Source organism: Anguilla anguilla, chromosome 9 (genome assembly GCF_013347855.1).
Source record: "Anguilla anguilla isolate fAngAng1 chromosome 9, fAngAng1.pri, whole genome shotgun sequence".
In the NCBI taxonomy this organism is placed as follows: Eukaryota; Metazoa; Chordata; class Actinopteri; order Anguilliformes; family Anguillidae; genus Anguilla; species Anguilla anguilla.
Genome location: NC_049209.1, coordinates 40,525,552 through 40,647,447, shown reverse-complemented (window position 1 = coordinate 40,647,447; position 121,896 = coordinate 40,525,552). Strand labels below are relative to the sequence as shown.

At 39.0% G+C, this 121,896-nt stretch overlaps 1 pseudogene; it reads right to left on the bottom strand.

Annotated features, from left to right (window-relative positions):
- Positions 1–6,870: 6,870 nt before the first annotated feature.
- On the bottom strand, positions 6,871–86,231 carry LOC118236561 (annotated as a pseudogene).
- Between the last annotated feature and the right edge of the window lie 35,665 nt (positions 86,232–121,896).

Here is a 121,896-nt window from a genome sequence, read left to right as displayed (position 1 = left end):
GAGCAGTATTGCAGTTATTTCCTGCTAGCAGGAACATTTTGAGAGGGCGGCAGAAGATCCTCGCCAAGACAGTCTTGAGCACAACATGTACTGAGGTCTTGTTGCCAGACTTAATTCTACAGCCTTTGTTAATAACCTTGGATTAAGGAGAGATGCTCTAACTGAGTTATCAGAACTGTCGCTGAAGTTACAGAGTGATACAATCACTGTTCCTATAGCCCTCTCATTGTTTTGTCAAAAGATGAAGGTCTTGAAGCATGTGCCAAGGGGACAGAGGGCGAGTTTGCAAGAATTGCCTCTGAAGCCACAGAGAATGAGGAGTTCCAGGATGTAACCCTGCAGGTGGATGTCAGCATAAGATATGCAAAAATTTAGGAGAGGCAACATCTCTGAAAAGAAGATTGATGACAATGACAGCTTATAACCTGTCACATGTTGGATCTGCTGCTCATATCTCAGAGTATGATGACATACTGTTTGCATGCAAGACCATCTACCCAAGATCTGTTCGGTGAGACAGAAGTTGCCTCCATGTGTAAAAGGCTGCATCTTCTTGAAAGACCAGCAATCTATGGTTTCAGAGAATACAAAGAAAACAGTGGGAAAGTGGTCACAGAAGAAATGAAAGCCCTTGTAAATACAGTTGAGACAGTTGCTCTGTCTACAGCCGAATGTGAAAGAGGTTTTAGCTCCATGAACACCACCCTTACTCCACTCAGGAGCTCCACTGGGATTGCCAAACTCAGCTGTATCCTTTTCCTGAGCCGCAACGGGCCACCCTTGACTCAGTTTGAACCCCAGAGCTATGTGAGTTGTGTTTGCTGAAAGGAAAAGTAAGTGCAGACCACATAGCCTGCAGAAAAAGAGAAAGAGAGTGAAAATCAGAAAAGAGCCATCTGGTCTCTGTTTTAAAAGGAACTTGAAGTGAAATGAATGGCTAAAAGTGAAATACAATATAAATGGTTTAAAATGAAATTAAAAATGGTTAAATTAATGGTTACAAATGAAATAAAATTGAATGGGTTGAAAATAACTTCATTTTCTAGATCAGGCAAAAAATGCAGTAATCTGTGGCCTTCTGCCAATAATTTTAAATAGCTGTGTCTTTCATCGTTTCCTTCATGACCACTGCTCTGAAATGAATTGAATAGGTTAAGTACCATACTGTCACCTTTCATGTCCTTTTTGATCAATGCTAATAAAGGAAAAGATGAGAGGAGAGGAAACTATTTGAGAGTATAGGGAAGGGTGTGTGTGGGTGTGTACACAATCTGAATACAGTAATGTAAAAAGTTTAGGTGCCTGCCAAATTCCCTATCCCAAATTTCAGTGGGCAGAATGAAGCAGATTCATGCAGACACCATGTCTTAAACGGGGTATGTTCTGTGCCACACATGGTTTACGAATATTATTCATTGTCTTCTAAATGTGCCTGTTCTGACAATTATGAAATTGGTGGGGTGCCATGCCCCATACCTTTACAGCACAGAGAGTTTGGCACTTTTCAGGGTTTCCTACAGAAATAACCACAATGACCACAGACTCTCAGCCCTTTAAAACATGAATTTCTGTACCTTCTGACCTCATGTCATCAGACAGAATTAACAAACAACTTTACACGTTCGCACAATAAAGCCCAAAACCTACGGGGTTTTGTGTTTTTTTTTCCTTCTTTTTCTTTTTCCTGCCTGATTACATCATCACAAATGCTCCAGGCCCACAAACAATACGTCTCCCCATTGGACATTTAGCTACACCAGCCAACCAAAACATCACATACACACGCAAATTGGACATATATATTTTTTACCAAAACAATTGTGGCCACTGCAAGTACTTTGTTGGTGATGCACTGGTAATGCACTTGCCTATGAGAACCTTTGTGGTGTGGGATCGAATCCTACCTAAGGCTCAGGCAAATTCTTTACTCACATTTATTTGCTAACAGATAATTTTCTTTTACTTTAATACTATTGCTTTTGCAACTGTATAATACTTGTGGGAACTCATTTATATATTCCTGAAATCCCTTCTCTATAATTTCACATGACATTACAGAGGATTGTTCGTCTCCCAGTGAGCACAAGACTGAATACAGAAGGTATCTAAACATCTGAAGGGATGGAATTCTTTCACCGAACGTATAGAGTGTATTATGACATACCATCAAGACGTTCGGTTAACCAGCTAGATTTGCTTGCAATAATTTTCCTGCTAGGATATAGCCAGGCCATATGGAAGTAAAAACTGAAATGAATTTGGGTTGAATTGAGCTAACCTAGTCTTTTATGTCAAAAAATGTCAACCTAGATTTCAACTCCTTTAGACATCTACATTCCATCTACATTCAGGCTTGTGCTCACTCGGCTTCCTTCTTTAAAAGCATGAGCAAATGATGGCATCAAATAATGTCCTCTTATTGCAAAGCCGTTCATGGTCATTTAACTAAGTTGGTGTTTATAACTTTATTGCCTTATGCCGATATATCAGACTACACAAATTCAGCCCGATTTCAGCCCAATTTTGTCGTTATCTGATTATGAACATCGGGAATGACGAACGGGCGTCTTTACCCCTTGTAGTGTGACATAATCGAAGAACAGCGATGTGGCGACTGGGTCGCCCCACGACACTCCGACGAAAAGTCTGTCAGAATTCATTGTATTGTCCTGCCTAGTTTGACAACACCTACGACGTGTTCCTTGACGTTGACTAATAGGATGACAGAGTGCTCTCTGGTGCACATAATAAACATGGCGAAGAGAAAAAGGGATGCTGCTGTTGCTGCTGTCAGGTGGACCTCCGAAACAGAGCAAAGGTTCGTTAAGCAGTAGCAACAATACCCCTGCCTTTTTAACGTTTCGTTGAGGGAGTACCATGAACGATTAAAAAAATAAAAATGTTGGCGAGAAATAGCGGAGGCACTTCAGCAACATCTATGGAATGTTCTTGACATGTTAACACATTCGTTACCTCCTTACTCTCCTTGAAGGATAGACAGCCCATACTGTCCTCTTCATGACACCCAGGAACGGGTCCACAATCGTTTTTTCTTTTTTCTTTTCCGAAGACAAGACCGCCAGCATCACACATAGGGCTTCTGTAGCCATGATTGTCAATTTCTTGACCCTCCTCCCCGACGACCTGTGAACTCACGCAAGGTCGTGAAAGACAGCATACGATGATTGGTCAGGGTCATACTTGTAGTGTTGCCACTCTCCCGGCCAAGACACGGCAAGAATTTATGGCACTAAGATTGCCCAATCTGACATGGTGAAAGACAAAAATATTGTGTAGTCTGATCCCGGCATTATGCAATATTGACATTAAAATTATATCAGAAAGTTCAATGCATGCATTTAGCAAAAGTCAGGAACGCGGAGCCATATGCATTTCATGACTGAAGATTTATTGATTTTTATTGAAGTTACAACATCTGACTGCCTCTACTGTTTAACTATTTTTTTACTAGGCTACTGTAGGTAACATTAACTTCAAATGCCACATTTCTAAATTAATTTTAGCTGTTCTCTATCTACTGAGAACTTTGCTTCCCTAATGTCAACTTCTCATAGCTCACAGAGTTGCACGTTTCCCTTTGGAACTTTTTGGACGAGTGACGGACCCAGATTCAAATTCCTCTAGGACTCAAGCGAACCTCTAACTGATTACACTGGCCTGCTGAATTACTAAAAATAAAAAATTTAAACTATTGTTTTTGTAAACACCTCACAGCTAGACCAATGAGGGTTTGTAGCTGGAGGGGAAGGTATCGCGTGTTCTCCCTTGGCTGGTGTGATTCAAAACCGGAGACGTTAGTTATTTTCCTCTGTTCGTAAGAACAGGGCACAATTATACTTAAGAATGCACTGGTTCCGTTGCCACGGGTTAGATATGAAGGCGCTGCTTCATATCCCGCTTAAAGCTGGCCTGAAATGGATCAGTAGCACTCTGGTTACTCTCCGTTCGTAAACGGGGCTATGTTGTCATCAGAGATATATTAGATCTGTCGCCGGACTGTCAATATTCCAATGGGAGCATCAGAATATTCACAAATACGCGGAATAACACACCCGATCTATCCGTGACTACAGCAAGAAAGCGTAACAGTTACTATGTTTTACTCTCGTATTAAATCTGACTCCATTTTATATGAAAATTTAAAATTTGGCTTTAACTATACGTGGAACTTGGGAGTGGTTACACTCGACTCTATCTTGTGCCATTATTCCTCAATATATGCTCCCGGGTTTAGCATTATTGTTAAATCTCAGTTCGGTGAAGAATCCAGAGGGTAGGAGGCTGACCACCATAATACATGCCTTCCATGCCTGGCTTACATGGATAGTGCATAGACAGTTATGAGCCCAGGGCGGTGAAGAATCTATCGGGCTCCTTAAGGCGAATTTGGGGAGAACCAGCGTACTACGCCCATGGGTCCTCTTATGCCAAACAACACCAGAACCGATCCCACCAATCCCTTAACAGGCAGATCGTGGTCACCTATCTAACTTGAAGACCCCACTACAGACGTTTACTGTACTAGACCCCTGATCAGTAGGTCCTAGTCAGAATTGCCCCCCTGAGTATTTAAACGGAATTTCGGCTGAAAAGAAGATAAAATGGATTAGAGTCATGAAGACCACGCAAGTTAAAAATAAGAATTTATTGAACAGGCAGGTAGGTTATTATCTTCAATTTCCAAAATCAATTATAAAGGTTAAAAACAGAAATGCAGAGTAAAAGAGTTCTTACCAGCCTGTTTAGCTACACACAGAACATCGAGTATGCGCAGTGCGGGAAGTCGATTACGATCTTCCATGGCTATCTCTACACAGAACACATAGCCTAGTATGTGCACTGAGGGAAGTCGATTACGATCTTCCTTGTCTGTCTACACACAGCGCACATAGTACGTGCACGGTGGGAAGTCGATTACGATCTTCCTCGATTGCTTTGTCTCCCTTCCTTTTAAGCCAAATCCCGCGTTTGGTCTAGGCGGCATTGCCATAAATTAACCTGTCCGAATCATAAATCTCTAATTCTGGCCCCCACCATTTGGAGGAGGTTGTTAAAACAATTGGTGGGGAAATGGGGAAAAGGAGATGATTACCAGAGAGGACATTCCATTGTGTTAGGTTTTTCCTGAGTTATTGAAACTATGTTTTTTCAAATCCTATTTGGTATGAAACATATTTCATTCAATGGCTTAAATTATTATGAACATGTACATACCAAACATGCCAAGTGGATGTAATATTATGGTGCAGTTGTCATGAAAATACCCTTCTGTTTAACCATTGTACACGCAATCCATGTTATTATTACATAAGGCATAATACAATAATACAATGAACACGTGCATGGTTTGTAAGGTTTTCCAGGATTTGTAACTAAGATATACAGATGGTTTATAGTCCAGATCCAGAAAAGAAATACAAAGTGTAATGTCAGAGGGGTCCATATGTGGGCAGTGTGGTACTGTCCCGTGTAGTGCCCCCACCAGGTGCCGGTCGCTTCACCCTTTACGACCCCAAAACACCCACACCCACAACCACAGACAAAGAGACTAGTTCCCCTTATCTTGGTTGTGTCCAGGTGGTAACATTCCAGAGAGCCAAATGGCCTGCCCATTCAGAGGAAGTCCGAGTGACTTATTGTTTTACCACAAGGCTCTCGGGTCCTTTGAAGTACACGCTGCGTCCCAGCATGCTGGCTCGTTCAAATGTCAGCCTTTTCTGGGTCCCAGTTTAATTTCCCTCTTACATTTTTGTATCTGAAAAATCTTTGTGGGAAACTGATTTATATTTCTCTAATCCAGATAAAATACACCCACACTTCTGCTTTCAAAATTTTTTTCACTGACCTTAATGTTACCTACCTTGTTAACGGCATGACAGATTGAGTGTATAATGTTAGTGCAGACTCCTCCAAAATTAAGCAGCATCTGCGTTGCGATTCGGGCCAGTAAGTATCGTTACCGGTCGTACAGAAACTACCACAAGATAACGATACGTGTACCATGAGATTCTGTAAGTTTGGAAAGTGTGCCACGGAAGGAAAAAGGTTGGGAAACGCTGGCCTATATTACTGTTACTTGAAACAATTTAGGAAAAAATGGGTAGCATTGCTATGTAATACAGTTCATAATTTATGTGAGGTAACATAGCCAATATTTTTTCATGTAACTCAATTTTGATATCAATACTTGCCAGGCCTAGACATGAATGAATGACTTATAGACAGTTTTGTAGGCTATGTGTGAGTAACTGGCCATTTTTGTACGTTGAAAACGTGTTTTTCCATCAGATATAAAAAAACAGCACATTTCTTCTCTTTGTTCTTTCAAAGTGTGCCAGAATAATTTTCATAATTTTCTCCTGGGGGAGGATGCCCCAAGACCCCCTATAACTATAGAGTCCTCCAAATTAATATACGGTATTTCCAGCACTGAGTGTGATTAATTACAAACACTTATATAAAATACGGTAACAGGTTGACAAATTAAAAACTGTGGTAAATCAAAAGGCTCACATAGTCACTAAATCTGTTTGGCTGACAAAGAAAATGTTAACAAACCAAACCTGCATTGTGTATATATGCAAAATATGATAAGGGTCATCGCAACCGGCTCACCTTTACAGGTATTCACCCCTGCGCCATCTGTGAGCCAGTGGCATCGCTCTCTCCTTCTTTCCCTCCCTCAAGGCACCCTCCTCCAAACTGGGGCTTAGTTGAGTGGCTTCTGCAGGTTTTCAAATGGGCACCCTCCTTCCTCAATGTTTCGTCGATTTAAGCCCATGACATCTCGGGGGGACTCGACGGTAGAACCATCGTCCTGGTATTACCCCCGCTGTCCACCACTCAACTCTATGATGTTGTTAGCCCGTCACCAGGTTGGCTCTGCCACCGCTCATTCCGCTTTATCCAGATCCACCGGGATGCTGCCTCTGCCTGCTTGGTGATGTTGGCTATCAGCCGCTTCCTAACCGGGCCTTCAATCCCAAGCAGTCCAAGAGCTCTCCAGAGCGACTGCCCTACGAAGCCCCTGCAGCCGACTTCCACCGGCAGGTTCCAGGCCTTCCATCCATTCCGTTGGCTCTCGAAGATGAGGGCCTGATATTTCTTTAGCTTGCGCTCATGTACCTCCTCCATCCTCTCTTCCCAGGGTACTGAAAGCTTGATAAGAACCACCTGCTTGGCACCTTTAGACCAGAGGAGAATATCGGGTCTGAGGCTAGTGTGGGTTATCTCCTCTGGGAATTTGAGCTGCTTCTTAAGGTCCGCCCGCATCTCCCAGTCGCTTCCCGTGGCCAGGACCTCTTTGCTCCTCATCTCTGCTGCTGCGCTGTCCCCTGACCGGAGAAAGTGGATGAAACGAGGGTCATTAGAAAGTTGTTTTGGCTTCTTTCTTGCCTGCTCCACATCAGCAGTCAACTGTGTTAGAATCTGGTCCTGTCGCCACCGGAATTTCCCATCTGCCAGACTTGACCAACACGAGGAGAGGACATGCTCAAGGTTGGCTGGCCTTCCACAGAGCATGCAGCTGGGGCTCTCTGCTAACCCCCATATGTGGAGGTTTAATGGAGTAGACAGGACATCATATACGGAACACAACAGAAACTTGATCCGGTGTCCTTCCATGCTCCAGATGTCCTGCCAAGTCAGTGCCCTCTCTCGCACGCTCTCCCACCTCAGCTACCTGCCCTGCTTGTTCATGGCTACAGCCTCTCTGCCTTGCGGACCTCCCTCTGCACCATGCCACGCCGCTCCTTCGGGTTAGCCTTATTCCAGCTTGCCCTGGTGGAGCAACCCAGAACTAGCCTGCCCTGGGCTACTGACTCGATGATGTCGGCATGATGCAGGCGATCCTCTGCCTCCCTCAGTGCTCTGCTGGCTGACCACTTGCGACCTGTTCTGACCTCAATGTCTACCTGGCGTACTCTTGCATCTCTCCTGTCTCGCAACATCATGGCCCGGCGTGTTTTTGTTGCCTTGTACTCCTCAATGATGGATGTTACTGGCAGCTGAAGCTTTCTGCCTGTGCTGTGCAGGCTAATGGAGTAGAAGCTTCTCGGGATGCTCAGCCATCTCCTCAGGTAGGTGTTCATCTTTCTCTCCAACCCCTCAACAGTGGAGACGGGTACCTCGTAAACGAGCAGTGGCCAGAGCAGTCTGGGAAGCACCCCGTGTTGGTATCCCCAGGCCTTATACTTACCGGGTAGACCGCTCTTCTCCAGAGATGTCATCCAGGTTTCAGCTTGAATGAGCATCTCCTTCACACTCTGCTTGTCGCTGAGGTCCGCCCTGTACCACTTCCCCAAGCTCTCTTGGACCGTTGGGATGATGTCCTCTCTAATCTTAAAGCAAAACCGATCCTGGACACGCCCCCTCCTCAGTACCAAGCTTCTGGATTTTGCACGTTTGAACTCCATCCTTGCCCAATCGGTGAGCTCAACTAAGTCCTCCAAAATCCACCTCCCATAAGGTACTGATTTCGCTGTGATGGTGAGGTCGTCCATGAATGCCCTGATGGGCGCCTGTTGGATGCTGCTTGCCAGTACTGCACCCCGACGTAACTTCTCTGCTGACTTGACGAGAAGGTTCATCGCTCCGGAAAACAAAATCACTGAGATTGTGCACCCAGGGACAATGCCCACCTCCAGTCTCTGCCAGTCAGTGGTGAAGTTCCCGCAGGTGAAACACATGTTGAACTTGTCGAAGTAGCACTGCAAGAGCTTCTGGAATCGCTCCGGGACATGGTAGGTCTTCAGTGTTAATTCCACTAGCTTGTGGGGTATCGTTCCATGGGCATTGGTTAGATCAAGCTGCAGTACTGTCCGTGGTTCCTCTTCGCATCCTCAATGATCTTAGAGATTACACTGGTGTGCTCAAGAAAGCAAGGTACCCCCGGAATTCTACCTTTCTGAACTGAAGTGTCCATATACTCGTTGTCCAACATGAAAGTGGTCAGCCTCCTTGCCAGAATCCCAAAGAAGATTTTGCCTTCCACATTGAGGAGTGAGATGGTACGGAATTGTTTGATCTCTGTGGATTTTCTTCCTTAGGGATGAAGCATCCCTCAGCAACCAACTAACCGTCAGCAAGGAAGTTCTTCCTCCATGCCACCCTCAGTAACTTCCAGAGTCGTCTCCTGAGCCTTTTGCAATACTTGTACACCTTGTAAGGAATGCCATTTGGCCCTGTGGCTGATTTTCCTCTGGCCTTCTTGAGAAAGTTGTTGACTTCTTGCCAGCTTGGTTCCTCTACTCCGAAGGAGATAGTTGGTTCAGCTGGTTTGATGAGTTTCTCCATCTCCTCCAAGCTGTCCTCCCTTCTGGGGTCACTTTGGACTTGACGAAGGTGCTCCTCCACCTCCTCCTTTATTGCTTTCAACTCTGATCTTTTGTCGCACTGAAGTTTTGACAGATATTTGAATGGGTTCTTGGTGAAGTCCACCCTTTCCTTCATCCGTCGCTTCCTGTCCCTGCGGTGGCACTCAGCTTGGCGCAAGATCTTAATACGTTCCCTCAGGTTGTCTCGGATTTCGGTGAGTGCTGGTTTCTCATCCTCTGTTGCTTCACAAAAAGCCTTCTTCAGCCTCCGCAGATCACCTCTTAGGATTGCTATCTCTTTCAGGTGTCTGTTTTCCTTTGGCTGGGTGTTTGATCTGGCTTTCATCTCCTTCTTTCCAAAGCGATCAGCCCCTATGCTCCAGGTGATTGAAGACATGGCCCTGAGCATCTTCCCCACATCTCCTGCAATCGCTGCTTCCAGCACCTGGTCCACGTCGTGATCAAACATCTCCCATTCCTTCTTTGCTGCTGCGGCAGGCCAGTTCACTGGCTCTTTCCGGGCATCTCCTGCAAAGGTGTTCTGCACAGGTCGTCTTGTGTCCCGAGTGTCTTCATGCTCCCTCTGGTGCCTTGTCTCCTTTGATTCATCAGCGATGCTGTTCCTGCCCCCCTCTTTGTCACGTGCCTGGAGATTCTGGGGACTGTGGTTTGACTCCTGCCCCGGCCTCTCCTCCGTCTCACCAGGTTGCCCTGTGCGTTGCACATTACTGTGAAAATCTATGAAAGAAATTAAGCATATTTGTGTTCAACAACCTTTTTATGTAATTGTTTGCTATAGCACAGTGTGAACATGGGATTTCTATTCTTCATGGCATGCATTGTTATTTCTGACATAATGTGGCTTAAGAGGGTAAATATCCCTCTGAACATGAAAAGTGCCTACTTTATAAAAAATGTTTTTGCATGTCCCCAGGACCGAGGTTGGGAGCCACAGCCATCTAATTTTGACAGTTGTTCGGCTGATATTGCCTGTCATGGTAGGCTACACTAGTGTGATTATTGATTAAGTTAAATTAAAATGAAAAGGACAAAAAATGTTCCCAGGCAAAAAAGATGGGTCTTGAGTTGATGTTTAAAAATCTCTACCCTTTCAGCTGCCCTTAGAGCAGTTAGGAGACTATTCCAGAGGTGGACATATGAGCTGAATACAGCCGCACCATAGGTTTTAGTCCTGGATTTTGGAATAATTAAAAGAAGGGAGTGAGAGGATTAGAGGACTCTGCTATGAATATATCTAGGAAGCAGGTCAGTTATATATTCAGGCACAAGTTCATGGACAGATTTAAAAACTAATAAAAGTCAGTTAAATTAAATCTTAAAATCAGTTTAATTAAAGTAACAGGTTATCAGTGGAAGGATACCACCTTTAAAAAAGGCGTAGTTTGGGTTCTCTTCCTGGTTTTAGTTAAGACTCTAGCAGCAGCATTCTGCTCATAAATGCTCATTCTGCAGCATTTATAATTGACCTTATTAGGAAGCCCAGAGAATAGTGCTTTACAGTAGTCAAGCCTGCTCATAGTAAAAGCGTGCATCTGTTTCTCTGTTTCACCTTGAGTGAGAACAGGTCTGACTTTAGCAATGTTTCTCAAATGATAGAAAGCAGTTTTCGTCACATTCTGGATATGTGGCTCAAAACTCAGATTAGAGGTCTGTACTGGGGCGGGATTCCTGTGGGTCCCATGAGACTCTCAGGTGGTCAGTAAATAATCAGCAGGTCCCAGTATCCCCAAATGTAGTATTTAATTCATATAAAAATGGAAATACTAGGTTTTGACCATCTAAAATAGTGTAGTTGTTAAATGATATTCATTCATGGTTTCCCCAGAATGGTGCATTCTTGTGCTTACTTTTCAGCCAGTGAATAAAAAGTGTGCAAGACTCAAATGGTTAAATAGCCTGTCAGTTACATTTCACTTGCCTTATTTTAATCTAATTCATTAGTTGCCATGTCTGAAATTATTAGGCTACCTCAGGCATGGAAATTGCACTAAAGCGAGTTGAGAGTAGTGTCACCAAAAATTCAAAGGGGAAATATTTTCCTATCCTTGTTGATGGTGCTGGAAAGGAGCTTCTATTTATTAGCTGTGACAAATGATCAAAACTGGCCATACGTCACTAGGCATATCAGGAATCAGATGTCTTGTAGGCCATGAAATATTATGAATGGTCAAGCAGAACTATATTTCAAATGGCCAAACCTGTTGAGAGAAGAAAGAAGGCAGAGTCAACCTTAAAAAATAAGTTGTATAGCAGGCTAGTATAAATGTTTAAATTATAAAGCACAGATGTCACACTCCAGTCTTGGAGGACCATAGTGTCTGCTGGTTTTCAAGGTGTCTTTGGCACTAGTGGCACTTTTTTCTTGAGGTCTTAATTAGCAGAAGATTGAAATGAAACGACCAAAACCCACAGACACTGCAGCCCCCTTAGAATTCAGTTTGACACGCCTATTATTAATAATAGGCTAAGAACGTAATGATTTGTTGCCGTCACCTGCCGTGTGACACCCCTGGGATGGTGATGTGGTGGTTTGAGGTTTGCACCCATTTTGCTACAAGGAGAGAGATTGCACCCACACAACACAAAAACAAATAAACTCCATCCCACCTTTGCCCTCCCCCCTTTCCTGGGCAAAAATAATAAACTAACACAACAAAATAAAACAACAGACAAAAGAAAGCAAAACCCAGTGACAGCTTTTCAGATTATTTTCTGCTAGTCTGTTCAGCACCCTTTCTCCCTCGGTGTGGTGATTCCCCAGTCACAGACACCAACTGTAGAAAGAAGCACACTTTTAAAATCCTGGACTGGTTCATAATCCAATCCAGGTGTGTGTGGGTAATTAATGGCATAATACGCAGGATTTTTTAGCTTTGCTGTGATCTTGTGTTTAGAATCAAAGTATCCTCCTTTGTCCTCAACCTCGCCCATTCTCCCCGAGTACCCCACTTAACGTAGATAGCTAGGTAGCTGGAGGTAATGTTAGTTACATGAAATGAATGACCGTAAGCAACAGTAAGAAGGCAGATTTGATCAATTTATTCCATTCTGATGAACGTATAGTTTAATTAATTCACTTATTTTTAACATATTAGTGGTTTTATCGTTGGGACTTTCAGTTTGAAAATTTCAGACCCTCACAAAAGTTCTTATTGTCACTTCAGACTGTAAGTAAAGTTAATACAGGTTCAACAGACAACAAGCCAACTCTGCATCACTTTTCATCCCCTTGGCAAAATTCGGCTAATGCCACCAAGAAAAACCAATTCCATGGTTAACTCTAGTCCCTGAACAAGCCCTGCCAGATTGTCTTTTTGATTCACTGTATCTGGTCAGCCAGCAAGAAACACTCTGCTCAAATCTGATCACAATCTACAGCCTCATATTTGCGTACATCATATCATATTCGTGAGCATATTGTATTGGGGGCTGGCTAATACCTGTTACTATATGGGCATTGTTTTCATTCCTTGGGCACTGTTAGTGTAGTGTGACCTGCTTCAGTAGAATTCATAACCTTCACAATGAAATTGAGTTCTGTGCTATTCTCTAATGTGGGCTTTATAGACTTTATAATAGAGGTTGGAGCATTTCTGCAGGTATTTGCGTCCATTCAGCCGGAACAGCATTAGTGAAGTCGGGCACTGGGTTATTAGGACTAGCTCACAGTTGGCTTTCCAATGGATCTTGGATGGGGTTCAGGTAAGGGCTCTGTGCTGGCTAGTCAATTCCTTCCACACCATTCTCGACAAAACCTTTTCTATATGACCTCACTGTGTGCCCGGGGACATTGTCATGCTGAAACAGGAAAGGGCCTTCCCCAAACTGCTGGGGAAGCACAGAATTATCTAGAATGTGATTGTATGCAGTAGCATTAAGATACTTTTGGTTAAATAGTATATATATATATATATATATATATATATATATATATATGTATATATAGTGAGCTGCTTAATATTTGGGACAAAGACATTTTTTCTCAATTTTAGATTTTTAATCAAGTAATTGGTTAAATCAACATGTGGTTAAAGTGCAGATTCTCAGTTTTTATTGAAGGGTATTTCCCGACATATTGGCATTACCGTGTACAAATCATACCAGTTTTTATATATAGTCCCCCATTGCAGGGCACCATAATATTTGGACATCACCTTCACTAAAAAAAAATTTCTAGAAAAATATTGCAGTAAAATAATGCTTTTGTGCAATGAATTATATTTTACTTCTGTTATTTTGGCTTCTGTAGACAGACAGTAGCTAATGAGACAAAATGACATTAACAAAAAAAAGTGGAGCTACAAGATCAACATAAGAAAGAACTGATGCAATTCTGCATATATGTCTAGACACAAGAATACTGTGACTTAATATAACCCGCAGATGTGCGATTCCATTTGTAACAAATTGACAGTTATTGTCATTTCAATATAAAAGTATTCATTTTCTCTGTGTATTTTGCTGTGTACAGATTAATACTTAAAAGTCATACAAATAAAGGCATATGTTCTTCAAAGAAATACCCTCAAAATTCAAACCCTGGGATGAAAAATGACCCTTCAGAGAAAAAAGAGAAAAAGAATGATGAGATATAGATGCAAAGGACTTGGGGGAGTGATTGGGGGAGTTATGTCATTGTATTTGATATGGCACACTAAATTGAATAACTGTAGCGGTAGCAATAAACTGCTTCTTCCTTTGAGCCAGCTAATCTTTCCATGCATAATATTTAACATTCTGTAAGAAAATGAAATCCCATATGATTTTGCAGTAAGTAAGAACTATGTACCCCAAACTCATCACAACCAGTACAATCTATTACGTACAAGATATATGCTGTTTAGTAAGCCTCTTGTAATCTTCTTCTTTAAGAACCCAATGAAATGGAAGTATGAGTCTGGCAGTCATGCATATACTGTGTAATGCCAACTGATGTGCACTAGATACTTACAGCCAAGCATTTTCATTGAGTCTCATTTTATCATAATTATTGATTAGTTCCGAGGGAGTATATTAGATATCTGATCATCTTAAATAAATAAATAAATAATAAAAACAAGAACAATCCATGTATTTTAGGAAGAAAAAGGTACTTACATTCCAACCCACCTTCAGCACAGCTATGTGCTGGCAGTTCTGAGCACTCCCGCTGTTTTTGACTGGCTCATTATGGGTTATGATGGGTTGAATTTGTTTGTGCATGTGAGGCCATAGGTGCACTTTCCCATCAGCAACAGCTATCAATATTACTCTGATGCCACAAAAAATCAATGAGGGCAAAGACGTCTCTGAACAATGAATTACAGAAAAGCCTTTTGAATTCTATTGACTGTGTGGATGATTGCCCCACCTTTGTGTGTGAATCCCGTTGGGTGAGTTCCTGTCAGAGACGAAGCGAGGACTGACACCGGGGTTGTGGTGTCAAGCCAAACACAGACTCTTGTCAGATGCCGAATAAGATCTCTGAGATCAAAAAATGCAGCGCAGTATGGCCAGCAGCTGGGCCCTTCCACCTCCAACCTTGACTTATTTCCTATTTATACATTAGTTATGACTGTATCAAGCCAAGCTACTTTACGAAGATACTGGATTATACTTTCAAAAGTCATCTGCAATTTCTTGCGGTAATTCATTCAAGCAGATGCTGCCAGCTGGCTCCATCTGCTTATTTTGTCGTACATGGCGACAGTCGCTAAGGAGGGCGGGACTTGTGGAGATTTTGCTAATGGTCAATTGTTTTTTATTTATACAGCAAAGTGGCAATCCTAAATGAAGAACTTTGATCATACTGTAAAATTTCAGATAAGAATAACCATAATCTACACACTGAAAGGGTTATTTCACATTTTTAGAACCAGGTCTGCTGAGCTACTCACCACAAACTATGTGATACATTTTGGGGCTCAAGCTCTCCCAACTTGTGTATGCACAGCTCACTCTCTGTTTGCTGTTAGCTTTGTTAGCCAAATAACATTGATATTGAACAATGGCTGCCTGAACTTTATGATCAATAAATGACACCAATGTCAGACCAATATCTGTGTTTATAGAACACAGTGTATTTTTTCCCTCCTTTTTGGCTCTTCTTATCTGTGTAAAAAATGCAGAATCCTACACGACCTCTGAGTCTCATTAACCTCTTGACCATAAGCACACAATTGGGCATGTGTATAAAATTAAACAGAAAAGACTGAGTCAGTAATCTTCAGTTAAAAAAATCGCTAAACAATGTAGGCCTGTAAACTGTATGGCACACACTGTGCCTTAGTTGCTAAAAAGTTACCTAACCCTAACCCTCCATCAAAACTCTGTCTGCCCCCAAATCACAGCAGTATAGATCTGGGACTGACAAAGATCCTTTACAGAGCCTGGCCCTCAAATAGCAAGCACGAGGTAAAAAAAACCCTCAAATGGTGGTGAGAAAAAATTCCCTGATGGGAATAAATCTTGGGAGGAACCCAACTATGGAGGGGGGAGCCCATCCTCCACTGGCCAGCCAGGTGTAAAGTAGCGGTAGAATGGATGTAACAGAAACATAATGAGGGATCTATCACAGCAAATAAAATTGGTTGAGCAGATTGCAGTTGAGGCTATAAACTGTATAAATGGATGCAATGTAAATGCTCTGTAAAAAGTAGTGTAAGTCTCTCTGGGTGAGAGTGTCCGCTAAATGCCTGTAATGTAAGGTTGGAGCAGTCTGTGAACTCAGGGCAGGGGCAGGCCAGGAGCCCCGTGGAAAAAGAAAGAGAAAAGTTAGGCACTATAAAGATAGTCAACATAAGTAAATGTAGCAACTGTTCCAAAAAAACTAGAATAAACACTTGGATATAAGCTCCAGCTACAATACAATCCTTGGCCACCAGTGTATAACCTGTGATGGCTAAGGCAGCCACTACTGTGAGCCCTCCCACTGGAGACCCAACCTGGGGTTCTAACCCTGCTGAGCTAACTCAGACCACACATTCATAAACTAGGTTAAACTACTTTTCTCCCTCTGTGCCATAGCTCAGATCAGTGCCCTCGGCTAGGCTGATAAGCAGACATCTGGTCCTGCTGGATTGAGGGGCAGTGCTGCTAGTATACCCCAGCCTGCTCAGCAGTCCAGACATCCACAACTAACATGATAAATTCCCTGATTTAACTTGACCATTTATCAGGATATAGGATCATAGGAAACGCTAAATATAGGGTTGACTAAAGAGGTATGTTTTGAGCCTACACTTAAAGACAGAAAGTGTGTCTGAAGCTCGAACATGCATTAGGAGATTGTTCCATAAGACAAGAGCACTGTAAGAGAAGGCTCTATCACCCATTGTAATTGTACATATACTTGAATTTTCAAATAAGCAGCATCTTGAGAACAAAGGAAACTTGGAGAAGAATAAGGAATAAGTAGCTCACTAAGATATTAGCTCACTAAGATATTCTGGAGCCAAACTATTTAAAGCTTCATAAGTTAACAGCAGAATCTTAAAGTCAGGCAGTTAGTGAATAGATTTAAGCCCTGGACTAGTATGTTCCAATTTCTTCGTTCTAGTAAGAACCCTGTACAACCTGCAGATGTTTCAGGGCCGAATTGGTGCAACCAAAAAATGCAATATTACAGCAATTAAGACGAGAGGACACAAATGCATAAACCATTTTTCCAGTGTTTTGGATGAACAACATCTTCCTTAATTTTGATAAGTTCTTCAAGTGGAAGAAGGCAACTCTTATGATTATTAATGATGGGCTTGAAAGGAGAGATCTGAATCAATAGTTATGCCAAGGTTTTTAACCATTGCTTTGGCAGAGATAGAGAAGCCATCTATATATTTTTTTTTAAACTGTATGAATTCATCTTTAAGAGATTTGGGACTACTTATCAGAATTCAACCTGAGGAAATTTTGGGTCATCCAAACTTTTACATCTTTGAGACAGACCTCTAATTTGACTAGCTGATCAGCTTCACTTGGTTTAAAAAAATATGTAACGTTGTGCATCATCTGCATAGCATTTGTTAATGCCATGGCTGCTTATGATGTCCCCAAAGAGGTGCATGTACAGAGAAAACAGCAAATCCTTGAGGTACTCCAAAGTTTACCCTGGAATACTCAGGGGACTATTTGTTAACCCTAACAGACACAGTCTGAGATCTTTCAGATAGATTTAAACTACATAAGGGCTTGCTCAGTGACGCAAACGGGTTTCCTGGTTTTCCAATAGCTCCTTCAGTAGCTAGGTATGGGGTCAAGAGTAAAGATGGATGATGTGCAAGAAGAAACTGATTTGATTAGTTTGCTCAGATTATGGGAATAAAAGATTCAAGTTGTTCTGCATGTCTAGGAGGCAGTTCTGTGATATCAATAAAGCGGGCTAGTGTGGAGGCTGACAAAGTCAAGAAATCAGGTTTAGTTGCTATGTGATTATTAGTTAGATTAGCAACTATTTTGAGTAGAAACAGGATTATTCCATTTTTCTTTTATAAGCTTTGATAAGTAAGTGGACCTTGCACTGGAGAGAGAATGCTTATGTAATGGGGATGTGAGTATTTGTGAATTACAGTTAATCGGGTCATTTGGAGCAGAGCTTTTACTGTAGTGGAGCATTTTAGGAGTGGATGGAAGCTTAATTATATTATGTTGGTAACTGGTGTTGCTGTCATTTATTAACAGTTATCTCCGGTTAGGGTGTGTTGCATTTACCAACTACAGTAGTTTATTGATAATGGATGTTTGCCTTACGGATGGTTGTCTTTTTAACCAATCAGTGTTTAATCCGTAGCGAAACCTGTCTTTTAAATTGCCAATTTGGTTGTGTTAATGAAGGCATTTTCTCACCGGTGAAGTCTGTGAGGACACATGAGATATCACTTGTAATTGTGTGGTATATATATATATATATATATATATATATATATAATACAACTGCAATAACTATTTCTGTAGGGATATTAGGGGCTGCTGTTATTTATGTGCTTTAAGGAACAGTCCTCATACACTGGCACTAGTAAATACATGTTAATTGATAGCTTCTGTGTGGTATAAGGCTTGAGGGAGTGAGTGCACCACCTTGTATTTTAAACTGTGTCAGGTAAGCGATACAATGTATAAAATTCTAATGACATTTAAAATTGTGTACAGATAAGAGGTCTCCACATGTATTTGTCAAAGAAAATAACAATATTAATAAGGTGAAAATTAAAAATCCCCACTCAGCTACTAAGAATGGAACTGAATGACGAGATAATAAAAAACATTAAAGTGAAGTAATAAATAAAAGGACATCATAATCTCTTTTTCACTGTGCATGGGTGTTGCTTCTCAAATGAATTTCACATATTTGTTTTTACTACAACTGGATTTGCTGTATATAACACAGAGAAAGATGTCCATAGAAAACAAATTATGACCATGAGGTTATAGGATTTACAATATTTAAAAGCAATCAAGCCTTATGGAGTGGATAGACTAACCAATCTTTATGTGCAGCTTGTTGACAACTAACAAAAAACAACATGGCTAACTGGGGGATTGTAATCTGGTCTGGTTATAACACTCATTTGTAATACTGGTCTCTTATATTCACTTTGCTGTATTCTTTATTATTTTCTGAATATTTGTGTTTCAATGTGAGTACCATCACTGTTTACCCACTGTATTATGCCATCTTTATTCTGGTTAGCTAGCTGGCTAAATGGATTGCTGGACGTTGGGGTGTGAGGGAGTGAAGCCATATTTGAATTCAAAATATATCACTAAGTGTGGCACATTTAAGAAGAAGAAGATATACTTTATTGAACCTCATGGGGTAATTTGTTCTCTGCATTTGACCCATCCTAGTTACTTAGGACCAGTGGGCAGCTGCCTCTCTGTGTTCCGCCCGGGGACCAACTCCAGTTCTGAGGCCAGTGCCTTTGGTCTAGGGCACCTGCAGGAGTGCACCTAACATGCATGTCTTTGAGTATGGGAGGAAACCGGAGTACCCGGAGAAACCCACGCGAACACAGGGAGAACATGCAAACTCCGCACAGAAAGGCCCCAAGCCGAGATTCGAACCAACGACCTTCTTGCTGCGAGGCGACAGTGCTAACCACTATGTCACCGTGTCCACCAATTTTGGAAACGTCATCTTCAAATGTCTTTCTTTTTTAATCCTATAATGTTTATTGCTTCCTTTTCCCATCTTCTTAACATTTGTTTTCTCAGTCTGCCTGGCACAGACCTGTCATTCATCATTAGGTAGCCAATCATAATCTAAAAAACTTGTGCCTTTCATTACATTTGACAATTGTGCCCTGACTGCATAATTTGGGCTCATTGTGTTCTTTTCATTTAAAATACAAATAATGGAAAGAAATTAAAAAATTACTGAACACATTTAATAATTAAGGAATCATGATGTTACCATGACATGTAGAATTTAACTACAATGCTTTGCTTGAATTAATAATGTAATATCAAATAAATATCATAAATGATAGAGGGGGAATTTTAAAACTAAGGTAAAATTGGGATTTAATTACAACAATGTGTTGAAAGTAACTTGTAAAGAAATGAAACCATGGCTATTTTATTTTGTTTGAAATGTAAACATGATTAAACAGATCACAGTTAGGTTAACACAAATAAGAAGTGAGGTTTAAAACTTGCTTGTCTATCTAACATGAACGAATGAATGAATGAATGAATGAATGAATGAATAAAAAAAACTAAAAAATGGGCAGTCTGGCTCAACAGATAAAATATGAAGTGAGAAACCTGGGTGTTATTTTAGATGCAACCACTATTAGAAATCACAATAAATAGACAATGTGACCAAGACTGCATTTTTTCACCTTAAAAACATTGCCAAAGTAAGACATTTTTGATACATGCTTTTATTTCTAGCCATTTGGACTGCTGTAATACACCTTTTTACCAGTCTGCCCAAGAACTCTATTGATAAACTGCCACTGCAATTTCAACAAAAACCCAGAAAAGAGAACAAAAGCCGCTTTTCCTCCACATGGTACCGGCTCAACTCGACTCAACTCTACTTGCTTTTGGTACCAGGTAGGCGTCTTCCACTGCAGATAGTACCCCCCGTCAATGTAGTTGGTTGTTATTAGCGACGCTGCATGAAACGCATTGCTCTGACCAATCAGTGGTATGCAGTGTTTTCACGTCACCTTTGGTATCGCCTCAGCTTGCTTGGAACCTCGACGGAGGTGATACCAAAAAAGTACCAGGTACCAGGTATTATCCACAACTTTTGCCCGATGAAAAACCAAAAAATTTGAGTAGAGTCGAGTCAAGTTGAGCCGGTATCATGCGATGGAAAAGCGGCTAAATTACTCCGGTCCTTGCTGCTTTGCATTGGCTCCCTGTTCCTTTTAGAATTGATTCTTGTTACTTGTCTATAAAGGTATTAATGGTTTAGCATCTTTTTATAGCCAAGATTGTCAGTCATTTTCTGTGCCAATTATAGCACTCAGATTGTCCACAATGGTCTTACTCAATGTTTGAGTTTAAACACAAAAAAGTGGCAACAGTGCCTTCTGCTACTACGCACCAAAACTCTGGAACACAAAACATTAGAAAAGCAGACTTAGTTGTCAATTTTAAAAAGTGGCTCAAAACATTCCATTTTAATTTGGCTTTTAGTTGATTCCTTCATTCTGCTCTGTTTTCTTTCTTATTCACATTTTATATTTTAATATTTAATTAATTTTATTGAATATTTATTTATTTTCATTTAAATTTTATTTTATTCCCTTCTTAATCTTGTTGTATGTTTTTAACTTGTATAATTGACTATGATCATTTTGTGATTTTCTGTCTCCCTTTGCTTTTATTATTCATGTTTCATGTATTATGCACTTTGAGTTGCATTCTGTATGAAAAGTGCTATACAAATAAAGCTATTTTATCATCAGTTTACTTCAGCACAGGCTTCACTGCCACAAGTTAACTGAACAATGTAGTATGCAATGACTGCAGAATAACACATAGGTCCCTAGAGCTGTTTGGGAACAGGCTAACTGGTACTACGAAACAAGCTTGTGAACAAATCATAATTTATTTTATCCTAAAAATACTGTATGTGGCAATTGGAAGTTTCTCTATGTAATGTGTCCACTTAAAACCCCTTCTTGTGTCTCTCAAACATTATAAGATCATTAAAAAAATAAAATAATTTCTCACCAGCCTCCTGTTCAGTTTACTGTAACTAAATAATTCCCATAGTCTTTCTTTCTCTGGCTCACAAAAATGCAGAAATGATACATGAGGGGGTGGGGAGAAGAAGCAAACATTGGGCCAACTCGGTCATGTTTCCTGGCATGTTGCAGAATTGTTTGATGCAAGGAAAAAAGCAGCTCTCACACAAAGAAGCAGTTTGCCATTTTAATGGACTAAATCACTGACTCACCATTTCCTCATTGTTAATTGAGCTAAATGAAAAGATGTTGATGGGGATACCATGTGGCTCAGTCCATAGGGCACCAAACTCTCACCCCATATAAAAATAGCCCTGGGGGTTTGATTCCTCACCATGATATTTTCTGTTCTGTGATCTCATCTCTAGCTGTAACCTTCTCCCCCTGTCTGAATAAAGTGGAGAAAAAATACATATAGAGGATGAACTCTCTGCTCTCCGTCAAAAAAAGGCTGACAGCAATTGAGGAAATGTTTTTAGCCTCTATTCATTTTATATTTGGTGCTGCCATTGTACTCTGTCATAATCCAGTAGTTTTTTGTTTTTTTATTTAGAGCCTGTGTCAGGCTACATTCACTCATTTGGGGTATGAATATACTTCAGTAACCCTTCCACCATTGCATTTGTGACTTGATAGAGATGAATCTTCCTTGTAATAGCAAACCAGCAGCCAAAATAAATAAAAGCTGTTGTGCTCCCTGGTTCAATTTCAAATTCCTAAATTATTTAAATTCCCAAATTGTTCAATTTCAAGTCATCATGGATGTCTGCGTCTGGGTGATGTTTTGCTGTTTGTACTGTACAGATATCTGTTCAAGGTATTTCACTCTGACATAATAGCAAATATCACCCTTACCCAATGCAGTCTACGAATATAATGCTGATGTTGCATTTCTTTTTATTGTTCACCAGTTACAAATTCAAAAAAAAAAACATTTTTTCACTCACATCACACATTGAAAATATCTCAAAACCTCATGGCACACCACTTTCCTAAACCCCAAAAACAAAAGAAAATTATTTAGTTGAGTTTGCTGAAACAGGTGGTAGAAATGGGGTAACATATTTGCATTTGAATACACATCACCAAAGTACGGTTATGCTTTAGTATTGTAACATGCTCTTGCACCTACAGTGGCATGCCGTTTGTGTTTTCCATTACAGATTAACTCGATGGGCTCTATTTTAACAATATTGGTTTAAAGCAGTGTTTCTCTCTGTTGAAAATGTGTTCTACCATAATTGTGTGATTAAGCTGATTTTAACTCAATGGAGGTTCTGCTTGTGGTCATTTGCTGTCCATAAACTCCATTCATTTTACCCAAATTTCAGAGTTTCACATTCTGAGCAAAAAGGGGCCCAAATTATTTCACCTGTCATTTTTAATTGTATCAATTTAAAATGGAACTTTGTTCAATTGGAATTATTTGCCATGTATTACACACAGTACAGTAAATGAAAGCATAGGTTTTCTTTGACCAATTGAAATCCTGGGATGTGCATATGGGACATTTATTGTTATATTGTTATTTATTGCTATATAGCATATAGCTATTGCTATATGCTATATAGCTATATGGTATAATGTGGCTATAAGAAGGTAATACATCCAAAAGTAAAAAGTCAAATTAAGAACAATTAGCGTCTAATTAAAAGCAGTTATCAGCTCATTATGATACAGAGTTTGTTACTTACTATGATAGAATCAGAATCAGAATCAGAATCAGAATCAGAATCCGGTTTTATTGCCAAGTAGGTTTACACATACAAGGAATTTGTTTCGGTCAGGTGGTGCATAACAGTGAACATAAAATAGATAAATAAAATAAGATAAACATAGTGCAATAAAAGCATAACAGGAACAAAAACCAGCGTAGACAGTGGGTCCCCAGGACCAGGGTTGAGACACACTGGTCTAAAGCACACAGTGCAAGTGCGTTTAGAGCGTGCCCAAATCCACTTTTGCTAGTTATCGGCAAATAACTTGAGCGCAAAGTAAGGCACAAGGTTCAAATGGGTGGAACTTAGTCACATAATTAATAATAGGTGTATCTTGGGGCATAACAGGCGATAAACCAATCAGTGTCATCTCCCATTCCCTTTAGAGCCATCTGTGTTTGCACCATGGAGATTGCTAATATCATGACAAATTTAGCAAGATGAAACTGACCTGCTTATGTGCGAGGTCAATGCAAGCAGAGAATATATGAAAAAAAACAAGGTTCCACCAAAGCTCTTTAAACTTGTTTTGTTCAGTTATGGAATAACAGCTGAAACTACTACCTGAAAAATATGGAAACCAGTGTAATTAAAAATGTGATTTTTGTGTAAGAATTGTGTAAGAAAGGGTGACATTTCAATTGTTTTTTTTTTTAGGGCCGTATTGTAATTGTAATGTTCCACCTGACTTATCCAAACATCTGAAGAGCATTTTCAGCACTCCATGTCCTCTTTTTTCATGAATATTAATTCTTTTTTAATTGAATGAGCACACGCACTGCTATCGTGTTGTACTCACAAATACCTGTGTAACCCTACACATAATATCACAAATCAGCTGGATGTTGATGGAGTGGGCTCCCTTACGGTCCACATATTAGAGTGTTCTCTGCTAGGGCGTTCAGTTGCACTGCATGCAATGGATGTCACTGGATGCCACCTATGGAATCCCAAAGTTACCATGAACTCCTGTTTTACCCGTTCTTGGGTGGCATGTGTTTTGGGGAATTGAATGTATTAATTGGCATGTTGGACTAGGATTGAGGTATAGCTGACCTTATGCACCAGATTGGGATATGCCTCCAATTGAATTTAGGGGATGCTGAAATGACCCACCCCGAAAAACATGTGCATCCATAACTTAATTCCAGCGCGCCAGGAGATGACAGATGTTTCTTACTACCAGGATCAGGTTCAAGGGGCCAGTTTTCGGTTCTCAACCTGAGCACTGGATGTAATGTCGCCCCCTGCTGATTTCTATGATTTTTGCTCAAAAAGACAGTTTCCTCATTGGGCTCAATTAATTTTTGACAGCATAAAAAAGTACTTCCACTCATATATTGTTGTTAATTGATGTGCACTATATTAAAAAGAAAAATCATTAACTATTTTTTGAGGTAAAGGATATGAATTCATTCCAAGATATGAATTTTTAATTGTTTGGCTTATGTCATATTTTTGCACCCTAGTTGGAGATCTGTATGGCGTAATACACAGGGTTCAGAAAAAGAAGCCAAAGCCTTTTTAAAGTGTGTATGCCATAGAGCCAATATCCCATTGAGATTAAAAATATATAAATGAAACAATGAAAGAACATTTGGACATGTCATGATTGCTACATTTATTTATAATAATTTCATGATCAAAGATCGTTTATGAATATCCATATTTTAATTTGAATTATATAAAATGATTGATAAAATTAGCATTGCATAGGCTGCACATTGAGGAAAGATTAATTATTTTTCCAAAAATATAATTAAAACTAATATGATTAAGATGGAGATTGGGGAATATTTCAGTGATCCTTGATAATGAAGATTAAAATTATGAAGAAAAACTGCATTGCCTTTCTTATGTTGTTTGCTGTAATAATTACAGAGGCTGCAGAGGTTGTCTATGATGGATTAATTAATTAATTGATTAATTAGTCCTGCCATCATCCTTCACAGGATTATAAAGCCCATGGGCTAAGCTGAAATGTGTAGGTTCCCTTCTAGTTGCTCCATGGCATACTGCAATATTAATAAAAGGCATTTTACAACTTAAGAAGAACGTCTAAAGAAGAGTGCCTCAGAATAGTTTTTCTTGATACCAAATTAAAAAAACTGCCTATGAAGTGTTTATTGTCCTCTTTGTTTTTCTTGCATTATTATTAAATATCCTGATTGGTTACGAGTACTGCGGCATGTCAGCTAACCTTATGTTATTCAATTAACATTGTTCAGTGTCGGTGCATTAGTAATATGTAAGCCATTTTGTCAAAATGCCAGTTTGTACTGCATACAACTGTACCCATTGTACAGGCTCAAACTCGGGCTACAGCTTTTCAGGTAGCTAAATCCAGGACAGCGTGTGAAACTGTGGTATTGTTATAGAATCCCCTTAATGACTTGAGCTATATTGTTTAATAAAACAGTAAGCCTATAGTAATGTTTCCCATAGTAGCTAGGCCTGACAGATAAACATTACGTTTCTAACCTGGTACTGTGAACATTGCGCCTTTTATTTTCTTAGCCAATTGCATCATAGCCTACATCACCAAATCTCACATTAGCTGCTGGTGCACATTGCCATATGGTCGCGATTCTCTGGTTTTGCATGATTACCATTTTCATCTGCAAGGATAAGATTTGGTCAGCTATGTGAGTATAGATCATTTTAGCTGTCAGAGGATGCTAAAAGATTTAGGAGATCGCTCATGACAGTTTTAATAAGATAAATTGTTTGATGTGGTACAAAAATACTTTTCTCAATATTGTTGTGTTGTTAATAATCTGTTTTTTATCGTTAATAATCAAGTTTATCGTTGTCAATCTCGCCAATATGAAAACTCTGCTATTTAATTATCACCCATAGAGAATGAGGAGGGGCTTCACGTGGCCTTCTCATGTTACTGCCCTGTGTTATCCCTGTTGTACACGTGATTAGGCGTGTGACCAAGGACTCAACTGTCTGTTGAGCAAAAATATTTTACTTCCTGGTTCTGATGTGCTCCCCATAGGTTTCTATTGCCATCACTGTCTCTACATATTATATACTCTAAGGTTGGGATAAGCACAATGTATGGTGGCATTCCCCTTTGCTAAGGGTCCTTAGCTGATGGGCCCTCGCCTTCATCATCTCCCAATCCTTTGTCCAATCAGGTACTCCATGTGGCTGTCAAGAATATATAAGCGAACGCACCAATATTTAACAACCGGAAAGTTCAACAAGTGATGTTTTGTGAAACTTTCATGTTTCTATAATGATGTGGCACAAAAATCTAGCAAAAGTTAATATATTTGATCTGCATGATCTTTACAGTGTTTTTGCTGGGTCTTGGCAGACAACTGCAAACTCATGAATATGTTTAAATCCTGGTGTGTATTGCCATGATTGAATAAAGTAATTAGCCAATTTTAGTTGTCATTACTGCGATTATCTAATTTGCTTCAAATATCTAACCATTATGACAGTATTTTTATTATAGCGTATTTTTTGATATCTACAATAATAAACACATTGTATTCTTGATATTTTATGCATGTGTGTAAGAGACAGGAGAGTGTATGTGTGCTGTGTACTTTCCTATGTAGGCACATTACTCGATTAATATTACGCCCTTAAATCAACAATGAAACAACTGTGACATGACTTACAACCAGGTTTTGGCTGCTGCATCAAACTAGCAATATGCCAACAATGTGCCTGACCACACCTCATCTTTATACCAACCCACCCACATGGGTTCAAGTTAATTTCCCATTTAAACAACATGGGCTTTGGATTTGACAACTGCATTGGTCTGAAACAAAGAAAGACATTTGCTTTTGCAGTACTGCCACTTTGCGCTGAGTGTATGATAGAGCCCCAAAGTGTAATGAACCCAGTCTCTGCATAGAACATCAATGCAAAGTAAAAGTTAAACTTAATGTCAAGTTTTTCATAATGTTATATAAGGGGAGACGATGCATTGGCTAGTGGTTTGCATAGTCCCATTTTACTGCCTTTATCATTTGAGTCAGTTCCCCATTGTTGCTTTGTATAAAAGTGTAGTGCTCGCTAAATTAGCTAGCTGACGTTGCAGACTGCAGTTTCCACTACAGTCAACAACGCAACCAACTCCTTTTGATGTAATCAATAAAAGCTTTTTGAGATGTTAATGACAATGATTTTTGATTTTGAACCCAGGACCTTCTTGCTGTGCTACCCACTGCACCACCATGCCACCCGTGGTTACTAATTTTATGACAGAAATCTGGTTGTACCAAAACACTCAATTTGGTATCCTTGACAATCTCTTAAATAGTTTGCTGATTGTCCATTAATTCTGATCCAATTTATAAGATGTGTGCTTAATAGAAAATTCTGCTAACACGGGACTGTTGAGACTGCCTGACTGTTCTAGTCAGTTCTGACAGCTTCAATTTTTTTGTGTTTTGTGACAGAATTGCAAGAGCAGTCTAGACAATTGTTTTAATGTTGTGGCATGTATCATACCTAGAACATTTGTATATGGCTGGTGTGTACATATACATTTATATTTCAAGCTAAACTTACAAAAAACACTAAAATAATCGTTACACATGTAATTACACAAACCACAAAAAGGTTGAATTATTGTTTTTCAATGTAGCAAAAGTGTACTTGAACGGTGTATCTACCACTGTTATCACCATTTCCTAATAGGTGCGTGAATATTGTTCCCTGTGAAAGCTTGTTTTTCTCTTATATCAATCTTTCATTCTTTGAAATATTAGCGTGAATATTAGATAATAGTATATAATACGATATTGGCTTATGCTGTTATACAAAAACTGCTATATATTTCAAGCCTTTAAAGTACCAATATTATAGCCTTTTGGCTAATTTGGGTACAATGCATCACATGATTAATGTGTTTATTTGTATCTGTACAATAATAATACAATAGTAATAAAAAATAGTGAAATATCAGAGCCCTGGGTTCTTGAAGCTATATTTCCATCATGATAAATGTTCCTTCACTGTTCCATATCCTAAATGTGACAGTGGAGAATCATGGGCTTGTGTCCCTCCAGTCTGTTTCCCAGCTCAATGCTTCCCACACTCCCACTGTGAGAGGCACAGAATCCTCTGCAGCTGATTATCTGCAGGTCCCATTCTGAAGAAGGGGGACCCCTCTTTTCAGTTCTGGGGGTGATGGAGAGTGGGGGGGGGGGGGGGGTGTAATTGGAGAGCTGAGAACATGTGCTGTACTGGGGAGAGAAATACAGAATGTGGGAGGGACAAAACATTTCAAATGATGGACTATGGAGAATGGCAGTCTCCAAAAGCAGGATTAATCAGGTTTCAATTTCTCCTGGGATTGTATGTCTTGATTTATAACCCAGAGGGAAGTGTGGGAAAGCAAGGTACTCCAGAGAGGGGGATTTTGACCTTCACCAGTTGCCCCTGTTGTCACTTCCACCAGTTGCCCCTGTCACATTAACTCCAAAATGTCACCCTTCCATTTGTAGACAACTGCATGACGCTTTGTTTTGTTGAGTGAGACAAGCATGTGGCTTTGCAGAATATTCAATTCATCGCACAGTACTAAAGGCTTGTGTAATGCAAAGGTGTGTGATGCTTCACTATAACAGATTAAATACTTTCACCTTTCTTTGACTGTAAATTAAATGACAGATTTATTGTCATCTTAAAACACTAAAGTGCCAGATAGCCATTCTTTATGTTTTCATTAAAACTGTTAGGTAAAAAAATATGGTGCATATTTGGTGCCCCTATTTATGTACAAAAGTACTAAAAAATGCACTCTTTACTGGTCAACACTTTTAACGTTCCTAGCTGCACCAGATTTTTTTTTCCCCCTGAAATTTCTTCTATTTGAGACTGAATATATCTGTCCGGGAAGGATTTCTAAAATCTTGAAAATGACCGGTTCGGTTTTGCTCAATACATAGACTGTATGTAAACAATGGCCTGGTATTATGTTTATAACACCCGCCTGCTCTTTTGTTAAATCCGATACAGTATATGGGCACGCTAACTGGTGCCTTCAAATAAATCTTGCAGTGTGTGTCAGGTTTGTTTGTTTTTCTTGTGTGACCAAGTAACTCTGGAACTGCCACAGTGTTCCACTTCATTAAAATATGCTCTCATCCTTTCCAGGACACTGTACCATGTGGCTGCTGCATTGCAGTGTGCTTTTGTGCTTTTGTGCATTTGAACATTAGTTTGACTTTTCACACACAAGTAAGAAGCTCTTTTCTGTTTATGCCACCATTGTGTCTGCAGGCCTGAGATTGACCTTCATTTTTCACAATGCATTTTCTGAATGGTATAAATATTTTTGTTGTATAAATGGCAGTAATATGCAGTTGTGTGGTTTAGATAGCACAAGAACAGGCCCCTAAAGGCAGGCAAGTTCAGTCAGAAGATCAGCTTTTCCCATGGGATTTTTTCCACCGGTATGTGTGAGTTAATATTCTCTGTGCACTGAAATGAGTGAAGTGAGGTGACACAATGAATACAGCAATACCAGGTGCCTACCTTTACTATTCTCTCCACATATCCCTTGGTAGTCAGTTCTTAGGGCCGTCAGGGTACCGCAGATGGACCACTGAACTTTGTATTTGAGTGTGAGGTGCTATAAAGTTTGTAGGAGGTAGAGTTACACTGTCAATCACTACCTTTTGTTAGAACCAATCCAAAGGTTTTGCTGTCTGTAGCAGGACACAATGATAATTTAAAATCAGTCACTAATAATACATGGCAGCCCCATCCACTTTTCATAATTTCCTTTTAGCTCTTAGCTATATCTGGTACAATGCATCAAATTTCTATTGCTGAAATTTATGTAAAAAATTGTACATTGTCCCTGTCAAATACATTGAATAAATTTTCTTTTTTTCTGTGGCCTAAAGTACAAAGTTTTTATTTGCTTTGTGAAAGTATTGGACTTTGAACATGAACCTCATTCATTTGAATTTTGTTTTGACACCTGAGTTGCACTTATAATGCTCATAAGAACACAGGTAGTAACGGAATAATACTCATCTCCTAAAAGTGCCATTCCATTTCAAACAACTTTACATGATGTCATCTTTCTTTAGAATGTGTGGCACTCTGGTCATCTACTTATTAGCAAAGGATGGTGGTCCTTAAATTAATGCACCATTGTCAAAATTGTGCATGTTTAGAAATATAATTAATTCTGGTTATCCTTCATTGAAAAATAATTACTGACAAATAGGATTACAGAAATAGGGACTATACAGTTGTGACATCACCGGGCAGAGACAGAGAAATGGAGAGGAGCTCTATCCAATCATGGAGTCTAATTGTAGGAACCCATATGATAACAGTGATATATAGCACTTTATGGCTATACTTCTGGACTCCCTTTGGGAACTGGCAGGAAGTAGCCAGATATTTTTTATGAGCAGGGTCACATCATGACTATCTTATCCTCATTTTATTTTCCCTGGAGAGAAACTCGTCAATTTAACTCTGGTGTGGAAATTGGTCAGCTTTCTTTGAAAGGCTATTTCTTGTATCCTCTTTTATATCTGTTTACAGAAAACTGTAATATTTCAGCCTTAATAGCTAAGGCTGGTATTTTTAGACTTGAAGTTGGATTAAGTCCACCTAATTCATATAAAACTTTTTCATTCCTGTCAGCAAGACGATTCCAGACATGAATACCATGACCTCCTCTGTTCCTGGAATCACACCATCACAGATAATAACAGCAACTTATATTCACAAATACAGCATCTCACCCTACTGTCTACGATTTCGTAGAAAGTGCGATATGTGAATCTGAGAAATGACAATGCAGTACTGGGGAGCAAGAAATATATACTGGGTTTATGTATTCATGAAGATAATAATATTATACAGCACATAACACTGGGATTTGCACAAACATTTTTTGGAGCAGGGGCACCACCACCATCATGGCAGTATTTCTTCACCAACATTTGTGTGCAATCATACACACTACAAGCCTGCTATTGCCTTCTAACTGCCTGTAGCACTTCTATTCTTAGCTTTCTAATTCTTACTAGCAAGCAAGCTATGGCCGTATTGAGATTTATCAGCTATTATACAATGCAAAAACACAGGTATAAGTATTACATTTGAAGGAAAAAGCTAGACTCTGAAAAGAAAACACACAACAAAAAATAATTTACACCTAATCAGGTGCTAAGGCTGGGTAAAAAGAGAAGGCAAGAGAAGGCCAGGGTGGAGGAGCTCAGCTGCAGTCTGAAGAGATGGGTCTTCAGTCTGCATTGGAAGATAATCAGCACCATTGGAAGCTCTTCCCACTACAGAGGGGCCAGAACAAATAGCAGATATGCAGAAGAGCATGCTCAGAAAGGGTGGGCCAGCTGTAACAAGGTTGCAAAGCAGAGGAGTATGAAGGGGCTGTCTCCCTGGTTAGCCGGTGGGCTAGCCCTAAAGCTTTAAGTTTCATGCGAGGGGTTACGTGTAAACAGTAGAGGGCAATACGGAGTGGGGGGATGCGGGAGCTGTTTTTCAAGGTTGCAAACCAGGTGAGCAGCAGTATGTTGAATGATTATCAGAGGCCAGATGCAAAAACAGGGAGGCCAGTGAGGAGGCATTTGAAGAAGTCAAGGCAGGACAGGACCGCAGGCTGAACCAGAAGCTGGGTTAAGAAGATGGTGAGGAATGGGTGAATCTCCTGATGCTGTGTGCACCTTCTTAGTGATCAGCAAGAATATTCTCAAATTTCACCAGAACATAAAGAATCAGTCTTTCAAAATATTTAACCATCATCTTGTTCTCAAATCAGTGTTAAAAATGTATTTTATCAGAGTGGAATGTATTGAATCATTTTTTATTAATTAGTTTTTTATTTTAAAAATGTCAATTATTTTTTAAATAAATCCCGCCCAATATGGGGTTGAGTATGTCCAATTCCCACCCTAATTTAGAAAATCGTATTACCTATTTAAAGCTGTGTTCATATGTGATATCCACTGCCAATTCATGAGAGTGAAGACGTCCATCCATAACACGCGGTGTCACCAGCCTGCTGCTTTTCACACTGCAGCCCACAGCCAAGCTCACACACAAATAGTCAGGTGAAGAGACTGCTTTGGCATGTAGTCCACGAACACCCGATTGATCAGCGGGGGTCGGCAAAGAGGGATGAAATGGGGACCCCTAACTGAATGAACCATGCCGGACCCTGGGTGATGCGAACGGCAATTGCCTGTCGCTCTATGGAACTACTGGTCGCAGTCAGAATTGGCGTGGTCCAGACACTGCTGCATGGTGCCTTAACTGAATGAGCCACCCAGCAGCCTATATGATTTTTTCAAGGACCTTGTTGTGCACTTGCAGAGACTTGGCATGCATTTTCCTTGATTACCACCCATCAGATGAAGCTAAATTTACCCAGGTCAGACCTGCCTTACTTCAAGGACCAAGCGGTCACCTGTTCCTGGACCTTCTCACCTCTCTGCAAAACACGGCATTGTACCCAACACACTTCCCTGAGATCATTAAAATGCAATCGACCACAGGTAAATTCTGGCTGTGAAGTTTTAATACTATTCTACAGATTTTCAGTAAAACATGTTGCAAAAGAAAATGGTGCAATCATATTAAATAATACATTTAAATAAATGATGTTTATTTTAAAACAGAACAGAAATTTGTATGGATTTTACAGGTCTCTAAAGCAGGGCCCAAGCTTAGCCTACTGTATATGCCCATTCTACATAAAACTTATTGTTTAAACTATTCAATTAGCTAATTTGTGATGACTTCTTTGGTACTGATGTTATTTTCTGAGATGCAAAGACGGCTGGGAAATATGTTTTTGTAGCTGTTGTCCATTGTCAAGTGTCTATTTGTCATAACAGTTAGCTAGTTTTGGCAATGAATTTCTGTCAGTTTGCTGGCTGAAAAACAGAGCAAAGAGGAATCCTGGCTATGACTAAGTATATCAAAATGCCTTATAAACACAAAAATGGATCTCAGAACAGAAAAGAGGGAAATGGACCAGTAGAGAAAAGTAGCCAGTTGGATGGCTTTTAAAAAACCTGAACCAAACCTGAAACTCAACCTAGTGAAAAAGTCTGTCTGACTACAGATATATGAAAAACCTTCCCTGCTCAACGGCTGTCATTCAGGACATGTTTTATACCTGAGATCGTCAACACACACCTCAGTCTCCTCACTTCAAATGATTATTCTGGAACATCCTTCAGTGAGGTATGTACAATACTGTGGTTGTTACGACATTGCCTCTCACAGTCGCAACTACAAAAGTGCTGTTTAAATGATGGAATTTTTTTAAAAATTAAAATTAATCAAGAACTACCAGAGGAGCAGCATCGGGCAGGAGAGACTGAATGAACTGGCTATAGGCTACTTTCTGTCAATAGCTTCAGAGCTTAGGGGCTTAATTTGAAGGGCTTGCTGATGATTTTTTAAATGTAGGCTCATCAGATGCCCTTCAAATGAGGGAGTAGATAAACTGATTTTCAGGGGGATTGGTGGTGTGTTTCTGAGGTTGCCAGCCTGTTGGCGATCGTTTGAATTGGGTCGCCACTGTGTGTCTCAACAGTTTTAAATAATAATAATTATATAGCAAAATGGCAACGCTAAACAGTAAACCTTGGTCATAAAATTTTGGATATGGATAACTGTAATTCATATGCGTTCCTTAAAGGGAAAGTTCACATTTTTAGATCCAGGTTGACTGACCTACTCACCATGAATTATGAAAAAGATTTTGGGGCTGAAGCTCTCCCAACTTGTGTATTCACAGCTCATTCTCTGTTTGCCTTTAGTTTTCTTAACCAAAATACATTGATTTAATGGGAGCTGAGAATCAAACTGTAATCAAACATGCCAGTGTTGCCAAAAAACGAGTTCGTTTTGGACCCCCTTTGGATCTTCAGTGTAAAATACAGACTTTGAAATGTCCTGCATTCCAAAGATGCAGCATTCCATGGGTTAGGGTGTAGATTGGGAATATTCGTTGCACAATGCCACCTGTAGCTTTTGAGATTTCCAGGAGAGAAAAAGTGTAAAGGCGATAACTGGTAGATTTTATTCTAAGGTTATTTTTAGCTAGCTAGACTTCTTGCAGGTTATGACTGTGGCCAGCAAGCAAGCTCCTAGCCCAGTGATGAGTTGGGAAATCTGTAAATTAATAACATACGCATTGTATATATAGCCTAGCCTACTACCAGTGAGCCACTGTGTCCATTATGCTTGTTTTTGTGCTTTTTTTGTCTGATGTGTTGTTGTGTAGGCCAAAGCAAGCTATCGGCCTGGGTAGTTGTGATGTTTGTTTCGATGACTGTCTGTTAACGATTCAACCAGCTTGCAGCCAAGCACTATCCGGGCTGAGCCCTGAGTACTGATGTCTGCCTTGACCTACTTATCCAATCGCCCAAGTTGTACAATCCAACACATTCCCTACTGTAAAATATGAACACCTAATGGTGCAGTGTGTGCACGTGTTTGCATGAGTCTGAGGGTGAGAGGGGGCCCGTAAAATAAATCTCATAAAAAACACGTTTTCAACGTACAAAAATGCCAAGTTACTCAAAAGTATTGATATTAAAATGACGCCAAGTTACGGTACTACAAACAATATAGGCTATCTTGCCTTACCGAAATTAAATAAGATGTATTCCAAAGCAATGTTACCCAATATTTCCTCAGTTCTTTCAAGTCACTTGGCCCTGTGTGTATAAGCATGGACTACATGGACAGGCCAAACATATGTGTGGATGGCTATCTCACAGTCAAGATTGATTGAATAGGCGTGTATATGTCCAATTTGTATTGGTATGTATGTATTTCGCTGCCCAGCCTTTCTGTTGCGTGAATGATAGTATGTGTCTTGGTATAAGTGTGTGTTCGTAAATGTGAATGTAACATACTGCGAGGGAAATGTCCCTATGGGGATAAAGAAGTTCTCTATGTATGTATGTACAATATGTATTTTACATGCAGTATTTATTGTACATAGCAAATATACAATAACTTGTACATGTACTCAAATTCAGTTCAGAAGCAAGTATAAACATGTTTTCTGGAGAAATATGCTTCCTGTAGTTACTCAGCAGCAGTTTTGTACATGAATTTCAATGTGTTCCATGAGGCAATTCGAAATATTTGACTCTTTGATCTTACACAAAGTTTGCATGACATTGTAAAATGGTAAGATTACAAAACATTGAATTGTGCAATGCTTCCAACGGCTGTGTAAATATCATGATTTTTAAAAGGGACAAATGTCAGACCACTGATTTGATTTAGGCTGCGTTTTGGCTCTTCTTATCTGTGTAAAAAACCTGCGTTAATGTGACCTCAGAGTCTGACATTAACCTCTGGACCACAAGCACATAATATGGCATGTGCATAAAATTAAAGACAAAAGTTGAGTCAATGATCTTGAGTTTAAAAAAATAAAAAAAAACACTAAGACATGCAGGCCTGTAAACTGTATGTAACACACTGTGCCTTGAATAAAAAGTTGCCTCCCCAAAATCTCTGTCCCCCCAATCGCAGCAGTCTAGATCTGGGACTGGTCTAAAGGGTTAAAATACTTAAAAGGTTTATTTGATCCTGGTTAGCTCTAATACACACTACTGTTTTCGTAAACTTTGCACATTCTGCAATCAAAACTCATTGCTTAAAAAACACACAAACAAATAATAGAAAAATGTGACAGCAAAGTGCTGAACACTAACATGGTATTCATATTAGCGATGCTAATTATATTGTTGGCTCAATTAAAAGTGCTGACAATTTTGGTTTATCTGTTTCTGGGAAGTGGTCCCCTGAGATACGAAGCAGAACTGGTAAAAGCTCTTTCCCCTAACCTTGTCGTAAGAGGAACCAGATGGCCACAAACAAAACTGCATGGGTTGCAAATTGTTGCATGGTCTTACAGTATAGTATTTATTATTTAAGCATAATTATTCTGTCTCAGAGGTGAGCTAAAAGATTGTTCAATCCAGTTGTGTAACTGCTTTTATATGCTGTACTGTAAAAGTAGAGATTATGTGTCCAAGTGATGGAGAGTTGTTTTTAACTCATTTTTTATTGCTTTAGGAGTTATAGTAGTCTCCTTGAAGTGTCTGAATCAGGGAATGATAGGAGAAAATAAAAAGTCCCATCTTGTTCCATCATGTCATTCATCCAGCTGTGCATAAATATCACTCAGACCTTCTTTTTGTGAAACAAAACATAAAATTAATTAAAATTTGTTTTTCAGTGTACAGAAAGTTACTTGATAATGTTTTTTTTTTTTTTCAAAATATTTCTTTTTCCATAACGTTCCCATTTTAAGGAAAAAAATGGCACCCATACATTGTGCTATAAATTTCTATTTCTCAGTTTCAGTCCTTGGGTTGTTTTTTGATCCTGAATAGGGATAAAATCTTCTCTCCTTTCCACCATATACAGAGATTGAGGTTGGAAATAAAGTTCAGCCATTTCAAAGGAGCCAGCGGCAACCCAGGATGAAGCACACATTACAATGATGAAAAAATGTCCTGCTGCTTTTCTAGCCCTCTCCCACAGGTTCAGCGATTTTGTTGCTATGAAGTGAAGGTCTACCAAGTTCTGTCAATGGCAAAGGACTCCCCTCACTGAAGAACAGCTGCACTGACAGCCATTGTCCCGATGGAAGAATGAGAGTAGATATACATTCCCAGTTCAGCTAATCATAACCTTGCCAGAACTCAGAGCTGGGGTCTTGCTTGTTGTGCTAGCAGGATGGTTACTAATGAAAAGACGACCTTTCTTTGGAGCCTCAGCCACCATCAATCTACCTGCTCTGTGTGGGCATCCCAGTTGGGTGGAAGGAGGATAATTAGTGTGCAGTTAAACCCTGTGATAAATTCTTTCAGGTCACCCAGGATAAAACAAGTATATATAATAAAATACTACAGTAAGACAGGGGTTGAAGTTAAGAGTTTTGGGGTCATCAATCTGTTTAACTGTGTGCTTGAAAAAGGCTCCCACTACAAACTTTCAGTTCAAGTTCATATTAAAAACTGAACTTTATTATAAGAGAATGGCAGGTAGTCAGATGCAGTTTTATGTTAAACATAATTTAAAGGGCTGTTTTTTCGCAGCAATGCCTGGGTCAAACAGGCTGAAATCTTTCATGTCATATGAGAATTTTTTCCTTCAAATATGAAAAATATCTGTTGGTCAGTTTTACAGTGCCATGAAAAAGTATTTGCCCCCTTCTTTATTTCCTCTTTCACTGCACATTTGTCACACTGAATGGTTTCTGTTATTAAACAAAATGTAATATGATACAAATACAAAGGGAACTGAGCAAACACATTTTAAAAATAACTATTTCATTTTTTTAATAAAGTTATTAAACACCAATATCACCCATGGAAATAAGTAATTGCCTCCTTACACCTAATAAGTGGTTGCACCACCTGTAGCAGTGATAACTGCAACCAAATGGTCCCTACAATTGGATATCAGTCTTTCACATTGTTGTGTAGGAATTTTAGCACACTTCTATGCAGTACTGCTTTAATTCTGAAAAATTGGTAGGTTTTCGATCATGACCCATTTCAGTTCTATGGCAGACAGCAACTCTATTGGGTTCAAGTCAGAACTTTGACTTGGCCACTCCAAATCTTTCATTTTGTTTCTGGTCAGCTATTTAGATGTGGAGATGCGGACTTGCTTTTGTGTTTAGATCATTCTGTTGCTGCTTAACCAAATTAAGCTTCAGCCCACAGACAGATGACCTGACATTCAATAATGGAAAGTCGTTCGAGTCACAAGGCAGCAAAGCATCCTCACACCATCACACAACCAGCACCATGTTTGACTGTTGGTATAATGTGAAATGCTGTATTGGGATGGCAAGTATGCCATCCTGCCAAGTTATGGCTGGGTGGGGAGGCATGCCCCATACCTATACAGCACTGAATGTTTTGCGCTTTTCAGGGTTTCCTACAGCAATGACCACAGACTCTCAGCCCCTAAGAACATTACATTCTTTGCCTTCTGACCTCCTGCAAGCAGACAGAATTCACAAACAAATTCACATGTCCCCACACAATAAAGCCCCAAACTTGGGTGGTTTTACATTATTTCCTCCGCCTTCTTTTTCCTGCCAATTACATCATCACACATGCTCCAGTACCACTATCAATGATTCTCCCCATTGGACATTTAGCGACATCTGCCAATGACTCATTTTTAAACTAGTGAACTACACGACAGTCAATACCAGGCAAAAGGATATTGTAAAAAATTTTGTGGTTGCCGTCTTGGTTGGGTGTGGAAGCTAGCTTTCATGTTAACCAAAAAAATGTAAATGTTGCTTTTACAGCTGTATGTGGAAAACACATTTACATTCCATTTAAATGCATTCTCTATCATTTCACAGGCAGAACTACCTAATATGACTTCAGGACTCAGACAGCTACATGACTTAGCCATATGACTACAGGCCATAAAACCTCAGACTGCATTTTTAACCATAAGCATTAATATTCTTTAACCAAAACATGGAGTAGCCAGCTGCATAGCCATGTTTGTTTCATTCATAAAGCTGGCTGGCTACTTAGCATCATTAAACCAGCTGCATGGCTAGCTAGCTAGCTAACTTCAGCGTGTAGCTAGCCAGCCAGCACTGCTACATGGCATCAATGAAATCATTAATAATATTAGTCTAGCTGGACGGCTAACTAGCTCCCTGCTTAATTAGTAGCTAGCTAGCTATTCTTCGGATGTGTCATTACAACACCGCATTAGCAACCATCTGTGCTGTTAAATTCTAATCTGAAGAAAAACACATTTTCAATGTACAAAAATGCCAAGTTACTTGCACATACAAAGCACTATAAGTCATTAACACTTGCAAAATCTAGGCCTGCCATTAAAAGTACTGATATCAAAATTACGCCAAGTTACAATAAACAATATTGGCAACCTTAGCTAACACAAATTAAACATGCTATATTCCAAAGCAATGCTGCTACTCAATGCTTCCTAAATTCTTTAAAGTAACTTTAAAGTAATGTGAAGAGAATGTGGTAATTTGAAGCATATGTGTGATACCAAAGTGTGAAATGGCAATCATTTATAGTGGGAATAATCTTACTGAATAATGTCACCTGTTTTACAGCAATGTATGTTTTTTTAATGACTACACAATATGTTTAAAGACGTGCGTGCATGCAGTTCTTTGGGTGTATGGGAAGCACATGTTGAATGAAACGCATGCATGACATAGTTGTTTAGGAAATTCTGTTCAGAAAGAAGATATGTTATTGTTTAACATTGCAGAAGAAATTACACTATTGTATTTAGTTGGCGAAACATCATTGGAATATGAGGTCTATAGCACATGAGTGGGGCAAACATATGTCTTTATAGGTTTGTAAAATTAAATATGTATTTCAGAGGCCAAAATACCCCCCCGGCCTTTTCTCTATGCTGCTAGGGAAATGTCGTCATAGGGATAATGAAGTATTCAATGTACTGTATGTATGGATGTACGTATGTGTGTGTGTGCAGCATTTAGAATATTGTACACGCGCAAATGTTGGAAATGTTGAAGAGGTTGTACATTTTGTAAAATGATCTTGACCAGCAAGCTTAAGCATATCCTTTGTGGTTTGTAAGTGTCCATCAGCTGTTGAGAACATTCATTTAAATGATGTGTTCTTCCATGGGCCCATTTTTCTATGTGATACTTTGATGTGACGCTGAAAAGTTGGAATTAGCACAAAGTGTTCAGATGATAAGACAAGAGAACACAGGGAAAAGTTACTTGAAATAATTTAGGAAGCTTTGGGTAGCACCATTGCTTTGGAATACAGCATTTTTAATTTGTGTTAGCTAAGGTAGCCAATATTGTTTATTGTAACTTTGCATAAGCGTAATTTTGATATCAGTACTTTTAATGGCAGGCCTAGATTTTGCAAGTGTTAATGACTTATAGTGCTTTGTATGTGTGAGTAACTTGCCATTTTTGTACGTTGAAAATGTGTTTTTATTCAGATATCATTTCATTTTGCAAAGTGTTTGTTATAAGAAAGTGATAACAGTAATGCTTATAAATGTAGACTATGAGAAGCATGCGTACACATACATACATGCACACACGCATACATCGTAGCCAGTCCCGGATGTAGACTGGTGTGATTAGGAGGCAGACGGAGATTTTGGGGGGGGCAAAGTTTATCACATAATATGTGATGAGTAGCGTGGAGGGTGCGGTGGTGTAAGTATAAGAGGCTGGCACCATCAGAAACGGAACAGAAATCCCCCCAGTGTATGTACTCACTGATTTGACAGCCATCCAGCGAGCCTTCATTGACAAAATTATCAGCAAGCTCATTTAATTTGAGCTCCCGAGGTCGCAACTTGTGTAGTTGTGGCCTGCTCAGTTTTCTGGTATTTCGTCTGAGAAACACTTTGTGTTTATAAGGTTTATAAGGCATTTTGATACGCTTAGCTGTAGGTAGGACTCCTCTTTGCTCTTTTCCTCAGCTAGATCACTGTCGTTATGTGACAATTCGAGAAGGAGAACTAGGTACCAAATAGAACACTTGACATTGGACAATAGCATACACAGAAATATTTCTCAGCAATCTTTGCATATCAGAAAATAACAGTAGTACAAGAGAAATGATGACAAATGATGAAATTTAGTAGTTGAAACAATATGTTTTCTGCAGAATGGGCATTTGGGAGAAGTTTGACATGACTATAGTACAAAGAAAATATAATGACCATGAGCGAGATGAGTTTCCTTAGTATTTGAAGATAATTGTATATACAGTTGTTGAAGGAATGTGTGAAATTGCATTGGAAAACTGTTTTTTCACGTAGGCTACTAGTAGTTATAATTATGAATGAGTCATTTCTTTAAATCAAATGTTTTTAATGGGGTGTTGTAGACAGTACATACATACTAATTGTTTGTATGTGGGTACAACGAGAACGAGCGAGGTAACATGAATGTAGAAACGTGGCGTTTCCTAATAAGAACTTTCTCTACAGTAGCCAAGTAAAGAAATATAGTTAGTAGAAACGACACAGTGGTCAGCTGGTGTAACTTTTTAAGAAAATCAATAAATGTGCCGTCATGAAGTGCATCTGGCTGCCCATGCAAAACATATGCATTGAAGATTCTGATGTTCTGATAAGTGCAAAAGCACTCATTTAGAAGCAATAGACAATTATTAGTTTGCAAATGTAAGTGTAAGAAAATGTTAGTGTAAGAAATGAAAGATTTGCCTGAGGGTGAGGCAGGATTCTATCCTGTGACTCAGCAGTCCATAGACCACAACATTACCACTGAGCCACAAACATACGAGCAGTCTTTCCTGGAATTTTTCTTGGGTAAAAAGATATGTCCATTCTGCATGCATTTTGAACTGATGCACTTGTTGTATGTCGCTCTGGATAAGAGCTTCTGCTAAATGCCTGTAATGTAATGTAATGTAATGCATGTGTATATATGTGACATTTTTATTGGCTGGTGTAGGTAAATGGTTGGCGGGTGTAGGTAAATGTCCAATGGGGAGACATATTGTTTGTGGGCTTGCAGCATTATGATGATCGGGCAGGAGAAAATGAAAAAAACCCTAAGTTTGGGGTGAGAAGGTACAGAGATTAATGTTTTTATGGGCTGAGAGTCTGTGGTCATTGTGGTGGTCAATGTCTAGAAACCTGTTTTCGCTTTGTCATTATGGGGTATTGTGTGTATAGATTGATGAGTATAAAAATGAATTTAATCCATTTTATAATAAGGCTATAATGTAATAAATGTGGGAAAAGTGAAGGGGTCTGAATACTTTCCGAAGGCACTGTATATTGTGTTGAATAATTTGCCATTGCAACGGGTTTAGGATTTGGATTTTTCACATTAGTTTATGTAAAGGTGAGCCACATGACACTGTAAACAATCCATTTTTGTGCACGCACATGAAGTTCAGCTTACTGTTGTATGCATGTGCTAACAGTAAATTTTCAATAATAATGAAAAGTACACCATGAAAATTAACCTTCACAATTCTTTAGAATTATGTCTTCTATATATTCATTTAACAGTGAACAGAAAATATGGGTGCGAATGCTGCAAAGTACGAAATTTCACAATTTGGTGCACCAGTGCCTTGTTGGTATCATTTCCTGCTGTATCCAATTTAAAGTTACACAGTGTTATGAAACAAGAATTAACTTAAATGAGAATTTTGATCTGAGAACAGGGAGGTTGCTATCTTCTATCTACACAAGTAAAAATAGAGTAATTGGCTCTTGCGCCACAGGCAAAACTATAGATGCTAAACCAGACCTCGGACAGCAACAGATGTCTCTTGGATTTCAGATCCATCCAAACTCTTATCTGAACGTAAATGCATAACTGACTCAATCATTAAGCTGCATTATTGAGGGCAGTCATGCACTGAACAGACTTTGTGTTTTACTATTTAGAGAGGCCTAGGAAATCTGCAGGATGGCAGCATTTCTGTAGCAGGGCTGCCTACCCCTGTGCTAAGCTTTGTGTTCTGATAGAATGGCCACACAGGGGTGCAGCTATAGCCACTGAAAAGAGAATCCAGTTGGTCACAGTAGGCCTTGGAGAAAGAACTTTTATCATTCATTTTTATCCATTGCGGGAGGATTCAGCATGACTGCTAAGCTTAGCACACTAAACCTTTCTCTATACACACCAAAGGCAGGCCTGAGCTTTTGTGCTTTGTTTTATAGGCTTATTTACTCCTGTATTCCTTCGCATAAATTAAAATTCAGTTCAAAAACTGAATCCCTGCTGAATTTTTAGAACATAGATGGCGAGAGTGATTTCCGCATTTATTGTGATAATGAGACTAAAATCTCTCTCATGAATAGAGGCAGGAGGGACAAGTTCATGTGAACTGTGTCACACTGCATTGATGAATCAGATTCAGAAGCCAGGCTGGGGGTAATTAGTCAGCCTGCTGAAAGGGTAGCCAACTACTGTTCTCTCTATTTGTGTTTACGCATGAGATTTTGGGTACCTACAGTCTTCAGCCCCTTCACGCAGATGCAGAATCAGCTGTGAGCATCGGCTTGGAAAATGGCTTAAATGAAGCAAGACACTTGCACCATTTACAAAACTAACTTACATTAAATTATATTCATAATTTAGGTTTAAAAATTTCAAATTGTGAGTGGAATGAATTCTAACAAAGCTCTGAGCATTATTAACAAAGGCTAATAGTTGTCTCTTACTGTATGATCAATGCCAATATAACAATATCACAAATATGACACAACATAAATAATTGAAATGTTACAATCAGTACTAATGTATGCCTTTGTATGTAACCTAACCTAACATATTGACAAGAACAGGCCATTCAGCCCAACAATGCTCAACATTTTCCTAACTAATTTGTATCTAGTGCTCTGATTACCTAAAGGTAGTATCAGGCCAGGTCTTAAAAACCCCCAGAGTTGCTGCCTCTTCTGCATGGCAGGCTATTCCACACCAGTGGTGGACAAAGTACACAACCCCATTACTTGAGTCAAAGTATAGATACCCCTGGTCAAACATTACTCCACTACAAGTGAAAGTTGTTCAGTCAAATTTTTACTTGAGTTAAAGTACTTGCTTTTAAAAAATACTTAAGTATTCAAAAGTACATTTTCTTTTCAATGCCAATGCACTGTTGTATTGTTTCTCTGATGCATTTACAGATGCATTTTTACTGTTATTAGATAGCAACACATGATAGATAGCATTGCCTGAAATGTGAAACAGCTGGATGACCCTTCGCTCAAATTCCATAAAATTTCATCTGACCAAAGCTCAGACAACTTCATAATTAGCAAACGGGCTACCGTTAGTTAACGTTTACATACCTTGACATCAGGGGATAAATTGGGATTTGGGAGGTGGGTGGACCCTGAGATCCGGTGGGAGGTGGGTGAAAAAAGGTACAAACCAATGAATGTCTCAGCTCAAAATAGTTGTATCTTTAATGTATTGTGCACATAATTGTAATTAAGGAAAACAATGTTTGAAAAAGAATGTATACTGTTGATGCAAGCTTTTACATAAAATATTCCAAGTTAGTGAGTGTCATTAATGCTAAGAATTTTTTTACCCACGAAAATAATCGGTCATCCTCCTCTTTTGTCCTCCCTTTCTTCCTCCTTTATCCCTCTTTCTTAAACTGTCGAATTGATGTAATGTAATGTAATGTAATGTAATGAATTGAAACAAAATGAAACCAGCAGTGACTGGTGAGCTGAAAATTGGTGATGCGCAAAACCTTCCTTTAAACTAATCATTGAGCTCAAACTGTTTTAATTAATTTTCAGTGATTAACAAGCATGCAAACGATCTGACTAAGCAATTGGACACAGCTTCTTCGCATTGTGTTAGAGAGATTAAATGATAAATGTGATTTAGAAAAATCCGTTTTAATCACTAAGCAGTGGCAGAATCTTCCTCTGATTTTCCTTGAGTATCAATGCAATTAATCCACAAAATAGGCTACTCGATTGCAATACTATCATATATAGCCAGCTATCCCCAAATAGGCAGTTTTAGCGAGTAGCCTAGGCCTTATAGCCTACATTTATTTTCATTTGCAGTATGAAATTGTGCACATTTTTAATCAACATTATTTGTGAATACAAGCACTTCTTTCTCATCCCTCGAATTCATGGCAAATATCTGCAATGCGTAGATTGTAAACAAAATTGAAGTGCAAGTTTTGTTTTTGCTGGTTATTCTGAAAACTAACACGGTAGATGACTGGTGTATCTTATTTGTTAAGTGTAGACTACTTGATGATTTAATCCCCCTAACATGGTATGAAGACGCTGTGTGTTAGGCTACTTGCCACTTGATTAGTCTGATCGTTGGCACGCTTGATAATAAAGGAAAAATTACTAATGAAAACATGTTGATATCAATGATTAGTTTAAAGGAAAGTTTTGCGCCCCACCAATTTTCATCTCACCAGTCGCCGCTGAATAAAACGGTATGTGGGGAAATATTCAATCTTAGCTTAGTTGCTGACCAGCAATCTGCTGATTTTTCTCAAGTAATCAAAGTTGCCGTTAATAATAGCCGACGTTCGTGGGGGCTGTTCATTCATCTCTGTTTAAAATGTTGCATAGATGAAATTACCTACCGCGTCCGCTTCCAAACAATCTAGACAATTAATAATATTTTTCTTTCTGTGCCTGTCTATATAAACGACTGTTCCTCCTGAGATTTTTCTCTTCAGATTTTTGTTGGTTGAGTGAGTAACTGGCTAGAGGGAACACATGGACTGGAGCATACTGGATTGTCATAGTTATTTGTAAAACTGCCGGTCAAAATTATTTATTTACTTACCAAAAGTGGGTGGACCCGTCCACCCCCAATTTAACCCCTGCTCGACATGCTTTTTCAGGTTGGATGGCGAGTTTTTGAATGCAGCGATGTAGTTTGTGCGCGGTAAGCAGAGTAAACATTTAAAACAGTATGAATCTTTTTGAATTTCACAAATCTCAAACATGGACTTGAGATATGGCCAAGGTGGCGAAGAATCGTCCTTATCTTCTGCCGTCGCCATTGTTACCGCTGCAAAGTTCAAATTGAACTGTTCAATCACTGGTGCAACAAGCAAGCATTTTGACAGCGTGGTAGGAGTAGGCTACTGTGATTGGTTTTTCTCATGTGAGGAACACAGCGTGTGGCCAATCGCATTTTAGAAAAGAAAAAAAAAGATTCAACTGCTGACTTCAAAGCTATGCTTCAAAGTAAGGAGTAACGACAACATTCATAGAAATGTAGTGGAGTCAAAAGTACAATATTTATCTTTCAAATGTAGTGGAGTAAAAGTCATAAGTTTCCAAAAAAAATAAATATTCAAGTAAAGTACACATACTCGAAAAATGTATTTAAGTACAGTACTCAAGTAAATGTACTTCGTTGCTGTCCACCCCTGTTCCACACAGTGTCTACTCTCTGCATGAAAAAATTCTTCCTAATATCTATGTGGAATTTACCTTCTGCTAATTTCAATTTATGACCGCTCGTTCTACTAACAAAACCCAACCTGAAGAATCGCTTGTAATTCCCTTTATGAATTTAAAAGCCTCAATCCAATCAACCTATAGTTTACTTTTACTAAGCTTAAAGAGATTAAGTATCTTAAATCTTTCCTCATAGCTCTTATCTTTCATACCAGGAATAAATTTGGTTGCCCTTATTTGAACCTTTTCCAGAGTTTCTGTATCTTTCTTGTAGTACGGTCCCCAGAAGTTCTGCCCAGAACTGCACCCAATACTCCAAATGTGGTCTAACAAATGTATTGTATAAGATAACTTCCTTCGATATATACTTATATAATACCTTTGGTTATATCCCCAAATCCTGTTGGCCTTTTTAACTGCTACAGCATGGTGCCTGGAACCTGAAATGCTTTGATTAAACATTACTCCCAAGTCTTTTTCAAATTGAGCACATTCCATTTTTGTTCCTCTCATAAAGTAATTCTGCATTATGTTTTTATTTCTCACATGTAGAACATTTACAGTGCTGTGGAAAAAGTATTTGCCCCCTTCCTGATTTCCTCTATTATTGCATATTTTTTCCACAGCTTTTGACAAAATATTAGACAAAGGAAACCTGAGTAAACACAAAATACATTTTAAAAATAATTACATAATTTCTTTCATGAAAAAAGTTATCAAATGCCCCTTTCACCAATGTGAACAAGTTTATTGCCCCCTCAAACTTAATAACTGGTTCCACCACTATAAATAACTGCAACCAAACTTTTCACATTTCTGTGGAGTTTTCCCACTCAATTTTTGAGAATTAACTGGGTTTAAGTCAGAACTTTGACTTGTCCACTCCAAAACTTAAATTATGTTGCATAACCCAATTATGCTTCATGTCATAGACAGATTTATGCCAGACATACCTGTACTGTAATGGGACCCGTGCCATCCAAAAAGTTCCACTTTTGACTCATCTATCCATAAAACATATTCCCAAAATGCTTGAGGATCATCCAGGTTTTGAAACTGTGAGACAAGTATTGATGTTTCTCTTAGCAGTGGTCTCTGCCTCCCGCAAGAGAAGCCTGCAGTTCTTTGGATGTTTTTCCTTGGATCTTTTGTGACTTCTTAGATGAGTTGTTGCTGCACCCTTGGAGAAATTCTGGCAGACTGTCCACTCCTGGGAAGATTCACCACTGTTCCAAATGTTGTCTATTTGGAGATAATGGCTCTCACTCTCATTTGGAAGAGTTTCAGAGCCTTGGAAATGTCCATGTAATCCTTTCCAGACTGATATATTTCAACAACTACTATACTAGATAACTACTGGGCTTCCCAGTGTTGTATCATACTGGGCTTCCCAGTGTTGTATCATATGCAAATATAACTGATGTACTTTCAATGTACCTTTGAAGGCCATTGACATAAATGAGAAACAGCAGTGGTCCCAGCACCAATCCATGTGGGACTCCACTTCCCACAGTACCTTGCTCAGATAAGATCCCTCCTAATAGTACTCTTTGTGTTCTATGTTGTAGCCAGTTCTGAACCCACTCTGAAACACCTCTAGTAATTCCTACTGTCTTTATTTTACTAAGAAGTCTCTCATGTGATACCTTATCAAATGCTTTTTGTGGTATATAAGACCACAAGCCTTGTTATGGTCAAAACACTTGGTAGCTTCCTCAGAGAATACCAAAAGATTTGTCAGGCATGACCTTCACTTGTGAAAACATGCTGGCTATCCCTTTCAAGAAACAATTCTAACTTGTGTCTAATGATACCAGTATTTTACATGTGATGCAAGTTAAACTGACAGGTCTGTAGATTCCCTGGATCAGTACATTCCCCTTTCTTATATATTGATATTGCATTAACTTGCTTCCAGTCCTCTGGTATTTCTTCAGTTCCTAAAGACTGTCTAAAATACCTGCCAGTGGTTTAAAGATGATCTAACTCTTTGAGTACTCTGGGGCATATGCCATCAGGGCCTGCTGCCCTATTTGTCTTCAGTTTATGTGATTTATCCAGTACTTCTTTGTCCTCTACTCATGATCTGCTAAAACATTCTGAGTACTGACTATGCCTTCCAGTCTATTAGTAACTTCCTCTCACTGTATCCTTTTTCTTCTAAAGAAAAGCTCCTTTATTCTCGAAGCAATTGTCATGCTCCTTAACTTTCCTTTTCCTACAAGTACTGAAAGAAACGCTTAGGATTACTTTTTGCATCTTGCCTTTCAAAGAGTCGCTCAACTACCCTTACTTCTTTTTTTTTTCTTTTTTTTTTTGCCTTCGCACACATTAGAATATTCATCCTTATTGGTCTCAGTACTGTTGTTTTTATATATCTTACAAAGTTTTTTTCTCAAACTCTCCCATATAGCTTTGTTTGTCCACTGGGGAGACTGCTTCTTTAACTTGCATTTACCTACCTTTGGAATTTGGAAATTTACATTGTGCCTCAAGAATAGCCCTTTTGAACCTGTCCCACTTTTCATTCACAGTCTTGCATTTAAGAAGTTGCACCCTGTCTGTATATTATTTAAATTTGCTTGCATCATGTTAAAATTAGCTTATCTAAAATTTTAAATTCTGGTCTTAGAGGAGGCCCTGTTAATTTGCCAAAATATATCAAAACTAACTGCAGAATGATCACTTGGTCCCAAGTGCTTGGGGAGGGATTACCTCTATGCTGCAAATTATGTCAAGATCATTGCACCAGATCCAGAATTGCTATTTCTCTTGTAGGCTGACTGAAATACTGTGCCCAAAAAAGTTCATTTATAATGTCTAAAAATTCTTCCTCCAAGTCCCTGACAAGACTTTATACTTCCTTCACTTATAACCCACTCCACAGTGAATTTGCTTTAGCCATGCAGGTTGGCGAAATTAGTAAAAAACAAAGAAAAAACAATTATGTCACAATGAGTGCTCGTATATCACTGCGTAATGTAGTGTAAGACATAATTACTGAAATGCTTTGGACAAATAAAATGTAATGTTACCATTTACTGCACAGTACTGTGATGAAGCAACAGTTCAAGCATCTGCGCATAGGTCTGAGCCCTTCTAAAAAATTAAAAAGGAGATGTGATACACCATTGGAAAGCACTCAATTTCAATTAAAGCAGAACAAACTGAACAGTTACACCGGTCTAAATTGTGAGTCATTGTAAATACCTACTCCTGCTTTCTATTTGCAGGTTTATTTCTCAAACGGATTGTTCAAGACAATAAATGACAATAAAGGGACATCTTTGTGTAAAACCAATGGTAAGATTGTATATTTATTCCATATGTAGTGGCAGAAATTGATAGTAGTATGACATGGTATAAATTAATCTAGTTTATTTTTCTATTCAGTGAGCAGCGTTTTTAAACGCAGTATTGGCATACCTTCACGCTATTGTCGGATTTATTTGGTCGCTATGACGGAAAATTAATTTTCGCTGGTAAGAGAATGTTTTTATGAACTCCCAGATAGACACTATTGTCCAGTGTGTCATGCTTGGGGTGTATTGTTGTAGATGAGACTGCAAGGAGTGAGTACTTGTTAAATTGATGACTTATGTGACAATGGTGGGACAAAGAAACTCCGTACTTTGCATAGTTGTTGTGTGTTGTTGACTAATAAAGCTAGAACACAGAGTTTGTTGTTTCCACTGATAGTTTGGTTGCAGGAGCACTGAATGTCTGAGGTGAGCAATCTCAGGATGCTGGCATCCTGGCCATTAGGGCCCGGGGGCTTGCGGCTGTTCCTCAAATGTGGATTCCTCTGGTGTAATAACAAATGAGCATTTTAATCTATTTTCCTGGAAAAATAGAAAATGAACTATTCTGAACTGTGTTAACTTGCATTTGCAAAAAATAGTCTGGAAGATGTAGTTTTCGAAGTAAGCATTGAGGTTTTGTTCTGTTCATAACAATTTGAGTACAGACAATGAGAAATCTTTAATGAAAAATGCTCAGAAATGTAGGTTAATGTGAGATGTGTAAAAACTGAACCAAACTGAATTAAAACATTAAAAAAATATTTAAAAAAACATTGAGCTTTACCCCTCAAATTCTCTTGTTTTTCTTTCCTACCAATCTTTTTTTTTTTTTTTTTTTTTCTTGTCTGGCTGTGCTAAATTTGAACTTCAATGACTTGCTATTCAAATGAGAGCCACAACCAACATAGATAAGGGAGTTTCTCCATAGCTCTGGGTGATTTTATTAAACTGACTAAACAGATATTAAAACCTCAAACAGAAATGTAAGGGCCGAATCATGAGAGGAAGTAAATAAGGAATAGAAAATGGGTTTTGAAACCTTTTTAGGTGACAAATCCAATATATCTCCTCTCACTATATCAACCTTTCCTTCACAGCTAGATAGTATCACCTGTAATAATTGCACCTAGGCCTTCACATCACTTATGGCAAGCTTCTTCCTTGGATATAATGCCACAAGAAACACAATGGAGAAACACTGAAGCTTTGCATATGGGCTTTCTGAAATTAAAATCTTTTGCATACTGAGGGTCCGACCTATAAAAGGTCTGTATGTGTGTTGTGCACCTAAAAGACTCATGAAAGTATGCCAGATTTTCAAACCTAAAAGTGTTTTTATTTTACATTTTTTAATTGAACTTTTTTTATAGGAGGTGTTGTAAATTCCAACATATTTGGAATGTACATGAAGCTTGCCTCTAATTACAAATTTAACCAAAATGTGATCTTTTCAATGGTATGTCTACTAGTAGGCACATTCAGATTCTTCTCATTCAGATCACCTCCATAAACTGACATGCCTTGTCTTAGTGACAACTAGAGCCCGACCGATGCCAGATTTTTGGGTCCGATGCCGATCCCGATATTGGAGAGTCTTAGCCCACCGATTACCGATGTTTTGACCTATATTTTGTCAAAAAGTGCAACATTTGCAAATAAATTTGAAAAACTTTAACTTATAAGCAAACAAATAAAAATAAAAATAAACACACAAAGAACTTTTTAGGTAAAAAACGATATTAAATAAAATATATATATTAGCACCATCTTTAAGTGTGTGAAATCAAAATAACTCCACACCTTGCTTTTACTCCTTTCTTTTCCAGCCATCTATAAAAAATTAATTTAAAAAAATCAGTTTTCCAGTTTCAAACATGTATTTTTATGAATATTATTATTATTGTTGTTATTATTAATTTGTTATTATTTCTTAGTATCTATTCTCAGTACATTAATTATATTTTCTTATTTTATTCCTACGACATGATCTCAAAGAGTAAGACTATCTAGCGAGCTTCCCTGTCCATAAGATTCGGTGGTGAAAATAACTACAATGCGCTCTGACGCGTGACTAGATGACACACTCGCTCGCAATAATGCATTAGCTATTGACACAGCCTCATTATTTCTTATTATATATTCTCAGTAAGTTAAATGAATTATATTTTTTTATTTTATTTCTACTACATGATCTCAAAGAGTAAGACATTATCTAGCGGAGCTAAAGAGTGAATCAAGTGTAACGTTAGATGAAATTAAATTGACTGAATGAAATACGTGAAAAAAACTACAATGCGCTTTCGTGCAGGTTACCCGCGCTAACTGTTGGTTGATTCACTTCTCCAACAGCAATCATTATCTCATCACGACAAAGCTAGATAACATGGCTTAAAATGATCCACGTTAGAAGTGTTTTATCTGCGTTTTTATGTCTGGTTAGCTTGCTACGATGACGCGTGACTAGATGACACACTCGCTTGCAATAACGCTTTGGCTATTGACACAGTATCATGTAGTAGCTAATATCATTATCTCAAATCAATTCATTCAATCACCATTTTATTTTGGCTGGTTATTTATTTGAGAATACAGCGATGTCCTCTGGAAATGTAGATCCTACGCTGCTCATGTGCTCACTGCCACTTCATAAAGGCTTGCTAGCCAGCTAGCTTGCTAAAGTGAACCAAACATGTTAGCTAGCTCACTCGCTTGATAATGAGGATTGATAAACATAGTGGTCGTATAAACGCATTTAATTAAAAACTTTCACTAAATATACATACCTTTATTGCCGCAATCGAATCTGTGCAGACAAGTCTTGCAGTGGAGAATGTTGGATGAGGCGCGAGTGACAAACGTCTTATTAGAGAAGTAGCGCGTCAGCTGCCGCAGTTCACACTTGTATTAGAGCTCCCTCTACTTGATAATTCTAGTAAATAGCAATTACAACATTCGAACAGACAAGTACAGATAAATAATCATTGTTTTTTTGTTTATTATACTTATTAAAATATCGGGACACATCGGCGACATAACTGCCGATCCCGATGTTGTCAAAAAAGTCAAATAATGGCCGATATATCGGACAAACCGATATATCGGTCGGGCTCTAGTGACAACTACTATTTGCAAGAACAAGAACATTGTTCAAGTATACGTTGTAGACTTGCCATTTGCAGAAAGTTGCTTGTATTTAACAATTTTCACCATTGGGCTCTGTAGTAGCCATTAGCCAATGACAGCTTTGATCTGCTTCAGTGAGGCATGCTCTCTGAGCCCCATCCATGTGTGTGGCCAAAAGCAACAGTTCCTGAATGAAAGCATCGGCAATATTAAGGAACAAATCCGGGAAGGAACCAGGTCCACAATGATTTCCACAGTCGCTGCAGCTGTAACACCCTCTCTTCCCCTAATGTCTTTGTATTACAAGGGAGTAAAATTAAAAGCAATTGGATTACAACATAGCCCAGCTCTCTGATTGTGTGATATAATGTAGCCTAAATAAAATGTGCATGAAAGAGTATGTTTTCAGTATGCATTTCCCAATAGATTTTGTACCAGTATAGCTACCTCTCCTTAACCACTTAGTGCACACCCTTTAGTGGTCGGCACGCCGGCGTGCCTAGATTGTTCAACTCACACATTCATTGCTCCAGCAACCAAAGTGTGAGTTGAAAACAGAAACGCTTTGTTTTAGTTTCATTAGCAGACAATACACGACGACTCTGCTGAATACGGAGTTTCGTACAGCCACCACTGTCGCTCTGGTCGTGCATTTAACAAGCACCCCTCCCTGCAGTCTCATCTGCAACTACAACCCCACCCATGACATAATGGACAATATTCTTTCACCATTCAAAAATCATATTTCATCATAGCAACAAGATAACCCAACAATAGCTCTAAAATATGCCAAAACAGCAGTGAAAACGCTGCTCACTGAATAACGAAATAAACATTAATTATACCATTAAATTTAATTATACCATGTCATTCTACAGTCAATATCTGGGACTAAAAATTGAATATATATAAAACCTTACCATTGGTTTTTTACGCGTAGAGATGTCCCTTTTGAGACAGAGTGGTTAAATATTGTCATGGACAGTCCGTTTGAAATATACGCAAATTTGTGATGCCTGAGTACCTTCCAAAATAGCTGTGTGTAATACCACACGTGTTGTTTATGGCATTGTCGCCTTTTTTAGTACTGGCTTGACTGACAATTAATTTGTTCAGTATAACAATAACAGTATAAATAATTTGTGACTGTATACTGTAAGCTTTCTAACAAAGTATAACATCTCTAATTTTGCCTTTGGGGTAGAGTTTTATAGCTCAGCGTAACCGAAAGTTCTCATCATTACATTCACTGACGCATTTACTCTGTGGTAGCAGTACAATCAATCAATCGATCAAATTTTATTTGTATAGCGTATTTTACAGCAGTTGTCACAAAATACGCTTTACAGACAACCCTGGCCTAAACCCCCACAGGACCAAGCCTAAGGCCACAGTGGCAAGGAAATGCTACCTGACTGGAAGAAACCTCGGAAGGAACCAGGCTCAAGGGGGAAACCCATCCTCCTCTGGTCGGCTCAGGGTGTTGATTAGTGACCAACATGTCAGTCAGTTTAACAGAGTTCACAATGTGGCTGAGATGATGGGCGGGGCCTGGTGACGGTGGTGGGGAGCAGCAGGTGGCAACAGATGTGGGCAGGGTGGAGGCAATGACGAAAGAGGGGCTGGACCGCAGAGGTAGGGGAGACCAGACGACTCTCAAAGCACTCTCGAAGATTGGGTAAAGAGCCCAGCCGGCAGCGTGGGGAAGAGGGTAGAAACGGCGATTAGGGAATTTGTAATAGAACAGACAGTGGGTAAAGTGGCAGTAGTATGAATTGGGGGGACCCCGCCAGGAGTAATATATGGCTGCATAGCTACAAATACACGGATGGAGAGCCCATGCAGTCATGAGGGGGGGACAACCATACCCGCCTATCAAGAGCCAGTCTATGTAAAGTCGTGTCACAGCTGATTGACAGGTGACAGTAAGGAAAGGATTTCCACCCCATAATGCTCTATGACTATAGGCTTCTCCCACCCTGTTTCCAGACTAGAACTGATTATAAGCCTGAGAATAGAGGTGCGTTTTAAATCTAGATTTAAATATTGAGACTGAGACTGACTCCTTTATAAATTTTGGAAGCTGGTTCCACAGTAGTGGGGCTCTGTAGGGCTTATAAGGTAGGAGCTGGTTGGTTATGTACATTGGTGCATGTCCATGCAGAGCTTTAAAGGTCAGGAACAAAACCTTGAAATATATCCTATGCTTAATGGGTAGCCAGTGAAGTTATGATAGCAGTGGAGTAATGTGCTCACACTTCTTAGTTCTGGTCAAGATACGAGCAGCTGCATTCTGCACAAGCTGGAGACTTTTTAACGAGTTATTAGGGCAAAATAACTAAAAGCATGGATCAATGTTTCTGCATCCCAACTGACAGGAGATGCCTGATTTTAGATATGTTGCGTAACTGAAAGAAGGCAAGTCTGGTTATGTTTTTTATATGTGTGTCAAAGGATAGATCAGGATCAATGGTGACACCAAGGTCTTTAACGGCCATATTACATTCAGCCAAACAACCATCACAGTTTAAGGTTGAAGGTTGATCCTTGTATGTCTGTTTTTTTATTATTACATATTTTTTTTATTTTCTTTGGTATGTTTTTAATATGAAACTTTCCTGCTGCCATCTTGACCAGGACTCCCTGGCAGAAGAGATATTGTATCTCAATGGGACCTTCCTGGTTAAATAAAGGATAATAAAATAAGGTGAGAGTAGACATTTTCTCCCTTAATATTTTGGGACCTAAAACCAACATTTCCGTTTTATCCAAATTCAGGAGCAGAAAATTTGAAAGCATCCAAACCTTGAAATCTACAATACAGGCCTCTAACCGTGAAAGCGGCAGTGCTGCCAGGTTTCATAGAAATCTGTGTATCGTCTGCATAACAGTGGAACTCTACGCCATGTGCCCGGATAATATTGCCAAATGGTAGCATATAGTGAGAAAAGTACTGGTCCTAGTACTGATCCTTGTGGAATACTGTATTTCATTTTTTAGGAGCTGGACTCTTCTTTTAATTTAACAAACTGTTTTCTGTCACATAGGTATGATCCAAACCATGCGAGTGCCTGTCCATGAAGTCCAACACAGGCCTGGAGTCTGTCCAGTAGAATTCCATGATCAATTGTGTCAAAAGCTGCACTCAGGTCGAGGAGTACAAGAACCGACACAGAGTTACAGTGGTTGACAGTAGTAGATCATTAGTAACCTTGATAAGTGCGGTTTCTGTGCTGTGGTGTGGTCTAAACCCTGATTGGAATATTTCAAGTATACCGTTAGAGCTAAGGTATGCACTAAGTTGCTTAGCAACAGTTTTCTCCAATAAAAATGAAAGGTTTTGAAATAGGTCTATAATTTTCCATTTTATCAGGTTCTAGGTTTGGTTTCTTCAATAATAACTGCCACTTTTAGTGACTCAGGTACATATCCTGTTACTAGGGATGTGTTAATGATTTTTAGTATGTGCTGGCCTAGTACAGGAAAGAGTTCTTTAACCCAATTTGAAGGAATGGGATCGAGCAGACAGGTAGTTTTGAGAACATAGCTAGTTCAGATAGCTCATCCATGCTAATGGGCATAAAACAGTTTAGTGCCGCTGTCTGTACATCTTCCTGTTGTAACCGGGCACGGGGCTGTTTATTCATAAGAACAGGAATAGTGTATGATGGAGACAGTTTGGAGATCTGATCTCTAATAGCCTCAATTTTCTGATCGAGAAAGTTCATAAGTCATTGCTGCTAAGATTGGAAGGATAAATTGAAAACTCTGATGATTGTTTTTTAGTTAATTTTTCCACAGTACTAAATAGAAATTTTGGGTTATGTCTGTTTTGTTCAATTAGTTTTGAGAAAAAGGCAGATCTAGCAGAAGCAAGAGCTTGCTTATACTGAAGAAAGCTGTTTTTCCATGCAAGATGTCTATACAGTGATCTACCTACGTGCGAGCAGACGTGTCAGTGGATATAACATAAACCGTATCTTACCTGTACACTTCTCCCCAGACAATACACAGTATAACAAATAATAACAAGGGGTAGAGGACACTTGGAAACAATTAAGTGGCAAACACACACGCAGGAATACACAAGAACAACAAATGACATGCGGATAATTACAGAATACAGTGGAATTAGCAAATATGGCATGAAGCCCCGCGACGGAGAACGGAAGGGTTTTTGAATTGTCGCGCTGTTTCAGATTGGGTGCTGGAACGGGGCTCAAATGATGAGTGACGTGCCGGGAACCAATAGCAGACGGACACCTAGATGAAGGAGATGCGTGGAGAGGAGAATGGAAAAACACAGAGGAGGAAGAAAACAACAAAACAAACACGTACACACACGTGGGGATGTGACAGCACTAAACTCAATATGGACTGATAAATAGCTGCAACGCCTCCCCCTCTGCCTGATGGACATGACACCTGAGTACTTATAAAACCCACAGGGGATGCGTCATTAATTGCAACATATTCATAAGGTCTTAACCAAGTTTCGGTCAGACACATAACATTGAGATTATGATCTATTACCAATTCGTTGTCAAGATCTGCTTTTGGAGCGAGTGATCTAACATTTAATAGTCAAATTTTTTAGAATGATTCACTATAGTTAGTAGCAACGTGATGTGTTTTTATGACAATGATGTTGTCCACATCAATACCACGGTTAGCTTTTCGTTTGGCGTAGATGCGTGGAGCAGACAGTCTCAATATAACATATACTAGTTTCTAGTTCAAATGTATTAGTTAAAGGGGCTTTTGGATAAATACTATTTCTGTTGGCTAGCTCTGAAACGCACCTTGCAGACAAAGGTGTAGGGCCATATGTCTGGGACACAGGTATAGAGAAACGAGCAGGCAAGCCTGCGGCCTGGCCGGCGCCCTGATGGAGTGTCAGGATCTGGCCTTACTAAGACTAGCAGCTATATTATTCGATATGACACAAGAACCTCTCCAACTCGGATGGAGTCGGTCTCTCTTCAGTAGGCCAGGCCTTCCCCAGAAATCAGGCCAATTATTAATGAACCCTATGTCACTAGATGAGCACCACTCCGACAGCGAGTGATTTAGCGATGATAGCCTACTGTAGACCTCGTCGCTCCTACGAGCTGGAAGCGGGCCAGAGCAAACTACTTCCTGACACATCTTTTTAGCCACTGCACACACCGATAAAAAGTTATTTTTGGTGGCCTCCGATTGCCTCAATCAGATGTCGTTGGTGCTGACGTGGATAATAATCCTAGAATATTTCCGTTTACTTTTAGCCAGCACTCTTAAATTAGCCTCGATGTCGGTAGCCCTGGCTCCAGGAATACACTGTACTATGGTCCCTGGTGTCTCTAACCTCATGTTTCTCAAAATACTATCCCCTATGATCAGGGCTTTCTCAGTAGGTGTATTACGGAGTGGGGAATATTGGTTGGAAACGCGATTTGGGTGGTGCTCGGTGGCCCTAGGCCGGCAACTATGTTTCTTTTGTACCGTGACAAAATCGTCCTGCAGCGAGGACGCTGGTGGCGGAGAAACACTCGCATCTAGACTAGCATCCGGCTCGGGTAAAAGGAAGTCTAAGAAAGTCTCACTCTCCTGTATCTGATATAATGTCTGGATGCGGGCATCTAACTCAGCTACTTTCTGTGCCAATTCTAAATTAAGCTGACACTTACCACAGATACCATTACTCATAAAATTGGCAGCAGAGCTAAGGCTAAACATGCAACAAACGGTGTAGGGAATGGAAGCCATGATACGTTCTTACCATATTTTCTTTAGTTGTTAGTTTATTAAAATTGGGATGGCAGGTATGCCATCCCGCTAAGTTACGCCTTGGCGGGGGCATGCCCCATACCTATACAGCACCGAGAGTTTGGCACTTTTCACGGTTCCCCACAGAAATAACCACAACAGCCACAGACACTCAGCCCTTAAAAACATTAAATTCTGTACATTCTGACCCCATTTCAACAGACAGATTTCATAAACAACTTCACATGTCTACACAATAAAGCCCCAAACTAAGGGGATTTTGCGTTTTCTCCTTCTTCTTCTTCTCTTTTCTTCTTCTTTCTCCTGCCGCCTATCCCACTAATAAGTCTCCCCATTGGACATTTTACCGACACCAGCCAAATCTTCACCTACACGACCCAATCAAAAACTTGCATACACACGCAAAATACCCATACCTTTTTACTCATTTCCAGTGTAAACAGCTAGTCTGCCTGTGGCCTAGTGGTCAAGGTCCCAGTCTTGGGAACATACGATCCTAGGTTCAAACCCAGCTAGGAACACGTTTCCTTTAACCTGCTTTTACCCTCACTAATAATTCTCTACTACTCTCAATTATTGCTTTTGCACCATATCTACCCGCCGTTCACCGAACGTATACACTGCATTATGACGTACCGCCTGCACGTTCAGTTATTAACCGGCTACAATATTGCAAAGCCATATGGATTCAACGGGAGCTCTTCTGTGCTTACTGGCCTGTGTTCTTCTTTAAAACCACAGACAGGTTTGCTAATGATATTTCACACATTGCATAGCTATGTCATGGTGCTGCACTAACAAAGTCACAGACTGGTAAACCTCCGGTTGAAGGATTGAATCCCGCCTCGCCCTCAGGCAGATAATTTCCTCTTTTACACTAACGTTTTCTTACGCTTATATTTTCTTTACCAAAACTCACTCACAGCCACCCATATGCATTTCATGACAGCAAATGTATTCCTTTTATTAAAAAGTTACACCACTTCACCACTGTGCCATTTTTACTAACTATATTTCTTCACTTGGCTGTTCACTGTTCTCTATCTAGCCACATACAAACAATTACTACGTATGTACGTTCTGCAACTCCCCATTAAAACATTACATTTAAAATCATGACTCACCAATAATTATAACTACTAGTACTGAACAAGACAAAAGCACATCAGTGCAATAGATTTCACACGTTACTTAACCCTCCACTTCAACGATGGATGCTTTATACCGACTGTTATATATAGCTACCATTCAACAAGGAAACTAAGCTCGCTCATGGTCACTTCTTTTGCTTCGCACTATAGTCTGTGATCATGTCAACCTTCACCTACATGCCCATTCTGCTAAAAACATATTGTTTCAACTACGCAATTTCATCATTTCTCCTAATTCCTCTCACACTGTTGTTATTTTCTCGTATGCAAAGCCTGCTGGGACATATGCGTCTGCTCCTATTCTCCACTATCAAGTTTTCCGGTTCTAGCTTAGCAAAACAGCGAAGAGGATTCCTACCTGCAGATAAGCCTATCATAATACCTTATAAATCTTACAAACACTAAAAGTGCATCTCCAAGAAATAACAGACAATGGAGCAGGATGGAAGGGTACACAAGTTGCGACCTAGGGAGCTCTAATTCTACGGGCTTGCTGATTCTTTTGTCAATCAAGGCTCGTTGGATGGCCGTCAAATCCATGAGTACATACACTGGCCATATTTCACCTGCGTTTCTGATGCGTTTTACACTTACGCCACCGCACCCTTTGTCACAGCCACTGTTTTACATATATAGCAAACTGAAACTGCTAAACAGTACACGCTCATCAGACTGTACAAATTCACACAAGGATAGCCATAATCCACAACCGTTTCTTACAGGGTCACTTCGCATTTCTCACTCTCATCATAAAACGCTTTGCAAAAAGAAATGATATCTCAAAAAAAAACACATTTTCAACGTACAAAAATGCCAAGTTACTCACACATACAAGACATACACCGTCTATAACTCATTCATTCAGACTGCCAAAATCCAGGCCTGCCATTAAAAGTATTGATATCAAAATGACGCCAAGTTACGGTACTACAAACAATATAGGCTATCTTGCCTCACCGAAATTAAATACGATGTATTCCAAAGGAATGCTACCCAATATTTCCTCAATTCTTTCAAGTCACTTTCAAAACGTGTTTATGAGATTTACAATTTACTTTGGCGAGTAATCCGGAGAAAGTAGTATAGGATGCTTACTTGTAATATGGGGGTTTTGTTCAAACAAAAAGCCCAAAATACTGTCAATACGCACTTGAAAGCACAAACAAACTTTAACAAACTTTTCCTATAACAAACCATTCCAAACACTCCTCACTCTTTCCACCACAAACAGGAAGTGCAGTGCAAGAAACTGCATCTGACAAAACGTTATCAGTGATTTTCAAAATTTCTTAGAAATTATCATTATTATTGAGGACTTCTGAGCATAGCTAAGCCATATGTTTGCTGATAGACCTAGCTGACATCATTATCTGGAGGAAGAGGAAAGAACTACAGGATTGATTGTCTCTGTCTCAATCTACTGAACACATAACATTTCATCATCGCTATGTAAGTATTGCTGCTCAGAATATTTTGGTTGTAATAGTTTTTGTGATCATGCAACAGTGATGACGAGAGTGTTGGAACATTGCCAAAACATGATGGACGGTTGAAAATTGCTTTCATATCGTCCTATCCCCATACAAGAAAACATACGAGAGGACAGAGGATAGAAATACATACAATAGTTAATTATTACACATTTAGGTACTGTACAGCATTGTGTGACAATATTTTTTTCATTATGTTTAAATCTGATATCAATGTTTCATCTTAAACCTTCAAGGGGCTCATTTATATGCTTTACAATGGACAAAAAACATTATTCCTTTTTGGAGAGAATTTGGATATGTTTCTGGACCCCTAGCTATATTAGACCACTGTACTGACAGAAAGCTTGTAATTACCACTTGAAAATGATGCAACAGTGAGTTTCTTGAGTAAAAACAGTTGATTTGTAGTGAAATACGTGAATTTGTTGTGATTTACAGCAATGCATAATTTAGATATATCATTTAGATTTTGGGTAGATTTGGAGATGCTGGGTACACTGCTTAGTTTTTGCTTCATAGATCTTTAGTAGTTCTACATATCCACCCTTAGATTTTATGAACTCAAGAAGTCAAGAATGATGGTCAAGAAGTTTTTGATCTAGCACATGTATAGTTTAACCTGCTGTATATATGCAATCTCCCAGTATTTCACATTGCGAACTAAAAAAGAGCAAATTCATTTTAGATTTTTTGCCTAGACAATTGCAATTGTGGTACTTTATTTCTTCCAAAATTATGAATATAAAGTAATTTAAGATAGTATTGTAAATGGTACAAATGTCTTGCTTCATTTAAGTCTTTTTTCAAGTCTTTGTGGTGTTCACATCTGGAGTTATAAAGCTTTAAATAGGGTACCCCCTAAATGGGCAAGGATTGTGCATACGTATTATATGGTGGGCACAAAAGAATAAAAAATAAAAAAAAACATTATATAAACAGTGAACGTGATATTCAGGCCTACCTTGATGGGTTTCAATTGGCGTGTGATGTTTTCTACACTGCCTGACCAAAAAAAAGTTGCACACTCTAATATTTCGTTGGACCACATTTAGCTTTGATTACGGCGCGCATTCGTCGTGGCGTTGTTCCGACAACCTTATGCAACGTCACAAACATTTGTTTCCGTCCAGAATTGCATTCATTTGATTAATTTATGCGGCAATAAAATGAAGTCAGCTGAGTACCTGAATGTACTGAATGACCAGGTTATCCCATCAATGGATTTTTTCTTCCCTGACGGCACGGGCATATTCCAGGATGACAATGCCAAGATTCATCGGGCTCAAATTGTGAAAGAGTGGTCCTGGGAGCGTGAGGAATCATTTTCACACATGAATTGGCCACCACAGAGTCCTGACCATAACCCCATTGAAAGTAAATGGTAAATGGACTGCATTTATATAGCGCTTTACAATTGATGCCTCTCATCCACCAGAGCAGTTAGGGGTTAGGTGTCTTGCTCAGGCACACTTCGACATGCCCAGGGCGGGGATTGAACCGGCAACCCTCCGACTGCCAGACAACCGCTCTTACCTCCTGAGCTATGTCGCCCCCGAAAGTCTTTGGAATGTGAGAAGACTTTACGGAGTGGTTTGACTCTCCCGTCATCAATACAAGATCTCGGCCAAAAATGTATGCAATTCTGGATGGAAATAAATGTTGCATCAGGTTGTCGAAACAATGCCACGACGGATGCGGGATACTTTTTTTTTGGCCAGGCAGTGTACATGACAAGACTCAGATGGTGAGGCTTTTTGAATATGGTTACAATGTCGATATTGTCCAGAGTCTGCAAGTTCCCATTTGAAGAATAGTAGAGACTGAGTCCCCAGCTTTACTGTATTCTGTGGCACTGTTCATACCATTTAATGGAAAAGCAGTGTGACTATCCTGATATTACCATTACTGGGAACGACTGAATCTCTGGCTGAGTAGCTGGATCATTAGTGGCTGACAATTCTACTGGTGGGCCTGACACAGCAGGAACAATCATATACAGAAGCAGGAGGCAGATTCTGAGAGGAAGAAGTTGTGGCTGCAATGTTAGCCTCTGGAGTATTTTCCCCTTCCCCTGGAACTCACACTCTGGAACACGGCTGTGGTCCGACCCAAGCTGCTTGTCATATTCTCTTCCAAGCATGACTTTTTAAAAAACAAAGTGAACCGAAAAAAAACTGACTAGGTAGCAGCTAGCTTACTTGCAACAACGAACTAGACGAATAACAGTGACGGCGTAAAAATAACCTCTGACACCTTTTCCGATCAATTTGAAGAGTTTCTGACAATAAACTGACATCCAATTGCATGACGTACACCAACCCATTCAATTCATAAAACTTTGGAAATGGTCAGAAGATAGCGACTATGTCATTTCAATTGCTGGCGAACAGCGACAAAATGGACTTTACTGGGTGGGCCTGGGATAAATGTGGGTGGACACATGCCCACCGAGGCCTACCCGTGGCTTTGCCTCTGATTAGTTCTTATAGTTTTTATGCTGGGTTTTATTAATTATTATTATTATTATTATTATTAGAGTTATGGGAAGATAAGCATATATTTCACCACTTGTAACTTATGTCACACATAGACTGTGTTCTAAAAACTGCTCTAATCAGCCTTACACTATGTGCAACATTTAGCTAATCTTGGTTTTTCAGTTTTAAAAGCTCTCCAAATGAGATTTTTAATAGGTGCTTAACCAAACACCCTTTTGCAATTGAAGGCAATTGAAGATGACATATGGAATAGTAGATGAAAGAAACACATCTAGAGATGGTGTAAGGATGACCCCAAGTCTAACAGTAGATGGAAGACCTTATGTGTCACTAATTTCAATTAACAACCCCCCACCCCCCTTCAAAAGAAGGAAAGAAGGCTCTCCTGCCCACAGCTTTACACTTTGATCATTATAAAATGCTCCCTCTTCCAACACCATCAAGAGACAGATAATGAAAATATTTATGGAAGCAATTAGCTCATCAACAAAAAATATATAATATATTAAATGCTAATTTTAATACAATTATAATAAGAAGTCAATTGAAGAGAATGACATTTAATGAATCATTTGAATGGCAGTTCACTTCCATTTAGAAGCAATGTGTCATGATTAGTTGTCTTTTTATGGCAGTAGTTTTATTAAATCCCATTTCTGCTCTGATGTGTTACCATCTTTGCCAACTGTAAGACGTAGTTTATTCATCTTTATATCAGCATCAGCCAAAACAAAAAAACACATGGGCTCAGGAGACATTAAAATTCACTCTGATTCAGAAATGAGTAACCTTTCCTGCTTTTTCTCTCGCTGTGATCTAAATAAGTAACATTGGTGAATTTCAAAATTAAAGACATACAAGCTTGGGAAGTTAAAAGAACATTAATATGCATTTGGAAGGATGGAACTGTAAAGTGTTTATATAAGGATGGAGTCATTTTAATCGGTTAAGCTCAAATAAGATGCTATAAAACCCACAGTATTAAGCTCTTCCATATCTTTTTTTAAGAGAACACAGTCTACCCTCCTTTTATATTTTCTGCTTTATTCAGACAGTGAGAAAGCAGAGATGGTAACAGATAGAGAAGGAATAAATGCTCATAAAGTGGCATGGCATCAGACCCCTGCCCTACAGGCTGCACCACATATCATGTCTCATCACATCCTTCAAATGTATTTTAGTTATGTTATGTAATGATATGCATGTGTCAGTTAATATCGTACTCTTAGTTCTTAGCCTAATAAATCGTTTGCCTTATTCCACGGTCAAATTACAATCATATGCTGACACCCATGCGCGTCACATACTGATGGAGAATCTTCACCAGGAATACTGAAACCTGACCCTTGAAGCCAGTAGTACTGCTTGTTTTCTTTATTTTAAATCAGGGACTGATTTAGACCTGAGACTGCATTTGAGTGGAATCTATCTAAACAGTGACATTAGCAATTCAGACAAAGGTGAGAAACCATGTGAGGGGAGCTAACTATGCTAAGTTCTTTTATTTGATGAATTAAGTGCTGAAACAACAAAAACTAGCAGACCCTGCTGGGCTGCGGATCCCTTGGGCCATATGTGGAAAGCTTCTCAGAATTGCTTCCAAAATTAAAGAGATTAGATAAAACCTTTGATAAAAGTTACACATAAGAGGATAAAGCTGCTCAAAGTAACTTTGCTTTCTGAACTAAATGTTTTTCAATGGCCGACTGTCTTTTCTCTGATTGGAAAATGTGAAATGTCATGTGAAGATTATACATTATACTGTGGAAAATGACCAACGCTATAATTTGTAGCCAGTAGGGAGTGTTATATTACAGAAAAACAATGAAATGCATTCAGTTTGTAATGAGAATGCAAACTCAATAGAAAGTGATTTGAAGTTATGTCAAGTTTGTTTCAGTTGCTCTAACTGGAGAAACATGAGCTAACTGTCAATGTAAACTACATAGCTAGTACCCAGTTAGCTAAATAAGTTAGCCTGAGCAAATATCATCCTAAATTATAGATCATCCTGAGGTGTTGATGGTACAGGTTTACACTTGCTTCCTTGATTGCGAAATCTGTTTTCTAAAATATTACACGCATAAATGCATTTGATTCTACTTTTGCTATTCACGCTAACGTGGCAATAGCTACTAGCTAGCTTGCAAATTAATGGGCAGTAAATGTTTTTGTCTTGTTGCATATCTCCTTGCATACTGCTGGGAAGTGTGATTCATTAAATTGAATCAGCATGTTTGAGTCAGTTCATCTAAATGAATCATACTTTTGAGTCATTGAGTTGTTCAATTTATTTTCCTAGACTACTGTATGCCTCCTATATGATGCTTCGGTTTGGTTCTGCCGTGTTAAAAAAAAAATAATAATAATAAATCACAAAACGGCTTTTGCATTTGGCTTAATTCTGAAGATATAACTAGAGATAGATTAATCATTTTTAATACAAACAACCTTGGCTATGATTACACCACAATGAAATTTGATGTTACATGTCACCACATACAACAGGCTAACAATCACACGGGGGATGTTTGCACTTTTACCTGGCTAACAAGCCCAGCAAGCTGCTAAATCAAAACTATGTAATCTGTTCAATAAACGACTGATTACGATTGCATACATCAGGATTCCATGACATATGCACACAATACAATAGCCAAAACAGACTTCTGGCAATATCTGGTAAAAAGACTTTTTTTTTTAAACTCCCGAAATAGCGTTTGTTGGAGACAAAGAGATGATAATTCTGCATGTTTACCAAAAATGCATTGTTCAAGGCAAGCTTGATGCATCTATCTGAAAAGTCCGTATTGCATTTTACCCCACATTAGGTTTTGCCCCGGTCTGCCCTATTTGCTTTAGGTTTCTGCCATGCTTAAGCTTCGTTCAAAATGTCAAAGGTTATACCAACTATTGAAATAATATAGGCTTTAGTAATACTTGATACTTATTATTATTGCATTTAGATGGGTCCACTTGGTGTTGTGGATGGATGTTTCCTTGGTGTGATGTTGAAAGTTTACATAAATTAAGTTGCTTAACACAACAGTGTGATTTGATTAATTCAGAATTGTATTCTATGTTTACAATATTATGATAGTAAAATTCATCTGTGACAAGCACAATTGAACACAAAATGTGAGGCAAAATGTGTACAGTGTCAGGAATATTCCCTCTTGAGTCTGTCAGTCCTTTTCACTGTCATGTTAAAAGGAACAAAACTGAAATTAAACGCAACTCAAAGAAACACGTGTGAGCTCCCAGTCTCAGCCCCGAACTGTGGAGAGCAGCACACCTTTAAGCACCTGGGCTGATTAGCTAACGCAACCCAGGTGCGTGTGCTCTCTCCACCAGCCGGTTTAGCTTAGACCAAACTGGTTCACCGCTGGCCTGAATGCCACAGATATTAGTTGGTTTAACAAACTGAAGCCCCAGCGGGGTTTAGTTATTGTATTTTATTTATTTTTTATATACATTTTTATTTTACTTACTCATTCTTTATTAAAGTTATTATTTGTTTAAAATATTATTCTTAATTCCTTATTAGTCTTTTTTCTTGGCTGTTATTTTTCATTTGTTGATCTTGCCATAGGCTGCCTTTATTTCTTATATTTTTTACTTGAATTGCATGCATATTTCATATTAAAATATTTCTATTTATCTAGTTTTTTGTTTTTGACATAAATGAAGACTTCTGCTATGAAGTCCTACACGTCCTTTAATTGTTTATTATGAATTACAAATAAGACTAATTTCATTGCTACGATCTGTTCATACTGTATAATTAAGGGCAATGCTGTTTCTCAGCACAAGCTAAATAATAGAATGCTATACAGATACACCATTTCTATATACAAAACTCAATGTATGTGCTAATTTTATTTTTTATCAAATGTGGCACGTATGCCCTCATAACACTGTTTAAAAAGTCCTAATTATCATCAACGTTGCCATTACCGTCATTATAAACATCCCAGTGACAGTTTCCTTTTGTGTTTGTGTCGCTGCTGCTCGCAGCAGCCATTAGTATGCCTACACTCCTCAAGTCGTTCCTTTTCAGTTAGCTTCTTTTTGAGTTTTCATACCAGTTAAATCTTTCAGTTAGTTTAATTTGTTTGAATCTTTCCGTAGGCTACATTCAGCACAATACGTTCATTCCGATCATTTAAGTCTTTCGGTACGCTACATTCAGTACATTTCCTTCATTTAATTCAGTACATTCAGCACAATCAGTTAATTTCGATCATTTGAGTCTTTCAGTACATTTCTGTCATTTGAGTCTTTCAGGACATTCAGTTCATCTCATTCATTTGATTTTATCGAACTTTGAATAAATCGAAGGAAACAAATGAAAGACCAGGCTGACTGGCTTCCGTTCCAGCACAGTAGTGCATGAGCGATTTCTTATAATTTATTTAATGACAAATAGCATTTGCAATGCCTATTGTGAAAATACTAAAAAGTCCCATAGGCATATGCCAGTTGCTTACATTTTGATAATGTATTGTCTTTAGTATTTAGTGGCGAAAAACTGCTCCGAAATAAGTCACTTACTGAATTCCTACATAGCATACACCATTGTTAGGCTTTTCACAGATGTTTGCACACTATTTAGCCTACATTTAAAAATAAAAGGTGCACAACTTAGGTGACACAAGTTACAAAATTGTTGACGAACAACACACCACTACTCACAAAGTTTGAGGCAAATAAAAGTATCCTGTGCTGCTAAAACAGCCTCTTTGAGTCTGAGTGAAATACTCTGTTGCCATAGATAATCGTTGTCCGTGTTATCAAGAGATGTAGCTGTTGTTAGCTGCAGTTATTTTGCTATTTTCCCACTCTCATTTGCTCTGACAACCCTATCCCTCTCTCTGACTCCCTTTTTCTTCAGCCCAGTCTTTCTCAGTCCTTCTTCATCCTTTTGTGGCAGTGCTAACTAGCTGGCTGGCTAGCTATGTTAGTTGTATTACCCATAAAGATATAATTTTTAATATGTTATTTAATTTCAATATCAAGCCTCCATTTGCATTGCAAGTATGCTGAATTTACCCCATGGATGTGCCCTCCCTTGATGCATAAATCATTGAGGTAATGTTATCATGTAATTGTTCTCAGTTTCCTGAAAATGATGCAATTCAGAAGAAATGGGTGGCATTTTTGAAAAGCTATGCCAATATTGGCATCGTCAGTGCAAACACTCACTCTTCATCACCCTGCCTCTGTGTCTGCATCTGTGTCTCTTTCTCTGACTGCTTGAGAAGAGATTCACCATGTAAGTACCATGAAACCGGAGGAAAGATCTCAAGAGAAATCTGCTACAATCAAAGGATTGTCAAATTCAAATACCTCTTCTGCCACAGTGGTATTTGCTGCCACTGCTGCTGTGCTCACCCTGTCCCAGATGGCATCTGCATCCTTATCCATTTTCAACTTGAATCGGGGGTCCTTCACTGTTGCCTGCTCCAGGAAGGTCTGGACCTTGTCATCCTCAAATTTAAAAAAGAAAATCCATCCATGTTTAACACAAAATCTGGGAAAAACGTGACTGAATGTGTACACCTTTTAGTGTCTGTGATTAACTTCCATATTCATGGTGAAACTCCTCCACTAAACTCCTCCAGGATGCTGTCAATTTCCTCGGCCACGGCTGCCCCTGTCTGTGCTTCATATACTGCTCTCATTTTGAGGACCTTCTCTGTCATCCTACCCTGCCTTACGTAATGCACGGTTAGGTAGTGGTCCTGAGTTAAACTTGTCCATCCATCTGCAGTGATGGCTGCCTTTGAAACATTCTTCAGTTCAGAAATCAAATTGCCCTTTTCAACATCGTACCAGGCAGGGATTAGGTGGTTGGTTAGACTCTCTCTCGATGGGGGATTATACTTTGGGTAGAGAGTCTGTCATCTCCCTACAGAAAATATGTTATGAGATTGAAATAGAACTAAGCTGGTTAGAAAACATGCAACATGACATTTCTGTTGTCATTTGAACCCCCATCCCAAGTCAGAAAAACACAAACTGAACTTTTTTTAACTACACAGACACACATATATATATATACACTCACCGGCCACTTCATTAGGTGACGGGAGTGGCACCCGGTGTGGTCTTCTGCTGCTGTAGCCCATCTGCTTCAAGGTTCGACGTGTTGTGCGTTCAGAGATGCTCTTCTGCATACCTCGGTTGTAATGAGTGGTTATTTGAGTTACTGTTGCCTTTCTATCAGCTCAAACCAGTCTGGCCATTCTCCTCTGACCTTTTCCATCAACAAGGCATTTTTGCCCAGAGAACTGCAACTCACTGGATATTTTCTCTTTTTCGGACCATTCTCTGTAAACCCTAGAGATGGTTGTGCGTGAAAATCACAGTAGATCAGCAGTTTCTGAAATACTCAAACCAGCCCATCTGGCACCAACAACTATGCAATGTTCAAAGTCACTTAAATCATCCCCATTCTGATGCTTGGTTTGAACTTCAGCAGATCGTCTTGACCATGTCTACATGCCTAAATGCATTGAGTTGCTGCCACGTGATTGGCTGATTAGATATTTGCATTAAGGGGTGCAGTTTGCAGTTGAACAGGTAAATACCTAATGAAGTGGCTGGTGAGTATACATATATATATAAAAATCTTAGAAATTCTCTTAAACTGTGATTTAATCTGTGGTGCACATCAACTGACACACATAACTAACCTCTAGGAAAGCAGTTAACCTACCAAAATTCTGAGGCTTCTACTGTGGTGAAAGAGTGCAAAGCTTTCACCACAAATTTAGTGACTGCTCTGTGACACTCGTTCACCCTTTCTTGAGTCATTTTCCATCCCTGTGCAAGCGTGAAAGGATTTTGCTGGCTGAGAGCTGATGCGTGAGAGCCAACTGCAGCCTCAGTCTGACTGTCATCGTCTAAAATGAGTGAAATGAGAGAATATGTATTCAGTGTAAAACAGTAGTTTTTCATTTCGGTGTTCTTAGTCAAGAAAAAAAATCATCTGCTAAGCCTGTCTGCGTGGCACTAATGTAACGGATTTTCCCAGCCCAGGCATTCCTGGAATTTAAGGCCATGCTGTGTTGAAAGATGTTTAAGCATATTGCTGGTGTTTCCACCTTTACTTTAAATTGTCATTTTACATATGTTACAACTGGCGCTGTTTCTTCCTCCCCACCATGATGGCTGTTGTCCAAAACAAACACCTGAGAGAGGCAGCGTGCTACCTGCGTACGTTCCTCCCCCAAGGTGTTACATCATTGTTTTGCAATGCACAGCTGTTGTAAAAACATGCTGGCATCAATAAGTGGAATCGATAAGCTCGGAGGCATACAATTCCAATGAATAGGACAACTTGGAACCGGTTCTCAACGGGAACCGGTTCTCGATCCCCATCCTTACTCGCAGCCATGAAGCCCTCTGCCATTGATGGATGGGATGGATGGGTGTAGCCACGATAGCCACATGTGTCCTTTACTTGTGGGTGGTATGTTTTGGGAAGAGATGAGAGGGGAGGTGGGTTGGTGGGGTGGTCCTGACTATGCCCACAGAATTCATAGTTTTTTTATAATACAGATTTTATGTCTGACATGAAATATGTTATTATAGTCATTGACATTACTTGGAATAGATGTTTGGCGGCTGTGTAATGGACACAACCCTCTGTGATAATTTATGGTTAGTTTAACCATTTTCAGTCTCCTTTACAGTCACTTTAATCATGTCTCTTCTTGATTCAGCCTTGACATTCTTTTGAACCAGGGAAAATGAAAAAAGCTATTTCTTCCGTTTCTTTACCATGTCACGAGCCTTTAGCTCATAAATTGTGCTGTGAGTGAATTTGATGAGTGGCTCCTGTCTGCTAAGAAATGGCAGAAATCAGCTGTTATCATATTTCTGTGTCATTGTGGCTACCTTCCAGAGGCGGCACTTATGGAAGTACCTAACAGAATAGGTTTGAATGGAATTATGTGACCCCTTTTCCTTTCTTGTTCTTATTTAGTTCTGTAGTCAAACCGATAATTAGGCATAGCTTTTAGATGATTATAACTGAGACATGCTGTAATTGACAAATAGTGACATCCTGATGGTATTATTGTTGGAAGGCCTGAGAATCATATGTGTAAATACATGCTGATCATGTGGGACTGAATTGTAGGCTAAAATTATATCTGATCATGTTCAAACTTTGACTTGACTTCAACTGTATTACACAGTGTGCTACAGCTGGTATCAATCCCATGACCATGTTATTGCTGGTACAGTGGCATTAAGTTATTTTTCCCACTGTTGGCTGGGGAAAAAAGCTAAACACAGTTCAGGAACATTTTCAAGCTGATGAAGAATGCTGAAAATAAATAACATATTCTACTTTAGTGAGGTAATATAGTTTCTATAGTATATTTGAAAGTAAAAAGTGTCTTATCTACTTGCTCTCCTCCATATTTCACAAAATCACCATCAGTTAAGTGGCAAAATAAATATACTCAGTTCATCCCTAACTTGTTTGCCAAGACTGGGGAAAAATGTATATCAAAAAGCCATCAAATTCATCAAATTTCCATGGAAAGATTACTTTTCACTTTGAAAATTCAATTTTGCTGAGTTCTTCAATAACTTGGCCACAGTGTAAAATCTTTTTTGTGTATTAATCAGTTTAGAGACTGTACAAGACAATAGTAAACTGTTTTTAAAACAACCGCTGCATCTTTAAATCAGGCTGGTTAAATGGCCTATGCTGCCAGCCTGCCTGCTGGCTGATAAGAGCCCAGTCACTGAACATATAAACAACAAGCTCGTTTGAAAGCTTGTCTAAGTCATCCTACATCCTACTGATTGATTGATTTATAAGGAAACCGATTACTGCTCAGACAACAAAATTAAAGTTGATCAAACTTTTCCCAAAAATCACAGATTAGTCTATTTAATTGTTGGTCATGTTCTATGTAAGTGTTTTTTGTAGACATATTGGATTGAATATAAAAGTTTCCATCAGAGAGAAAAATCTGTTTACTCAGCGAGCAGAAGTGCTGTCCTGAAAGGTGAAAGGGTATACAATTTTTTCATGGAAAGATGCATATTTTGTAAATACATTACATTTGGACTTTTTTTTTTTTTTTTAATTTCTGAATAATTTATTCAGCGATCTTAAGTTCTGTGTTGAAAGCTGAAAGGGTATAAAAAAATTTCAAGGAAAGATATACAAGACAAGATGTAATACATATAAAAAATAAATTTATTATGTAGTTTATTGTGTAATGAGGGTTGAGGAATGGGGAGGCTGTTTTACTATCCTGAGTTTAAGGAAGTGCTGTTAAGGATAAAAGCAGTGTTGCTAGCTGTAGGCTAATCTCCTGAAGTGAGAATTTGCGGCATGTTTGTTGGCTAGGTTTTAATAAATTGTGGATTTCTGATTAGTCCAAATTCTGCGGGCAGTACCGACCATACATCTAGTGGGTTGGGCAAGGAACAGGTACCAAATATTAGCTGCAAATATATTTAACAATAAAACAGATTTGTTGCAAATGAGTGTGACAGATCATTGTTAGTTGATAATGTAGACAATTTAATGCTGACAAAAGATTTGGTGATGTTCTTTTTAATTGCATGCGAAGGCAGGTACAGAAATATGATTGGCTGTAATTCAACCAATTTTGAATGTAACAACTTTTCTTTCTCAGCTTAACTAGTCTGCATGAAGGTTAAGCATGCAAAGTTTCATGCCAATACCATGTATAGTTCCTGATATTTGAAATCTCATTTGCTTTCATCCACCAGGGATTCCTGTATGCATGCAAACATATAAAATATCTGGAATATTTCACTTATGTGTGCAGTGTTACACCTTATCTCAGCAACTTGTAGTGTTCACTGTTTCTTGTAAATTGTGTGTGTTGGACTGACTAAATCCTTTTGTGCGCAGTGGAATTTTCTTCTTGAGCATTGTTCAATATTCTCCCCCCTTTTGCAATATCCCACCTTTTCGGATGTTGCAAACCCAAGTAGAATTCAGTTCCTGGCTTAACCAAGCCATTTTAACACTATTTTATCTACACAGTTATTGTCATGTGTTACTCTGTGCCTGTTTTGTTTTTCTTGAGTTTTTAAAAGAAATTTCTTTCTCAAAAAATTTATCTGTGATAAGGTGAATCAACAAGATGCTGTATTTTTTCATTCAACTGCATTGGGTTTGTGCGGGACCCCTTGGCCTTAAACTACATTACACTCCCACTTTTGTATATGCTGTGTGCCAGATATGTTTTCACCCAAGCATCATCAATCAGTGACAGAAGAGACTTAAACTCACCATTGATCACATTCAAAGACATTTCATTTTAAACCTTGAATTTTCATTTGAACTGTGCCAATTACATTCACATTGCCTGTTAAATTTTTCTATTTTTAATATATCTGTGTCACACGCCGTGACACACCCCCGTTGCTGATCAGAAGAGTTGGACACAGAGAGATACGAGAATCCCAGAAAGTTCCGGTGTTTATTCGGTAATTGAGAGAGGTAGCTTCGCCTTTCACCCTCACAGGTTCCGGCTAAAAATAATAAACCAATACAACAAACTAAAACAACAAAGACAAAAATAGCCAAATTTACAAGTTTTCAGTCCTTTTCATGCTTGAACCATCTCTGCTCTCTCATGTTGTGTTGTTCTGGTCACAAACACCTACGGGGAAGAGAGCACACTTTAAATACCTGGATTAATTATTGATGTATTCCAGGTGCGTGTGCCTACTTAACCAGTAGGCATGGTCCTCTGATTGACCTCAACCTCTCCCACAAACCGAGCCCCACCACAATCTGCAACAAAATAATGTATTGTTATAAAGACTATTTCTATAAATATCTGTGTGTAAGTTAAATGATATATAGCTCCTTTTACTTTTACTGTGAGCATCCCACTGCTTCAAATAATAACCAAGCTTCCTTGTACAGCATTTGAAAATACTGCTGCATTTTTGCGGTCCTAACCATTCAGGCAGAATTTAATGTGTGTTGCTTGTAAACATGACTAGCATTCATTATCTGTGCTTAATTCGTAGCAATTACTTCATCAGCATAAATCACTGGGTGGTGGTGTAATTGGGGTAATTGTTTGACAGTTGGCTTGCTAGATGGCTATCAAGCTTTTATTGACAGAGGGCTGATTACATGTAAGGAAACACAACTGGTGGTCCTAGTCATGGGTCCTTCAGGCAAATTTGTTCTTTGTTAGGACCCATGTAATAAATTCCAAGATTCCAAGTCACATATGTATTAGTTAAAGAAAAGAAAAAAACTTTTGGCTTTCTCAGACAGCTTTTGAGCCTTGTTCATCTGTTTAAGAGACAACTATTGACTGTCCACAACTATTAGACGGCTCTTGAATCAGTGAAGCAGTTAGATTTTCTATTGCTCCAAAATCTAATTTCACAATGTCTTGTGTATAAAAGCTTCAGCTTCAGTTAATTTACTAGGCGCCAGGGCTCTACAGTAACGGTTGCCTGGTTGCCCTCGCCAATCAGATTGAGTCAATTGGCAACCATTTGGTGGCCTCTGGTTGCCCCCTTTGGCAACCACCTGTTCAGTATTTTTTATTTTTTAATATATAACAATAAATAAAAACCTACAAAACTGGAAAATCAAATTTCAAAAGAAGTCAACATTTTATTTGGTTGCCCCCTTAAAGTTTCTACTGCACTAACATTACATAACATTTCAGCCGTTGTGCGGCCACTTTCCACACATGCATGCAGCCAGCCTGTTGCAATGGCGAAACAAATGAAATTGCTTGACTGTGGAGTAAAAAAGTCAAATGATAACCCGTCAACATCACAAAATAATCCACACAATGACAGTAGGCCTGCTGATACTGATGCAGCCAACCCCGACGAAAGAAAAGCAGAAACTTTGTGAAAGCTTGGGAGGCGAAGTATCCTGGCATCTTTGAGATGGATGGGAAATTATATTGCAAGCCATGTACAACATACACTGCCATCAGTGACAAAACGAGTTCGCTCCTTCAGGGAAACACATCGTTTAGAACCACGGGGCTGGATAAACACTGGAATTCGAAGCCACACGAGAGGGCAGCTAAAAGATACGATGAGGTGGAGGGTGCACAAACAGGTACACCCATACAAGGAGCGATGGATACCGCCATTCGGAATGCCGCAAATCGGTCAATCCTGATCAAACCTTTCAAAACAGTTTACTACGTTCTTAAAAGCGAAGACCCCTTTACCTCTTTACCTCGTCTTCTGGATCACCAAATCAAGAATGGCTCTGATCTGACGCAATTGAAAAGCTACAAATTCGATCAGGCTTGCAGAAGGTATTTATTAGAATTTAATCTACTAAATGAATAACCTTGCAAATAAATGTGCAATCTTAATGTTGTAACGTTAGTTACATTCTTGGTGGAGCTGTGAGGAACATAATGAAAGCAAGCACTACTGGTGATTCTTTATACCAGGATTGAAAGATTGCTGTCCTGACATGTTAAATTAATATAATCTGAAACTATAGCACTACTGGTGGTTCTTTATACCAGGATTTGAGGATTGTAGTGCTGACATGTTAAGTTAAAACTCTTACAGATTCAATTGCTGTAAAGTAACTGTTAAAACAAAGACAAAAGTGTTTATGTAATAAATATGTTTTAAACTTTATTTTGCATTGTTTCATTATTAAAATGTTTGCTATAGTTACATAAGGTATTAATTGCTCCAAATATAGGCCGTTTAAAACATGGCAACCATATTGTCAATTTCGGCAACCAAAAGCTGATGCCTGGTTGCCAAGCCTGGCAACCACTTTTAAAAGTTAGCATCGAGACCTGCTTTCCATATTTAACAGTAGATCGCTAGTTATCAAGTTGAATATTTTTAAAGGTCCAGGAAACTGGATTCAAATTGTGATTATATTCCCAAGAAGTGACACAATTGATTGTCTTCTTTATATTTCTTTCAAGTTTTTAACCCAGTTATAACCCACAAATTGTAAACACTATTAGATTATCATGGCCTGTTCAGCATACAAGGACAGGGTGGGCTTGTATCCTGCACTCATTAACATTCATATCCGTAAGACACATCATACGTACAGTAAACCATTTCTTGTTGCAAGATTATAGCCGGTTAGAGCAGATTGTCCCATGCAGTTCATTACACTACCAGACAAAATGAAAGAAAGCATCGTAGGCTTTACCATTGTGTAGGTAAGCCTGAAGACCATTCAATGTGTAATACCATTATAACACTGAGCTACTGTACACAACACTAACATTAGACTCTACATCAGTTTGAAACAATACACAGCTGGACATTACACCCAAATTCAGAATGGCTTTAATTCCACGTGTCTAAGCTTGAAAGCAATTTCATCATCGCTAGCTAATGGTAGGCCTATTTACCGATTCACCACATTTCTGTTTTGTGACAAGTTCCTGGGAGAAAATGGGCACTGCAAATACTAACTGTAAGGGATGTTGCAATATTGCAGTGCCTGTGGGATCCAGAAATAAAACCAATTTCTATGCGGGTCTGTTCATTTTTGGGAAAGGAAAAAAGCATATTGCTTTTTTTGCATCCAGAGAAGGGGCAATGCTTAGGCATTCTCAACTTAGCTTGCCTTGCCCAAACAAAACAGTGGTGAGAGAATCATTTACATATTACATGTATGAAGGATTTCACTGGGCTTAGCATTCTTGTCACGTACCTAATAGCCAGTGAACCCTGCCCTCTGAAAACCTGTCATTTAGTAAAGGGGGAAAGGAAGTAAGAATCAAATATATCGGAGCCATTTGTGAATGTAAAAAAGTATTAAAACAACACAGCAAAGAATTCACAGGTTTTAGTTTCCTGGACCATTAATAGGAATGCAATTCAATGCAATCAAAATTCACTCAGAAATAATTTAGTCAAGTTGCTTTAAAAGAGTAACATGGTGGTTGAATGTGACACTTGCCAGTTGTCTTCAGGCAACAACAAAACAAATGTGCATTTTTTTTTATTATTCAGTCATTTAAATGTATTTTAAAACGTATTTTTCTAAGCCTACATTTCCCACTATAAAAGTTCACCTGAACTGTCTGGTGGTAATGAGAACTGTCAGTTAGCTATGATTGACAGACCGTGCCCCGTTACCATAGCAACCTCCATGATACGCGCTCATCTTGGGAGACTGAATTTTCACAAGCTAGCTAACTTAGTATATCAAGCATTGATAGCTAAGGACGTTGACTTATATCCAATAATAATTTTTGCTAGCTAGCTAGCCAAGTTAAGATAAAACCACAACTATAACGTCCTTATGAAAGCAAACTAGCTAGCTAACGTTATCGATAACATTACATTATGAAAGCAAGCTACATAGCTAGCTAACATTAGCTAGCTAGCTATAAATTAGTCTAATAGTCCTTAAAAGGCACTCTAATAAGTTAACCTAATGTTAGTCAAATATTTGCATTGTCTTGCCTGTAAGCCAGCGGCACAAACTATGGGTCACGAGTTATACATGGGTCCCCAAATATGATTTAGAATGAGCTATCACAGCAATCTGACTGACAGTAGGGAGGGCAAAATGGAGCTTTAGAATGTCGCCAGCAGTGCATGCGCGTGAGCTTTTTTAGTTACAGTGGTGATAGAAGTGACAATAATTAAGTGGTGTGCTGTTAGCCTTTACTGATCGCCGTACAAGGTTAATATGAAGTAGCTAGCACAATCAGACAGCACTAACCCATAAAAATGTACTTTGAACAATCGAAAGGTAAATCTGGAAAACATTTGATTATAGTCAGCGGCACCAAAATTTTCTCTCACACCATAAATAAACAGCAAAAGTCCCAGTAGAAGATTCAATTAAGCCTTTTAAAGTTATATATTTTCTGAAACGTTATCGATTCCGCTTAGCCACAGTGAGTGAAACTAGGCGATCTGAGCATATAGTTTATATGTAAATTACGTCAGAAGGATTCAGCCTTGTTGTTTGCTACCTAAACTTCACAGCACACTTGTCTGGTCCAGAGACTGTAAAAAATAATTGTCCGGTAAGATTCTTTACGGGGCGTGGAAAGGGGAGTGGTTACTGTACTTCTGACGCACTAAGTCGATAACATTCTCAACCGGCTGAAAATCGGATGATAAATTTAAAACGCATATTTCTCCAAAAATAAAGAACAGGCATATTTAATACTTTACTCATCGTGTTTCTTCAATGCCTCTTGTGCAAATAGCACATAAAACCGAGAAAGTGTGAAAACCACCATGTTACTCCTTTAAACCATGCACTGCAAAAAACTGGCTTGTTTCAGTCAATGACATCCCCACAAGCGGGATTATTTAGAAAAAATGTAGAGACCAAATTAATGAAATAATGTAGACTTGGCAATGGTTTGTAAATATATTTATTTTATTGACTATGATAACGAGTATATGAATAGGCTAATTAATTTTCATAAAGAGGGTATATAGCTCTTAATCAGAGGAAATGGTAATTCTGTGATGGCTAAATATAGAATTTAACAGTACTACCATTTAACAGTCAATTTGTGTTGTGAAACTAAAATTAATTAAAGAAATTAAACTTTTAACAGGGTAAAACAATTAGGTTGGGGAATTTGCCATTGAAGACCAACACACACAAAAAAAACAAAACACAACAACAACCAGCAGTGAAATGCTTGAAGCAGGAGGGCACTAAAGCATAGCTCCAGTGATTTGTTGAAGATTTTGGTGAAGACTGATGTTAGCTGGCCTGTACAGTGTTTCAGGTGCTTTTCCTGTTTTTTGTGTCCTAAACATAGTTTTCATCTCATCTTTACAGATTGTCAGTGCAGGTGGGTGGGAGATGGTGGGTGGGGGTCGAGGTGTTAAGGGATTTGGTTTTTGAACAGTGTAAACAGGTGCTGTTGCTGCTGATGGATGTTGATGGATGTTGGAGGAGTAGGACCCAAATTAGGCTTTGTCCTTTCAAACCTGCAATAGAAATAATTGAGGTTGGTCATCCATTGAGTGGGGGATTTCCTTCTGTAGCCGGTGATGGCCTACAGGACCGTCCACTCCGATGATGGGTCAGTCGCTGAGAACTTGTTCCCCAGACTTTCAGAGTAGCTCTGCTTGGTTATTCTGATTCCTTTCATCCTTTCCTTCCTTTCATCAGTGCATTTTGACCTGTGTGTAGAGGGTTTTGTCTCCACTCCTGTGGGCTCCCTCTTTAGACCATTGCATTACACTGTTTTTAAGACACAGATCGGCATCGACTCAGCACTTGCTGAGGCTAAGGCTGAGCCCCACACTACCGGCAGTCAATCGACAGTTGACTGATCCAGGCGAATGGTGCCCAGCTTGTCCGAGGTTTTATCCTTGCAATATACTGTACAACCGGGAGTCAAAGTAAAAGAGACACAAAAAAACACTAAACAAAACAGGTCAATATGTGTTTCTCTGTGAGTTATTATGTCACAACTACAAAGGTTGGGGTTGTACTGACAGGTATCACCATAAACAGTGTCGGTATTGAGAATGGTGTGGGGGCATTTTAATTTTCAGAGCTCAGTAAAATTTGGTCAGTCTTGAAGTGTATTGATGGCTAAGGAAAGATAACACTGCTTTGTATTACATAAAGAGAGTTTATGTGATGTATATGGAACTGAGATTAACCCAGAGCTTGGAACTTATAGACTAATGGTATCATGATTAAAAGTGCTTTTTTATTACATCATGACATTTTTTGGGACAGTCATGTAAATAAGCATCAGACAAAGATCAGGGTCTTTTTTATCCTTCAGTAAATGCAGAGCTTTGCAGATGCCAACTAACTGTGCAGTTTTCCATTTCATTATCTGTAGTCAGACTTTACCCCCAGAACACCTTCTCCTAAAGGTAACAAACAGATGACAACTGCTGCAATGACTCATCTTCAAGCATTTCATTTTGTTATATAAAATAAATGACACTAAGAATGTTCCCACATTTTCTGTTCCCTCGAGAACAAACTCATGCTGTATAAGATTACTTTACTATTAGGACTGTACTGTTATCTCCCTGTCCTAAGGAGAGTACACTTTGAAAGCATCTCTTTTCTTATGTATCTCTTTAGGTGACCTGCTCACTGTTGATAAAGTGTTGTGTTACAGTGCTACTCCCCCTTTTCATAATGTCCACCCAACCGGGGAGAAATATGTATTTGAAAAACTATTTAGATGGTAGTAAAATGCAGACACTTTACATCCCAGAGAATTTTCAAGGAAACATGGATCAGATTGTGTGTTCTATGGCCAAATGCCATCTGTTAGAATATTGTTATATCTGTTAAAGTTGAATTAACACTGGGAATTTTACAAGTAAACTAAGTTCAGAGGAATTTCGTAGATTGATTGAAGAGCCAACACTATTGAAGTGTAACATATTTTATTAACTTATTTCAATGTCTTATTTCCTCAGAGCTGTTTTTTACATTGATTTTCCATTTAACATTTAAGCATGCATTTTCATTGAGATGAAAAATGAGCATCCAACAATAATTGGAAGAGGCTGTGATACTCATCAAGTGTAAACTGAAGTGTACTTGAACTCCTGCACTGTGCTCTAGTTAGTATGCATAACAGAACACAGCCTGCTTTCTTTGGTGCACTATTGGTCAGTCCACTGGTTGACTCCTGCTGCCACCTATTGTCCGGAGGTTGAACTAGCAAATTCACTGAATTTTCTCTGATAATTGACCACTTGGGCTGAGCTGCTTGGAAATAATATATTGTATGGTATGTGATAATCCGATGCAGTCTTTCTATTTGTGATTTTAACTTGTTAACTAAGTATACTTTAAACAGCTTTGTCATCAATCAACAAACGAATCAGTCAGATAGCATAATTAGGATTGATTTTTAGTACATCATTTTTTCATAAGAAGAGAATACAATAAGTTGTTGCTTGTATTTGTAGTTGTTAGGGTGGCTAAGATTATTTGTTATGGCAGTGATTATACAGACATGTAGAGTATTGGTTTAATTGTATTATTTAAAAGCCTAAGCAACATTGTCCACTTTTATACTTTTCTCCACAGGATCTTACATAACTGGTTCAAAAAGAAAGAAAATAGTGCAAATAAATGCTTGCATTTATTTGTAAGTCAGTATTAAGTGAAATGTTAAGGGCATTCAGATGATACATACAGATGATAGATGTACAGTATGTAGAATAAATGAAAGTTCAACTTTGAATTCACAATATACGGCTTTGATGTTTTACTCACCTAAATGTCACATTACCTAAAATGAACACTTATTACCTGGCTGGGATCTTAACATTTAGATGTACCGTGGCCCATTGTAAGTATAATTGTGTAGACACACAAACTCCTGAACACATACAGTTGAAAGAGACTACGGTGGTTTGAATATATTCTTCTTCTACTGATGAATTATATGACTAATATTAATGACTCAACGGGGCCATGCTCAATGTTTATGCCTTGATATTTATATATTGAAAGGAGTTGTATAACTAGTAATTTATATAGAACTAATAAAAGGAGTTTCCAATGAATAATTGAGCAGTAGACAAGAATTTATGGGTACATGCAGAGCATTGTTCTTTATTGCAGATAGGTCACTGTGCCCCAGCAGGCAGTAAGAACAGCAGGGGAATCAGATGTACAACAAAAGAAAAACTTTTGAATAGAAATAGCAAGCTGCTACAACACAATGGATGACCAAAGAGAACAAAGGTAAACACTAATGTTTTCTGTTTTTTTTTTTGTTTGTTTGTTTGTTTTTTAATTATGGATTAGTAATCCAGTTTTTAACACAGTTGTTGTAGGTTTACATTGCCTAAGAAGATGTAGCATCAAGATACTGTAAAGTTTAAATCAAAAGTTTCAGACAAAATCTGAGGGAAAAAATGTGAATTTGAACTCCATTTACAAATGTAAGCTTAAAAAAGTATTGTTATTATAGTGATTGTATTAAATGGTAATGTGAATATTCACTTATTATCCTCCATCGTTTCTGGTACATTCAGTTTAGGATCAGAAGGGATCATTTCGGAAAAATAGCAAAGAGTGACTTTGATTTCAGTTAAATGCAGCAGCTTTGAGGTATCATTCAAAGCAATGATAACTCTGGAAAATGTAATTATTCCGAACATGTAGGCCTATCCATGAGAGATACTGCATCAGCAACAGTTTACCATTTCCTTGAGCAATTTAATTGTTGCTTTGAGACGTGTATGTGTCTGTTACAGATTTAAGCTAAACTTAAAAGTGAAACTATTCCTCTATCAGAACAAAAAGCCAGAGCATCAGTGACATGTGTCCTGGAGTGTCTCAAAGGAAAGTTGCCTCTCAATGCAACATATGCCAATGAACTGAAAAATAAGGATAAGAGTACTGATTAAACCAATGTAGCCATTAACCCCACTTACATTTTTGATTTGAATTAAAAAGAAAAAAGGCTAGTCAACCCCAATTCAGCAACTTTTTCATCTAAACCAGTTTTTATGCCAATAATATTTATCATTATGGAATTATGGATGGTCATGTGCACAGACAGCCTGGCAGGTATTTAGAATGTTGAATTGCTCTGAAGAGGACCTTCGGAACAGTTACAAATTCTGTTCGAGGTTTATGGCCCACCTTGAAATCATGTAGCTGTCTTAGTCATGAAATGATATTATGTGAGTTTTCCATGTGAAATGATAGAGAATGCATTCAAATGAAATATGAATTTCCCACAAACATTACACAGTCCTTTTGCCTGTGTGTCTGACTGTCCTGCAATTGACTACTTTGATCTTACTATTTTGATCAAATGTTGTTATCAGCAGATGCAGCTAAATGCCCAATGGGGACAATTATTGATTGTGGGACATTGGTGTGGCATTTGTGATATGCGGAAGTTAATGTTCTTAAGGACTGAGAGTCTGTGGTCATTACGGTTATCTATGTAGGAAACTCTGAAAAGTCCCAAACTCTCGGTGCTGTATAGCTATGGGGCATGCCGCCCCACCAAGCTGTAACTTGGTGGGGCGGCATATCTGCTGTCCTAATCTCGTATGTTCTTTTTAGTCCATAGGTTCATTTTTGTTCTCTGAGCCAGCAGAGAGAGAGAAATTAATCACTATAGAAACATTCATGCTGGGCAGGTTTTTGTTCTGTAGATTTCTGGAAATATTCCCTTTCTTTTCATCTCCTATCACACACATTGCAAACAGAGAATATCTAGTTGGTGCAATTTGGTTGTGAAACGTTATACTGATTTTTTATACCTTATTCGTAATTTTGCTACCGAGTCTTCAGTGAACAGGTCCTTGCATTTGCAATTTTTTATTCCCCATTTTAATCAAGGAATTCCTTTGATAATGTTAAGCCTCTGTTTCAATGCAGCTGGGTTTTATGTAAATCTCTGTAGCAATGCAAACGTTTTTATGTGTGAATAAAGCCTTTAGAATTGAAATCTAAAATTGTGATGTCTAACAAAATTAATTTCTTTAATTAGTTACTCCACTGTGCAGACTATTAAGAGTTCTTGAAATGTTTAAATATTTAGGATAAGATAAAGACTTGAACTGAGAAACTACAGCAAAGGAACAGAGAACAATGGTGTAACCCTTTACTTATTTATTCAAGTGCCTACAAAAGTTAAGCATAACATCCAAAAGCCAACAATGTAATCCCAAGAGCCTCAGTCTATTCAACACTGATTTTAACCACTTCTTCAGAAGTAAACAGTTCAATATTTTAATGTCATATAGAAAAGAACTCTCAAAAACAAGGAAACACATGAAGGAGATAATCCAAATTTGAGGTAATATGAGCATAAATTAAACAGTTGTGCCATCATACAATTGATGTCCCCTAATTTTTAATCACAGTAGATCAGAGATTAGTCCAGGTTTGTTAAAGCATTCTGATATATAGGGTCTAATATATTCTACACAGGTAGAGCAAGAACGATATATAACATTTTCACTTCTTCATTCTTTGTGTTTCTCACCACCCCGCCAAACACATCTACAAGTCTCTACCATCCACCATTTTGAAATTCTCTCATAGGGAGTGCATTACCTGGATTTAAAAGAGCACATATGCAACACTCACGTACATGTACAGGCTACAAATATGGCTGTGGTTGTAACTTTTTTCTTTTTTTCCGTCTTAAAGAAACACAGAAATTACAATACAAATGCAACATGCCACTACAGTACATCAAGAAAGCTAACATTCAGAATGCAAAATTAATTCTAATGACCCTTGTGTGTATATTTAAATTAAATCAGTAACTTGGTGGGTTTTTAGCAATGTTTGTTTTCTATAGATGCAGCATAAATGCTGAAAAGCCAGAACAGTCTGCTTTGTATTCTGCATGATTAAACTAAAATTGCCTTCAATTCTTACATTACATTACATTTCAGGCATTTAGCAGATGCTCTTACACAGAGTGACTTACACTTTACAAGAAATAAAACGCTGTTGGTTAGGCTACATGTATTTCATTGGAAAATAAAAGTGCGTAATTCATAATGCTGTGGAAATCTAACCACGTTCATAAAGTCTGTTGCAGTGTGTGGACCACTCTGGAGGAGCCCTTCAGTGTACGCCTGAGAAGTGTGCATGGATCATTGTAGCATGTTGTGTACTACACAATACTGTGGCTGTCTCCACCAGTGGAGGGCCATATTTCTCAGGCACCAGAGCAGGCTGGAGCTGGGAAGGAGGGAGAAGGAAATGAGGGGTCTGATGATGATCAGCCACTTCATTTGTCTCATGAGGGGATGCTGGGAGATGGGGGCACCTCATCATTCACAATTACTTCACCTGAGCTACAGTATAGAAATACAAATAAATATAATGGAGAAAGATATTAGGTGAGCACCAGTTTATTTAATTTTTTTTAAACTGACAAAGCTTGCTACCTTGCCACTGGCTGCACCTCACCCCCACTCCCAGGCTGAGGTTGAGGTTGTGTAGAGGTGCAGGAGATGCTGGGTGGCATGGCTACGGAGGTTGGCTGCAGCCCCTGGGCAGACAACTGAGAGAAGCACTGGGAGAGCTGTGAAGAAACAGATGACGTGGAATTGAGGAAAGGTATGGGAAATAGGGCATGGGTATATGGTGGGGCAGGGGAATGGAGGGGGTACTGGTAACGGTATGAGTGTGTGAAATGCGTGGTGGTTGATAAGTTAACTGGGAATGGTTGTGGCGGTATGTGCCAGCTGCTGTGTGAAGGGCTAGACTGAGATGCTCTGGTTATCTCTGACAAGTGAACCGCCACAGGTGTGGGCTCTGTACAGTTTTGATCTGTGAAGGTTCGCCACCAGACATGCCAGTACATCTCAAGACATCTACTGAACTTCCATGCCTTCCCTTTGAACCTCCATGTGAGCCTGGTGGACCTCTCTGATACTTTGGAGGACCACCAGGTTCTCCTTTTGGGTCTGCAGCATGGCCTGGCTAACCTGAAAGGTGATTTGGGTTTCAGATTTTATTTCTTCCAGTATGCCCAGGAGCTGCAGCTCGGAGGAAGATGGCTGTATAGTTGGGAGGTGCAGGACTCTTGATGGCACTGGGGGTCTTGGAGGCCCTGAATCTTGGGATGTGGATGGACAAGGCTCCACATGCTGTGATGGATCAGGGGCCCCACAGTGCCAGACTATTTGGTTGCTGGTGGGGCAGTGGAACAGCATCCCTGAGATCAGCCAGATGCTGAAAGCACACATTAAATTCAGGAATGTCATGTCATATTGGTTGATGCAACACTAAAGCAATGAATGAATAGTTTATCTATTGCATAGTAGTTACCGTTGGAGCAGAGTGTTACTAGCTTACTTTGGACAATAGAAACGTTTTCTAATTTAATATATAGCTACAGTTAATGTCAGTTACTCCCACCTTAAATTCACTCGGGAAAGTTGGAAAGACTATTCAGGTGTTTGGGGAATAACCTACAACATAATTTTGAGAAATACACTTTTTCTTTTAAGTGTGCTGCACGAACCAAAACTGTGGTTGGTAGTTCTCTTTGGACCATTGTTATGCAAAAACTCTGGTTGGTAGTTCTATTTGCACCATTGTTAAGCAAAAGCCTTTGGTCGTTAATTCTATGAAACCAACAATTCTATCAAGAAAAAATAGTTCCTTTTTGTTTTATACCATACAATTACCACCAATTTGGTCATTTTTGTCATTACATTATTTAAGAAAACTACATGAAACCATAACTCAATCAAATTAATCTCCCTAGCTCTTTCTTGCTTTTTAAAATGTTGCGGTCTCGCAGTGTAGACACTGCGTTTTTCCAAGACACTCGGAAACTGGGTTTGAATGCCAGTTAGCTTTATGATGGTTCACCGTCACTTGTCACCTAGCCTATATTAAAATTCTGGGTTTTAGGTCAGAATGGTCTCACAGCATGCTTGTTATCCCGGCTAGCTAGCTAGCTAACTATTGAATTGTATTCAAAACAGCAGTTACTACAAACGGAATCGTTCACAAATATACGGATGAAAATGTTTCCTGTAACCATGAGTTAAATACGGAACGCCTATTCTACAGTCCAAATAAGGGACGATTCCATATTTTGCGGGATGGCTGGCATCCCTAAATGAAGCCAGAAACTAGAACCGTGATTCAACGTTGCCATCTATTGCCAAATTGGACATTGAAAAGGGGAGGGGAAGTAACAACAATTCAAAATTGAAAGAATAATGTTGCTGTTTTAACTGCTTTAGAATGCTGGATTTTGTAGCGCATTGATTTTAGAACTGTTAAAAGGCCGAGGTGTACCTTTATTAAGAAATAATGCCCACCCTAGGACCAATCAGAATCGAGTATTCAGCCAAGCCTTTGTGTAAGTCTAGTTAGCCAACATTAGCCCTGCTTGTAATAGTCAATTAAAATGCTTTTCCTTTTCCATCCCCTTTTGTCAGGGCCAGCCCAAGGTTTTTGGGGGCCCTAAACAAAAAGTCTATACGGGGCCCTCTGTTTTGGTCGAAAACCACCCCCCAAGCCCCAGCCAGAAAGATTTGGCACCAATAGAAGATTTGGCAGGGTGCAACCTCTTCATTTGTTTTAGGGCCTATATGAGAGGGCAATTACTGAGTCCAACTGGACTGGATCTCATGCCCCTTCACCAGTGGGGCGTCCAAATACGGAGAATTTTAGTAATATTTTAATACTGAGACGTAAGGTGGGCTGCGTGTGACCATTGCTCTCAACTCTCTCACCAAAAAAACGATAAAATGCGATTATTAATATTAAGAGCAGGTGCAGACGTGCAGTATAAGTTAAAACAAAACATGGAGAGGCAGCCTTCTGTTACTATGCTACCCACAGCCGGAACAAACTCCCAGAAGATATTAGAAATGCCTAACCACTTTTAAAACTAAGCTAAAAACATTAATGCGTCGCATATATTTAAATCTTTAGAGACTGTTTTAATTTTTCTTTTTCCTCTACCTTATTAAGATTGTTTTTAATTCTAATTTATTTTAACATTTTTATGTAATGTCTTTCTATGTCTTATGTAAAGTGCTTTGAGTTGTTTGTTTTTAATTCTAATTTATTTTAACATTTTTATGTAATGTCTTTCTATGTCTTATGTAAAGCGCTTTGAGTTGCCTTGTGCATGAAAATGTGCTACACAAATAAACTTGACTTGAAACTTGAGTATTAAAACGTTCTTGCAAACATACACAGGAATAATAAAAAGTCTTTGTGTGACACTGCCACATATAATTTTAGTGTTTTGGTTTGAAAGGAATTATAATGAAAATAAAACTACTTGAAATGTTCCATTCCATCCATACTTTAGGCTATGCTCGGTGTTTATTCATAATTCACATGTAGCGAACATTAAAATAGTCGGTTGCTAAGCACATTAGATATGTGATGTCCTGCAAATGAAATTAATGGTAGGTTTTTTTCTTGTTCAGTAATCTTGGACTGAACCGGAAAAAATGAAGGGATTTTCGGGTAAACAGTTGCGTTCGTATTGGGCGGGTGCGGACTGCACCGGGTGACGCCCTCTCAGGGGGTTGTGACACTGAAATGACTGGCAATAAATTTTTTGTGCATTGCTTTGTGTAGTGACGGTTTGAAACAGCTCATTTCTCCGATGCAGTTTGCTGCCGGTTGATTCAATTAGCGGTATTAATGTGACGAGAAGCGCTTTGTTGTTTGAATGCATAACACACAATTCCTTGCCAGCACCTCCCTCCAGTCGACAACACCCGCCAGCCTAACACCAACGATCGACTGCACCGGGTGTCACCAACCCTAGTGACGTCACTGGTAAGGACAGACACAATTGAAATAAATAAATGACGGAAGGTTGCCATATAAAGACAGCCAAAATTAATCACGAGTAAATAATTAAATTATGGATGCAAAACTATCGTGGAAAATAAGCACTCGCCTGCCAGTCGGCGGTAATCTAACATTATAGTGTGCTGCGCGCAGCACCCACAATTTAAAATCCTCCTTCCTAGTTCCAAAATTAGGTTTAAGAAATTTGGAAAAATATACGAAATGAAACATACTACATTTCATTGTTACAGTTGTGTGTGTACTGTTTATTAGATTAATTGATTTGTAAAAATAAAAATTATTATCTTGGAGGGAGGGGGCCCCGAACTAATCGCGGGGCCCTAAACAAATGTTTACTTTGTTTATTGGGTCGGGCCGGCCCTGCCTTTTGTAATTAATAGTTGTAAGCCTTTGCATTTTCATTATTGATTATTCTTATGTGTATATGTGGAATTGGCTGCGATGCAAGGGGCACCAGCTAAAATTTTGCCTAGGGCACCAAATTGGTCAGGGCCAGCTCTGAATACCAGTGTTTTTTTATACACTGGGACACACTTTTTCTCCCTCTGTAGGGAAACCATGGAAGAGGAATGACGGATCACTCTGCTAGTCTTCCTTAGAGATAGAGGCCATCGCACTGCTGACCTTGGACAGCGCTAACAGAATGAGGCTAATAAAGTTAAAGACGGAACCAGTTACAGTCAACATGTGAGAAAGATGGAGTAAACCAAATCATAACGCTGACAGACTGCATCAGAGAGATGCACAGTGCTCTCACCATGCATCTGCAATATTACTTTTCATTTAAACTACTGACAATTCCATCAACATTATGAAATATGCAGCTGTGGCCATAGTTACACAGCTGCGAACTGTGAATCAATCAACTTTTTGCTGCACACGTGCAGTACAACCTGCCCTTCTTGAGATTGCTGCCATCTTATTGTAAATGAAAAACATTATTTTTCTTGAAATGGGTTTTGGGTTTCAGCTCATGATATATTTCTGGGAGTGCGAATACTTCCTTAATTTTAGGCCTTCTTAGATGTGTAAAATGCAATTCTTTGTTGTCCACCACCAAACTATTCCTCTCTGTTAAAGGTTCCTCTAACAATAGTTCCTATTCAATATTAAATATTTTGGAAATTTCAATAATATTCCAATTATTCAATACCTGGACTCCAAGCGACTGTCTGTGTTTTGGTGAACAGTTATCAGACAAGGGCATCAACTGTCTTCAATCAACTCAGTGTCTATATGAGTCCAGTACAGACATGGTACTCCAATCAAGTTAAAAGTACTCCGTCACTTTGTCAGATTTATGCACAGGAGGGACATGGCAGGGGAAGGGGTGGGGGAGGTCAGATGGCAATTCTTAAAAAATACATACACTAATGAATTAAAGCTTTTGCTTACCAGCCACAATGCATGTAATTGGCATTTTAAAAGTAACAATTCAAACCATAAGGGCAAACTAATTAGCTGCAAATGGAGAGTAATTAAACTTACAGGGCTTCCTGGACTCCTGTCTAGTTCCATCCCCTCCTTTAGTGTGCCACATTTTCTACATGAATGCATTGGGGACATTGATAGGTGTTGATACAGTATATAATGTCATAAAAATTAAAAGGTATTTTGTAAGAAAAATCTGTACATGGATGTTCTCTCAATAAGCAAGTTGGTATTTGTCTTTTTTACATTCTTCAAAATTTGAATCCTGCTACTTATAAATGCAATCTGACCCCACTACCCCAACGCTTCTTGCAGTAAAACTGTTGAAGTGAGCCCTTCTGCAGCATCCCGACTGAATGAGAGTTCTTGCAGTTGGGAGGACATGGAGGGAATGCAGAGCACCTTAACCAGATTAAGCTTAGGTGATGTTCTACTATCCAGCTTGCTATGTCTTTCAGGTCTGAGTGCCAGACAGAGGAAAAGAGAGGAAACGCTTTGTATCATCAGCATGGAGGGGGTATAAAAAACCGTGGGAAGAAGTGACAGAACCAATTAAAGGAGCATATAGAGTGGTAGGAAGTATAACTGTAGACCCTCTACCCCCTCTGATCAGGACTGTACTGTAAGAAATATGCATATCAAACAAAAAAAACATTGTTAGAAGAACAACAATGCCCCCTCATGAGCTCAAGCCTGCAAGCAGGTTGCCAACAAAGCCCCCACGACACCCCAGGAAATCTTCCTGGGGGAGAGCCGTGGCAGCCTCCCAATCTACTTAGTGGGGACTCTGGTGCTTACCCCACCCAGGTAACAACAATGCAGGCAACACTGGCTGTAGCGAACCATGGCCAGGGAAGTCAAACTGGAAATACAGAGAGGGGGCACAATATAGTCACTGCACACTGCGATTCTTCAGGGAGGGGGGTCTCAGCTGAGTGTCATGTTCCGGTGTTCCTGTCTGCGTTTTCCCTGTTGGGCCGCCAGATGGCGGCACTTCTGTTTTGTGTCCTGTTCCCCCCTGTTAATTGTATTATTGTTTGTCTCGTTATTCCATCATTGTTCCCACCTGTGTCTTGTTATCCCCTCCTTCTGGTTTGATTGTTTTTTGAGTTCACCTGTGTCTTGTTACCCCTTGTCTATTTAAGTTCTCTGTTCCCTTGACTCGGGTGCTGGTTCCTTGTGTTTGTTCCCAACTTTTGTTTCTTTCAGACCGAATGTACCTGCCTGTGTTTTGTTCCTGATTTGTGTTTTGTTCCTGACTTGTGTTTTGTTCCTGACTTGTGTTTTGTTCCTGACTTGTTTTGTTCCTGACTAGTGTTTTGTTCCTGACTAGTGTTTGTTGATTTGCCCTTGTGTTCTGCCTGCCTGCGTTCTGCCCTGACCGTGTTCTGCCCTGCCCGTGTTTGAGTTCCTCTTGTTTTCTGTTTTATTTAGATATTTTTTGAGTTTGCGTTTTTTCCCTTTGTGGCCTTTTCTGTTCCCTGCTTGTTTGCCTGTCTATAGTAAAGTCTTTGTTATTTTCCCCTTTTTGAGTTTCGTGTTTTTTTTTTTTTTCCACTCTGCGCCTGGGTCCTAGCACCCGTACTGTTACACTGAGAGCTATAGTGATTCTGTTTCAGCTGGCCCATCACACATTCCCAAAAATCCCTGCTAGCATTCACACATAGGCACTTACACACACACACACACACACACATACATGTACACACAGACACACACACATTCTGACATGAAAGGTATATGCCTCAGTCTAAATTTCGATCTGCCCATAACCCTCCCTGCCACACACAGGAACCCTACCCCCGCCTTTACAAAACTAAAGTAGTAACAATTTAGAGGTTACAATTATGACTGGAATGAAAACCAAAATACACAGTGGGTCCCGAGTACTGAGTTTGAGAACCGCTACTTGACACTCCCAAGAGGTCATTAAGTCAATTCAACCATTACTTTAGAGAGCTCCATATTCTGGCCTGGCAATGTGGTTCAAAATTAAGGATATCGAGCCTCTCTATGTGTGAGACTAACATTGCTATTACCATTACGTTAAATTACATTATGCTCATTCAGCAGATGGTTTTGTTCAGCCAGAATGACTTACAATGCCAAAAGAACACAAGTGCATCCATATGAGTTATATGAGCAGTAATGGAGCCCAGTCTAACAGCACTCTTAGATCAGAGATTACTTGCAGAGTTTGGCAATTGGTTGCCACCATTGCTCAACTTTGCTCCAGGCACAGAAAAATACAGCCGGCTCATTGACTTTGAGGTGCTGAATACATGTAATGAAAAACCAGTGAGTCGTGGCAGGCTTCTGTGGACTTATAAACCATTACAAGATGGAGTGTCATGCCAGAGAAACATCCTAATTCTTTCTTAATATCTGTAGTATCATCACTCATCACTGTCCCATCAAAAAATGTCTTCAAATGTGCCCAGATAACGCACAACTTTTCCTGAATGTTGCGTTAAAGTCCAGCTACGTTTAAATGTTATTTTGATACAATGTTAAAGTTCTCCCAAAAATAAAATAAAGCTGTATTTCCACTTACCCTGAGTGCCATCTATTATCTAGATAGTTTCACTATGATTTGCTGAGCTTTCTAGGTACCTGCTGACGCTCATCCTGATACAATGGACCTCAAAAGGGACAATGTGTGCGGTGCTCAAAGCACCAAAATCCTGCTTGTTTTGCTAGAAAAACCCAGAAGGATAGCTTAACAAGGGAGCTCTAAGTTGGATTGCTTTTGGAATGTGAGTGGCCCTCACTGGCTTGCATATTAGATCAGAAATTCCCATCTAAAAACTAAAGCTCTGTACTTCCATCTGCTCTGAGCTCTATGAATAGCTCCCGAGCAAATGTTCTGGGTGGCAGTCACCCCAGGGGGGATGATAATGTGAAAAATCACTTGAGTGAAGGATGTCTCCAATCCACAGCCAGGAAATCAAATGTGCGTTTATGTGTCCTTTTTTCTGTTCCATCTTCAGGGCAACAGGACTTTGGAATTACCATGTCCAGGTCATGCAGAAAACAAAACTCAAATTAAATCAAAATGTATTTATATAACACATTTCACGAACAACTGTCACAATACAATTCACAGATAACACTGGCCTAAACCCCCACAAGAGTAAGCCTAAGGCAACAGTGGCAAGGAAAAACTCCCTGTAACAGATAGAAAGAAACCTCGGAAGGAACCAGGCTCAAGGGGGGAACCAATCCTCCTCTGGTCGGCTCAAGGTGTAGTTTTATGACCAACATGGTCAGTCAGTCAATGTTCAGTGTTCAAATTAGTGGTAGCTAAGTGGAAATCCTGTGGTGGCGGCTCAGATGCTGGGCGGGGCCAGGTGGCGATGGTGGGGAGCGGTAGGTGGCGACGGAAGTGGGCAGGGTGGATGCCATGACAAAAAATGGGTCAGACCCCATTAGGGAATGTGCAGTAGAACAGCAGGGAGTAAAGTAACAGGGGTATGAATTGGGGATTACAAAATGACCCCGCCAAGAGTAATTTCTGTTTACATAGCTACTAGGACAGGGATTGAGAACCCACGCAATCATGAGGAGACAACCATACCCGCCTATCAAGAGCCAGCCCATGTAAAGTGGGGTCACAGCTGATCGACAGGTGACAGTAAGGATAGGATGCCACCACACAATGCTCTATGGCTACAGGCTTCTCACACCTTGTGTCCAGACTATAACTGATATATATACACTACCGGTCAAAAGTTTTAGAACACCTCCATTTTTCCAGTTTATACTGAAATTTATGCAGTTGTCTCAATGTACTTTGAAATTAGGATGAACCCCAGACCAACTAGGCGTTGACTAGAGGGTATTGCATGGCGCTGCAAAATGCTGTGGTAGCCCTTTTGGTTCAGGGTGCCAGTCACTCTGTGCAAGTCACCAGCTTTGGATCCAGCAAAAGAGCCCCAGACATTCATGCTTTCTCCTCCATGTTTGACAGTTTGTGTCACACACTTAGGAACCATCCTTTCACCTACTCAACGGCATACAAAAACCCTGCGTGATGAACCAAAGATTTTAAATTTTGATTAATCGGCCCATAAGACCTTCTTCCAGTCTTCAGTAGTCTACTGCCAGTGCTTCATGGTCCAGGCAAGCTTCTATTTCTTATTTTGCCATTTTAGCAATGGCTTTTGTACTGCCACTCGACCTGTCAAACCTGCAGCTGGAAATCTTCTCTTTACAGTTGAAACTGAGACTTCTTTAAGCTGTTGTCCTGTGAGCCGCCTATTACGCAAGCTGTTGACTCTCAGAAACTTGCTGCAGAATATCAGTAGTTGTTAACCCATTACTTGTATCCTGAAAAAGGCCTTTTTTATAATTCTGAAATTTACATTATTTTTCAGTTTTTGGTAACCTGAACTTTAAATAAAAAAAAAAACCTCTGGCTGTTTACCACTTACCTTTGTACCATTTCAGGTCATTCACTGGACTTGAACTGCTTAAATTTCAATAAAACTGGACAAATGGGGATGTTCTAAAACTTTTGACCGGTAGTGTAAGCCTGAGCATAAAGGAGTGTCAGTCTTGTAGCCATGATGTGTAGCTTATGTCAGTTTAGATGGCTAAAAATGGTCTGTGTGTTTTGAAGGGAGTTTGTGATTCTGTGATGGGTTAGGCATGGTAACTTTGGTGTTTGCAATTTGTGTCGTGTAACCTATGGTCTTATGATTCTGAAATTACTTCTGAATTGACTTAGTGTTTACAATTTTTATCATGTTATTGTCTAGGATTTTCACCTAGTTTTAATGAAGTAACCTATCAATTTATGATTGAGAAAATAGTTTATGAATAGCTGATTCTGTGATGTTAAAACCATGGGATGACACTGTGACACTTCAGTATTTATAATTTGATTTATTATTGTATATGATTTTGCTTGCTTTTAATGCTGTAACCAATGTACTGACCAGGGATAACAAATGGACATCATATTTTAACTAAGTCTGGTGCAATATATATATATATTGTGCAGTCCCTGTCAAGTAAATTAATTAATGAATTAATTAAATAAATTAATTTGGTCAAACAAACTGCAGTTTCTTTTGAAGAGCATGTTGTCAGATACTCAGGAAATTCTTCAAATGTTTTGATGCAGTGGGTATTTATCAGTTTTAATTTAGGCATTTCATACTTTCATTTCATGACTTGAATGCTTTAATATCAGAGATTGTGATGATGTCACTGCTAGTCCTAGATATATGTACACATTCTAGGGTACAAAACCATCTTCAACTCTCTGGTAGTCAATAATGTCCATGTAGATGTACATTATGTAGAAACCAGTGGGGTACCAAGCCACTCGTGTTGTGGCTGTTAAGCAGACACCTGGATCGACACCAATCATTCTAGCTAGTTTTCCAGTAGCTGTGAGTGACATATTTTCTTCAACAATGATGTAAACTGTTTTTTGATGAGCCGTATGTAATTTCAATTGGCATTTTCTCTTTGGTTATTTTCATTTTATCCACTAGCTTTTGTATGCTGTTGTAATTACCCAAGCTTAAATATGTTTGTTTCTGTCTGTCATTATCATGTATGAAAAAATAGTTTTCAGGTGTTGTTAACGAGCTCTAAGTATATGTATACTGAATCTCTACTAAGCAACTTCCCACTGCCTATGCAATTCAACTAGATAGATACACTACTTGCTGGACTACTCGCACCAATTATCACCTGTTGTTAAAAGCAGAAGTAAATTTCCTTCTTTTTGTAGAGGTATTAAACAGCTGAGCTGGATTACCTTCTGACATATTCATGTTTGGTCTCGTTAGAATGAGACTAAAACCATGAATGTTTTGACAATAATAAATTGCTTAGTCCTGCTGACAACAACTTAAGACAACAATAAGTAAATCTATCAGCTTTTAGATATTCCAGTCCTTGTCTAACCCTCCTCCACACCTTAACTTTGCCTCACCCAAAAAGGCCATGCATTCTCCCCTGATCATTTATTACGTATGCATGTACCAAAAGTAGAGAGGACGTCCCTCCTTCTCTTTCAGTGACATAAATGTGCTCCTTTATTTACTTTTGAGTTTACATCAGTTGGCGTCTGAGTCTTGCAACTAGACCTTCATTCATTTATTTTGTGACTGTAACTTGTCTGTCAATAACATGCATTGTTGTTAGTTTGTTAGGTAGTTGAACCTTTGCCTTTAGATTAGAAAATGAATACCTGTTGTAACTTAATAAATCTCTTAATATGATTGTGAGTTGTATATTATAATCTCATAAAAAACACGTTTTGCACGTACAAAAATGCCAAGTTACTCAAAAGTATTGATATCAAAATGACACCAAGTTACGGTACTACAAACAATATAGGCTATCTTGCCTCACCGAAAAGACATAAGATGTATTTCAAAGCAATGCTACCCAATATTTCCTCAGTTCTTTAAAGTCACTTGGCCCTGTGTATAAGCATGCACTACATGGACAGGCCAAACATATGTGTGGATGGCTCTCTCACAGTCAAGATTGATTGAATAGGCGTGTATATGTCCAATTGTATACAATATGTATTTTACATGCAGTATTTATTATACGTAGCAAATATACAATAACTTGCACATGTACTCAAATTCAGTTCAGAAGCAAGTATAAACATGTTTTCTGGAGAAATATGCTTCCTGTCGTTACTCAGCAGCAGTTTTGTACATGAATTAATTTATACATTAATTTCAATGTACAATGTTCAATGTGTTCCATGAGGCAATTCAAAATATTTGACTCTTTGATCTGACACAAAGTTTGCATGACATTGTAAAATGGTAAGATTAGAAAACACAGGGCCAAGTGACTTGAAAGAACTGAGGAAATATTGGGTAGCATTGCTTTGAAATACATCTTATGTCATTTCGGTGAGGCAAGATAGCCTATATTGTTTGTAGTACCGTAACTTGGCGTCATTTTGATATCAATACTTTTGAGTAACTTGGCATTTTTGTACGTGGAAAACGTGTTTTTTATGAGATATCATTTCTTTTTGCAAAGCGTTTTATTATGAGAGTGAGAAATGCGACCCTGTAAAAAACGGTTGTGGATTATGGCTATCGTTGTGTGAATTTGTACAGTCTGATGAGCGTGTACCGTTCAGCAGTTTCGGTTTGCTATATATGTAAAACAGTGGCTGTGAGAAAGGATGCAGTGGCATAAGCGTAAACGAATCAGAAACGCAGATGAAATATGGCCAGTGTATGTACTCACGGATTTGACGTCCATCCAACGAGCCTTGACTGACAAAAGAATCAGCAAGCCCGTAGAATTATAACTCCCTAGATCGCAATTTGTGTAGCCTTCTGTCCTGCTCCGTTGTCTGTTATTTCGTGGAGATGCACTTTTAGTGTTTGTAAGGTTTGTCCTTCTGTCCTGCTCCGTTGTCTGTTATTTCGTGGAGATGCACTTTTAGTGTTTGTAAGGTTTATAAGGCATTTTGATAGGCTTACCTGCAGGTAGGAATCCTCTTCACTGTTTTGCTAAACTAGAATAGGAAAACATGATAGTGGAGAATAGGAGCAGACGCATATGTCCCAGCAGGCTTTGCATATGAGAAAATGACAACAGTGTGAGAGAAATTAGGATGAAATTACGAAATTCCGTAGTTGAAACAATATGTTTTTAGCAGAATGGGCATGTAGGTGAAGGTTGACATGATCACGGAGTAAAGTGCGAAGTAAATGGAGTGACCATGAGCGAGCTTATATTCCTTATCGAACGGTATATATAACAGTCGCTATAGAGTGTTAACTGTTAAAGTGGAGGTTTAAGTAACATGTGAAATCCATTGCACTGCTGTGTTTTTTTCATGTTCGGTACTAGTAGTTATAATTATGAGTGAATCATGATTTTAAATGTAATGTTTTAATGGAGAGTTGCAGAACGTACATACGTAGTAATTGTTTGTATGTGGCTAGATAGAGAACAGGGCGAGGTAACATGAATGTAGAAACGTGGCGTTTGCTGATAAAAAGGTTTTGTACGGTAGCCAAGTGAAGAAATGTAGTTAGTAGAAATGGCACAGCGGTGAACTGGTGTAACTTTTTAATAAATGCATATGGGTGGCCATGAGTGAGTTTTGGTAAAGCAAATATAAGCGTAAGAGAACGCTAGTGTAAAAGAGGAAATTATCTGCCTGAGGACAAGGCGGGATTCAATCATTCAACCGGAGGTTTACCAGTCTGTCACTTTGTTAGGGGCAGCACCATGACATAGCTATGCAATGCGTGAAATATCATTAGCAAACCTGTCCGTGGTTTTAAAGAAGAACACAGGCGAGTAAGCGCAGAAGAGCTCCCGTTGAATCCATATGGCTTTGCAATATTGTAGCCGGTTAACAATTGAACGTGCAGACGGTACGTCATAATACAGTGTATACGTTCGGGGAACGGCTGGTAGATATGGTGCAAAAGCAATAATTGAGAAGTAGTAGACAATTATTAGTGAGGGTAAAAGCAGGTTAAAGGAGTAACATGGTGGTTGAACGTGACACTTCCCAGTTGTCTTTAGGCAACAACAAAACAAATGTGCATTATTTTTTTATTATTCAGTCATTTCAATGTACTTTAAAACGTATTTTTCTAAGCCTAAATTTCCCACTATAAAAGTTCACCCGAACCGTCTGGGCGTGGTAATGAGAACTGTCAGTTAGCTATGATTGACAGACCGTGCCCCGTTACCATAGCTACCCCCATGATACGTGCTGTTTTTGGGAGACTTTTCACAAGCTAGCTAGCTTAGTAGTATATGAAGTACCGATAGATAGCTAAGGTAAAGACGTTGACTTATATCCAATTATAATTTTTGCTATCTAGCTTGCCAAGTTAAGATAAAAGCACAACTATACCGTCCTCATAAAAGCAAACTAGCTAGCTAACGTTATCGATAACATTGCGTTATGAAAGCAAACTACCTAGCCAGCTAACGTTAGCTAGCTAGCTAAATGAATATAACCAGAAATAATCTAATAGTCCTTAAAATTCACTCTAATTTAAGTGAACCTAACGTTAGTCAAATATTTGCATTGTCTTGCCTGTAAGCCAGCCGCGCGAACTATGGGTCTGGAGTTATCCATGGGTTTACGGGGCGTGGAAAGGGGAGTGGTGTGGGAGTACTGTGTTCGTGACGCACCAAGTTGACAACTTTCTCAACCGGTTGAAAATAGGACGATAAATTTAAAACGCATATTTCTCCAAAAATGCAGAACGGACATATTTAATACTGTACTCATTGTGTTTCTTCAATGCCTCGTGTGCAAATAGTACATAAAACCGAAAAAGTGTGAAAATCACCATGGTACTCCTTTAAAGAAAGGCGCTCCTAGCTGGGTTTGAACCTTAGACCCTATGTTCCCAAGACTGTAACCTTACCCACTACGCCACAGGCGGACTAGCTGTCTGTACTGGAAATGTTTCAGAGTAATAAGGTATGGGTATTTTGCGTGTGTATGCGAGTTTTCCATTGGGTCGTGTAGGTGAAGATTTGGCGGGTGTCGGTAAAATGTCCAATGGGGAGACGTGTTATTAGTGGGATAGGCGGCAGGAAAAATAAGAATGAGAAGAAGAAGAAGAAGAAGAAGGAGAAAATGCAAAATTCCCTTAGTTTGGGGCTTTATTGTGTGGACATGTGAAGTTGTTTATGAAATCTGTCTGTTGAAATGGGGTCAGAATGTACAGAATTTAATGTTTTTAAGGGCTGAGTGTCTGTGGCTGTTGTGGTTATTTCTGTGGGGAACCCTGAAAAGTGCAAAACTCTCGGTGCTGTATAGGTATGGGGCATGCCCCCGCCAAGGCGTAACTTGGCGGGATGGCATACCTGCCATCCCAATAAAGGTTGATCCAACAGGTTGCTCTGCCTATCAATTAATTTGGCAATTTAATTGATAATTGATATCTTAATAATTAACTAATTAATTTTTTACAAAAAATCTGTGTATATGTGAGGAGTTTAAACTGTCGATGCACTTTTTTGGTATTCAGAGTGCCAAACATTAGACAAGGGTGTTAGCTGTTAAAACCGGGATTCTGAAATTGCCATGTTTTAAACAAATTCTCACTTTCTCTACATTCCTAATGTCTGAACAAAGAAAAGTACACAGACATTATTTTAAGTTTAAACATAAAGAGAATGGAATATGGAAATATAGGACACAAGACATTGGTTCTTAGACATCTTTCAACATTGAAAATAATAAATAAATCTGCAGCAACAGTTTTGACCAACACTGTTCTTCAAATAAATAAAAAGACATTGTTTCGAGGGAGTAGGTGCACCTCAACTCTTTCCACAGTCCTAATTACATTGTTGCTGCTCATGAGATATCAACATGTACAGGTGCTGCTTCCATAAAAAACACACCACAAATGTTGAACTGCACACAGGAAGATTGCTTGAATAAAAAAATAAAATAAAAAAAGGTTTTTCAAAAGGTAAATAATGACAAAACCATTACAATACAATGCAAAGATATTTCTGCCTTCATCAGTGTCAGTTTCAGACATTGCTCACCAGAGGGTGTCAGCTCCCAATTCCTAGCGTGTCTTTCCTGTCCTCTTTCCCCATTGTGAGTAATCGTCTCTGTTTTCTCTGAGCATGGGTGTTACCTTGAACATTGTGACAATCAGACAGTAACTTCAGTACTTGTTTCCAGGTAAAATAACAATAATGGATCTTACACATTGATTATGTGCTGTATGTAAGGTTAACCTGAAAATAAAATTGAATTGCTCCATTACTCAACCTTCCAAATGGACTTAAAAAATTAAAGTAGATGTGTTAAGGCTTACTAAAATCATGATAAGTAACTGTGGAACTAATGGTATACAAATATAGATAAAGATAAATTTAAACTACTTTGTAATTTTGAAATAAAATTATTGATACTGTATGCAATTGCATGGTTTAACATGTTAGTGTGACATGCTTTTAATATTTTAGTTTCTCTAGTCCAATTCTCAAAAAATTACACAATATCCCAACTGCTAATTCATTTATTCCTTTGTGAAAAATTCATTCATTCATGAATTCATTCATTTATTGCCAAAATGTGGGGGTAGTCAGAACTCATATATACACTTTTAAAACCTGGTGTTCTTTCTTTTCTTGACCAGACCAGGGTTAAATGCATATTTGAAATATTTAACTGCATAGATGGAGATAAAGTAGGAAAGCAGTTCTGAGGATCCCTACGAATCATTAACTTAACACATTATGTGAAAGATGTCTGTTCTGAAAATTGTTTAAAACTCCTTTAAAAAGGTCTGTAATCAACAGAGAATTTAAAGTATTTCAAATAAAATATTTGACCCAGGTCTGACAATGATTGCATTAGTAGCTGGAATCTCAGCTGGCTTTTGAAGTAATTATCTCACAAGAATGGAACCCTACCTGTGAGGAATACACAACGACATTAGTGGTTACATATTGATCCTCTTCTGCCAATAAAGTGCACAGTACTCTCTGTTCATCAAGCATTGCCAAATTCTGAGATTTGCATTCTATGATCATTTAAATAGTACAAAAAGGAATAGTCAATTTCTCCCCTTTGGAATTTGGTGAAATTCCAAAAAGTCATGATTTTATTAAATATTACTGAATGTACCTCTGTCTATTATGACTATAATGCATAAATTACAACAACAAAAAAAAGATCATACATCAAAGTTTATGGTTTTAAGAGTTTCTTTCAACTCATAACCAAATTAAAGACTAATCATAACCATTAAAGACTGAGGCCATTTTCCACAGATGTGAGCTTTTCTCAGCAAATTAACTGACCACTTTAATCTAGGCTAGGTACAAAGGTAATTTCCCTAGCTGTTTCCAAGACTGGTTCAACAAGGACCTAATAATGAAGGCTAATAAATTAAGCCACTCTCTTGTGTAACAGAGATATCGATGGCCGACCATACATTGGAAGCGCTTGCATTCATTTTCTGTTGTCAATAAATGAAGACTGAGGAAAATGGGACATGAGATCTGTGCTCCATTATTACAGTGGCAAATAAATGTATACATTTCCCTGGGAATTCAAATGTTTGTATTTTTGTTGGTTACAGTCATAGTTCTTTTGCAAATCTTTCCTCTTCAGATAAGGGAATCTGACAGTTTGAAAAACACAATATAATTTTTAAACATCATATTCATTCACTCCATAAAGGTAAAATTATTGCTAAATCTCATGTAGTGTAGCAAACAACAGTTCACTTAATGAAAAAAGGAGTAGAAAGGTGTCAAACACCAAGATGACTGTCCCAGTGTCCAGTGATGATTTGTTGCAAGTTTAAAAAAAAACAAAAAAAACATGTGGTTGCCAGGAAATTTTTATTTATTTATCCTGTGCTCTTGGCCACAGACTGGTATAAGAAAAAGTGAGGTGCTCTCTGGTAGGAGATAGACAGAGCCGTGCAGTGTACACTTGATAGGTGCTCCAAGAGGGAATCAAGTGATAGGCTTGATACCCTCATGGGGCACCCTCAAGGCAAGGTACTTCACCTGAATTTCCATACATCCTGCTGCATAAACTGATTTGTATGTTAAAAAAAGGAAAACGTAAGCTGTGTAAGTCATTCCATTCTCTCAGGGTCAGGATGGATGTAAGACAACCAGGGGCCCTCAGATTACCAATGCGTGCATGTCCATTTGCTATTCTTACAGATCTTACAGATTATCTTCAGAATGTCAGCAAGAGATGTGCCTCCTCATTGGCCTTAATTCTCTGGTAGCGTGTGTGATTCATAATGTAGAAATACAGCTACATTCTTGTAAATGAAGTTGCATTTTTATTAAAACTGAATAAAATCAATACAAGCCAAAAAAAAAGGGGGGAGGGGGGTAAATATTAGTAAGAATGGCAAAAAACAACAACAACAACAACAACAACAACAACAACAAAACCATACAGAATTCTTAGGAAGTGGTTACAGTCAAAAGTTTTAGAACACCTCCATTTTTTCGGTTTTTATTTAAATTTACGCAGTTGTCTCAATGTACTCTGAAATTAAAGCATAGAACAAATAAACTATTGGAGATTTTTTTTAAAAGAAAGAAAGCATGGAATCGTTCTGTTTAACACAATTTATTCTAATTTTTTGACTAATCAAAGTAACCACCTTTTGCAGATAGAACAACTGAACACACTTGTGGCATTTGTTCTACAATGGAAATCAAATATTGTTTGGAAAGATCTTCCCAACACTGTTGCAGGAGTTACCACAAATGTGTTGCTCTTGTAGGTTGCTTTGCTTTATCCCTTCTGTCCACTTCTACCCAAGCCAGCTCGATAGGGTATAACTCCGGAGTCTGTGCTGGCCATTCCATGATCTGAAGCCTACCGTCTTGTTCTTTTCTTCTAAGATAGTTCTGACATAGCCTGGAGGTATGTTCTGGGTCATTATCTTGCTGTAGGATGAAACCCTGACCAACTAGGCGTTGACCAGAGGGTATTGCATGGTGCTGCAAAATGCTGTGGTAGCCCTTTTGGTTCAGGGTGCCAGTCACTCTGTGCAAGTCGCCAACTCTGCATCCAGCAAAAGAGCCCGAGACCATCACGCTTTCTCCTCCATGTTTGACAGTTGATGTCACACACTGAGGAACCATCCTTTCACCTACTTGATGGTGTACAAAAACCCTGCGTGATGAACCGAAGATTTCAAATTTTGATTAATCGGTCCATAAGACCTTCTGACAGTCTTCAGTAGTCCACTGCCAGAGCTTCAAGGCTCAGGCAAGCCTCTTTTTCTTGTTTAGCCATTTTAGCAATGGCTTTCATACTGCCACTCGAACTGTCAAACCTGCAGCTCAGTCTTCTCTTCTTGTTGAAACTGAGACTTGATAACTTCGACCACTGTTAAGCTGTGCTTGAAGCTGCTGTCCTGTGAGCCGCCTATCACGCAAGCTGTTGACTCTCAGAAACTTGTCTTCTGATTCTGTTGTGGCTTTGGGTCTGCCGGACCTCTTCCTGTCAGAGTTTCCTCCAGTTTCCAATTGCCTTTCAATGGTGTAGGAAACTGTACTCACTGACACGTTGGCTTTCTCTAAAGGAAAGACCTATACTTTGAAGGGTTATTATGGTCGGTCTGTCTTCCTTTGTTAATTGCCTTTTTCTCACCATTATGATAGCAATATACTACTTCCTGTGGTGCAATATTGTCCAAATAATGCTTCAGAGGATGTAGTAATACAGTCTGTTCCAACACTGATTTTATATAGACAGAGGGTTTGTAAGTAATCAACAAAAGATGAGACACCTGTAGGAATTATTTGCATCAACTTTCAAGGCTTAATTTACTTCCATTGCTGCAGAAAAGCTGTAAGTTGTTAACCCGTTACTTGCTCCCTGAAAAAGGCCTTTTTTTTAATAATTCTGACATTTACATTTTTTCAGTTAACCTAAACTTTTTTTTTTTACCTCTGGGAGTTTACCACTTACCTTTGTACCATTTCAGGTCATTCACTGGACTTAAACTGCTTAAATTTCAATAAAACTGGAAAAATGGGGGTGGTCTAAAACCATCCAAAACTAAACATGTATGAACAGAGAAGAGAAACAAATAGTTTTTTTATCCAAACAAGCTAGCTTCTATTATCAGAATATATCTTGGTGGTGCTGGCAAGAGCAATTACAGAAATAAGACAGATGTGAAATAAAAATGTAAAAAATGTTGTCTGTTAGCTCAAAGGTTGTAAAACTGCCTGAGCTGCAGATTTTCACTAGTTCCCTGTCTCGTACTGAAACACAGGGAGAAAAAAATGTGTTTCCACGGTCAATCACCTGCCTGTCATTCAATCTGTCTAACTGAAAATGACAGCTGTTACAGATTGTGTTCTCAGCAGGGAGGTTTTGCGCAGGGACATAAAAAATAATCTGGTCCGAGGTCTGTCATTTCCTGTCCTGTTTATTAAAAAAAACACTGCTATGTTTTTTTTTTCCAGTAGTACATTTACCTTTCTTGCATTCATGGAAGGTGACACAATTAAACTGCTTTTCATATTGTGAGAACTGATTATGCGCAAACTGTAAGATGGGTAGAGGCATCCAAGTGTGTGCAGTATTTTCCTGTAAAATGAAATGAAATGCTTTGGTGAACGTGCCAAGGGCTATTCCACATCATGTACATGATTATTCACAGAAATCCCCCAGTGTTCTACAAATATGAAAATCGAACCAAATGCATGTAGTGAAATATAATGACCTTACTTTTTTAGGGAGTAGAACAGTGCATTAGATGTACAGTACAATTGCACTGATGATGTTTTACTTTCATATTGTTGTATTCATTGGCTCATGTGCAATTGGAGGTTTATTTTCCACTTTTAAAAATTCTCCTGGCATAAAGCCTTGTGTGCGTCTGTGCTCGCTGCGCACTATTGAGATTCAGAAGATTTAGGTACCAGCTTAAGGACTTTTATTTAAATCTAAGTTACATGTGTTTTCTAGGCAGTTTTCTGACATAAACACTGAATGCAGTTGTTTAGGCCTACAGTCATTGTTGGGCCATACAATTCAGCTGTTAAATTGTGGGTGGGATTTATGTTGGAGTACCTTGGGGTCACAACATTCTTTTTAAAATTTTAATATTTTATCCACGATGTCATTGGAGGATAATGAGGTCAGCATACAGTGAGCTCCATAATGTTTGGGACACAAACTAAATAATTGGCACTGTAGTCCATGATTTAACATATGTAATCAAACAATTCATGTGATTAAATTATATATCCTCAGCTTTTATACAGTTTTCGATATTTTTATATATTTTGTCTTCACCATGTAGAAATTACAGCACCTTTTATACATCCCCCCCCCCCCCCCCAAATTCAGGACACCATAATGTTAGGGACAAATGTTTTCACTGGTTTTTCTGATTAGGTATGAGTGTTCAGTTGCTTCCTTCATGCAGCTATAAGATAGCTATCCGTATCTTGTTGTGATACAAGGCTTTGATTCAAGGCTTTTGATTTCTGGGCAGTGTCCGGTCTCTGACCCTACATGCAAAAGCGTGCCAACCTAAGGTATCCCTGATGCCAATGCACCTGTCAGGCACTGCCAATGGTGCAGCCAACCTATTTTCCAGGGGCAGATTGCAGGCCATTTGGTCCCGCTTCGGGATGGCACAGGGGGATATTTTTGTATCCATGGAGAATGTTCATTGTGCACTGTGGTACTCCATGATGGGCCCGATAGGGACCTTAAGTGTAGATGCCCTGGCAACCTAGTGGACTCCAGCTCTGCTTTATACTTTTCCCCCTTTTTTCATGCTGGTGGTTCTGGCGAGGCTCAGGGACTCGAGGGCATAAGTTCAGCTGACTGCCCCCAACTGGTCCCATCAGACCTGGATGGCCAACTTGAGGGTGTTGCAGGTGAGTATCCTGTAGCGCCTCCCGACTAGAGCAGATATGTTGTTCCAGGGTCAAGGACAACTTTGGCATCCAAGCCCCGACATTCACAGCCTGCCTGTTTGGCCCATGATCACAGATCATCGCAGGGCCTAGATCTGCCAGTGCTAGAGACACTTCATCAAAAGCCCCCTCTGCTAGGTCACTCTGTGCAAAAAGGCAGTTCAACCACTGGTGCCCCCTTAAGGGGTCTGACCCAGTCTTATGTGGCATTATAGTGGTCCTTGCGTTCCAGCAATACCTCCTTGTAGAGGGAGTCCACACTGAGAAGTTATTTGGCAACGATCTCTGATTGTCATGAGTGTATCGATAGCCTAATGGTAGGATCACACCCTCTCAGTTTGGAATGCCCTCACTGAGCCGCCCTTTGAGGGCTTTTCTAGACTCAATCTGAAGCTCCTCCGCCTGAAAACTGCTTTTCTGCTCGTCATTGTGTCTGTGAGTGAGCTGCATGCACTTTCAGTACACCATCTCTGTATGCAGTTGGGTGACTTCATGGCTTCTCTGTGAATGATTGGAACACAAGTTAAGAGCCAATCACATCATTTATTTCCACAGCAAGCAGCAGAAAAACAGCATTACATGAAAAATTTATATTAATTTAGGGTTTTTGCTAAATGGTGGTTAGTTCAAAGGCAGCCAAGGAAGTCAAGGCAGCCTGATTAAAAAAATAGTAGACTTCCTGGACCTGGAAAACACTGTTGCCTGGTGAAGATCATACGTACTAATTTACTGATTTATTTTTGACCTAGGGAATACATAAGGATGCTATTTAACATGTCCTTTATTATTAAAACAAAATCCCAGAGTCCACTGCGTGGCAATAGATGATGAGTGGTAATTACACTTGGGTTTGTCTGCTATTCAAAAAAAGAAAGAATAACCTTAAACTAATTATAAAAATTAGTCTGTTAATTACTGTCTTAACTTAGCTCTTTGCACACTCAGTAGGAAAGATCTGTTGGGACTGTGTGGGTTGATGTAACGTGTCAGACCTCCTTATGCAGTACTGCATTACACTGCAGACCAAGCCCGCAACAGGTGATATTTTGATGACCTAAAATAATAAAATGTGAAGATCGAATGCTCCCTGCATCCTGTATGATCACCATGTTAGAACTACTTTTCTGGATTGTATGGAGGACTAAATGTTCCCAAATTAAATAAATAATTAAATAAATAAATAAATACTTCATTTTACGTCGAAATAATTAAATAATTCCCACCTCATGGCTATTTAATTATTTCATGTAGTTCCAAATGGCTTTTTTCATTTCATAATGACACTTTTCCGAATGGCGTTTTTATTTCCGAACTCCCTTTTTCATTTCATAATGACACTTCAAAATGGTAGTGAGTTGGTGGAAGTCACTGGGGGAGAGAGACATCTGGGCTGCTCTGCTTGCTCCTTTGCCACCACGACCCTGATCTAGACTAAGCGGTTAGAGATTGGACGGATTGACTGTTGGTGGGCCTGGTTGTATTCGTTACTGACTGCAGAGCCAACACGTGCTGAACGTTTGCCCCTGATGTGCTGAACAAGACACCAGAGCTGACTGAGATGCTGTCAAATGTTACAAAATTGGTGAAATACTTCAAACACTCTGATCTGCAGAGCAACTTAAAATACTCCCTGACACAATCTGTCGAGACGCAATGTAATTTCAATTTTGAGATTTTGGATTATGTTCTTCAGCAGCATGATGAGGTCTCCACATTGCTGCTGACTCATAACCAGTATGACAGAATACACAAATACACTAAAAACAGTGGTTGCCTTCCATAAGCCATTCAAAGATGCGACAAATGACCTTGAGTATGACAATTCCATTCCCAGTGCATCCTTTGCATACATGATTTGTGAGACTGATTGAACACTGCACAGTAGCAATATTAGAACCTGTGCTCTCAGAATTAGCAACTGTGTGTGTCCCTCATCCTGAGGAATTTAATTGCCTTACTTTGTGTTAACTTTTAAAGCTATTAAGACTGTTTGGTTTACCCTGCGCCACGTTAGTTTTTACCCCAACCTCTGGATAAAATGTATCATTTCACTCCCAGTACTTTCGTTTATGTCCCAGAAATTTCATTATGGTGTGCAATCATAGCCAAGGGATGTTGGTTGTTTATTTTTAAAAAATGATTAATCTATTTCAAAATTGAGCCAAATAACAAAAACCATTATTTCCTTGCTTTCCCTTACATAGATCCACAACATAATATTACCTGCCATAGTAGGTGCGAGAGAGAGATTATCTATGCAGTGCTTTAACTAGTAAATGGATTTGTAGTTTGTAAACTCATAATAAATTCTGGGTGTTCAGATTTATTTGAAATAAAGTGTAAACAGGAGTGATTTCATTCTGCAGCAGAAGATTGACTGTGACTCAGCTGTCCCTACTCAGCAGTCATGAATAGTTGTAAATAAATTGCAGCACAATAATAAGTAGTCATAAATTAGAAAAAGAGGAACTCAAACCTTTCAACCTTTCATTTTAGAGCTCCAACATTTTTTCCTAAGGCCCTGTTTATAAAACTCATTAAATATCCAAAGAAAAGCATGGCACAATCACCATACAATGCACTATGTCATTTGATAATAAATTAATGACATACATAGTAAAAACAGGAGGATGTCTGATGAAGGCTTGCCATTCATTGCTGCAGGGGTGTAGGAGTGATTTTGAATCTGCAGGGGACAATGCTAAAATGCTAGGGGGATTCGGGGTATGCTCCCGCTGGTAGAAACTTTTTTTTTTTAAATAATGAACTTCGGTGCTTATTTCTGATTACTTTTGAGAACAGAATATAATCATTATTGTGGTTGTAAGAAGGCCACATAGTTCTTGTGTAAACTGCTAATTAATGCGAAAACTTTTACGATACACCCTGAGAAGTAAACTCGACTACATATTTTCCTGACCAGAGTGCAATTCCATAAAATACCTCCAGGTGAAAAAGAGCACAGCTCTATCTGTATTTTTATCAGGAATAGATATGGTTCAGTTTACCAGTGAATTGTAGGAAAGTGGAGCAATCATTGTTACAGCAAAGCAGTCTTTCATGCAGTGATTTTATTTCATAGCCAACAAACAACATTAAAACTGAAATAATTGCCTTAATAATGCTAAATCAATAATAAATCCCAAATGAGCTAAAATTATTTGAGCATAAAGTGAACAAAGCTTATCACTTTTGCAACTTGGTTGTCTTTAAGGTTGTTTTTCAAAGAAATGCCTAATGTCTGGGCCCCTCCTTTTCTCTTGCTGCATAAAGTCAAGTGCAAACACAAGGAAGAATTAAAATGGCACTCTACATAATGTGCCATGTGTAGGATATCTGATAGATCCACCACCAGATAAATAGGTCCAAATGACTATATAAATGATACAGCATATACATATTGATTCAACTGTAATATGGACCACTAAGTAACAGAACCTTTACTTTCACTGAGAAATCAGTAATATGCTTACAGGTAGTTACTGTATAAAGAGTTCACTAATTTAGCTAGAATGACAGGATTCCTAAACTATAATTAGTGGTATTACTCCATCAAAACGACATAATAAAATCTTATAGATTTGTATGTCAGGAAGGCACACAAATACTCCTTTGAATTACAATGAGTGGAGGAGCTAGCTGGCTAAATTAACCAAGTGGATATAGTAGGGGGAATTATGTGAAAAGTCATTATGTGGCAGATAGAAGCATGGAATTTGGTACCTATGTCCCTTGGGTGATCCTAAGACATCCTAAAAGGGGTGCCCAAAATAATCATAAACAGGAAGTGTGTTATTGAATAAATTCAAAATGGCCACCTAAACAGTTGGCAGTTGACTCAAAAGGCACCTAAAGAACCTCATAAAAGCATGAAATTTGGCACAAATGTCCCTTGGGCGACCCCAAGACATCCTAGAAAGGTTCCCAAAAAAATCTTAGACAGGAAGTGAATTATTGAAGAAATTCAAAATGGCGGCCTAAACAGTTGGCAGTTGACTCAAAAGGCACCTAAAGGACTTCATAAAAGCATGAAATCTGGCACACATGTCCCTTGGGTGATCCTAAGACATCCTAGAATGGGTGCCCAATTTTTTTTTTTTTTAACAGGGAGTGAGTTATTAAAGAAAATCAAAATGGCCACCTAAACAGTTGGTAGCTGACTCAAAAGGTACCTAAAGGACCTCATAAAAGCACAGAATTTGGCACACACGTTTCTTGGGTGATCCTAAGACATCCTAGAAGGGGTGCCCAAAAAAAAGTGAGCTATTGAAGAAATTCAAAATGGCCACCTAAACAGTTAGCAATTGACATAAGCAGGGCTTAAAGTTCTCCAGCACTGTGCTGGAATTTCGGAATTTTTTAGATTCGAAAATAGATAATTATATGTCTATGGAAAATATTCATGCGTATTTTTTTAAACTGTCGTGTAGCAAGAATATGGCTGTATATGTATGTATACAGCCATAAGGAACCCTATATTTTGTATTAATAAAGTGGACCTACTTCCTTCATTTGCACTGTGGCTCAGCGAAGTGTCAGCTCAATAATGCACGTGACTGCGCTACTTTTAAAAAGCACTGCAATGAATAGGCTATTCGTTTTGTTTTCATATTATCGTTGCAATCTTTTGGACTAATTTGGTAATTGTTTGACAACAGTAGTCCTATGCCGCATGCGCTGTTTAGAGACCAACGGAGGAACGAACGTTGAAAAGTTTGAAAGATAGGCTTAATGGATATTCTTTATGACTTTGAAAGTTGTGCTTGGACTTGGATACAATTACCAGACTACGGTTTCCGACTGAGGAAAGATAATGCATTTTTCCGCCATTTGGACCTTTCAAGTTAACGTGAGGATTCACATTTAGAAACGATTAGATTTGGTGTTCTTGATTTCTGAAACGGGTCGTGATATGCGCCACAACCGTCATCCATCTGGCTTGTAGCCTACAGCTCTCTAGGCTTAGGCTTTTAGCATCTATGTTTTTAGCATCTTATACACCAAAGTATCTCTAATATCTTCCATTTGTGTTTTGTTTGTGCGCATATATTTTGTTCGTTTTGAGCGTATAACAGTAGCCTAGGTATCCAATCACGTTCAGTCGTCATCAACATTTCAAGTCATGCACACAAGATGTAATGTCTTTTGGTGAAGAATGGAAATAAAATTTATTAAACCTGGTGAAAACACAACCGTTACCGTAGTTGACAGATATGTCAAAAATAAATGGAGATGGGCTTGGGTAGAGGAAACTGGTGGACAGTGCAAATAGACAGTGCACTTTACCTTTTTGTTTGTTTGTACAGTTTGTTATAAAAGTATATAATTTGGTACGTACATTGAGTGATCCGAATATATCCTAGAGGGGCTGCCCCCAAAAACTCTTAAACAGGAAGTGAGCTATTGAAGAATTTCAAAATGGCTGTCTAAACAGTTGGCAATTGACCTATGATGCACCCAAGTGGACTCATTTCAATCTCAAAGTTGCTAACATTTGTCATCAGGTAATAACAAATAAAAAGCTTCTAACATGCAGTATAAACTCTCATTTGAGGGACATTATCTAGTAGTGACTGACATGTGTGCCAATTCACATGTTCCAGCACATTGGAAAAATGCTGTGCGAGGTAACCCACTATCCCGGCATCGACACTTTCGAGAACAGAGGGGCTCAGTTTAGGAGTCAGCCACACTTTAGGAGTTCTCTAGAAACTTTGGCAGCCTCTAATAAAAATAAAATAATAATACATTTAATTGGTAATGCACTTTTCATTAGAAATAAATCTCAAAGTGCTACAGAGTAAAAAAACAGAAGCATAAAAAATGAACCAACAGCACAGAATATTAAAAGCCAGACAAAGGAACAAGGCCTGAATTAAAAAGGAAAAATGGCCTGATTAAAAAGCAAAAATTTATAGACAATGCATTTTAAAAAAAGATTTAAAAAACCAGCACGAAGTTAAGGAAAGGCTCTGTTAAAAGGGAAGGTTTTTAGGCCCCTTTTAAAAGCATCAATAGTCTGTGGTGCCCTCAGGTGGTCAGGGAGACGAGGTGCAGCCGAGCAGAAGGCCCGATCCCCCATGGTGTGGAGCTTAGTCCTGGGGGGATGGAGAAGGTTGTTATTTCTGGTTCGCAGGTTACGGGTGGAGGTTTGTGGCATAAGAAGTTCCTTGAGTTAGGCAGGGGCATTTCCGTGAATGCACTGATGTGTTAGCAGAGATATTTTGTATTCGATCCTGAAGGAGACAGGGAGCCAGTGTTGTGAGTGTAGGACGGGTGTGATATGCTCATATTTTTGCACTCTCATCAGGATCCTAGCAGCACTGTTCTGGATGTATTGGAGCTTCTGGAGTCTCTTGCTAGTAGTCCCAATGAGAAGTGCATTGCAATAGTCCAGCCTTGAGGAGACAAAGGCGTGGACGAGTTTCTCCGCGTCTGACAGGGACAGAGTTTGGAGATGTTCCTGAGGTGGTAGAAGGAGGTTTTGCACAGTTGTTTGATGTGGGCACCAAAGGTCAAGTGAGAGGCGAACCAAACTCCCAGGTTGGATACTAATGAGGAGAGGGGAATGTCTTGGCCAGAAAAGGTGATGCAAGTTATGGCAGATGACTGGAACTGGTGTGGGGTGCCAACTAAAATAGCGTCAGTTTTGGAGCTATTTAGCTGCAGGAAGTTGTCTTTCATCCAGGCCCTTTTCTCTCCTCAAGGCAGGTGGTTAGTGATGATTATGATGATGATGACGACGATGACAACGACAAGGCTGCAGAGGGGGTTGGGACAGTTTTTAGGTATAGTTGGGTGTCATCAGCATAGCAGTGGAATGATATTCCATGCCGGCTAATGACACAGCTGAGGGGGAGTATGTACAGGGAGAACAGGGTGGGACCGAGAACTGACCCTTGAGGGACACCACAGATGACAGGGTGTGTCCGGGACTTTGCACCTCCCAAGGAGACATACTCAGTTCTTCCAGACAGGTAGGACTGAAACCAGTTCAGGACAGAGTCAAAAAGTCAGATGGTGTAATGGAGGCGCTTAAGGAGGATGTCATGATCGACAGTGTCGAACGCTGCCGTCAGATCAAGGAGGATCAGGAGAGATGGGGAGCCAGCATCAGCCGCCATCAGCAGGTCGTTCGTAACCCTGACCAGAGTTGTTTCAGTGCTGTGTGCGGAACAGAAGCCAGACTGGAGCTTCTCAAAGAGGTTGTTGAATTTTAGATGGTCCTTAAGCTGAGCAGGAACCACTTTTTCCATCACCTTGGACAGAAATAGTAGATTGGAAATGGGCCTGTAATTGGCAAGGACTTCTGGGTCTAGGGTGTGTTTCTTGAGAAGAGATCTGATAACAGCAGTTTTTAGAGCTGATGGAAGATGACCAGCTTGGAGGGAGTGGTTTATGACTTGGGTGATCAGGGGGCATAGAGCACAGATGTTTGATTTAACCAGGGCCGTGGGAAAAGGGTCCAGGGCACAGGTGGAAGGTTTCATCTTGCGGATGATGTCCTCAACCTTGCTGTGTGACAGAGAAGCAACTGAGATGCTGGGAAATCCCAGGCTGTTGGTCAGCAGTTGGGACAGGCAGAGAGGAGGAGCCGGAGAAAAAGTCAATAAAACTATTGCACTGTTCCTCTGTGGTTTCGGTGTAAATGCTGGCCAAGACATAAAATTTCCTCTATCTATTGTATCACTTTGCAGGAGCAGGGTTGCATGGTCAGCCCATTTCTCCTCTTCTGTTTTTGCCTTGTCAAGTTTACCCTCGATACTGGTTTGCTTTGCTTTAGGCACCGAGATAGCCTTTAGATTGCAAGTAACCGCGGGAACTGTTGTGTACCTCTCAGGAAGAAGGAGGGTATCCTTTTCCTTTGGTTCAATGGTAATTTGCTCTCTACAAACACCAGTGTTTGAAAAGGTTGGAAATTGGAACACACTTATTCCAGTCCCATGGAATGACCCCTGAGCTATGGTTGATGAAGGATTATGGTCTATGTTATCAAGTGCCCCAACAGTGAAAAGACCTTTCCTTAGGATAGCAGGGCAGACCAGGTCCTGTGCCACGTGCTTTCGACAGACAGCAGATGCAAGCTGGGTTTCAATCTGTAGTTAATATTGATTCCCAATGTATTGAGGGAATTGACCATGTTCTTGCTTCTTGTTTGAGTGTGAACTTGAAGACCAATATAAAGAGGAAGAAGAGGCTTGTGAAGTTTGGAAGACCTTGATGGTCCTGCTGCATTAGCAGATCTTTTCTTTGTATTGAAAAGTATCAGCTGAGAAATGGTTAGGCATGTCTGAGAAACATCGCTATCTTGATTAATGATATTTGGGCCATTCATTAGCATGGAAACCAGCGCCTTCAAACTGGGTGGAACGGAATCATTCTGACAGCTCTGTGGGAAGCGACCATCACATTCAAACCCTATATAGTCAAACATATCATTGCAAATTGATTTGACTAGTTTTGCCATTGCAAGTGCCTCTTTACCATAGTCATAAACCATTGTGCTTTCTTTCAGCATGGTTTGCATTCCATCTTTGAAAACAATTAATGTTGTATTTCCACAAGATTAGTCCTGACATCCATCAAAATGACCCACAATTTGTAATTTAAGTCTGTTTTTTTGATTGTTTTGTTGATACCAAGCTGACTTATCTGACTTTCATGTAAACCATGGAGTTCTAACAGTTTGAAAATGTATGTTCCCCCTGCCAAATTACTTTTCAACGTATGATACCAATTCAGCAAAGACCAAAGCTTCAACACATTTTTCAGTTTCATTTGAATCTCTGTTTTTCTCAGACCTTTGGATACTCCTGTATGTGTTTTTGTATTTAACAAGACATTCAAGATAGTATTTAGCTTCGATTGCAATTAGGTCCCCACCTGAAATTTTAGCTGTGTCCTGCATTTCAGTGGCCATTTTCCGCAGACTGTCATCAAGATTCATTGTTGAACATTGACAGTGTTTTCAAAGAGTCTTCAAAGAGCAGAACAGGCACTCACTTGGACAGGTATTTGAAATGGATTGGCGCTTTGATCGCCACAAGTCTTCATCAACAGAGTCTTGTTTTCTTTTGTTCAGACTCTGACGCATTCGTAATTTCTCCAACTTGGTGAATGAAAATTTCAGATGGCATGACTTGTTCCACTTGGCTTTATTTTCCTCAAAAGCTTCAACTGTACCACAACCTTTGAAATAAATCTCCACAGGCATCCCATCCAATTCCCTAAATTATTTGACTAACTTAAGGAAAGTACTGTACACCTTTGCACTGTTTCTTTGTAGAGAACACCTCAGATCCCCTCCGCCCTCTGAGCAAATCACACACACACTCCAGTCAATGTTTGAAATCCATTAAAAAGGCTGTTGGTTGAACAAAGCTACTTCGATATTACTACTCAAAATTAGTTTACAACTGAACAGAAAATGAGAAGCAGAGCAAATATTAGTAAGACACACCCCCCTCCGTTTAATCGAAACCAAAAGTTAGAAATAAATACAATAATTTAGAAATGTTTTTATCTAACCATGATGTGGTTCATCACTTGAACAGTTCACAATAAAAATCTGAATCTGAAAATACTGAATTCCAATCCATTAGTATTTTTGAATCTCCAACTCATAATGTATTTTTAAAGTTGAGGTAGAAACAAAGCTGGATCTAGCATTGGCAGACCAGGGTTTAACTGATACCCATGACACTTTGACAGCATGCATTTACGACTGTCTGCGTCTCAGAGTATCAATCAATTCAGCAGGGAAACCGATTCAGTTCAATGGCGAGAGCTGGCATTCGTTCAAAACATTGACGGACAGGGGCAGTATGGATGACATGATTGAATATAACTTAAATATGGGATGTTTTTTTTAAACCACAGACACATAGCCAATGTGTCACAGGTGTCATCCCCAGTCATTCCGATAGATGGAAATTCCTACATGGAGAGCCCCTGAAACATCTGCACTGGATTGTCAAAATTGACATCGGGTTCTCATGCCTCCCACCCCCATGTACCCCTCGTCACTATGCATACGGTATCCCATCAGCAAAAAGATGCCAAGACTCACTGTCCCACAATTCGCTAATAGTACGCTAACGTAGTAACATTACTCAGTCAAACCCCTATTCAAACAGATTGGCTTGCACAAATGCTAATGGAAGACATGCATTGTTTTAAGACTCCCTGTCCCACAATCCCCAATTCCCAATAGTATCTACACCCAACTGGGTGCTTCTATCCACAACATAAGAAATTAGCCAATTGTTGGCATTAAAATGCTAATGAGTTGTGCCCCAATAGAGGGCTTGATCTCTGGTCTTATAAGATTTTAACAATAAATTATCTATAGATTTTCATTCATTGGGTCTTTTAAAAGTTTTTAAAAACAATTATGTATATATGCCATTGACAATATACCACTCATAAAAGGATTCATTTGGAAGGTCATCTCATTCCGAGTGTTTTTTAAGCTTATGTTTGGTGTTTAAAGCTGTTTAAAATGTATTTAAGAAATTTTTCATGGATTATTTTGGGCAAATCCTTTAATACTTGTCTGTTTACTATACGTGTAAAAGCTAAAATTAGCATAATAAGCCAAAATATCTAAATTATATCACTTTTTAGGAATCTTGGGTCTTTTCTGGCGGCCATTTTGGATTTTCCCTTTTAAAAAGCCTTTAATGGGTCCGAATTTTTTGGGCACCACTTCTGAGATGGTGAGATACATCCTAAAGAATGTCTGTACCAACTTTGGTTCTTCTATACACTGCATAAAGAGTTGGCCATATTTTGAGCTAAATTACCCTGACTAATAGTGATTGCTGCCAAGTGGGGGTGTTGCCAGATTTGAAAATGGTAAACCCGCCCAATAATTGAAAAAAAAAAAATAGAATAATGCATGTTCACATATACAAACACACACACACACACACACACAAGTTATATATGTTTTCTCCAGATAAATGTGAACGTGCTCACATTTGGTCAACAGTGCTACATGCAAGATCAGGGACAGCAAACACTCACCACCGATGTGATAACAAAGATAAGATAAATAGTTTGTTTTCAAGAGGGAATTCTTTTCAATTATGTGCAGGCATATGAGAAAATTCCAAAAACATAACACATATACAAAAAAAGTCTTTCTCCCTACCAAACTTTCACATTAACTTTTGGTCACAATAAACTCAACTACAATTTTTTGCTTCCATGTCATCATCGAAATGCTGTTCAATGCAACATTATGTAAACATGTAGCGCATACGTGTGTCAAATATAGTAATATGATGCATTGCGCTAGATTAAACGTTGGATTGGATCCGTTCCTGGACTGCTTTTGTTGCTGCATTTTTGGACAATTGAATGCTGGAAATAAATTAAATGAAGACCGCCAAATAAGCCACTGGGACATCCTACTATTAACGCTGCTCTGATACTTTCAATAAACATTACAACGCATTCCAGCTTCAGAAAAGTCTTGCTAGATTCATGATAAGCTTCTATCATTATGCATAGCAACAGTAACACAGCTCTACCTCCACGGCATTGCACAATTACACAGGTTCCTCTGGAATGACTGCTTCTGTTCACTTGCTGTGGAACCACGCCAATGGGTTCTTTCTTTCTTTGAGTAATAAAACCTTACCCTTTTGAGCAAAAAGAAGACACCATCATCCAGAGGCATCGGCTCAGGCTGTGAGGCACAGCAGCCTCACATTAGAAGAAACACTCATGCCATCAGTCTAGCAATAGCTGCTGTCACAGGAAGAAATCATTTTGTTGCCCTGCCTCAATCTCTGTCTCCAGCTGGGCTGAAATGGTTTCGCAGATGATGTCTTTGTTCCCCAGCATGCATATTAAAAAGAGCGGAACGGAGTTGTGCTGTTCCTGGTGCATATCCTTTTAACCCTCAACAATACAGAGGGCCACTACCGTTCAAAGGCTCCACTGTTCTTAGTCATTTGTACAGTCATGCTTCACCTGCCCTGCCCACTGCTCACTGGCACTTGATTTCTCTCTCAGCCCCAGCAGCAGCATCACGCATTCCCCTGAAGGACTGCACTGTCACCCTGAGAGATAGGGCCAAGGTGCTGCAGACATTGTGACAACATGGCATTGTGTCACAGCAATTTGTTAGAGCAACAGCTAAGGCCCTAGATGAAAGCTTCTACAGCACCACCACCAACAGTGTACTCTGCCATGCAAAGGCAAAAGGCCTTAACTTCAATTTTGATCGAAAATGAGTTATTGTCATTTTTGGAACATTAAAGGTCTGCTTTATCGTGTGGACAAATATCTTGAGTCAATTTTGTTGTTTTTTTTGGAGAAAATAGTGGGTTGTCCTTGCCATAACTTCCAAAGCCCTAGAGAAGCCAAGGCAGAATCCCCGTATCATCAGTTACGGTTCTTTGTCTTTGTTTCGCTGCACTCCGGAATGCTCAAATTGAGTTAAGGTACTCTGCCTTTGTTTTGCTGCGCATCAAAGTGAAGTTACTGTTTCGCGCTGGAGTTACGGTGTTATGCCTATGTATATCTGTCATCGAAGCATTTCTGACACACACAGCTTGAATGAACTGAAAAGCAAATCTAGTGTTGCAGTGGTTGTTACTAACTTTACATCTAGCTTTTTAAGAATGACCTATTGCTCTCGAGGGAAAATGTTGGTGGAGATGGCTTTGAAACGCAGACACCAAGATCAAGGTAAGAAAGATTAGGCTACAAGAAAGATAGATAGGCAATCAACTAGTTAGCTAACTACTTGACAAAACCAAACCTCCCATATGCGATCAGAATGCAAACAAAGCATTGGAAACAAACAATAACTAGATGGCTTGCCAGCTAGCCTATAAGTAATTGTAAATCATATGCAGTGAATGCTTTTTTCGTGTCATGCAGGCTAGTCAGTGCCAGCCTGTGACAGCCCGACACTGACAGCCAAGTAAACAGCGCGAGTGGGTTAGGCCTTGCATAGACACACGACACACCCCCTAAGTAGCCTAATCACACACACACAAGCTCAGCAGTAACAATTCACAATTAAATAGATAGCCTACCTTTTCTTGTAACCTGATAAAAATCCATTGCAAACAACGTCCTCTGAGAAGTTAAATCCACAACATGAGTTTTGAGCATTACTCGCTGGCGTTCAACACGTTAAATCCATAACTTGAGTCGTTCTTGAGTATCCTACTGTGGCATTCATCCAATTCAATCTAAAACACGAGTCTTGTATCCTTTACTATTCGTTGCGTGAGTAAACATTGCACTCAATAAATTGGTTGCAAAACGTTCTCACATGCAAAACTATTTTGTTTGATTGATGTCATCTGTGTCTACATTTGTCATGTCAGAAAAACAATAAATCCAATTATGTTACTCCATTTACAGTCATATAGGGCTGCCCCCGACCAAAGATTTTCCTAGTCGACTAGTAGTCGTCGCACATTTATGATATTAATTTAATTATCGAAATATATATATTTTTGGGGCATCAGAAAATGGTTTGAGTTCCAGGGCAGAGAAAGAATGTTATAAGTAACATTGTTAACACTGTGCTACATTACAGAGAACTAAAAAAACGTAATAATGAGCCTTAAAAAAAATAATATAAATAATATATATATAAATAAATATAAATATATAAATATAAATTTTACAAGCACGCAGGAAAGCGAGCCGCCTGTTTGACAATGCTAACAGCAAAAGCGGTAATGATTCTGAATGTGTTAGAACAACCAGCAAGGAGACTGAACATTTTGTTAATTTATTTCAACACAGTATAACATCACACAACTTATGAACTTGTAACACCAACACAATAACTTATAAAAACAGCCTTTTGTTAAAAAACTAAATAGAAAAAATATTTTTGTTTCTTTTTAAAATATAGTACAGCAAACTGAAACACTTAAAAGAGAAATATCAGTGCAAAAGCAAGCAGACCTATGGAGAAGTAGCCTCAACATGGAATGAAAACTTTAAATTTTTTCTGAGGCCAGAATGCAAACAAAAATGTAACATTAACACATGTATCGGCAGCAATGTTGGGTCGATTCGTTTCATGTTTATGGCCCTGACTTTGAAATGGCTATCGAGTCCGATAAATAGAGTAGCCTACATGGTTGTAGCCCTAACTTCCGTTTCATTTGTGGAATAGATGGCCGTGCAGAAGATTACAGCGTTTTCAATTTGTTCTACTACCACGTTAAGAGTGCGCATGCTTTGTGTGGCGAATGGGGAACAGGGACCGACATTCATCAATGTCAGTCTTAACAAATAATAATGATTTGTGAATCACAAATCATTATTATTTGATAATAATGATTAACAGTCAATTATGATTAATTGTAATGCGCATCAAAAAACTGAGCCATAATCTAAAAGTTGCATATGAATTGAAAGTCACAAAACAGTGTAGACAACAACAACAACAACAACAACAACAACAACAATAATAATAATAATAAACTTTATTTGTACTTTTCAAAAACAAAGTTACAAAGTGCTTTACACACATAAAAATAAATAAAATAATACAAGATGTAGACGACAGCTTAAGGGACACATTAAAACAAAGTATATGAATAAATTAACATGAAAATGGGAGCAGCAATAATAAGATTAAGAACAGGGGGTGCAGGTTAATTAATGTGAATAGCTATCTATTAGCCTACACTACATTATTGTATATATATATTTACAAAAAAACACAGATGGGTTACAGTCACCCACCTGTATGTCACAAAGGCCTATACAATATTAATTTCCTATGCATGTTTGTAATGATTATTTGCTTTATTCATTTCAGTTTCTTGTGGGGATATTCCTTGCAAAATGCAGCCAAAATTCCCTCTGCAGAAGAACTAGAAGAGAAAGAGTGGACAATTCTGGACAATTGTCTGGATGATATCAGTTTTCCTGATGATGAGCTGTTTTATGGAACAGATTATCTGTTCATCACCAGCACACCTTACTCCACTCTTGCTCCAGCCCCTGAAGAGCCCACCCTTCCACTGACTGCACCAGAGCCCGCCCTTGCTCAAGCCACAGTACCACAGCCCACCCTTGCTCAAGCCACAGTACCACAGCCCACTCTTGCTCCTCCTCCAGAGCCCACTCATAAACCACCAATAAGAGAACCACATGGCCCCAAATGCAGGAGAA